This window comes from Aplidium turbinatum, chromosome 3, assembly GCF_918807975.1.
Source record: "Aplidium turbinatum chromosome 3, kaAplTurb1.1, whole genome shotgun sequence".
NCBI classification, from domain to species: Eukaryota; Metazoa; Chordata; class Ascidiacea; order Aplousobranchia; family Polyclinidae; genus Aplidium; species Aplidium turbinatum.
In genome coordinates this window covers 26,312,363-26,441,690 of record NC_137474.1, presented here as the reverse complement: position 1 = coordinate 26,441,690, position 129,328 = coordinate 26,312,363, and the positions used below count along the sequence as shown (strand labels likewise).

Sequence of the window (129,328 nt, the reverse complement as noted above, 5' to 3'; positions counted from 1 at the left end):
AATAGTAAAACTGCCGCAAATATAACAAAATGAATCCGGGTTATTTAGACACTGAGGACGAGAAACAGCAGACACAGTCGCAGACAAGATAGTATTCTAACAAACAAACATGTAGTACTAGTACATACATGATTGAAAGTGGAAAGCAACTAACTTCAAAATTGATGACTGCATCGTTGGATGATTGCATCCTCCTACCAAAAGTGGGGGAAATAGCATCGACCTAAATCGATGCCTGTGCCTGTTTTGCTTAATAATTCAGTTGACCCTTCTTGTATATAACTTACTATATGATTAGCTTGTGCATTCCTATTACGTATGGAAAAGCAATACGGCTAAACTCGTGAAAAGTTGCATATTTTGGGTGTATGCTGTAGAGCAAAAACTTGACGTGATAGAAGAAAACTGGCGCCATTTTTGAAATCAGCACACCGGAATTAGCCTAAATCAAGTGTAAAATCAAAGTCAACAAAAAATGTTTTCAAAATTGTTCCCCAGTGTAATGATCGACAATGCCTGGAAATCCTAGACAATGCCTGAAAGTAGCTAATCTACAATGCCTGACAACCCCTGAAAATGCTTGAAAATTTCCGACAATGCCTAACAACAAGCCTGTCAACCATTGATAAGTAGGTAAAGACCTTTTTTGGAGCTGTAGTTCCAGGACAAGCTGAAGTTTTATTCAATTAATCTACTGAGTGTTACCAAAATGAAAGTTTACTGCTGGCTACCGAAAGCTGTGCTATAGCATTTGGTAGCCTAGTTATGGTGTGTACCAAACATTAAAATTGTCTTGGTTTGGCGGTTTGATCCGTGATGCTAATGAAGCTGTCTCAGCAGGGGGGAAGATGCCCCCTGCCCTCAAATTTTCTCTGGATGGGGGGCAATGGTGCCCTTTTAAGGTCATGTAAGCTACTGCAAATTTTGCAATATAGGCTAACAACTTCTGCTATTTGCTTTTAGCCAAATTATAGGGCCTATAGCCTAGAGTAGGCCCACACAAATTATCCCGTGGACACATTTTATACTTTGCAGCAGATTGTGATGCTATGAATGTGAAATTTACCTTTCGTTTCTTGTTCAAGCTATTGCAATTAGCCAATTATTCATCTGTCTCACATTTCGACTTTCATGGCTATAATAGCGGAAAACGAACGAGTTGCCCAGCATTATCGCTACCGTATATCTCACCCTAAAATCGTTCCGGCGCCCCTCTATCTCAGGTTTGTAAACTGCCTACAACAAGCTTTAATGAGTCACTGGAAATAAGCTTAAATGATAGTTCCAACAATCATGAAACAGAAGTTGCATAACCTACGTGAAGAAAGATTATTGTCTTGATTTTTCATAGTAGGCTATTCTGTGAAAACTTGAAATATACGCCAAACAAAATATTCCAAAGGAGCTCAAAAGCCACCACTCGCCAAGCCCAAACCGTACAATAATAGCCTACCATAGATACGCTAGCCAAGCTGGCAACCTTGATTGTTGATTGTGTCCATAAAGTCAGTCGAGCGTGACGATAATTCCACGATTGCTGAGTTGCATATCTATATGTAAGATATCTATGGGTAAACCATAATCTCTTCGTGGGAAAATTGTAACATAAAGTTCCCGAATCCGTTTGTCTGCATATAGTGACCGAAAGGAAACACTCCTTGAAACGTCTATTCTTAAAGTGTATTCCTGTAAAATTAGCCCGCGGCTATCGAAATCGAAATGCAACGCCTTGCACCTCTAAAAACTGTCACTACGATACAGATTACTTGGATAAAAGACGGAGAATTTGTCCAGCTAGCAAGCACCAAATAAACCAGTTAAATGTGCGACCGACTTCCAACAAACAACTTCGAGAATGAATCAGAAAAATTTGTGATAACTCAAAGGCACGAGAGCAGTTCGTGTGACGCAATATTTCATGTTTAAACCGGTTTCAACAGGTTTGACAGGTCTTACGATCGATGGTGCAATTTTGGCTCATGTTTTAGGAATTTCCATGACGTAATATTCAGTAGACCCGAACGGTTTCTACATGACGTTTGATCAGGCGAACAACCGTCTGGAACATAGCGGCCCCTAGTTATGACAGTCTGACATGGCATAACTAAAAAAGAATTGACGACAATTGTGAGCCAATGAATAAAAACACATGATACACAAATTGTTTGAATCACTCACGTTTAAGTTAATACGCAAATACAAAGGGCATGCAAAGAATGAACAGCAATAAGAATAAACACGACGATACATGAAATTGGTACCATAGGTAGTAGGTACACGCAAAAAAATGACGCTATATACCATGGTTGCGATAATAACCGACTGTTCCGGGCTCAGACAAGGGTCGGCCACCGCAGACAAAACCAGGCTCGAACCCTAACACTTAGGTGTTCTTTACGGGGGCGAGGCACGAAATATCCCTCAACACATAGTCTACTTTCACTTTCCCCGTACTCTCATCATAGTTGCAGACGGCAACTTTAGCTCTACGAACCACAGGCTTCCCTTTCCTAATTTGTGAAACTACCTCATGCACCCTCCCAAGTTGATACTTCCCACGTTTACCAATGTCCTGGAGAGAACCTACCACTACAAGTTGACCAGGCTCCAAATTCTCGGCCATTTTTAGCCATTTTTTCCGGCCCTGAAGACCTGGCAAGTAAAAATCGATCCATTTACTCCAAAACTGCTGAGAAAGTGACAAATTGAACCGATAATCCCTTCTTAATTGGTCTCGATCATGTGGTTGCCCAACAGCACAGTATGGGTCTAAGTATGGGGTCAAAAGTGAGGCAGGGGTGATGACAGTAAAATCCCTAGGGTCGTCACTCAAAGGTACCAAAAGGCGTTCGTTCACGATCCGAACGGCACTGCCTGTGTACGTAAGCAGTTCAATAAAATTGGGCTTACGAATTAAAGAGTCCAAAATGTGAAAAAATGAAATTTTAAATTGTTTAACCATTGCCTCCCAGGCGCCACCTTGCGCCGGAGCATACGGAGGTATAAATTCCCAGTTTATCTCTCTCTGTCTCAGGGCGTTGTGAAATTCAGCTGATTCTATCAACTCGGGTAACTTTATTTGAAAGAAGCATTTAGTCACATCAGCCATGAGACCAAATCTACCAAGCCGAAATCTAGCCAAGACATCTACCAGAGGGTTTAACAAGTCAGGACCCGAAAACATTACATCATTAACACAAGTTCCTCGAAATTCAGACTTGCCATCGTAAACAATGCGCTTTTTTAATTGTGACGTAACAAAGTATGGTAAATACCATTCAAATCCCTTGACATCTCCTGCTTCACCAGTACGCTCAATATAGCCATTTGATTTAAGATCTTTCATGGCGTCAGTAAGGAAATCACAAAGTTCAGGTTGTTTTAAAGCCTTCTTCCTTAAAGCAGCAACTCTATCTGACGCCAACACAAATTTGTTAGGTAGATCAATATCTTCCTTCAACGGAACAGGTATCTCAAATCGACTATCTTTCAACTCAATATTCGGTTCAACAAGTTCTCTAGCCAACTTATCATTGCGAGACAATTCACAGGTTTCATTTTGCAAGGTCAAATCCTGAATGACTTTATTCAGGTCTGCTATTTCCATATCGCGAGACTCAATTTTACGCTGAAAGCCAGAGATGACATCCGACTCTGAAGACGTCTGCACTCTGCACACTTTAGCAACGCTTTCATCTAAGGGTGACTTACCACCACAAGCCAACCAACCGAGAGGAGTGAGCAAAGCATGTGGTTCACTACGATTTTCACCAACACGCTCTTTTTTTGCACACATCAAATAAGCGTTGTCGTTGCCAATCAGTACATCTACAGTACTACAATCATTCAAATGAAACATATTCACGTCATGAAAATGACGGAAACCATTTAAATCTTGTTTATGCGGTAAAGTTTTAACATCGTCAGCCCAAGCTGGGTTAACCACCGAAGTTATATCACAAAACAGTTCATCTGTCTCTAACGACTGGATGTTGAGTTTGACAAGGTCAGCACAAGTAGCTTTCTGACCAGCCAGGGTATCCATTTTAAACGACGCTTTATCGTACGGTTTAAGATCAAGTTCACACACCAAATCACTCGAAACAAACGTCAACTGCGAACCAGGATCATGCTGACAATACACCAACTTCGATTTGCCAGTCATTGGATTCAAAACACGAGCAGCAGTAACGCGGTTAAAGGCTGCTTTAACATTTCCAATCTTAACATTACGCACAGGAACTCTGGCACGAGCATCATCTTTACCGATCGAATCAAGAGAATCACGTGACGTCACATAAAAATCATGCAGAAGAAAATAGTGTTTCCTATCGTTGTTAGGCCCACACTTACGACAGTTATTTGCATGAACGCAATCCCTAACCATATGCTGGCGCAAACAATTCAAGCATTTGCCAGCTTTCACAATGACATCTCTCCGATCTTTAGGTGTCAAGCGCAAAAATTCTTTACAATTAGACAAAAAATGATATTCAACTTGACCACGTGCGAACAACAAATGCATGCCGGTAGGTTTTTACGTCTGGCTTCACCACCGCGCGGTGCGCCAACAACAGTCGAGTACTGCGAACTCCCTAACATCACATCATCATGGGGTTTTACGGACGTCTGCCTAACCGGACATGAAGGCAATTTTCCTTTGCCAAACTTTTTAAATTGCTGCGACTCACCAGAATCGCCCATTAGCATAATGCTAAAATCAGTCGACTTACGCGTTTCCTCCCGTACTACAAATTCAAACAAACTCTGAAAGGTAGGCTCATCAGTGCCACCATACTGATCACCTAAAAAGTCAAGATAATGCTGCTTAGCGTCAAACGGGAGTCGCTTAGCCAAATCCAAAACAAAACGTCCTTCCAATTTATCACGCTGACCATAAGCTTGCGCGTAAAGCAAACACTGCGATAATTCATCTTTAAACTCTTTCAGATCACTGGAAGAGGTCGAAGTCAATTTGCTACCATAGCAATACTTTCTAATTTCTGGTTCTGCGAAAAGACCTCCACGAACCCCAAAACGCTGGGACAAGCGAGCTAACGACATTTCTATCCTGTCTTCCTCTGACAAGCCAGGGGTGTCAGAAACCAAATTAGCAATCGTTTGCGCAGCTGTCCTAACACAAGCTGCTTGTAACAAAGTCAAACGAGTCCCCTTAAAGGGCGAAGCTGCCATTAAGGCCGTAACACGATTTTTAAAGAAGATAAATGGCATATTATTACCATCGTAACCAATCAAGGCCGCCTTATCGAAAAACGTCCTACTATTTTGGTATTCAAAAAAAGCAATCCTGCTGTTGAGAACTCGATTTAGCGGGAGAAGACAAGCTATATCCCTTAAGGGGCTGAGTGGGCTCAGTCACATGCACAGCCCGATCACGATCCTCACACACGTTAAAATCAGGAGACGCGATACGCCTCTCACAACCACCCAAATTACGTGTAGCTGGGCGATCCACAACTAGCGGCGCAAAAAATTTTGAAGGGGGCAAAGCATTACTGCTAATGGCGGCCCCGTGACCTGTACGCTCTGGGGGAGGAGTTCGGTTGTAATTCAAAGACCTTGGCTCTACAGCATTCGGAAGACCCTTAGCCGCGGACCCAAGACCTCCTGAAACAGCTGGAAAACGTGTGGATTGCCCTGGTCCACTCACAGGTTGAACGGGCGTTTGGAAAAGGTTATGTAAATTAAACTGCGATTGATGTTCATTTCTGGAATGCCTAGAAGAGCTCTTCTTAGAGCTACGCCGGGAGCCCGCCTCTGATCGATATTCAGCTAAAACTACCTCTTTACGTTGTTCAGCCCTCAACTGAGCGTCTTTGAGTGCGAACTCAGCAGCTCTCGCTTCGGCTTTCGCGGCGGCCTCAGCTGCTCTCGCTTCGGCCTCAGCTCTCGCGGCGGCCTCTGCAGCTCTCGCAGCAGCCTCAGCTCTCGCGATGGCCTCAGCAGCTCTTGCTTCGGCCTCAGCTTGGATCTGGAGCTCCTCTCGTCTTAGCTGTAGGTTAATTTGTGCCACTATCCGAGACGAAGTCCTAGACATCCTAGTGCTTACATTTGAGGCGCTATCCTCAGGATGTATGTCAGCATCCAACATATCTGAGAACTCACTTTCTTTTTGTTCAAAGTTATTTTTTAACGAGTTAAATTCGGGATCTACCCTATCACGAAGTTCTGCCAAGATTGCAGAGTTAAAGATTTTAGTCAAAAGAGCATGGAAATGCAGTAATTCCTCTTCTAAATTAGATAAGTTAGATCGAAAAATTAACAGTTCCTGCTTATCACTCAAAGAACCTAGGGCTACAGAAAGTTCCCCAATTTGAGTCAAAATATCCCGTCTAAGATGCCGGGCCTCTCGAACTGACTTAGCCTCATCGTTAATGGGTCCCTCCCCAGAATGGCCTGCCCGACCGCAAAGAACATCATCAGGCTTAAACTCAGTCGAGTCTACGGCGGTCGAGTCCTTGTCGCCACCGAGTGTAGACATATTAAATGTTGGGGCTAAATTTAACAATTAAAAAAATTAAGTTACACAAACACACAAAATTATTAGGCTACAGTAGTTATAAAAAACTTAACTGCAAAGACAGTAAAAATACAAAAAAGAATTTAAATGCACGATACCGTAGCTGTACGAGTATGAAGTCATAAAGTCCACAAAACTTGCTTGGATTCTTCCACTTGAATCTACAAGCACAGATGGATTGTCTTTTAATCTTCTTTCTTGCCAATGAATGTCAAAGTTATTTTTCTTCAGTACCATACTGAGAAGAAATGTCTTTACTTTTCTTTGCTTCTGTAAGAGTGTAGACTACCAACCAACAAATCTTCTTTTATTATTTCTTGTACTTGTAATTAGTTCTTCTGCACTAGCTGACAACAAACACGTCGTTTATTTTTATGCCTTCAAGTGCTTCTTGGCCCACCAGCTAACAAAAATCGTCGTTTATTTTTCTTGCTTTAATTTCTTCTTGACCTACCAACTGACAAGAACTCGTCTTTTATTTTTTTTGCTTTAATTTCTTCTTGACCTACCAACTGACAAGAACTCGTCTTTTATTTTTTATGGTCACAGCGGTAAACCATAATCTCTTCGTGGGAAAATTGTAACATAAAGTTCCCGAATCCGTTTGTCTGCATATAGTGACCGAAAGGAAACACTCCTTGAAACGTCTATTCTTAAAGTGTATTCCTGTAAAATTAGCCCGCGGCTATCGAAATCGAAATGCAACGCCTTGCACCTCTAAAAACTGTCACTACGATACAGATTACTTGGATAAAAGACGGAGAATTTGTCCAGCTAGCAAGCACCAAATAAACCAGTTAAATGTGCGACCGACTTCCAACAAACAACTTCGAGAATGAATCAGAAAAATTTGTGATAACTCAAAGGCACGAGAGCAGTTCGTGTGACGCAATATTTCATGTTTAAACCGGTTTCAACAGGTTTGACAGGTCTTACGATCGGTGGTGCAATTTTGGCTCATGTTTTAGGAATTTCCATGACGTAATATTCAGTAGACCCGAACGGTTTCTACATGACGTTTGATCAGGCGAACAATCGTCTGGAACAGTTGAATCCAGCTAGGCTTAACATATATATTTTTTGTGCCACACAAGAGTGTTTCAATTTGATCGTTTATTTAGTTGGGACACAGACAGGTCTATGAAAGTACGTTAGTTACTTTAGCCTTGTTTTGCTGTTGTACGTTTTGTTGCCTGTGTTTTCGTACAGGGCCAAGTTGATGCCTGTAGAGTTATTAAATGCACTACCTCAGGGATTGCGAGTAATTTTGTGTGTTTGAAATATATATGCAAAGATAAAAATTGGGCAAATTTTGTTCGCCCTGCTACCCCAAAAAATGTGGTTATAGGTGAAGTGTTCGTAAAATTAATTCTTTGTAAAACAATTCTTCGTAATTCATTTCTTCGTATAGTGAATTGTTCGCAAACATGTGATAGGTCAATTGTTTGTGAACAATTTTTCAGTTGTTACTCAGGGGCGCCGGAAGCGGGGGGCATCATGGAGGGACAGGGGGGCAATGGTCCCCTTTTAAAGTATTGTAAGCTACTGCACATTTTGCAATATAACAATTTCTGCTATTCGCTTTTAGCCTAATTATAACACAGGCCAACAAAAAAATTATGCTCAAAATAATATTCACAGCACAAATTTTGCAACACAGTAGGTTACATCATTATAACATAGCATGATGTCCTTCTTTGTATACCGAACACTTGTATCATTACTCGATACTGAGCTGATAGATGAGCATTATCGCAATATGTTATCTTAAAAGTTTTAAAAAAATTGGCCTTTCAGCAACAAAAGTGCCCTTTTTCATAATCCTGCCCCCCCCCCAGTCAAAAACTGTTTCGGCGCCCCTGTTGTTACTCGTGCAGGACATTTCCTTTGAAAATGCTCAAATTTCCAAGTAGTTTCTTGTAGTTTCTTGCCCTTGTAGTAGTAGTTTCTTGCCCTTGTAGTAGTTTCTTGCCACCGTAAGTAGTTTCTTGCCCTTGTAGGTTAAGTGCACTATAATCTTTGTAATAAAGCTGGCGACCATACAAAAGTTTTGGCTTTCCTTTTTCGCTGCCATTCTGAATCAGAGACTCTACACTCTGTTTGCTCGTCTACAGCACGTCACATCTAGCACATCTCTAGCATATACGCCACCCTAATTAAAGAATTGTAACTGTTTTACGAACAATTAGTATTACGGTCAATTGCATGCACGAAGAAATGCTTTACGAAGAATTGTGTTACGAAGAATTAATTTTACGAACAATTGTTTACGAACAATTGTTTTACGAACAACTGTTTACGAAAAAAACGTCGGACACCAAAAATGTTTTACTCTTCTACGGCTATGGCCTAACTGTACACAAAGAATGTAGGTAAAAATCCATAAGCTTACCAAAAATATCACGATAGCAAAACAAGGTTGGCAACGCCAATGGCCATCCTGTAGTGTTGGCTGACTTTTCCAGTTGCTTACGGTTTGGGAGGACATGTAGGCTTTCTGATCATGGTACATGTTACAGACACACTACGTCATTCCAATGCTCTCTAACGTGTTTCCTATGTAACCAATAGTCCCTTGCAAGGTTGACGGGTAAAACGTATATTTCGTCCAAAATAAGAACTGACGCAAAGACGCACCAATAAAACAGCCAAGTTATTTGCGTGAAATTAAATGCTACAACACAGCAATGGTGACGTACGCACGAACCTACGTGTATCTACGTAACAAAGTAGGCACTGGCCTGGGTAGTTTGGTACCGGAGAGCAAAAGCTGTACGCACAACATAGATGGTAACAATGTACAGACTTTGGCAACTGCTATGGAACATAAAAATACTCGGTTTGTATCAGTGATCAAATATGATATAACTTTAGCTATTTTTGAGTTCAAATCAATTATGAAACTACTTTCAAGTCCAGAATGAGAATTGTTCTGTGGTGCAAATAAACAGCATGCGGGGGTCGGCAACAACAGTGTCCAAATCGCTATAGCGAAAACTAATAATGGCAAAATACACAATTCAACCGGGTGAGGACGCCATCATAGAAACATGATCGGTTAGTTTGAGCAACCCTGCCGTGCACGGATCATTAGTGACTGCTCAAGTGCTCAGCCATGAGTTGCGCAAGTTACGTGAGAAGTACCTTCCAATCAAAGCAGAGATGCACGGTTGCCAAGCAACACGATCAGCAAAAACTTTCCTCGGCCACCTAGGGATCCTATCAAGCGTGGAAGACGAGACTGATTGTTGTGAACTTTTTGCAAACTACATACAAGGTGCAACAGACTATTTCATATAACTTTGTAGAAAAACAGGGGACCTATGATAAATTCCTGCTGACGAAGTTAACGACATAAAGCGAGAAGAGGGATGTTTGTGATCGAACAGGAAGTCATCGGGATCAATGCGTCACGATCGCAATCTGACCAACTTCATGTGGTCCAACTCGGGTGCCGGGTACGTGGTGCTATGTGGGTTATTAAGCTCTGGGATGTGGCATCACGCACTCAAGTAGCGGTAGGTAACTGCTGACTAACTGCTGATAAACAGAAATCTTAAGCAGAGTGACAGGAAAAGCGAAGGTGCAACGATAAAAGCTTGAAATTTTAGTTCGTTGGCGTCGGCACGCCTTTGTCAAACATACGAAGTAGCAACAAGTCAATTATATACTTCAAATAAGAAAACTTTACACTCCACGTTTAAACATCGAATGAGGCTGACAAGAGGTCGCCATGGGATTGCCCGCTGCCACTGACGGCCAGGGGAGGAAGCGAGCAAGAATCTCGACCTTTTTCAAAATTATTTCCCGGCCACCACTCGATGGCGTTATCTTGACCATTCTTCAATGAATCATCAATCAATTACCAAACGAACTCGGTTTGCATCGAGAGGTAAATTGGCGGGAGGTCTTGCTGCTGGTGGGAGATGTACTTGGGTTAGCCTATTTTTATCAATTGCGTATTGTAAGTGCAGGTGGAATAGAGAATCAAGCGAAGTCCCACGAATCAATATCCATGTTGAGGTTTCCATGGAAACCAGGACTCGGTGGAGAACTGAAGTCGGAGCTTTTATTCGATGCTGTAAGAGCGATAAAGAAGTTAGATGCAGGTCGCCGTGAAGTTTCACTGACATCATAATAGGATATTACTGAAGTAATGTTTCATCCAACAATCATTACTAAGGAGCCCGCAATGTTTGTTTTTCGGCCATGGTGGTTTGGGCTGTAGCCAGGGTTGTAAAAAAACGTTTTTTTAAATAAAACCCAGCCCGCCCGAGTTTTTATGGGCAAAAACGGGCTTATTGATAAAAAACGGTTTTGTGAGAGAAAAATTTATCTTATCACGTAAAAACAGCAAAAAAAAATATTTTTTTGCCAAATTTGTTTACTAGTTTAAGAATAAGTTGACTATTAATTATTATTTATGCAATCATGTAAAAAATCATGCTCCTATGCAGGGAGTTGTTGATTGCTAAGCCTGTTAAATGTAACAAGAATTTGATTAGTTTTTTCTTTTCTAGCAAATAGTTGCTGCAAAAACTGATGCGAGAAAAGATAACAACCCTGATGAACACCAGTTGCAAACTTTGCAGTATTTATTTGATTAGTTGTTGAAAATAACACTTTTAAAAGTTCTGTTCCGTCACAGGTGTTGCCATAAGTTTTTTTCTTGCACAGTTTCTCAAATTGGAGCAGAATCACTCATCTGGCAACATCAATTTTGTTTATCTAGCCACGCTTTTTAAAATTGAAACGGGTTTCTGATAAAAAAAAAAAAACGCAGCTCACCCGGGTTGATACCCACTACAACTCTGGCTGTAGCAGACACAACTAAACTTTTAAACCAAAAATGTCTACGCAAATTCTTACATTCGCGAACTTCGTACCATTGGTCGCAAAGCAAGATAACAATCTGAGTTTGCTTGATTTTTCCTACTTTCAATTAGCCCAATAACTCAGTCGGTAAATAATTAATTGTAGTGATAAGATCGAGAAAACGTCGATTCACACACCACCTTTCCAAAACTACCATCCATCCATTAGCGACCAGTGGATCGGGTAATTTACGGGTAAAACAACAATTCAACTACAAGCGAAATATCGACCAATTCAATCTCGCTGGCCGAGCCTGCGTCAGTAGTGCCTCTGCAGTCTGCATGCATGCGAAACAGCCAGGAGCTAGCAAAGAGGCTACCCTAGTCCAAGAGTAAACAGTACTTATTTAGGTTTAGACTTTAGACAAAACGTCCACAGTTAAACTTTCAACCACACGAACTTCAAACAGTCGTCAAAAACGATTTGCTGCTCCTAAGCGTCCTGGCCTCTTGTAACCCACCTGTCGATATCCTGGAGTCGGAATCCTCTCGGTCAAAGTCTGCTGGAGTCTGCTGGAGACGTTGCTCTGAAGATGTGACTGATGAATGCTGGGAGCTCTCGAAACGTGCTGACCTGTCGTTGTGATGTAGCAATCATGTCAGCGCCGATGTAGTGGGGGTGATATTACAACCAGTGACGGACGGGTCGTCTACACATGAGAGGACTTACTTGAGAGATGACGCGTGTTGATGTAGCGAAGACGCAGCACTTGACGTCGCTCTGACCTCATGCTGGAAGCTGTGACTTCCCCTCACTAGATGACGGGATCCGCTGGTATCCTGGAAGAGGAGAAAGTTTAGCGCCAACCTGCATAAGCATTGCCACCACTGTTGGATTGTCAACAAGGCTATGAGCAGGCTTATACGGTACGTCAACATGGTAGGCAGCCCTAACGCATTCATGGCAGGGGCAGCAAGAACCGGATTGGAGCACCGGTACCAATGAACGCAAATAAGCGATCGTGTTGCAATTTATCAGGTAGCAACCCTGGGACAGTGTACAGCTGACAACAGCCAATGGTCATGTGCATAATATACGGGTTAGGGTGGGTCGAAATTTGGACTTTTTCTACGATTTCATTGCTGCAAACTTTCTTTCTTGCGAATAGTCATAAAACGACATTCCTGAAAAGTTTGAGCTTGATCGGACATCGTCTTAATTTCCAAAAATCGCGGTTTATAAAGAGACTTGAAGCGATTTTTTCGAGGCTTGAAAATGCATTGTTTTTAATAGGGAGTTGTTTTCACAAGATTTGAAAACGTCATAACTGACTCAATTCTTATTGTAAAAAGAGGATTTATGCGTCAACAGATTCAATATAATTAGGAGAATCCAATTCATTGTGTACTGACTCCGAAAAATGATGACGTCATCAATGACGCCATTAAACAGCAATTTGCAAATAGCGATAAAACTGATCATCTTACATGCTTCATCTCTAAGTTATATGATAATGAATTGATGTACTTTCCAAACATAAACGTCATGCTGGTACTTGATGGCGTAATTGATGACGCCACTTACATTATTAAGATGAAACTGTTAAGATAGCATCAAGAACAGGTGGAAAGATTTTTGTTCGTGAAGAACACTACAGTGTTGTTCAGAAACCTGGAAATCAGTATTTAACTGCTGTCAGTCCAATATCAGGAACAGCTGAAGATATTACAAATGCTCCCATGGATTGTATCAAAAAATATAATATGGTGCATTGTGTCAAAGTAGTTGGGTGTGATTCCGTAAAATGTAAACAGTGGGTTTAAATCAGGTGTGATAACTGGACTGGAACAACGCCTTGGTCATCGTGTGAGTTGGTTTATATGTAAGTTATGTTGCACACCAATGAGCTACCCTTTCGACACGTCTTCGCTACATTAGATGGACCTACCGCTACCAGTGGTGACAGATCACTTAAAGGGCCAATAGGGAAGCTTCTAAGTAGAGTTGAATTTGAAGAAGTCAACCCTTCTTTTGTGCCTGTGAAGATGTGGCCAGGAAATCGTTTGCTAGCGGAGCACATAGTAAAAGATCTATCGACTGACCAAAGGTATCTGTACGAGATTACCAATGCCATTAGGAATGGCTATGTTTCATCTAAACTAATGTACGCAAAGATTGGTCCGTTAAATCATTCGTGGTGGCTAACTTTCGCTTCATGTTGCTGCAAACTATGCATCAGTGATCACAAATTGCCAAGTGATATTGCAGAAAACTTGAAAATAATTGTTGCCCATGTAGTCATTCAATATGCCCCATGTTTGTTCGATATAAAATGTGAACCATTGTACAAAGACGGACCAAAGCATATCCTCAAATCATTGCAGTGCTGTTCACTTTTGCCTGGTAAAATTCGAGACATTGCGATGAAATATGTTAAAAAGAATGTCTATTTTGCACACCCGGAAAGGCAGTGTGGAACAAATCTTTAAAGAGCAATATTGTTATTTAACATCAAGCGAATCATAACTAATTGTTAACTACCCATTATCTATCGCAAACACGCAATATTTTCCAGAAGCCATCATACTGAAATGTAATTTAATAATGTAGGTGACGCCATCAAGTACCAGCATGATATTTATGTTTGGAAAGTACATCAATTCATTATCATATAACTTAGAGATGAATCATGTAGGATGATCAGTTTTATCGCTATTTGCAAATTTCTGTTTAATGACGTCATTGATGACGTTATCATTTTTCGGAGTCAGTACACAATGAATTGGATTCTCCTAATTATATTGAATCTGTTGACGCATAAATCCTCTTTTTACAATAAGAATTGAGTCAGTTATGACGTTTTCAAATCTTGTGAAAACAACTCCCTATTAAAAACAATGCATTTTCAAGCCTCGAAAAAATCGCTTCAAGTCTCTTTATAAACCGCGATTTTTGGAAATTAAGACGATGTCCGATCAAGCTCAAACTTTCAGGAATGTCGCTTTAAGACTATTCGCAAAAAAGAAAGTATGCAGCAATGAAATCGAAGAAAAAGTCCAGATTTCGACCCACCCTAATACGGGTGCGACGTCACATTTTTGGTTCGATGATAAACGCTCGTGCTTTCCATTGTTAACATCGCTGTTCTAAATCTACAATCTATTTGTCATCAGAGATCAGGACAGGATTTGGGGCATTTTCCAAAAGAAATTTAGCAATATAATCACTAATTGCAGTAGATTGTTTGTCAACCAATAAGATAAAATTTGGGTAGAAAGTAGGGTGCGGCTGATGCCCCGTAAAATTTAAAACATGATCGTAGCAACCCTAACTTTTTTTTTGGAAGTGAGGCTTGGTGTACAAAGCTAAAATGTGAAATTTCAGCAAAATTGAATAAGGTCTAGGGGGTCCAGATTGCAATCAAACTTTTATAGGATTATCGATTTTGCCAAATTTCAATTTTGACATTGAATTGAGTGATTTATGTTTAAAAAATTTGAGTGATTTTTTATGTTGGTTAGTTTTGAATCTTTATCCTCGGACTGACAAAGCCTTGATTGGTTATTCCTGGTAGTTTCGCATACTTGTAAAGGCTCTTGACGCAGGGCCGGTTACCGAGATTGGCAGAGTGAAGTTTTTCCGATTGCTGAAGTGCTGTTGCCGGGAAATTATTCCATTCACTATGTTCATGTGATACCAGCTAATTTTTGTAAATCATTGCAAATTATAGTTTTTATGCTGTGAACAGCAACTTAGGTTTCACTTAGAACCAGTGTGTCAATTTAGGGGTAATTTTGCATACTTCGTGCAACGGAATTTCTGAAATTTTTGCAGAATTATGGCAAACTTTCTAAGTTTAGGCAAAATCTGTGGAGCATTCTTTGCAAAAATGGTATCTTCGGATTGCAAAGTCTTTGAATGAATACCCTGTTCAGAACATACCATAACTGACACTTCTTATACTTTTAATGCCATTTACCACAGCGCTGTGTAGTCTTTAGCCATAATAAATTTAATATAAGCACTCCTTTGTTGCTTTTGAGTTAAAATTTAGATATTACGAAGTGACATTCTAACATTTGTGTTTTAGTACTTTATGATACATAATTACATATCATTTCACCACAGGTTTTCACCTTAAAACGAATTACTTCACCCACATTGTGCCTACACGCAGCCTAAAGTAAGGGGCGACCTATAGGCTATCTTCTTGAAGTTGTATACACTATACAAGCACAAGTTTTATGCCCTGTATTACAGCTTGTTGTGTCAAAAACAAGAGATGTAACAAGATCTTTGCAATGCCAATCTTTAGGCAACTGCATAGTAGCTTTGGACACAAGTGCTCCAGCTGTTTCTGTTGAATGGGTTGCGATTATTGGAACACCCAACAATTTAATGCCATCGATGCCAGATATCAAAACTCGGAGCCTTTCATCTGGCTTTTACTTGCTGGTTAAAGTCTCCAGAAGTTTTCCATCCCAATGTAAAGCACCAACAGCAAGTGGTGACCAAGAATTTTTTCTGAAATATGTTGCGCTGTTTCAACTCTGTATCTGTGTGACTGAGATGGATGCAGATTTAGCTCCGAAGCATCTCCAGAACACTAGAACAGGCTTGAACCATAGAATGGAGAGTAAGAGATAAGGCAATTGGTGTAATGCTGCTTCTGATTGCTGCAGAGACTAATCCTGGAGATTTCATTATGTCATGAAGAATGAAGATGGCTGTTCCTGTTTTTGATCTTTTTTCATGAGAGCATTTTTCCTCTATCTCACAAATCATTGAAGATGTGCATGGCTCGTTGTCCACGTCATCCTCAGCTTCCAAATCAATAGCATTATTTATGTCATTAACTCGGGCCTCCTCCTTTGCTACTCGTCTATCTTGTTGTTGTCGCTTGGTACTGATCTTTTTAACTTTTGCTTCTAACACTTTATCTTTTCCAGCCATACTTGCTTCCCGGTTGCCTTGTATACTGATAAGGAATAGCATGTCTTCTTCATTGCTTTTTTTTTTCCATTACATTGCGTGGCCAGAAAGGAAAGGTTTCGCTAAGCTTTTTCTGAAATTCCTGTTTATTTTTTAGTGGTTTGCCTTTATCTCTCTTAATTTTCATTTGAAATTCTTGCCTGTAAAAATAAATTATTTTTTCTGATATTTTTTGCTTTGCAACTGTAGAAATGTTAGCTTACAAGTAAAACGTAAAAACTTGCCCAACTGTACTGTAATGACCTGCCTTCCTGATCGTCGTCGTCTGAGCTTCTGGGGCCGAGGGTCTATCCTTTTACCACCCCAGATTCACGATGTTCCCGGACTACACTGGAAGGCTGCTAGAGAGCAGCCAGTCTTTAGTTTCATCATCCATGACGCGCAGACCTTCCACTCCGTTAGGTGGCTTGAAGATGGTACAGTCATTGATGATGTGGTCTGCGGTCTGTTCCTCGGCACCACATTCACAGGAGGAGGAAGAAGCCATTCCCCATTGGTGCATGGTTGAGCGGAAAAGGCCGACGCCCGTACGGAGACGGTTGAGGCGCACCCACGCCTGTCTCTGTAGTGTCAGGCCGATTGGGCGTGTGTCGGCGTCGGGGATGAATGAATGGAGTCTGGTGGTGCTTGACCTCCATTCAGAATTCCATTTATGGTCCGCCCAAGTAGCCGCAGAGATGTCTTGTTCATCAGCTTCGTTGATCAGAAGCCGAGCGGCTGGCACGAATGGGTGTCTTGATTTCAGTCGGCGGGGGTGCCCGTTTGGGAAGGCAGAGATCTTGTGATGGAGAAGATGATTAGGCTCCAGTGCCCGTCGACCGAGGGACAGAGTGGCTTCTTCGCGACGAAGCTCAGCAGGTTGGATGCCAGCGAGAATGGGGAGATTGTCCAATGGTGTGGGACGCAGGCATCCGGTCACTGTGCGCAGGGCGCTGTTTATGGCAGTGTCGATGTTGTGGCGGTGAGCACTGCGGCACCACACAGGTGCACAGTACTCTGCTGAAGAGTAGACAAGGGCTAAGGCTGCTATTCGCAAAGTGTCAGCCCTCGCCCCCCAGCTAGAGCCTGCCAGGCGCTTCAGTAATGCAGCGCGAGATGTCAGTTTCTTGCGCAGTGACACCAAATGGTGGCGGTATGTGAGCGATCTGTCTAGTGTCACCCCAAGGTACCTTGGCTCGGGGCAGAAGGACAGAGGTTTTCCGTTGTTGTGGACATGTAGCTCACGATCAGCTTCCCGATTGTGTAGGTGGAAAGCTGCCGCCACAGTTTTGGTTTCGCTGAGTTTCAGTCGCCAGTTCTGGAGATAAGCTGAGATGGTTTGCATGTCCTGGCTCAAGGTGTCTTCTAGATTTTCCCACGACTTTGTGGAGTGGAGAATTGCCAGATCGTCCGCATAAGCGTATTTTGCGGAGACCGTGGTTGGCAGGTCGTGGGTGTAGATGTTAAAAAGAAGTGGAGCCAGGACCGATCCCTGTGGGACGCCGTTTTTCAAGCGTCTCAGTCTGCTTCGCCATGGGCCGCCGGTGGTGAGGGCGAAGCCTCGACTCCCGACAAGTTCCATAATCATATGGACCACATGTCGGTCAGGAAGCAGGCGAAGCAGCTTGTAAGCAAGGCCGCGATGCCATACGGTATCGCAGGCAGCTGTGAGATCCAGAAAGACAGCGCCGGCCTTCTTTTTTGCCTCAAAGCAGTCCTCGATGTCTTGGGTCAACAGTGTGACCTGATCTACAGTGGATTTTCCGCGCCGAAACCCAGCTTGCTCTTTTGGAAGGAGCGGGTCGATGATTGGGTTGACGCGGGCATAGATCAGTCTTTCGAGGATCTTGAAAGGAACACAGAGGAGGGATATCGGACGATAACTCCTTGGGTCCTCTGGTGGCTTGTGAGGCTTAGGGATCGCAACTACTAAAGCTCTTCTCCAGATTTTTGGGATTGTGAGGTGGTGCAGGCAGGAAGAGAGGAATCTACGTAACCAGGACTTTAGGGCATGGCCAGCATGGAGCACAAGCTCAGGGCAGATCTTATCGGGCCCTGGAGACTTGTGTGGTTTCACTAGGCGGAGGGCGGTGGCGAATTCCTCTGGAGTGAAGTCTCCAGAGATTGTTTCTTCTGGTGGTGTTTCCACTCGCCATAGGGATAACCTTGTTTAAATTAATTTAAAAATCACTTGCTTGTAGGTTGGTAACTTGCTACGTTTGATATCTTGATCTGCTTTTGTGGGAACCGTAACGAGTAGAACATACCGAGGGTCATGTTGTGCATGAGAAGACATAGAGCAATTTTTTTTTCGATTAAATAGCCTACCAACTGAATACAAACTACACAGATTGATCCTGATCTGCAATTGATAAATACGATTCTATGAATGTTTCCACATAGCATACTAAAAATGTTACCACATAGCATACTAAATGTCTAACTCTAAGGTAATTCACCATTCCTAAGTTGTCACAATTAACATGGTTAAGAGCCTTGTATTGATATAGAAGTGCTCTGTAACGACTCCTTACATTTAACCTTATTCTGAACCTGAGAACAATGCCTTAGAAATGATCTGCACTTACTAGACTGAAATTGAGGTATTTGACTGAGCTAAATAGTGGTAAGTCATTTTGAAGGTAGTTGTCACAATCAATGTGCGTGGTCTCGCGACCGGCTGCTTTGTATCTTGATCGAACGTGCTGTTTTCATTGTAAAATTCTTATGCTATAGGTTATTTTCGGTCATTGTCCTGTAATAACCTTTGATTGCGAGATCTCTATTATGTAATATATTTCCAGAACATTCATTCAGAACAAACCTGGAATGTTCTTTTGTTTTCCACGATTGCCAAATGTTGTTTGTTATGACGTCATAAGGATGTTTACCAGTAGATCTGTGATTGCGAAATCTTTATTATGTAACGTGTTTTCTAGATCATTCTACTGCTACGTGCAGATCTAGAAGCTTCTTTAAACTTGCTTTTTTACGTTTAGTGCAACGTGACAGAACAATGAGTCCTTACGATGTAACATTACGTAACCTTCTCGAAGTTACTAGACCGAACAATCTTCTATAAATAGTGGTGTAAATTGATGAACTATTATTATGAGTTGATTATGAGAGTTGTGTTACGAGTTGTGGACTGGTAATAGGTGCAGAAATTATTGTTGATTGAGATTTGAAGTAATTGAATACAAGTAGATGAGAATTGGTGCTGATATAAATTGTGTTCGAAATTAGAGTTATTTGAGAAGCCGTTCGTTAAAGTCCTTCAAGAATTTTCAATATCATTTCACCAGTAGAAATATTCGACATTTAATTGACCCTACTTGTTAAAAAATAGTATGGAACATAATAATACTGTGTCAAACATTGCAACTGTGGAGCCTAGATGACCTTAAATACAGAATTTACCATGATAAATGAAGGACTATGTAGCATTGTGAAACTACCCGATTAAGCAGCCAATTTCTTAATTTTCAGTTCAAATCTGGACCTCCTAAACATTAATAGATTGGTCTTAAACTTCATAAATATTGTTTTTGTACCAAGGTTCACCTACAAAAAAAAGTTAGGGTGTTTTGCTTCAGGTCAGGGCATCAGCCGCACCCTAGTAGAGACTGAGAGGTTACTATAATAAGATGAAATGACCGGTGTGACTCGTGATATGTGTCCGCAATTGTCTCATGTCTATTAAATTTGAGAAAGCACACAGTAGATTCTAATGAAACTTATGCCGGCTATCCAGGGCGAATAGCGGATGGTGCACACCGCGACAAATCCACAAAGATCTTGAAGAACGTGTTTTCAAACGGGTAACTGCATTTGCCAACAACATGAGCCGGCAACAATGCACTTGGAAATGTTTGGTCAGGATGTGTCATGTATTCGCAAATTGTGATCAGAGATGGCTTTGATGTTTGACGCTGATTTCAAAAACGTTCTAAACCTTCTATTTAGCACATCAAGTTTTTAAGATGTAAACATCATAATGTTGTTTGACTAATAAAAGATTGTGCAATGCGGATTTCACAATTAGTTTTTGTTTAAAAACATTGCTACAGTACGCGAGAAGTATTGCAAACCTATGAAATGAAGGTATTTTGAAAATGATACGAAACAAAGCTTCGCTTGATTGATAAAAATTAGGCTACTAAAAACGTAATATATTAAAGTGCAGATATCTTGAAAACCTGACGTGGTAGGGTAGAAAAAACAGTTCAGATTCAGAATCCAAAAAATCATCTAGTTAGTTTAGTTGTATCTTTGAGTGACCATTTAGTAAAAATAGGCTGACCTCTGAAATTGGTTGAGGTTAAAATGTTTAAAAATGTGTGCAAGAACATAAACCTGTGCAGTGTGCAAGGCTACATGGTTTTGAAGCTTAAGAGTGCTTCGTCGTTTCCGATGAGCTGAATTGCTTCGCATCTCCACAAGATCTTCTCCCTTAATCACTTTCATAATAAGCAAACGATCCGAGCAGGCCCTGCACTCGCAGTCACCTCACAACGATATTACAGACCCTTGAAGGTGTTAATATTCAAGCCGCAGATAGTTTAAGAAATATACGCGGCTGTTAATAACCAACACCCACAAAGGCATGTCCGTTGGAAGGAAAAAGAGAGATATGAACCAATAACATTCATGCCAAGATATAAGATGAATCTGACACACAAAACAAAACTCTGATGGTGGTTTTTGCAAACCACAGATTGTATGCTGCCGATCACTAAGTGGTGTGGAGGGATGCTGCAAGAAATGCGATTGGTCTCAGCCCACCAAAAGACATACAAGCTAATACAACATTCCTCCACACAACCCACATTGTAGTAGTCCAAGTGTAAAACGACAAGCACATGCTGTTTGACATGCTAACATCACGAAGTGAAGCATGCATGCTCGATAGGAGAGGATGTCAGTAAAGCTGGCTTTGAAAGCTAAAAACATGGGAGTTCTAGAATAATTCTAGAACTCCCTTAAATTATTCTTCATGAAACACATGCTTTAGCTAGATTGCCCTTTGATTCAGTTTTATCAAGTTGCTACAATCTTAAGCTAGGGCTTCTACAAGCTCAGAGTATCCGACGACATTATCATCTAAATTCGGTTTTGTCTCAACTGGCTCATTCTGTTTTTGAAATCAAGTTTCCATCTACATTCATGCCTTTCACGATTAGTTTAAAAGGCAATACTATAAATTTTAGCTGTACGAATTACAATAACTAATTAAGGTCTTGTGCCAGAAAAGGAAGTGATGCCACGTGTGCACTGCGCCAATGTATGTATGATTGGACTAATTATGTTCACGTTACAACAAGAAGTATCTTATTGAAATATATTTAACTAAAAAAGCAGCAAACCTAATAGATCGTAACCGGCGTTGCATGGTTTGCCTCATGCTACTAGCCATGTGAACATCTGTAAGTTTGACTGAACTGGGGGGTATTAGCTTCTGAATGACAACATCAACACAGGGAGTCCCACCTCAATCCACAGGGATGACCACCTAGTCTCATTATGCATCAACAGGGATATGCAGAGTCAAAAATGAAGTTTTTCAAAGAAATGCAAATCTTAGTTGTCTAACGTTTTGGGTATGCCGTCAAAATGAGACCGGGGTGACTGTTGGAAGATGGAGGGCGGAGGCGCTACAGAACTTTCCATCTGGTGGAGGTTTTTTTTGTGAAAGAGCCAGTGTTGCCAACACTCCAACGCCAACTCGTTATTTGTTTGAATTGGCCGCACACGTTCCACTCCATCACACAATCAAGTGAGGCCACACAACATGCTCCACCGCCGTTCGCACGAGCAGCAACTTTGCCGCATCCCTGTGGGAGATGATCGTGAAGTCTCAAACATCGACTGATGTAAATGATGCAACGGCAGGACGAAATGAAACAATAGAAGCATTGTGATCGAAGAAGAGTTCGAAAAGGAGCAAGATTGTGATTGAAAAGTCAATAAACTCAAACGACAGCACGAAGGGAAGGTTGCAAGTTGTAGACAAAGCCGCCCATGCAACATTACGCAGTTTGCCACAGCAATGGTCTGATTAATTCCGTGGCAAGTGATCAAGTTAGTTAGCGACATCAAGAGGCCATGCATACCTACCCGAACGTCTTGAGTGTCATCTAGTGGCTGATCAGGGCCAAGATGGTAGACGTGGTTGAAGTTAGACGGGGTCGATATCAGGTCGTGGCTATGTGACTGAGGGGCGGCGGGCTGGCAAGAACATACCAGAGTAACAACCGGAATGGGGGGCGAGTGACAATTTGAAAACTAGGAGTTTTATCAAAGATTGAATACTTTCTATTCGGCTGTGTAGTTAGCAAACGCGACATATCAATCACTCTTTTAAACGATGAAAGAAAGTCTTTCACATTCCGTTTGTTGTTAAAACAACAGAAACATTAGTTGTCGCCCCCAGTCTTGCTGCCAGCAACACTTCAAGACAATGTCTAAACATAGCGAAACAGCGCAACTGCAAACACATGAGCGTTCACAATAAGGCGAAAATTTCCAAGAGGATTCGCTTCGCAGCCTTTGCGTAATGACCATTCATGACCAAAAAAAATCACATGACACGCTCAGCCAATAGAAAGCACGTACCACTGGTAGCTCTTTGAGTATCTGGATGCCATCACCCGGCCCCATGTGAGCGACGTGGTTGAAGTTGTGGGGGGCGGATATCAGTTGACTTCTACGTTCAGGATTCCTCTTCAGCTCTCTGCAACACGTCAATTGCAGCGTAATTGCTGAAGGAAAGGGAACTGGCCACCTCACTTTCGTTAGTACTGAAGGTTTGGTATGAGAAGAATCTTATTTAATTAGACTAATGCTCATGCCGTAGTAAAATACCCAGTTGAAAAGTGGATTAAGCCAAATTGAACCAACAACAACTTATTCTACATCAACAACCGTTCAGCTCTTTTATATAATTTTAACACTACGCATGCGTAAACCGATAGCGCAAGCATTATATCATTTGCTGCATGTCTGACTAGAGATGCGAGTCGTTTTTTGTGCTCGTTATTTTTTTTTTAAAACACGTTTTTTTATGAAAAAAAAGAAACGAAAATAAAAAACAATCTTTTTTCGCACCAAAAAGCTGTCTAAAATTTAAATGTTGAAACAAAACTTTTACTTATGCTTTTCTGAAATATTTGTTCTGAAATAATCAAGATATTGATAAGCTTCCAAACTAAAACGTCGTCACCAAACTTTTCATTAAAATCTTCTTTTGATTTCACCAAGGATCCAAAACGATGCGTAGTGTCATAAAATAATCAAATATATAACTAGACTGTAGATTCACTTATTAGAGTTTAAAGAACATCATAATACCCTATCAATACTTACAATAATACACATACAATACTTAATTACTTATCAATACTACAATACTGATATAATGATACAATACAATCATACAATGATGCAATACTTAATTACTTATCATAACAGGCTAAATGCTATAAAAGAAAGGATAGGAATAAAAGCAATTAAGACAAGCAACAAAGAAGGTTGACTGTTAATTCACCACATGGTCACCAATGATGAGGACCGAACAGTCCTCATCTTTGGTAGCACTTAAAGTTGGATGGTTCATTGGTACCATTTGTTGAGCATGCGACCACATTTCTGACTTACATAACAGTCAAAACTACATTTAACTAATTTATAATAAGTTATTCAGCAACAATAATTCAACACTTTCTTTTGCAGTTCTTCGTAATAAATGAAAACAGTTGTTACTTGAAAAAATATATGAAACGATTGGTAATAAGAGTATAAAAAAAATAAAACGAATAAAAACACAAGAAAACTATTAACAAATTGACGACTAAAAAAATGTTTTTAACCATCCCCATGTCTGACCTAAATAAATAATATCAGGGGTTGGCTACTGCATCGGCCGCATGTCACAAAGCCAACACGGCACCATCAAGTCCAAGTGAGAAACGGTGAGATTTTATCAAATGTTCCGAAACCTCAAAAGTCCGCCTGAAAATCGCCTGACGGTGTTCATCGGCAGCCGTGGCCGAGTGGTTAGCGCGTTGGGCTCGCAGTCGAGAGCCTGCATGTTCGACTCCAGCCACCCGCACTTGCTGTTGTTTCTCTGGGCAAGAAACTTAACGATAATTGCCTCTACCTAGTGATCGATTTCGAGTAATGGGTAGTACCAAATTTAAGTCATAAGTAAAGTAGACAACCGGAAACAGACATTGCCGTCGGCTGCAGCGTGGGTCAGGTGTATGTCGGAAGGCGTACACCGATGCATTGCGCTCAAGTCCGCTTTTCCGCAATGCAGGATAAAGATAAACAAACAAACAAAAAAAAAATCTTCGCTATGACGTACCTACGTTGTGAATGCTCTGCGCGCTCACAAAGCCGTCGAGATGTCAACACTCAACACCCGCCAATTGGGCACTAGTCTGTAAATGGTGGGGGGGGGGGGGGGAATAACGTGAGCTCAACTTAACGATAAAAAACGAAATTGAATAATAATGACGTCACGATGATGAACCCGACTCACGTTCGTAAGTTGCTGCGATGTTCCTCTGGGGGTACTTTGAATACAGATCTCCGCTTATTCTTCCTCACCAGTTGTCGCCTCCCCACAGACATGAGGTCGGGCAGGATAAGCTCATCTCCCTCTAGTGGATGACAATCAGGTTACGATTCAAATTTGATGGCGAAACAGAACCACGTATTGCAATATCATGTTGTCTACCGCCACCACGCGACCGATCCCGGTACACATTTGTTACAAATATCTCACAAAGTTAAATGAAGCACATGCCGCACCTACAGTCCTACAGACTCCAACAATCAGAACCACTTCACTTAGCGCGGAAACATCAAGAATATCCACTGTCCAGCGGCTGAAACCAAGTAGAAAGGAACGAAAACTTTATCACAATCATGCCAAATGAGCTTTCTCGCACCTCAATGCGGCACGGTGCGGATGCCTTACAATAGTAAACAAATATGCTAGGTGACGCTCCTCACCATCATATTTATTCCGCAGGTAGACCAACTTTGGGGGTTCCATGGAGTGCGCTATGTTGATGGAGCCACCTGGGGTAAGGGGTCGGACCTTCTTCAACGGGATGGTTTGCACCCACTCAATCGATGCGGGATCGAACACATCGATCGCGTTCTCAGAGTACGACACCAAATAAGGAGGGTTGTATGCTGCAATGCAATGTGACGACATCATGTGTGATATTTGATAATAATAATAATCAACGCACAGGCATAAACGACCGGTGGCCGATGTGGATGGGGAAAGATATTAAATCTATGTTCTGTGGATATGTACGATCGTACGTAGGTAGTGAGCACTCACCCATGTGGATAGGCGGGGCTGGCCACATCACTTCCTGTTGCCTGGTTCGTCTGCCATCCCACCCAACATAGACGCCACAAGCTGAAAAACAAAAGTATCATCTAAGTCCCTGGCAGCAAAGAGCAGACAGTCACCAATGTAAATGATCTGCTCCACACTGACGTCACGTCGGACCAACCTGAAAAGCAGAGCAAGCATTCCTTCTGGCTGATCTCAATAGCACAGAACGCGTCGACCGGCGGCTGGTAGAGGAACGCCAGGGAATTGTCGTCGTAATACAACAACGCTGCAAGAACAAAACATTGTCACTGGTGCAAAGGTCCACTGCTGCAAACATCGTTCAAAATCACAAATTCAAATGGGAAGCACCAACGCAGGTTTCCCACTTTTAACAACACCTGTATTCCGGGCAAGTGCTTTTCAATGACATCATCGACTCGCATCACTTCACTTTGGCTTGCCTGGTGGATTCAAACCTTAAAACGTCTTTACACCAAGCTGCGAAGTTTGTCCAACCAGATTTAAGGAACATAGTGAAATAATGTTCCATCAATGATGATCTACCCCAGTGGATAGGTCGCACTATTCTCGTTAGTGTAAGGAAAACTTACGTGTGGGCTTCCCGGATCCCTGGATGCTGAAGAGAGCAAACCCAGACACGTATCCCGCGCAGAGACGCTCGTTCATCACCGACATCCACTGGGCGGCGCTGGGGAGCATCAGGTCCTTGATACGTTTATGCCTCGTCTTAGTGTTGTTCATCTCATATACAAACACATGCCTGTGGATTGAGTTTAACAAATAACAAAGTCAACTGCTCAACATACAACTTCAACAACAACTGTCATACCTCAAAAAACGCGAAAGATTCTAAAACATGTTTACAATTCCCAGCAAGCGAATAAAATTTATTTTATGTACATTGCACTAGGGGGGACCATTTGCAACAGTATATTCGAAGACTTCTGGTATAATGTGTTTGAAACTTTTGTCGAAATCCCCCCTCCCCTTACCCTGAAAAATACCTTTTTACTGTATAGAGGTCAATTTTTGTTTATAGCATTTAAAGTTCAATATTGTTTACTACTGTACTAAAAACACTTTAAAATGTTGCAAGAGAGCAGTAAAAAAGTTTTTCTAATCTTGGCTTCATCGTAAAATACGGTAAAGTAGCCATTTCACTTCGTGCACATGACTACGCGCATGCGCAAAAGCGTGAAAAATAAATGTAAACAGTTTGTGTAAAACTGGTTAAATTTCGCCCGCCGCAAAAAGTCGCATTTAGCTTGTTTTGCAATGAGCTTCCATTCTCAGATTCTCGGCTTAACTTCTTTTCTTCTTGCTGTCTATTTTATCTGCTGGTTTCAGTTTAATCACGGAGATCGACTTGCTCTTAGTTACTATGCTTCTGCTGTAACAACCGATTGAAAACATCAGGCTAACAACTGCTACTGAGGATGTTACAACGGCAATAAAAATTGTTGCAGGCCTAATGGATGGTGGTCGACGAGAGGTGGTTGTAGAAAAAGCTTTATCAAAAAGACACTAGATAGTGGATAATGCGCTAATACTGTGAAGTGATCTTTCAGAAGGTCTTTCCTTAAACCTCTTCACAATACCACTCCAGGCAACATTCATAAATGATCTGTTTTTCTTGAAACCTACGATATTTCCCAGATTGTTTTTTGGCCCACAAGTCAAATATGGAGAATTTTGGCTCGACGGCATTTGGTGAACATTTAAATTTCAAAAAAATTATACCAGAAGTCTTACAATATGTTGTATTACAAAATCAGGGCTAAAGTTGAAATTAAAATTATCCCCACCCCCCAGCTATACGCGGTAAGACAAAATTCCTTTTTGGGCGGAAATTCCAATTTTTTACCAAGGGTCAGAATATACTGTTGTATCCTAAAGTCAGGGTCAAAGTTGAATTTGAAAAAAAAATCGATCCCCCTAATTGTACAGGATCAATGTTGGGCTTCAAATGTTTTAAATGTATAGAAGCGGAACTGACGTCACTCGCTGTCTTCGGCTATCGAGAGCGGTCAACTAACTTCTTCATGGCCACACACAAACATGTGGTGGATCCTTGACGAATGGCACCGCTCGCCAGCATCGTACACCCCTTTGCTTCCTCGATCTTTATGGCTTCGACATCGCTCCCATCCAGGGAGGCGAAGGTGTGAAGACGAATGTGGCGATTTCTCCCAGAGATCACAGCTATCATGGCTTCCTGCCGCAGCACCTCGATGAAGAAAACCTTCTTTGCGTCACCGATGCGGACGATTTCTGAACACCAAGTGGTCAGCGTAAAATAACTGGCAAGCTGCTCGATCTCGCCTGTTGCAATGGAAATGATGTGGAAATCACCGTTTGTTTTCATGAATTTAGGTCACCACGGCAGAAGGGTTAGCTTACGCCTAACGTGTATGAAATATTTCGTCTCTAAACTGAGAAATACATCTTTTCTTCTACCAACCAGACAACTATGGTTTACAATACATAATTAAATGTTGCATATTTTCAGGATTTTCGAAAAGCCTGGGGTGTGGCGTGGTGGGGTAAATAGTATTTACTAAATACTCGACATCAAAAAAATTAGCTCATTATGACATTGTAGCTCAGGGCATCACCTACTTTTGTTTTGTTAGAATTCTGGACTCTATGTAATCTGTGCAACAGCGTAGGCTTACAGCGCACTTCGCGTTTCGCAATAGAATTCAAAGCACTGGATTTTTAATAGGGACATTAAGAACGCTTAATCGCATCCTGGTAATTGCGTCACACATACATAGTTTTGGGACATTTTTCCTAAAGACATTTTGCTGAATGAACATTTTGCCGAAACTCATTTTTGTGTTATATGTATCGATATTCTCCACAATGTGTTTTAATCTATCGTTCACTTTCACAACCTTAGTCTTAAATGTAGTCCAAATAGTCCAAAATGTCCGCGCACGATAATTATAATAGATTTCTTACTATAGTTTGGTCTATCTATTGACATTCCTGATAGGCGTTTGACCAGGTCGAACTGCAATAATCAGGATAATATTGTGCGCCCGCGCCCACTAGGCAAATCGAGCTCACTTGCGGTGTAATGGATAAGGCTCTTTCCTGCGCTAAGCTAGGCGTCTATGCATTCTTAACCATTGAATTCCTGAAGGTCTTTGCTTTAGAAAACTATCATCGTACAGCTAAGCACGAAACGTGCCACCATATTCTCACCTATAGCTCTCCAACAACGTCGTGCGTGCGAAAACTATCGCCCGAAAAGTTGATCCATCTGCACGAGGAGATTTAGCATATGTTAGGTCTCCGTGTCATTTGCCCTTCAAACTCACCCTGTAGCTCTCACGTCCACGTGGTTCCAAAAGGGGACATCGGTCGCTATCGCACTACAGGAGTCTTAATCGTCAAACTCAGCGTGATACGTACCCCTGCCTTTCTTACATGATTTCGTCGATGAGCTGCACGGTTCGACTCTTTTCTAGTTTAGGTCTATTTAAATCCTATCACCAGATCCGCTTTGCCAAACAGACATTCCAAAAACCGCCAGTGTCACAACCATCGGTGGGTTCGAATTCTGCAAGTTAAGCATGAGCCTATGCAATGCGAGTCAACCCTTTCACAGTCGATGAACGAGTCTTGTGTGGTCTCATTTTTGTGTTTTGTTATGTTGATGCCGTCATAGTTTTTTCTTTTTCTTCTAAGAATAAGGAAGAACATGTAAATCATCCCAGGCTCGTTTTTCGGTTTAACCGTCTATAGTCTAACCCACTACGGGCTCATTATAAATAAAGAGAAATGGGTGTTTGGTGTAAGAGAGTTAAAATTTCTAGGCCATTAAGTCAATTCTAAGGGCATCCAGCTCCTCACCGGCAACGCAGAAGCAATCTAAAACTTTCAGCGTCCACAAGTCGAAATAGCTCAGAAAGTGCTAAGAATGGTAAACTTCTATCGTAAATTTATCCCTGTCACAATCAATGTGCAAGGCCTCGCGTCGGGCTGCTTTGCGTCTTGACAGAATGTGCTGTTTTCATTATAAAATTCTTGAGCGGTATGTTATTATCGGTCAATGACCAGTAGTAACCTTTAATTGTGAAGTCGTTGTTCTGCAACGTAATTCTAAATCATTCTGTATCTGGAACGTTCTGTTGTTTTCACAATTGCCAATATCGTTTGTCATGATGTCACAAGGTTGTTTACGAATGGACCTCTGATTACGAAATCCGTATTATGTAACAGTCCTCTACTCCTACGTGACATTCTTTAGACTTCTTTAAACTTGCTTGTTTATGCCGCTCAATGCTACGTGACCGACGATGAGTTCGTGTGATGCAACACTACGTAACCTTCTCGAAGTTACTAGACCGAACAAACCTTTTATAAATAGTGGTGTAATTTGCGTAATGGATTATTATGATGATTATTATTATGAGTTGATTATGAGAGTTGTGCTATGAGTTGTGGATTGGTAGTTGATGCAGAAAGTATTGTAGATTGAGAGTTGAAGTAATCGAATACAAGTAGATGAGAATTGATGCTGATATAATTTCTGATCAAAATTAGAGTTAATTGAGAAGCCGTTCGTTAAAGTTCTTCAAGAAGTCAGATTATCATTTCACTAGTAGAATTATTCGACATTTAATTGACTGCTTTTCGGTTTGACCCATTAAACTACGTCATTGAATCTTTCCAAGTCTTTTTCCTGGTAAGAGATAGAAAGAAATCGTGACAATCCCCAATTGTGCGCAGCTCTTGCAGCATGCATAGTATTCTAGTACCTAAGTTATACGAGCAGAAGCCAATACCCTGGATCGACGATGCGATCTTAGCTTTCGACAGATCAAAAAAGAGCATAAAGATCGTGTCACTGTTAGCATACCCGCTCCTGGCGCCGTAACCTTTCTTGTTGTAGATGCATCCTCTGCAGCTGTTGGCGCAGTCGTTCAACAGAATATCGACGGTGGACAAAAGCCGTTCGTCTTTTGTCTAAATGATAGTCAGCACCGTTAGTCCACGTTTGATCGGAAATTACTAGCCAGCTATCTCGACTTGAGGCACTTTAAATACTTCTTGGAAGGCCGTAAGTTTGCAATTTATACTGACCATAAGCCTCTTATCACCACTTTCAGCGTCACACTAGCTCACGCCACTGGTAGGCAGTCCGACACTTCTCGTATATCTCGGAGTTTACGTCCAATCTACAGCACATAAAAGGAGATAACATCGTAGCCGACTGCTTCAGCCGCACCCAAGTAAATGCTATCCGAAGGTTTTCCGCATATCGATTTCGATTTACTGCAATGAGCAATAGAACAACAGAACAATAAATCTGTCGCCGAGTTCTGCGGGTCCAAGCACTCCTTGAAGTTGGACAAAAAAACCTTACCCGATTATCTCCTTAATTTGTGGCAGCAGCACGGGAAGACTACGCCCTCTCGTGCCTAAACTGTACGGGCCTGTTTTAAGTAATACACAATCTTTCTCATCCGCGAATCAGTGTCGCTCTCTTGCAACACTTTCATGCTACTGATGCGCACTTTTCACACGTGCATGTCGACCTGGTAGGTCTCCTCGCAAATTCAAGCGGATACTGTTATATCTTAACCGTCATCGAAAGGTTTACTCGTTGGCAGGGGGCTATTCCCCTGTCAGACATTACTGCGAAGAGTCATGCTGAAGCATTTATACTACAATGGGTCTCTAGATTCGGAGCCCCCAGCGTTATATCATCGGATCGCGGCAGGCAGTTTACCTCCATGCTATGGCATGTGATGGCCACATTTCTGGGCAGCAGGATCGCGCACATCGCTGTATACATAGGGTGCTGTCAAGCCTGTAAAGGCCTTATCAGGGCCCATATCTAATTCTTGATCGCAACAACAAATACTTCACTTTGAGCATCAACGGCAAGATTGACACAGTTTCAGTCGATAGACCTACAGCCGCAGTGTTCCACTCATTGTAGAAACAGAAAACCTCAGAACTTTGCAGACCCAATCTGGATGTGGTGCCACAGTAGAACCTGTCGTTATCAGGCCGGCTCAGCACTCCGAGGAGTCCTCCGCCGAACGTCATTGTAATTCCGTAGTCTTCCCACTCCCGTACTGGTAGAAACATTGTTACTCTAGCCTACTTAAGAGACAATGAACTGTCCTGATAGTAGTTCCGTTCACGTAGGTATTCACCGTCCTGGGCAAAACGTGAAACTGAAACTGCATCCATCCATCCCTTCAGTTATCCACTTAGTACCGGTATAGGTAGCTCTTGGTCCCGGATAAGACGTGAAAGCATATCCATCTTTTCAGTTAGTCGGCCTTTCATTTAGTCAGTTCTCTGTTCTATAGTTGTCTTTAGGAGCTGCGTTTCCCTCATGTAGGCGTGCGACGCAGCACGCTGTCTTCACGCAGGATTTCGCTTTGTTTCAGTCTGACCACTGCGCGCTCTATGCCCTCTGACATGCCCCGTCATTTTTCATAGACATTAGGCTTTGTATGTTATATCTAGGCGGCAGCCTCGCCTTCGTAGCTTTCACAATAGAAAATGTGTTTAGGTTTATCATCGCCCTCACTGGTAACGGTGTAATTTTGTTGCACAGAGTAGCCTCCTTGCAAGCCGGATGTCAACTGCACGAAACCTTTGCCTCGCCCGACTGTCATAGCCGACCAGCCCCTCCACCTGGGAACAGAGGAAGTATTAGCACTCGCGCCGTGGGGAGGAGATTCGATTCCGCAGGCTCCTTTAATTGTGTTCACCGTTTTTCACCTCTGTACTGTTGTGCCGTCGTATAATATGTAGGCTACCGTTTGCACATGATTTTGAACCAATTGCAGTTTTTCAGCAACTTTTTAAGGCGGGATCACATGCACTTATTCATTTTTTGTCACTTAGATTAATCCTGAAATTGTTGACGTGATTATAAATATTATCTTGAACATGTCTCGCAATGCCTTCTTGGAAGATTGTTGCTTTAAGTGTTGACGTTGAAGTAGCTTCGTATTCTGCTGATGCTGTTAAAACTTGTCATTCCTTCCCTCAGTGTTGATGTTTGCTCGCTTTTACGAGATCGTTTGAAGCAGTTTTTTGTCAAGAGGAGCAAAGAGGTTCCTTGCATTGCGATTCCAAAGAGCTAACCTACATTTTGGAAACCGATTGATAACAACAATCGGACCACTGAAAGAATTAAAAATTAAAGGGCCTTGTGAAAGATAAAATTAGTGAAAACCCCACACAGCTGAATCGCTCTGATATTCGTTTGCGTGCATTTCATGCAATATTGATGCTCCGGGAATTGATTTGTTTTTAAGCAATCAATATTCGTTAGCCCACCTGGTTTTCTGTGTGTTTTACTGTTTATTGTAAATTATTCTGAATAACAAAAAATGAATAAATGCATGTGATCCTCCTTACAAAGTTGCTAAAAACACGATTGGTTAAAAACCATAACTTTAAATTAGTCAAAAACTAGTTTTTTTTTTATAACTTTTTTTCTGTTGCCCAATGCCCACACATTTTTCGGCAATCAAAAGCCGTCATAAAAAAAAAACATCTCTTCTGCGCAATTTGACACTAATTTTGTCATTCTACATTGTACCATGGCCACCTGGAGATGCGGCCTGATTTGTCACATTTTGCAGATTTTGATTACAGCTACTGCTAGTGCTTGACTGACATTTTTGAGATGTTTTTACTTTTTGTGGTTTCCTCATGACATAAAACTTTTTTGTTGCCTTGGGGAAGCAATAGCAAATGAGAAAAAGTAAGTTGAAAAACGCAAAATCAGACTGTTATTGAAAATTAACAGTCTGACTAAAATCTTCGAAATCAAATTTTCTTTGTTTTTCAACATGTGAGGATGTTAAAACATATTGTGTCATCTGTGGAAAAGAATAAAGAAAGCGTAAAAATCTAATTTTTTGAAAAATTTATTTAAACATTTGCCCAAAGTTAGAAAAACCTGGAAATTTCTGCAAAATGTGACAAATCAGGCCGTATCTTTAGGTGGCCATGATTGTACAATAAGTGATTTTCGAAATACGTGAAAACTGAGGTATTTGAAACTTCAAGGGCCATGCCCCACATCTTTATGGCCTCCCCATAGACTTGCATACTATATCAGGGGCATTTATTTCTTCCTGAGTGCTTTCGTCTGATAAATCTATTGTCACTCCCCTGTCTGATAAATCTATTGTCACTCCCTTCATTCTACTAAGGCACTTAGGTGCATTCCGCTTCTTAAACATAGTAGCAATCAGAGATGAATTTGCATCTGGAGATGGGACGGTAATTTTGTGAGGATGTTCCCATTTTACTATCTCTCTATTGTGACTGACGTTGTGGGCCATCAAAAATTGATTATTACGTCACGTTCAAGAATAATATGACTTTGCAATGGAAAAATCCCGAAGCATGTTTGAAATCAACAAAAATTATCATTTAAAAATTAAAACTTTGTCAAAAAGCCTTTTTTGAATACTTTTTTTCTACTCCGATACGTCTTTCGACTATTAGAAGTGGTCATAGGAAACCGTATCTTTTGTGCATTTTGTAACTCTACCATAAGCAGTTTTTGAAATACGCGAAAATATGGTGTTTGAGACTTCGAGGGGCGTGCCCCACATCTTTATAATGTCTTAATGAGGTAATTTTTTTAGTGTCGAGTTTTTTACCCAAAACCCCACCAACACCAGGCCCCAGGTTTTTTCAAAATTGTGAAAATATGAAACACCCTAATACATAATCTAGGAAAAGCGTGGCACATGCAGGGCTAAATGGAAGCAGTATGATGTCAAACAACTTGATACCGTCACTCTTCAGCTCCAACATGTACAAGCCGTCATCGTTGCCGAGCGCCAGTCGGTCGCGACCGATGATGCTGCAGCTGAGCGCGCTCTTGATGAAAGGCAGGGTTGGATCATAAGCTTCAATGGGATGGAATACCTGCAAATGGCAACATAAGAGGTCTATGGTAACTGGTGAAGGTAACGCACATCGAAACAAACAAGATTTTAACTAAAACCACAAAAGTAAAACAGTATGTTTGCGGGCTTTGCAACGCAAATGCCGCAACCAGGTCACGAAATCATGACAGCACTTGCGAAACGAGAACTCACCGACTTGTCCTGCAGCTGATGCTTTCGAAGGATCCTATGAACTTCAGTGAGAGCGCCCACCCACTTATTCTTAGCGCTCTCCGAATCAGCGAGCAGCAGTACTTGTGATCGCAGCACAGGCCGCCACATGCATGACGCCACAACCTGACAACATGAGCGCAATCAAACGGCGAGCCAATCACAAACCAGGTTGGAGCATTCATCAGAAGCATATTGTTGGAACACTGCAACTTGACACAAGATGACAGCGTATAGCCAGGTAGCGCTAAGAAAAATGTATTTCAACGGCTTCAGCCCTTCAACCGAACCTCGACCCGGAGCGCTCAGCACAAGACCCCACGAGAACCGCTCTTTTCAGAGCGCGGCAGTCCCACTGTCGACAAGTATCGTCGTCCCACCATCTTACAGCTGAACGCTGAGGGCATCACATTCAGCAAGATTGATGTGATCGAGTAGCTCGCTCATAAGAACCAAGAAAAGAAACTAAATGACACGATGAGGTGAAACAACATAATGTCTGAAATACCGGGCAATTACAGGCGGTTTTATTGTGACTGGCAAACAAATAAAAATAGTGGCTACCCGAAAAGCACAGGACGAGCAATGCAATACAAAATTGGCAACGCCGCCCGCCTTATGCGCATCCATGATTCACTCTGCTGCACGTCTATTGGGAAAAGCATGAGGGAAAGATTATTGACAAAATATCTACAGATTTTCGCCAACACATTATTTAACTTTGTGCATTTCGTTGAAAGCCTAAGTTGACCTTAAGCATGAGTAACTTCACGTTGCGCGTTCTATATCTACTCCCTACAATTTTCACTTGGAACGGCCCATCACATTGTCACACCGTTCATAATGGTCGCAAAGTGGTGAAGTTCCACAGCGAGTCAGCGACCTACCCGGAAGATGCAGGGAATATCCTTCTTGTTGGCGTGGATCACATCTGACTCCGTCACCGATAACACAGCGAACTGCTCATCTCGCATGTCAATCACTTGGCTAGCTATCACGCTTGGCTGACCAGGAGCTCCGCCCCTTCCACTTTCTCCTACGTCATACAGGAACAGCTGGAAGTACAAACAATAGAATTAAAAGACGGAAATGTGGCAGAAAGTTCTCAAACCGATGATCATTGTGGTTACTATCAGCTGCGTGGCCGAGAGCTAAGAACGTCTGCGAGACGTTAATAAGGACGTGGTTTCGACACCACCCCAGAGCACGCGGCTGTGTCTAGGCAAAGACACTCAATGGCAAGCCAAAATAATGGGAGCAATTGACTCGAAGACTATATGTCACTTTGCTGCTTCCTGTTGTCTCGCAGCATATGTGATCGCAGTGTACTGCATGTTGTCGCAATGGGCGCAAAATAAAAACATGATTATTATTATTACATCCTGTGAAGCATAAGCTTGGTAGCCCTGGACACTAGGGTACATCATTTCTCCCTCATTTTGAAATTTCAACTTGTGCCATTGAGAAATGGTGACCATTCCAGGTCAGATTCAACCAAAAAAATATGAGAGTCACGAAACCCCCCAACCACCACCTCCTCACCCCTTAAATTTGGTTTACTAAAATCACTATAACTTAAAAACTAAGCAAGATAACCATATAACGTTTGGTACTAAATTTTTTGTAACTATATACTTGATTTAGTTCCACTATGCAAAGAAAACAATGTTTGAAAAAAATTCTACATACTGCATAGACAAAAGCTGTAAGAAAAGCTATAGTATAAAAAGCAGGGACAAAAAACGAAATTAAAACTTTGCCATACCAAAATAATGAGAGAAGATAACTGCAAACTGCATTAATAACTAATTGCGTGGACTTTTTTAACTTGGGCAATTGGGCATGTCACATTCGCTTCTTTTCAGCACATGAAGAGCATTCTTCAAGTTTTTTCTGTATATAAAATTCCAAAACAAAACTTCGTTCCTAACTTTTAATCAAATTTTCCTATAATTCAACTGATGATCCACTGGGATGCACGGTGTGACAAAACATTTTAAATAAAGTAAACAATATCACGCCAAATCAGAAGAATCGGTTTATTTAAATACAGAGCTTTCGCCACACAAGTGTGGCTTTATCAGTATAAACTGCAACAATAATAAAGAATGAAATACTATTAAGATGATTATAAAATTTAATGAAAGTGTTAAAAAAGTAGGTAATATAGTAAAAGAATAGAAAAGATCAAATATTATACATAACTATAAGACTTTAAGTCAATACATCAGATAATAAGATGATAATCAACATGTAAAAATTCAAATCTATTAAAATTGTAATTAAAGCTATCGTTAAAGCTAATTAAAGCTATCGTTGCTATGCCAATGTCATTGCATCTCAACATTCTTAGAATTTAGTTCTGTTTAAATTTGCAGTTCAGTTTGTTTTTATTCCTTACTATCACAATAATAAATAGTGTAGGCTATGTCATCGTAAGAAGTCAGGCAAGTCAGACAAATGATAGGAGCTATAATACGTAGAAACTAGTTTTATAGTTAAAAGTTCTCTTTAATTACAATTTTAATAGATTTGAATTTTTACATGTTGATTATCATCTTATTATCTGATGTATTGACTTAAAGTCTTATAGTTATGTATAATATTTGATCTTTTCTATTCTTTTACTATATTACCTACTTTTTTAACACTTTCATTAAGTTTCATAATCATCTTAATAGTATTTCATTGTTTATTATTGTTGCAGTTTATACTGATGAAGCCACACTTGTGTGGCGAAAGCTCTGTATTCAAACAAACCGATTCTTCTGATTTGGTGTGATATTGTTTACTTTATTTTCTGTGTATAGTTTGATTATGATGAGGTCTGTAGCCAACGTTATTTCTCGTTGAGAACAGTCATTAACAACAACGATGATTTTTCTTTTTGTTTAGAAAAATCTTGTGTAAGTTTTTTTTGTGGATATCGAGAAGGGTTTGTACAGAGTTTAAGAGTAGTGATGGGGTGGGCGATGAAGAAAGGAGATAGCCTATCCTAGAGGTGTTGGTAAAAGCCGGTGGTGAAGACGATGTATGAAGGTGCAAGAACAAAAGTGAGAGTAGAATTAGAATACTAAAAGTGAGTACTGTGGCCTCTCATATTTTCTACTGTTGTTGATGTTGTGACTAGAAGAGTAAGAGATGGCATACTGAGTGGAATTTTAGATGCAGATGATCTTGTCTTGACAAGTGTAAAATGGAGGGACTGACAAAAACTGCAGGTAATGGAAAGAAGGATTAGAGATCAAGGGTATGGAATTAAATCTTGAAAAAAACATTTAAAAGCGATAACAAGAGGAGCAAAAAAAAAGTTGTTAACAAAGTGGATCCAAAAAGAACATGGAAAGCAGGTGAAAGATCAAGTTCGATTAAAGCTGGGATGCAAAGAAAAACGGTTGAAAACAATTGCTGCAAGAACCTACACCACCAAGGAATGTAAACATATAGTTAAAATACATTACATATAGAAACAAAAATCAACAATAAATAGATAAAATAAGAAAAACTAAAATTCTCACTGCTGTTTGTAACTGTTTTGAGTGAGGAATAACTTTGCCAACAGACTACAGCTATCAATCATCAAAAAACGGTATACAGGAAATAATAATGCTTGTTTTTATATAGACCTAGCGCTGCATCCACCGCAAAATGCGTTGCTCCTCAGCGTTTTACAAAGCAAACTGTGTCAATGCAGCCGCATAGAGGTGCAACTGAGTACATTATTACCCGAATCCATTGCATTGCTCAGTGCCAAGCAGGAATTAGATTCAGTGCCATTTTTAAAAAGTCTTGGGTATGGCCCGACAGGGTATCGAACCCATACTTACCGATTCAGAGGAGGACGTACTAACCACAAACCCTTAAAAAAACATAAAAATACTCTTCGGTTAGTGAAAACATGAAAATGTAATATGCCCAAGATACAAAAATTCTACGCAATTACTTGTTAATGCAATTTGCAGTTATTTTCTTTCATTATTTTGGTATGGCAAAATTTCAATTTCGTTGTTTGTTCCTGCTTTCTATAGCTTTTCTTACATCATTTTTTGTCTATAAAATATGTAAAAAATTAGAACATTGTTGTTTTTGCATATTTGAATCAAATCTAGTAATTACAGTAAATTTAGTATGAAACACTACATGGTTATCTTGTTTAGTTTTTAAGTTATAGCGATGTTACTAAACCGAATTTAAGGGGGTAAGAAGATGGTGGCTGGGGGGGGGTCCGGTGACTCTCATATTTCTTTTTTGTTGAATCTGACCTGGAATGGTCACCATTTTCGAGTTCAGTCGATCACGCGTGTGTGTACGAGAATTTGCGGCACGAAAATATACTGACTTGTGGAGACATTCACATAACTTCAGGTCACCCTCCCACCATACTCTTCTCTAGTCACAAAACAAACATCCGACTTCGGCCGGTAGCATTGCTAGTTCGTTCCGGTGAATGGCGTGCTTGCGGGTACAAATGAAAAACCCCTCATGTCTAAACGAGTTGAAACATACAGCGCAAAATTCAAGCATCGCTCAGTGGATGCGATTAACATGCCACTCAGGGGCGCAACTAGGGGGGCTGTTTAGTCGGCATGACAGCCCCCTTTAAGATTTGCAACTTCAAGAGGGACGACTAACTAGACTAAGACTTAGGTACCTACTACTTAACGTGTGTCAGTTCAAGCTACGTTCTATGCATACCAAACTTTTTTCACGCTCAAGTCGCATAAACCGCAATACAAAATATTAACAGACCGTCAGTTATTCACGCAAAATTGTGTCAATGGTCGAATAAACACAAATGTAAATAAATTGTACCTCTGTAAGGTTGGGATTAACGTAACGAAAATTACGAACGAATTACGTAACGAATTTACGGGATTACGAGAATGAGGGTGGAGAAACTAAAAGGATTTATTTTCCTTTCTTTGAATTTGTTTTCTAAAATTTGGTAAATTGGCTAACTTAGGATGCAACCTTACTAACCCACAAAACGAAACTGCAGCTGGCTTTAGGCTAGTCTGATTTGTAATCTTCGTATGGTCGCAACTTCACACATTCTTAAACCAATTTTATAATTTTGGTATCAAACAGACGGCAATTAAATTTTCTTTACAATCTTGTCAAACTTGACGTGTATCCAGGCCCTAAGCTTGTGTGGACTACTTTTTAAAATGTGGGCCTGAAGAGCAAACAATTTGCTGCCTACTTTCGAAAGCGCGGGAAACTTTTTTTGAGAGTGAGTAGTAAGCGCACTAGTACTTTTCAAAGATTGAATTGTTTGTGACTCAGTTGTATCACAGTGACATCACCTTAAAGTCGCAGACGACGGCAAGTTGTTTGATCCAACCTTTGCGCACTCCCATTGGTTTCGGAATCTGCAGCGATACAACATCAAGTTATAATCAAATGAAGCTGTTCACCAGCTACTTCATTCAATGACCATGACACGCTCTTTTCGTGTAAAATAAGCTATATTTCACGTATTTATTACCAAAAAAACGTCTCATGTTACTGAATCAGGTAAGAAGAGATACAAGCCATTGTAATGTAATCCTGGGAACAATGTTTCCAGAATAATGTCAGAATTGAATCAAGATCTTAAGAGTCCAATATACACAAAAACTACTGATCATAAGTTGCATCAAGCCGAATCAACGAAGAGTAGCGACGTTAGTGGCACCATTCAACCCTCTGTATGTATTTCCCAACCTATGCTGAAGCATTTGAAGCATACGTTATCAACATTAAACCAACAAAACTTATTTAAGAGCATTGTGCCACTACAACATATCGCACACGCACTGCTGAATATATCGCCATTTCGCTATGATAGTGAAGTGTGTCACAATTTTGGCTAATGGTTATTCCAGCACAGGTAATGACATCACCAATGCAGTTACTCGGCCTTGATTCCAAGGATGCACTCACCCTAACATATCCTTCGTAGACCGTCCCAATACCTCGGTGGGGATCGATGCCGGCCGGACGCTTGGCTGAAATGAGGCACACAGTTCAACAACACCACCAGCACTTTCTATCACCGATATGTGAGTGGTACCAGCAACACACTCTACATTATAATGGAGGCTCCAAGCAAACATTGGAAAATGAAAAGAATTATGAAACTTGAAAGCATCCTGAGGTCAAATACAGTGGGTTAGGATTAGCAGGAAGACACAGACACTAACGGTGGGAGTCAGTAGGAAGTCACAGCGAGCGATCGTGACAACCTCTGTGTAACCACGATAATCAGATCGGTCATGAACGGTTGCGAGACTACTACAATAGCAAGTATTCGCAACCAACATATTGACACTAACCTTGATCTGGCGGGATGGGACAAACTGCAGGAGCTTTTTGCGCACAGGCCACGTGACACGAGAAGGAACATACGTCACAGGTGGTGCCTTGACGAATCAAACCGACCATAAGTGAAGAACAGTGATTACATTTCATCGGCTGCAAAACGAAAAATTCAGGCTATTGAGTTTTTCTCCACCACACAATAGCATTGACGTTGTTTTATTTGTAGCACTGCTAACATACATTCATCATTAGGTCATTATCAACCAAATCCGGTTTTAGTCTCACTGGTCGATTCTTTCGTTGGGTTGTCGATTCTTTCCTTGCAACGATTGTCTTCACTTCTATTTTCCATCTCGTCCTGTCCTTTGCATCTTCTTTCAGTCCGACTTTGGCTGCATTATTCTTCACCTGTTCTTTCTATGTTCTTTTCGTTCATTCCTATGTTTCAGTTCATTTCCTATGTTCAATTCATTTCTATGTTCCCCATGTCCTTTCCCATCTACTTTCAAAACTAATGTCTTTCAAAGAAAACTTTCTTCCTTCCTCCTTAGCAGATACCATCTTACTCCAGTTGCTCTTGCAAATTGGTCAACAGTCTCCCTCATCTCTATCATATCCATCAGTCCTTTTTTCTCTAGTTTGTAATTGTATCCCATATACGCTCTCATCATTGCTCCCATAATCGCTCAATATTGTAAGCCGCACACAACTCCGATACACTTTTCCCTTTATTTTCAACAAAAATGTTTTGTCATGTAACATTTTCAAACATTTCCTGAACTTTACCCAAACCAGTCTTGCCCTTTTTGTCACATCTGCTTCGCACCCGCCGCTTCCATTTATTGGATAACACAAATAACAGAAGTCTGTCACTGTTTCAATTCTACAACACAAACTCTTAACGCGATCTTCCACTAAATCCCCCCTTTATCAGATTTCCTACAGACAAAGCACTTCGCCAATCTTTAGCAGCTCTCCTCACATCTTGCGGGTACACTGTACCCGATACAGGCTAAGCCACTTTCCACACTACGTGCAATCCACCGAATGTCTCATTACTTTCTTGGTAACACTACTTTGTATTGACACAAGTAGACTGCCAACTATCTACACTCATTGCATTGCAACTTCTCATCACTCTCTTCCACATATTGCACAAAGGTCCACTTTGCTCGTTACAACCATGCCTTCTGCTCCACTCACCACCACTTTTTTTTTCTAGATTTACCTTTATATGCTTTGTCTCAAATGCTTTCTTCTATTTCGTAAACTTTTTTTGTAATCCCTTCATGATATCACTGGTCAAGACCAGGTCATCTGCATATAAAATTTCGCTCAGCATGCCCTCTCTTACCCCTTCAGTTACAACATCAACCACGACAGCAAATATCAGCTGACAGTACTGGGCCTACTGGCCCTTGGTGTATCCCGACTTTTACAAAAAATTCATCTGAATAATAATCTGAACTAACTTTTACTGTTGTTCTCGCACCTTCATACATCGACACCACCGCTCTTACTAACACCTCCGGTATACATCTTTCCTTATTGCCATTCCATCACTTTTCTTGAGATTATGTTTCAGAAAGCTTTCTGCAAGTCAACAAGCACATACAAGTCATACAGTTTCTGTTTTTCTCTGTATTCTTCCTGCATCTTTCTCAAAAAGAACAAACCGTTTACTCCTCTTTCCGGCATGAATCCAAGTTGCATTTCATTTAATTCGACCACCTTTCTCAACCATTTTTCCAATACTCGTTCCACAAATTTCATTCTATGATATAACAGTTTCACTCTCCTATATGCACTAGAAAGTCTCACACCTCCTTTTCCCTTGAACTGTGGCACAACAATGCTTTTTATCCACTCTCGCAGCATTCCCTTACCATTCAGAACCATTTGGCAAAGCTGCATCCACGCTTCAACCCCCAACTGTCCACTTGCTATTATCGCCTTTGCACTCACATCTGATAGGTCGGTCGCTTTATGCTACTTATCCCTTGCAGACTGCAGTGGTGCAATATTTTGGGAGGTGTGTCTGACTGTCAGTTCTACACAAACAGTCTAAGATTGAAAACTTAATGTCCCTAACAAAACTTAAACTCCTTCTGTTTGTCGTAGTTTTAAACAAAAGGTAAAAATTTTAAACTAGAAGGGTAATTGCAAAAGCTTCCTTTTAATGACGCATGAGCAGAACAAACCGATGAGAAGGTCTTGACAACGAAACGATGAGCGTTCGGTTTGTGGCTTGGCTCCACAGCACTGCTATGTATGGTGTCCGACTCCTGGAAGGAAAGTAACTTTGTTAGCTTTGCAAACGGTTCAACTCTATAGCAAACACAGGCTCATCTATCACCCAAGAAAGTGATGGTGAGATAACTGTACTTTAATGCTTGTATCAAATACGATGAAATTGCTCAAATAGTGATGCCTTTTGTGGGTCCATGCACTATTGCACTTGTTAGCTTTATAGAAGAAACTATACGCCAGTGCGACACATCCTTCACCTGTTTGCCACTGTACGAAGATGGAGACTCATCAGAGCCTACTGACTCGTCAGTGACCGGAGAACGTGGGGTATCGGTCAGGGATCGGCTATCATCATCCAACTCTCCCCACTGCAGGATGGAGGAAAGAGGTTGCTCTTTCTCGTTCTCAGATGAGATCCTCTTCAACATTTCTTCAACTTGCTCTTCCAACTTCTGTTTCTCCTCTTCCAGTTCAGTGATACGTTTCCCAGACTCGTTAAATCGCCTGAGAAAATAATCGAACAACATTCACCACTACGGTAGATTTACTTGGTGATAAAATGCAGTAATGCGATAGTCTAGTACAGGAGCGTTCAAAGTCCGGCCCGCGAGTCAAATCCGGCCTGCAATACGTTTTGGAATGGCCCGCACCTGTTGTTGCACAACGTGTTATTTTGGCCCGCATACACACAGAAATCATTTCAATTCAACTTGCATTTTAATCAAAATTACTAAAAACATAATTTTCTCAGACAAGAGAAAAATCTGAGAGAAAAGTTAGAATCATTATTGCGGAATCAACCATTATTGTCCTGAAGAGGATAGTAATGAGTGATACTGTGATACAGTCGAGCATTCATTTATTTCCTTGCCAGCGAATTCAACAACCGCTTTCGGGATGCTGCCGCAATTGAAAAGGACTTATTGCTATTCACTTCCTTCTGGGGAATTCTGATGAGGCTCCGGCTCAGCTGCAGCTAACAGAGCTTTACTGCGACTGCGACCGACTAACTTATCATATCTTGTGATATGTAACTTAGCCTATGATAACAAAATATTTAAACCTGCATATGGCTTTGTTGGATGAAAATGACAAACAACATATTACCATATAATGCACCTTTTATTGTGCAAAACAAGATTATCAGACTATTGTGTATGTCGATCGCTTGATGAATACACAACGCTCAATGAACACACATCCATTGGCTGCTGTGCCTGGATAATGGATATAACAACCTGACCAGCGGCGGTCTCGAACGCAAGAAGAGGAATCAAAGATTGTTGGGCCGCGGGCACTTCCGCATTATAAAATTTGTTCAACCTGGGGAAAAGTTTGGACAGAAAGAGAGAGAGGTGATTGTTTATTTGCTTTTCAAATAAGCATCAAGAAAGAACATGCATACAAAAAAATAATAAAACATCATTAGAATAGGTCTGGCAGCACCGAACAATCTTGCAGTTTACCAGTCAAGATGCTTGCACAGGATTTGGCCGAGTTCAACGATAGAGCAAGAGCCTGCGTGATGCTCTGGGCTACGGCCGTGTGACACACGATGAAGAAGAAGACGGCATCAGGCATTTTCAAATTTAGGTTATAACTGGAGGAAAACAGCACGAGCATAATTGAGCAGTAACAATACTACATATCTGCAGTTAAAGATCGTAATGAAGCATATGAAGCATCGTAAAAAAAAAAAAACGATCGACCAGCTTTCAAACATGAGCATGTAATGTAAGAACACGATTCAGACCAGTTTACAAATGCCAATTACACGTACATCAAATAATAAAATTGAACAAGTTTACTTAATAAGAATCTATCAAAATGCTTTTATAAATTTTTATAAACAAAGCAAAGTATTTTCTGTTTAAAGATTCATCTATTTCACTCCATAAATTAGTACCTTGATGTGCCAATAAGACTATGTGCCACAGATTTGCTTATTTGGGGAAGGAAATATTTTATTTAGTTGTTAAGTGTTGTGCGAGTGAATACAAGCAGTAGATTGTTATTGGAAACTTTATGCACAAATTTGGCAATTTCGAGTTTGTTAATATCTCCTAGTTGTAATATCTTCAATGATTTGTAGAAGTTGGTGACGTGACTGAATTTTGGACTTCTTGAGATTGTGCGAATAACATTATTATTAGCCTGACGCCTATTTTCCTAAGTAGCGTTATATTTGCGGTACCCCAAATCATAGGCGCCGACTCCGGAGGGGGCGGAGGGGCGGCGCCCCCCCGTGAATTTAGCTCGGGGTGGCTGCCCCCCCGCAAATTATTTTTAAAAAATCCTAAAGCAAATGTTTCTAAGTTCAAATTTGCGTTGGTTTGACCTTCATTGCGGATCGATCTGAATTAAAAGATCTACTTGTTGCAACAAGAGCGCTGCTCCAAAGATAACAAAAGAAACAGAAGTACGGTAGCTGATAAACGCCAGCATGGTGCCGCTGAAGCAAATAATGATTGAAAAACGTTTTTCTTGATTTCTTCCGCTTTGTTTTTTCTTGGGAGTGTCAATAACGAGGTGCGGTTTGCTGTTTGCTCAGTTTAGTATTTACGCGTATTAAGAGCTAAAGTTCAAAGTGACTAGCATATAATTCGAAGTAGCCTACAGGCCTCGAAATTCGTTTTTGTTGACGGCGGACAAACGTGTCCGGTCTGAGCAGCTATCTCGGCGGACAAGTCAAGTCTCACGGCGGACACACCAGTTTTAGCCGTCGATCATCATGCTTAATCACTTTATCTTGATAATAATTCTTCGCCATTTCAGAACTATAACTACGGTTTTAGAAGGCTTTTAAAAAATCAGTAAAGTCACTCTGAAAGGCTTTCATCAGACCAACGACTTGCGCTTGAAGAGTCAAGGGCAGGAGTCGGAAAATTTCTACCCCAACGCTACTATTTTCTGCTGTGCAAAGTTTCACAGGCTTTTTTCTTTAAATAAAGTAAACAATATCACACCAAATCAGAATAACCGATTCTTCTGATTTGGTGTGATATTGTTTACTTTATTTAAAAATTTTTGTCACACCGTGCATCCCAGTGGATCATCAGTTGAATTATAGGAAAATTTGATGAAAAGTTTAGAAACGAAGTTTTGTTTTGGAATTTTTTCTTTAAGTTTATTTTTACGTGTCATGTGAGCGAAAGTGAATTTTCCTTGGGTCTTTTATTTCTTACTGTAATACCAAAACTTAACAAATTTTGTTGCATACTTGCTGTAATAGCCTACTCGTATAATCTAATTTAGTAACCAACCTTGCCGTATCATTATTACTCGGAGATCAATGCCAGACATTGTAACGTAAAACTTGAACTAAATTGCGCGTGATTAGTGTATTGTAGAAGTACCTGTACTCCTAGCAATTCTTAGCGAAGAATTCACCTTTGTTACGCTGATTCAATGTCATCAATCGTTGAAGCAACGTAAAAGTCGGAAGTTTTCCTGCTTGAATGGAAGCTAAGGGATACAGTATTCACATTTTCTAGATGCGCGCTAGAATGCGCTGGAAAATATATTATTGTAACAATTGCTCGTGCTATGCAATGACGATTTGTATCGCTAGTTCCTGTGTTATTTCTCGGCAGACAAATATGACCGATCTAGATGATACTTCCCGCGGACAGCACTTGCTGTGACGGCGGACATGTCCGCCGTGAATTTCGAGGCCTGAGTCTACATTATAAAGCTTGGCGATATACAATGGCAGATAGACGCAAACAAACATCAATGCTGACAAACAAACATTAGCATTTTGAATGTAAGCAATCAGTCGGCTAGAAAGTTTGCCCCCCCGGCAATTTTCAAAACCCGGCGCCTGTGCCCCAAATAATAATGCCGTATTGAACACGACTATATAATAAACTATAATATAACATGCATAATGTTTCCTGCAATACATAGTTACAAAGACGAGAAAAAATTCCAGAATATCCATCTGCAGCGACAAATGTTGTAAGTGTGACGACTAGGTTACATTTTCATCCACATGAATTCCCTGATACTTAACTATTTTCGCTCTTTCTATTATTGTTCGGCTAATGCACAAGCTGAAACTTGTTTTAACAGTACGCTTTGGCACTTTGTTGATTAAAGTAAGTTTGCTTTCGAAAAATTTAAGAAAAGTTTATTTCTTCGTAGCCAGACATCAATTTTATGTAGTTCATAACTTAACTAGTTTCTGTTTGTAAAGAATCCGAGTCTTTATTACATAAAGCTAAATATGCGTCGTCCGCAAATAGCGCAGTTGAAAATTTAGACATTAAAGGAAGATCATTAATGTGCATCAGGAAAAGGAGAGGTCCTAATGTTGAACCTTGAGGAACACCACAAACAATTTTTTGCAAGCTCGAAGTAGAATTAAATAATCTGGTATATTGGTATCGATTGTTAAGATAGCTTTTCATTAGCTCAAGAGCATTGCCGCTTATTAAAATGTTATAATCTACGGTATCAAATGCCTTTGACAAGTTCAGAAATTTGCAACAGGTAGGCTATAGATATTTTGGTTCACATTGTGCAATAGATCATTATACAGTGTGCTTATTGATATTGCAGTAGATGAATTTTAAAGAAGACCAAATTGTTGAGCACTCAAAAGATCGAATTTTTCTAGATATATGTGTATACTCTAGTGTGCAGAAGCTTTTCAAATATTTTACTAAAAGGAGACAGTAGTAATATCAGTCGATAATTCGTGGAATTATGAGGATCGCCCTTTTTATAAATCGGAATAACCTCAGCAATTTTTAAGGAATCAGGGTACACTCCAGTAGTGGCGCAGAAATTAGATAGTTTACTTTAGAAGATGGAGATCCCAGGGCTGGCATATTTAATAAATTTAGAGTCCCAATCAGATTCTCTTGTTGACTTTTTTGTTTTTTAAATTAGAGATTAAAGTTATGAATTTCTTCTGGAATTGTGGCATCAACTAAACAGACTTTTTGATACTGGCTTGACGAAATATCATGTCTGGTCATTTGTTTGTTTAATTGTTATTGCCATATTAGGTCCAATGTGAACAAAAAAACGTTTAATTCCTTTGCTATGTCGTGGTGATTCGTCAGAGGTTTGCCATTTGAAACAATTACTTTAGAGAGCATTGTTGTTGTTTTTTTTTTTTCTTTTTTATATTGGATTATTCATAATTCCTTTTCCATATTTTCTTGGAATCATTTTTGTTGTCTGTTAGAGTGTTATGAAAATATTTACGTTTAGCGGACTCGATGCGGTTAAGTAGATTGCGGTCTCCTTTTAATATATATTAATATATATTAATATGATTTTGAATTGACAGTATTAATGATTTTGGTGATATTTTATATCGTTCGTGCAATGTGTGCCTAAATTTTTATGTAGAGGTTTAAACATAGATTTTTTTTGTTTTAATTGATTTTAACAGTCCACGACAAATCCATAGTTTAAACTTGAGCCGCTTTTTTTACGAGCTGCTTTTCTGTACGGGCCATGTTCGTCAACTACTTCAGAGAAAATGCTCTCAAATATACCAAAGCATTCATGCACTGACAGAGCATTGAGATTATTACTATAACCGAGTTTTTGGTCTAATTTTTTGATGCATAGTACACGATAAAAGTTATTCATGTTACGAACATAAAATACATGGTCATTACTCATCGTTTTTATTGAAGTCTGTATCAGGGCAAAAACTGGAAATGATCAGAGAGATCATTCACAAGGATGCCATCTAATACCTGGTTGTTTATGTCCGACGCATATATGATACGTACAATCGTACATATACAAATATGATAAGTAATGTTTTAGAGTTGGGCGTTAATCTAGTAGGTTGATTAATAAGGCACTTACAAGAAAAACTTAACAGCATGTTAGCGTACCTTCGATACAAATCGTTTGCTATATTTGACACAAATCAATATTAATATCATCAAAACCACAAAATGGATTTTTCTTATAAGCCAAAATTTGTAAAATATCTGATGAAGCTTTGCAGAAGTTGTCCACATCTTTCACCATGTACACTGGGTAATGATAAATTATACCAATCGTTACGTGGTTATTTATCGTGTCTACGTTTACCCACAAACTTTCAGACTTTGGTAACCTTGGATCAATTTATTTGCAAATTGTAAATTCAAGGCTCTGTTTAATGAAGAAACGCACTTCACCAGGCTTGATTGAATGACACCAAACCCACACCTAACCCAAACCGACACCACCACTCCACCAGCCATCGGAATGAATGACACTCCTGGTCTAGTACAACTATGGTCTCATAGGGCAAACACAGGAAGCGATAGTCTGTTGGTAAACATGAAAATCCTCTTCTAATTAACAGGCAAACTTGTTTTAATCAGGTAAGAGAACATCCTGAGCTTTTACAGAATTTTATAAGTAAGATACACTCACACAATACTTTGTAAATAACATGATTGTTATTGAGCAATAAGGTCATTTCAATTCATAAGCATTACTTTACAGTCAGAATTTAAAGCTCATCATTACCTTTCTAGCACCAACGTGTGTTCAGTGGCTTTGGCAAGTTCGTCGGCAATATTTTGCTTGGCCTGAACCTCAGACTGGAGGTTCGACTGCAGTTCCAGGATAGCCTGTCTGTCCACTTTCTGCCTGCGCTGGGTCTGCCACTTGTCCATGGTGCTTGTCCTGGCGCTTGCATGCCGGATCTGATCCATCTCGTCAGTCATTTTCCCAGCAAGAGCCTGGAGGTATCCCCGGGCATCCTTCTCATCGGACACCCTGCATCGATGAACATGGTAAGTTTTGTAAAGTGCACATCAAGTGGAGACATATTACAAGTACTCAACAATTTTTGTAAGTTGGAAAGCTATATTAGTTCTTAACAAGTTATGTTGTGATAATCCATCGAAGCTCAATTGTGCCGTCTAAATTGCCAGCAATACAGCTTATGTTGCTGGCGGACCAACCACAAGACTTTGTACTTGCCATTGGATAATTTCTGCGACCTGGGATTCCCACTGCTGCACGGATTCCTTACGGTCTTTCAACTCTCGGACTTCTTCTTCCAGGGTCCTCTTCTGCAAAGAAGATCTCTCCAGCTCCGCCCCCAGCCGCTCAACCTCCGACTGCAGCGCCGCATTATTGTCAGAAAGAATCTTCGTCTGGCGGTCGTGCTTCTGACGAGTGTCCTTGATGGAATCCTGGAGCTCTTGGTTGCTGACGACAATTATTACGACGACATTCAAATGTGCATATAGTTTGAAATGCGGGGAAATTAAGTATATCTTGTCTGATTTAAAGTGGAATCACAATTCTAGGAATTATTACTTCACCTTACATTACACATGTACATCAAAGCCAGTTTCCCCATTATCTTAACACATCACCCTAATCTTCTTCTATCGAGTCTTCTAAAGTTTGTTGATACACCACAGATTGACACATTCTTCCGCAACGGAGTTATACACTGACAAGTCCCACCTACTGCACCGGGTGGTAAGCCGAGAGCAAACCAATCACAAACGGGCAAACCAATCACAAACGGGCAACGGCCAAAGCAATCACTGACGAGAGCTTGTACCTTTCCCTCCGAACTTTTTCCACTTTATCCTTCAGTATCATGACCTCTCGTTGTAACGACATGCTTTGTGATTCCGACTCCCTTAAATCGGATCGCATCCTCTTCACTTCCGCCACGTGGAGGCCTTCACGCTTCGATAACTCCGAACGATGCGTTTCCTTTTGTTTAGTAACAATATAAATAATAACAACGAACCACATCCACAAATATCAGATGTTGTGTTTCTACTTTAAGAACTTTTCGAATTCACTTAGCCACAAACGCAATCATCGGTTATCTTACCTTCAACCCTTCCAACTCCTTACGCAGTCTCTCAATGGCAACCTCTTGAGAGTGATTGTTTATGCCTTCTGGTTGTCCTGGTAATTAAACAAAGCAACTTAAAACCCTGAGGAATAACAGCATCAAATGAGCACAAGACCCCAGTTTTCCTACTCAGTGTGTGTCACAGAAACAACAAAGAAAAAGATTTAAAGATTTGTTACAAAGCAGACATCTCTCATATTAAATAAACACCAGAAATTATCCGCAAACCACTTCCGTCTTTCAACGACAATTCAACAACTGCTAATAGTTAGTGAGAACTGACAAATTTGTTCATCAGTGACATTTCATCAACTTCATCATCAGTGCGAACTAATATAAATTGTTTTCACTTTTAAACGCTATTATTTAGAAAAGGTTTAGTGATGAAACAATAGGATATTGTCAAAAATTCTTGTAAAAAGTGTAAAAATTTGTGCATGCAATTGTTACGCACACAATAGCAAACGGAAAATACCTCCTTTGCGCTGTAGCTTGCTTAGTTCATCTTCTAATGACTTGATGCGTTCCAATGATGATTCGTTGCTCTTACTCAGTTTGACAACTGACCTGCTATGTTCTTCACACTGTTCTTCAAACTGTGAAATAAACAACGTATTTGTTGATGCTAGGTGAGGTTTAGTGTGTGGTACAACTAGAACCTTTGTACTTTAAGCAGTCGACATAGATTTTTAAACCATGGGTCTCAGGAACTCTGGTCTTGATCACACATCAGCTAACAAGTGGGTCCACGTCCCACCTCAAGGGCAACAGCCTTGACTGGCTTGCTAAAACTTGTTTGGCATCCTGCTGCTGTGCAGGAAATACATTTTTAGATAAAGGCTAGGCGCAACGCCTATAACTGTAGTTAGCGCCAGGAAGGGCATCTGGCTGGACTCACGCTCCAAATTTTGAATGATGCAGCAAAACTAAAAAAATTCCCCCTAGTCTCAGGCAGCTCTTAGATGGGCAAAGGGTGTGAAGAATCTCTGGGTTCCAGTAACATGTTTTACAAAAAAAAAGTGAAATGCGGATTGAATGTTGGTGTAGGCTTTTTGCTTGTTAAGAGTCTCTAGTTGAGGTTAATTTAGGGTGTTTCTGTCTAGGATATGATTGCTGTGGAGCTCGAGAGCTTTTTTTTCTGACGTAACGCGCGTCACTTCACTGACGTCAAGTTGAATTCTAGAACCTTCCTCTCCAATTAACGAATACTGCGTGCTCTCGGAATGCAGTCTTGTAATCAATTTTTGCATTATGCCTGAATTGCATCCCTACTGGACTTCATCGACACGTAGATCTACTGTTGTGTTGCGTTATATTGTCGCGTGTAGAGTTTGCGATGCTTGTGGCTGCACCTTTCCAATCAAAACTAGAGTTCTTTTTAAGAAACTGAAACTATGATCCCTGATATAGATGTTGTAATCAAGGATGTGGCTTGTAGGATGTAACCTGTAAAATACAACTATGAAGCTAGGATTCCAGATGTAATATGTAGAATTCTACTTTTCAATCAAGATGCAATTGTAAATCAAAGTGAAAACGAAGTTCTTCCATTCCGAAGTTAAAGTTCTTTCCTTTGTGATGAAGTTAACAATGTAGTAAGCCAGTATGCTGAACTAAGTTTTGGTAGTGGAGTTATTAGTCGTTTGGTGTTTTCATTTTTGGTGTGTTTGGATTCTGTTCTTCGGAAGTTAGAAGTCGAGTTAATAAATAACGCAGCCTTGAAGAACTCTACTTGTGATCAGGCATTATTCTGTTAAGTTCAGTCGATAAACAAGGCAGTAGAGAAGACGACTTCGTGTCCCGGTCATTCTTCGCCAGTTATGCCTAGGAATGTCGCCGTCCTCATTGACGGCTGTATATGAGCGCGCGTGTTGACTATACCGCATCCGCTACATATTTATGGTGACCCCGACGTGATTTGCTATACCGCGTCGGCTACAATTGCCTACAATTTAAACAAGTGAGGTTCATTGAAGTTAAATATATTTTACAATAATCAAGGTTTCAAGCTCCTACTCGGAAAATAAAGTACTCGTCTTATGTAATAAATTTAGTCCTTTGGGACGGGTGCCAGAAAAACGACTCTTTTGTAGTGAGGTTTACCTTCAATTTGGTCACTCAACTCCCGCCTGTTCGAGAATCGTTCCTTCTATCCTTTTGAAAATGGAAATCTTTTCGGCTTATATACGTTACGAGTACTGTTCAATTCCCCGTCATATTTCACAGTGTAATGCTTTTATAACAGTAACATCACGATGGGATTTATGAAAGCGGAAACGTTGCACAGTCAAGTTGCTTCCAAAATACGGAAGCGTGACCTAAATTCGGTGAGAGCAGAATTTAAGTTTGAATTTGCACAGTTGCAATTCTCATAAGTTTCGGCCAAATGATAATTGGAATTTGTCAGTTAGAAACATGGTACATGTTACATTGGAATATAAGAAGTTTGTGTGGGAAGGGAACTGAATTATGTGAAGAATTAAGAACAAGTGGGGTAAGTAAGACGGATGGGGGCAATCATCCGGGTTTTTAGGTGTCCATGGGAGGAGATATAAGTTATGGTAGTCAGGAAATAGTGCAAGGACTGGTGGTGTAGGTTTCTTGGGGAAAGAGAAATTATGTGAGAAAGTTGTAGTTCAAAAAAAAAGTGACAGAGTGATGACAATGGTACTTGCTTTTGAAGAGGATGTTGTAAGAGTAGTCTGTGCTTATGCACCTCAAAGTGGTAAAGAGTATTTGGAAAGAGAGGTTCTGTGATAATTTGGCAGAGGGTGGGATTCGAAACTTGGGAGGAAGAGTGTTGCTTGAATTTTGCGATGCAAAGAACTTAGCATTGCAAACAGGTGGTTTAAAAAGGAGAAAACGTAGGTGACCTATAGCTCAGGAGAACATGACTCAGAGATTGATTTTATCTTGATTGTGCAGGAAGACAGAAGGTATTTGACAAATGTAAAAGAAACACCATGGGAATTGCAGCAGAGACTAATAATGGGAGACTTGGATGCTAAAACAGTAAAAAAGTTGTGAAAAAAGAAAGAGTTTACTTGAGAAGCGTTTTGAAATTGAGAAAGACAATAAAATGAAATTTATGAAAAAAACGAAAGAGCTGGTAGACATGAGTGGGCAGGACCTGTGAGTTTCATTTAAGAGTAACAGCTTGTGACGAAGTGTGTGGGAAAACAAAGCAAAGAAAGATTGCGGAGATGTGTGGTAGTGGGATGAAAAGGTGAAGCAATGAAGCATGCTATTTTGGAAAATAGGGAGGCATACAATTAGTGGCACAAACACAGGTCAGAAAAGAACGGAGATACAAGAGTTTCAAAAAATGCAAAAAAGAGTGGTGGCAAGAGCAATAAAAAACAGTGCTGAGAAAAAACTTAACAAATTGGGGAAAAGCGAAAACAATGCGTTCAAGCTTATCAAATAAATGAAAAATGATGGTAAGTGTAACAGATGGGCAATACTGCCTCATGTGGATTTAACACGCTCCACTGATTACTGTACTGTACCGATCAAACCATTCATTATTATGTGATGTTTACAGCTGTGGTAGGTCACCAGATTTTAGAGTAAATGAATCTGCCTTCATTTCGATTTACGAAGAGCCCACAAAGATCAACTTACCTTTACACGTAAGTTATGAACATTACAGTAAGGATATTGTAAGGGGAAGGTGCATAAAAAGTAGAGATGGTAAGTTGCACTTTAGTCCGAAAGCAGAGGAGAATCATGGAAAGAACATATGGAAAACATTATAATGAGGAAATGCATAAGATAATATCACACAGGCTAATTCAGTGGAGGCGCTTGTGGAAAAGGTTACTTGAAAAGAAATGGAGGAAGCAATGGAGAAAACGAAACAGCAGAAAGCGGCTGGTTCATCAGATGTGAATGCAGAGATGATAATAGCAAATGGAGAGCTGGGGGTTGAAATGATGATACAACTGTCAAAAGGTACTGAATGGTAAAGGAATGCCACAAGAGTGTAAGAAAGCATTGCTGTGCCACTCTTCAAGGGAAAGTGGGATGTGAGAAGTTCCAGTGCATATAAAGGAATGAAATTGTTACATCATTGAACGAGAATTGTAGAACGAGTATTGGAAAAACGGTTGAGAAAGGTGGTGAAATTGAATGGCATGCGACTTGGATTCATGCCTGAAAAAGGAATAACAGACGCTTTGTTCATTTTGAGAAGAATGCAAGAAGCATACAAAGGAGAAGAAGCGATACATGTGCTTTGTTGACTTAGAAAAAGCGTGACAGAGTCATAAGAAAAGTGATGGAATGAGCGATGAGGAAAATATGTATACCGGGAGGTGTTAGTAAGGGCGGTGATGTCGATGTATGAAGGTGCGAGAACAACAGTAAAAGTTGGTTAGTATTCACATGATTTTTTTTGTGAAAGTCGGGATACACCAAGGACCAGTACTGTCAGCTGATATTTGCTATCGTGGTTGATGTTGTGTAAAAACCATGAGGGAGAAAAAGGTTGAAGAACTGATGGATATGCTAGAGATGAGGGAGACTATTCAACCACTTGCCAGGGAAAACGAAGTAAGATGGTAAGGACATGTACTAAAGAGGAAGAAAGTTTTTTTCGAAAAACTGACTTTAAAGGTAGATGGAAAGAGAAAACGGAAACGTCCAATAAGAATATGGAAAAAAACTAGTGAAGAATGAGGTAGACAAAGTCGGACTGAAGGAAGAAGATGCTAAGGATAGAATGAGATGGAGAATGTAATTTGAAGTGAAGGTAAGCGCTGCAAGGAAAGAATCAGTCACCTCAACTAGCTGGGGCAAAACCGAATTTGGATGTGATGAGTTAAGGTTTAAAATCGACGTTCGCAGAAATCACGTAACTGAGACGTTGCTTTTTTTATTCAGCAGAAAAAAATTGCAACACAAACCGATTTCTTTAACTTTTCTGTTTTCTTCAAATCCTGCCGGATCTGGTCAAGTTTGTTGCTGGTGATTTCAAGTTCTTCTTCTCTCTCGCGCAGCTGTCGCAACAACTTGCTCTTTTGCGATTGGACGTCAGTCATCCTATAGAAGATGAACACTTGTCAACACTTCTGGTGCGATGACACTAGTTTGATGTGTCTAGGTATGATCGCGTCTTTGCTGAAATTAGTTTACAAAACACAAAATGACCGAAAACATACCAGTACCAAAATAAGCACATTGACCACACTGCATGTCCATATTCGAAAGCAAACACTTCACTAGTATCAATGCCACTAGTACCAACAGACCATGGTTTTGATACAAAAATAAAACTTAAAACAAAACATGTTTAAATCAAAACATTATTAAAAAGCATTTTGTAAGCAGTAACAATTTTTACTGTTGCAATTCTGAAATAAACAAGGACTGACACTACACAATCTCTAGTTGGCTTTAAAAACGTTCATAAATGTTTTACAAATCCTAGTTGAAACTAATCTGATTTTTAACAGGGCAACCAGCGTCAGGCAATCATAACTGTGCAAAAAAAATTAGGGCGGGAAGGCAAAGAATCCAATCTTCGTGTGCACCTTCAGGCATGCTTTTGTCATGCCAGGGATACAGCCACATGCTCTTGAGCAGTGTCGAACCAGCCCCTTTCGAGCGTCGAGCCAGGGCTTTCACCAATCGGCTATGCAGCCGACAATTAAAAACAAAAATACAAAATGTGTTTTCACATCTCTAGTTCCCACATTAACCAAAAGTGAGACTGTGAATTGACCCAAATACAGTGGAAAAGTTTAGGCTTAAAAATGCTCAAACCAGTAATTTACAGCTTGGGGAATTCATCAATATGGATATTTTGAAGTTGCAAAAAAGGGAATTCAGCTTCTCGATTAAAAAAAAAAGATTTTGCAATAGCTGGCAGCACTTAGATCTGAATTTGTTCAATATTTTTCTAAAATTAATGACGAATTGACGATGAGAGTGATTTCATACGAAATCCGTTCAAAATGTCAGTTGTAAAAGTTTACGCTGGTTTCCAGAATGAATTTTTGGAACTCAAAGACAATACTTGCATTAGATATCTATTTAATGAATTTTGTTTTTTGTGGAATGCCAGCAAAAAGTGGGCTTTGGCACTTGTTTTGAACTGAAAATTTGACATTACAATTTGTTTTCCACGATTGACTGTTTCTGCACGAAAATCGACTTACATGTGACTTAGTTGGTACTTTAAAACTTTTTTAGATGATTTGCCACAAGCGATACTCTCTATGAGGTCACAATCACAAAGCGGATTAAATGTAAACCTTAAGTTGGCGGCACTTTAAAACTGGCTTCGACCAGTCATGCTATGGAAGTGTAGGGCTGTAGGCACCTGTCATTAATCTCCGTGAACTCATCCATGGCCAGTCTACGTCGCGATTGAGCGTCGCGAAGTTGTCGAGCCAGGTCTTTAGACTTATCTTTCATCTCAACAAGTTCCCTGTGAGCGTCATCCCTCTCCTGCTTCAAGTGGCGGTTATTCCTCTCAAGATTCTTGACTTTCTGATGAACATCTGTGAAGAAAATACAAGTGATGCACAGTCCATCTAAACAACCTCTTTCGAAACATACTCATAAGGGAAGTAGATAGACTCAATTTTACAACAAAACATGTCACTTGTACCGTCCAAGTCTTTCCTTAGCACGTCAGCAGCTTGAAGTTCCTGATCTGCGACGGCCAGCTTCTTGGTAAGAAATCCCACTTCATCTTTTAAGTGTTTAAGTTCATCAAGATCACTGGAATCCCCCCAATTTGAAGAGTTCTGCACCAGGTTGGCAGATTCTACACAAAAGAGTTAATAAGAGCCAGAAATTAAATAATATGAAATGTTCTACTGGTGCAAATTAAGCTAAACTATCACAAGATGTATACAGTGACAATCTGCTTTTATTCCGACGTTTCGTCAATCAGACACGACTGACTTCTTCAGGGGGCTAGACCAGGTAGTGACTACCTGTCTAGCATGGCAAAACACAGGACCATGTTGCTGAAATCAACTCAACATGCAAAATGAAAATTCAACTTCTAGACAAAAATTATAGTGCGCAAAGTTTGAAATAATTTAGAAAAAAGGAGGACTTACATATTAACGATCAACAAGAAACTTAAATAACAACAAGACAGGCGAGTGAACGGCATGAGTCATCATGAATTGAGTTTTGTACGCACTACTGCAGTTTTACAATCAGCATGAAACCAATTTAAAAACGTCAAATAACCACTTACAATAGTTTTTAGTAGATAGCAAGAAAAAAGATGCCATCATTGCGATTCATTACATGAAGCTTTTGACTGATGAACCAACTTTCAGAAAACATTTGCTTTTTATAATCACTTTCAACTTTTAGAATTGCTCCAAGTTATTTTATGATCTGAAGTTATGGCATGCATGCAAGGAGCAGAATGTTCCGGGCGTTGATATTTGAAAGCTGTGCTATTTGAAAGTTGTGCTTCCAACCTACTGGTTTCTCTGTGATAGGTGTAAAAACGGCCTGAATCTTCAACATGTAACAAGCCCCACCTATCAGTCTGTGAAAGTGAACTTGTTTCGAGCAGGGTTAACTAACTTTCATGGTAGGCACTTAAACACAAGTTCTGTAAGAGCAACGAAACATCGAACCCATCACAAATTTCAGGAACAGTGTTTCAACCCATCGGATATTACAGTAACCATATTAAAAACTGATGTTTTTTCCTGGTCGGCTGGATGATGCAATATCTGATGTATTGGCCTATTTACAATTATTCACAATCTTTTGTGGTAGTTTATTTTTTGGCTATATTACGCAGGCCTAATTTGTTCAGCAAATACAAGTTCAATTGTCCATACATTAAATCGACAGAAACAAACTTTAAATATAGGTAAATACGCATACGTGTGACATAACAATAGGCTTCATATTAAACAAATACGAGTTCAAACTTTGCCTACGGTACTCTGTTACTGCATGAGCAGCGTTGCGGCCTGTCTCCGCATTAACATTACTTCATTTGGCCAGTGCATGCAAAAAGGTTGCCCACCCCTGTGATAGAAAGTAAATTCAATAAACGTTTCGCCGTCGGCAGCATGACCTAGAGGGTTAGGAAGGTAGCTGTGAAATTTATGTTGCTTCAAATTGATGCCGCGCACTGCTTCAAGCTGATTAGTCGGCGCGGCGTTTAATCCTTGCTTTCTTCTTTGTGTTATTGTTGTTGCTTTCTTGCTGAACGTGCAGCTAGATGGTTGTGGACTGTTTACTTAGTTATTCAGTTATCTTATGTTAGGTGCTTGTGATGGGCAGACTTTAATTTGTGTTTGTTTATATTTTGTTTAGTTGATTAAAGCCTTTACTTTAAGGTGAAACAATATGTTCATTTTTATTTGATGTTCATTACAATTTAATCAACTTGATACCAAGACTATGGATAAACTACTTAAGCCCATCTCGCCTTGACCTTGACCCAAGCTCTCCTACTGCATGAAGAGTGGAAGCATTGGAGAAAAACATTTGAGTATTTTGTTGAAGAAATGGAAAGGGGTGAGGCTGGCCAGGCTGTCAATAAGCTTAAGCTGTTGGTGAATTGTGTTTCACACAATGTTTACGAATTCATTTATGAATATGACGAGTACGATGGAGCAATTGGCATTCTCCATAATTTATTTTCGAAGACCCCACATGTGATTTTTGCTCGTCATTTGTTGGCAACTACAAGACAACAGCAAAGTCAACCTCTTGAAGAATTTCTTCAACTGCTCAAAAAACTCAGCAAAGATTGTAACTTTACAAATGTGTCGGCTGAGCAACATCGAGAAGAGGCCATCCGTGACGCCTTTATAAATGGACTGTTGTCACATACAATCTGACAACGGCTTCTGGAGAATGATGCGTTGACTCTATCTGCAGCTTTCAATCAAGCTCGAACGTTAGACATAGCACAGAAAAATTCGGAGGCATATGATGTGCTGGCGGCAGTTACTCCAACGTCTACAGAACCAAACGATGTAAATCGCGAAGAAACCTCGGCGATGACCAAATCGAGGAAATTGTGTTTTCACTGTGGTCAATCATATCACGACAGAAAACATTGTCCAGCGCGAGACTTAGTGTGCTTTAAATGTAACAAAAAGGGCCATTTTTCTAGAGTTTGTAAAAGCAAAGGAACTGCGGATACATCTGCTTCTGTCTATTCAGATGCCTTGTGTGTGATCAAAGAAGCCCCTCAATGCTTGTCTCATGCCACGCTAAATGCTGTTATTGCCGGGAGAGAATTATCTGCCTTAATTGATACTGGCAGTTCCTGTAGTTTTATAAACAACAAGACAACACGAACGTTAAAGCTTCCAGTCAACTCTTCCTCGTTGCAGGTTTCGATGGCTTTGTCAAATCTTAAAGGAAATGTTGTAGGTCATTGCATGACTGACATAAAGGTGCGTCTACACGACGACTGTTTTCTTGCTTAAGCTAGCCAAACTTCTTGTTTTTTTTAAGTTAATCGCAGTTTGTGCCGCTTACTTTTAAGAAAATGGGCGAGTAAGCGAGCCGTCGAGAAAAAATACGCTCCAGAGCGAAAAACTGGGCGCTTAAGTGAGTTCTCTTGCTTAGAAATGTTTTTTCCCGCCAAAATCTCAGGTCTCCTCTCAGCTCAGTATCCAGACAGGGCAGGGCGGTATCGTTAAAGGATTTCGTTAAGTTTTGATCCCAACCCGTTCTTATTAATGTTGCGGGCTGAACTGGCGGTGACCGTACTCGAAATAGCCCATAGAAAGCACAATATTTTCCAATTTCAAATCCAAAACAGGATCTCAGCAGAAAACCATTGCCATTGTACACTGGGTAATAAAAATAGCGGAGGAATGATCTTGCTGGTTGTTACCAGTCACCCACGCTGACACGAAATTCTGTTTCCAACATTTCAACCTCACTGAGGTGTCTGAATGCTTCAATAAGCAGTAAATTGCGGGTTTGCACTCTTCGCTTTTTGCAGCATTTTTTACACAACTTCTGGGAAGCGATGACTGAAAGACTGCAACAACTTCAAATAGTTAAAGAACAGTCAGTTGCTTGGTCTACTCTGCTGTACTTTGGCGCGAACTTTTTAAAACGTGACGTCATTGGGGATTAGATACTCACGTGACCGCGATTTAAGCGAGCAAAATCTTCGTCGAGGTTGCCAGTGTAGACGAAACGAGCTTAATCACTAGCTTAAGCAAGAATTTCTAAGCAAGAACACTTTCTCGTGTAGACGCACCTTAATGATCAACCGATGTAATTATTCAGATGTGTGCTTGCGAGTTCTCAACAATCTGTGTTGTGACATTCTGCTGGGTCAAGATTTCCAAAGTCGACACAAGTCTGCTATATTTGAGTACGGAGGAAACGAAGAGGATCTTGTTGTGCCTCTTCAATCAGAATTGTGTGCTCTAACTTCAGCTTCTGCTGCTGTGCCATCGCTGTTCTCAAATTTGTCTCCAAACTGCAAACCAATAGCTGTGAAGTCGAGAAGATTCAACAAGAAAGATCAAGCTTTTATAGAGGCCGAAGTGTCACGTCTTCACTCTGAAGGAATAATCAAGCCCAGCATTTCTCCTTGGCGTGCTCAAGTGGTGGTAGTAAATGATGAAGAAAGCAAGAAAAATCGTCTTTGCATAGATTATTCGCAAACGATCAATTTGTTTACAGAACTTGTCGCTTATCCCTTGCCCAGAATAGATGACTTGGTAAATCATCTTGCCAATTATAAAGTGTTTTCCACTTTTGATCTGAAAAGTGCATACCATCAAATCCGTATAGCAGAAGAAGATAGGCGTTTTACTGCGTTTGAAGCCGCTGGGAAATTATGGGAATTTGAACGAATTCCGTTTGGCGTAACTAATGGTGTGCCCGCATTTCAGAGAGAAATGGACCACGTAGTGACGGATGCAAAATTAACGGCAACATTTCCTTATCTTGATAACATAACAGTGGCGGGAGGCACTCAAGAAGAACACGATAGAAATGTTGAACGATTTCTTAAGACAATCAAAAAGAAAAACTTAACATTAAACTAGAAGAAAACCATCTCATCAGTTTCAACAATAAGCATACTTGGTTACATCGTTGGAAACGGTGTAATCAAACCTGACCCAGAAAAACTACGTCCTTTAAGGGAGCTTCCACCTCCTACCAGTGCGAAATCATTGAAGCGTATTTTAGGTTTATTCGCATACTACGCAAAATGGGTTGCAAGATTTTCAGACAAAATTCAGAATTTGAAGAAAGCCACAAGTTTCCCATTGGATAGTTCTGCTCTATGTGATTTCAACACATTGAAGAAGGAATAAGAAAACGCAGCTTTGCACTCCATTGATGAAAATGTGACATTTGTTGTAGAATGTGATGCATCGGATGTTGCCGTATCTGCGACACTGAACCAAGGGAATCGTCCCGTAGCTTTCATGTCAAGGTCGTTACATGGAAGCGAGCTTCATTATCCTGCGATCGAGAAGGAAGCAACAGCGATAATCGAAGCAGTGCGCAAGTGGAACCATTTTCTTGCCCGCCAACACTTCACATTGATCACTGACCAGCGTTCAGTGGCATTCATGCTTGACAACCGGAAACGTACGAAGATCAAGAACAACAAGATACAATGTTGGAGGTTAGAATTGGCTTCTTTCAGTTACTCTATTAACTATCGCTCCGGAAAAGAAAACGTGGGTCCAAACACTCTTACTCGGGCATTCTGCGCCACAGTACCTGATTCAAAGCTTGCTGAAATTCACAAAGGACTGTGCCACCCGAGAGTAACACGGCTTTTACATTTTGTACGCTGGATTTTTTTTTTCGCTGAGACTTTTCGGTCATTTGTCCGAAATGACTTGAAAAAATTTGGTCATTTTTTTATATTTCGGTCATTTTTTTCTGATGAAAATATTTCCTTTCAAGTAGTTGATACAAACTAAAATTTGCACTTCCTGACTAGCTACAACATTAAGTTTCGCTGAGAAACGTTTTCGTGTTTTATTTGAGAAAAGTTAGAACAGACAAACGTTTCTTCAACGTTCATCAGCGAAACTCAAACCTTTGACATTTTGACCGAATTGACTATATATTTTTTCGGACATTTTGACCGAATTGACTATATTTTTTTCGGACATTTTGCTAAAAGATCGGTCAATGACCGATAAATGACCGAAAAAAAAAACAGTTTGTACGTACAAAGGATTTGCCGTTTTCTACAGATGAAGTTAAGAATGTGTGTTCTTCTTGTCGCACATGCGCTGAACTGAAACCACGTTTCTACTTACGTCAAGAAGCCATTAAAAGTGCCATTAAAGATCACATATTTGATTGCCAAACATGTTCAAATAACAAACCATCCTTGGAGTCGTTTAGAATTATGCGTAAATGTTCCACCGAATTCAACACTAAAATCCACGAGGCTTTGCTAATAAAATCATACAATCCTCGCCTCAATACACAGTTGTTTGCCTCTGGCGCTTCTTATTTACTCAACGTCTTTTCTTAATGCGTCATATGATGCGTCTTTGCCTCGCGTAATTTAAACGCCATGTGATGTGCCTTTTTTCTTTGCTCTGCCGTTTCATTTTATGCATTTCGTTTTTCAATTCAGTGTTTAGATCAGTTATTCATTTTCATTGTAGATATGATAAGCAGTTATTTTTATGTTACTTGATAAGGGCTAACGTGTGTATGGCCGAAAACGTTTGTAGCTTATAGTTTATGTTCAATTTTAATGGATTATGTTAAATGCCGTGTGGTTGCTTGGTTGTATATGTCTGGTTCAAGAAGACTCATTAAAGCAACACTGCCATTTGATCGAATCAGCATTGACTTTAAAGGTCCATTGCCATCAACCTCACGTAATAAATATCTTCTCACCATAGTTGGTGAATACTCACGGTTTCCGTTTGCGTTTCCATGCCAGACTGTGCATTCTACCACAGTCATCAGTTGCCTCAAAAAGCTGTTTTCTATGTGCGGAATGCTGAGCTATGTGCATTCAGACAGTGGTAGATCATTCTTGTCCAGTGACTTTAAAGAATTTCTCTTGGAACGTGGAATTGCGTCCAGTAAATCAACGCCTTATCATCCTACTGGAAATTCTCAGGTAGAACGGTACATTGGCGTGATCTGGAAAGCAATTCGACTCGCCTTGAAATCAAATGATCTTCCAGTTTCGTGTTGGGAGGCTGTGCTCTTGGATGCCCTGCATTCGGTTCGGTCTCTGCTATGCACCGCTACAAATGCGACACCGCACGAACTGTTTTACATCTTCAATCGACGATCACCTAATGGAAAATCGCTGCCAGCGTGGTTATCAAAATCAGGACCAGTTCTGCTTCGAAAGTTTGTCAGGTCAAACAAAAATGATGATTTACTTGAAGAAGTTATCTTAACTGATGTTAATCCAACATATGCACAGGTGCGCTTTCCTGATGAGAGAGAATCGACTGTGTCTGTACGAGATTTAGCTCCATGCCCGCCTTCGAAAGACAAACATACTGTGCACGTAGATCATGTAGAACAGTCAAACCTCAAAGGATGCCAGCAAGTATTTGATCAAGATGCAAATACCGAACAGCTGATTAATTCTAAAGTACCCAGTCCGGTGCCGGACGTTATTTTATCAGAGACGATTGAGTTGCATCAAACTGTAACCGAACCTCGTCGTTCGACCATAAAAAATCTAGGTGTATCCCCTCTTTGATATGGTATAAACGATGCTTAGTTATTTTTATAAGGATGGGATAATGTTGTGAAATTTTATGTTGCTTCAAGTTGATGCCGCGCACTGCTTCAAGCTGATTAGTCGGCGCGGCGTTTAATCCTTGCTTTCTTCTTTGTGTTATTGTTGTTGCTTCTTCTCTCGTGTTGTCGCTATATGTCAGGGCATCCGTTGGTTAGCCACTGCCTGGTGTCGTCATCGATAGAAACTAGGCTTTCCATACCATGAGGTGGTCTGTAAAGCCGGCAATCCTTAATAATGTGGGCTGCCGTCTGCATTTCACCACACTCACAAGCAGCACTCTCTGCCAAGCCCCAACGCAACATGTCTGCACCATAACGTCCAACACCAGTGAGCAAACGGTTACGCCTTGATGAGGCAAGTCTAGAGAGGCCATGGCCCAGCTGGTTCTCGGGCGGGGATCTGAATACTTGGCGAAGTGGGGATGTGCTGCTTGACCATTGTTCACACCACGCCTCGTGGCACCACTGTTTGCTAGGGCTTCCACCAGAGGCTGCCAGAAGGTCTTGTGCAGCGCGTACAAATGGCTTTCTTGATTTTAGCCGCTGCTTTGGTGGATATCTCAGCATGGTTGTGTGTAGCAGATGACCGGGGTTTAGGGCTTTACGGCTCAGGGAAAAACAGCGCGTTGACGCCGTAGTGCAGCTGGCTCAATGTTTGCAAGGACAGGCAAGCAGCCAGTTGGAGTTGGACGGAGGCAACCTGTGACAGTTCGCAGGCAGTTGTTGATTGGCACATCGACAAGGACAATATGGGCGCTTCTGCACCAAGTAGCAGCACAGTATTCAGCAGGGGCATAAACTAAGGCTAAACCACTTGTTCTCAGCACTATGTAAGAGACCGATCAAGTCGAACCCCAAGGTATGTGGGTGTGGCTTCAAAAGGAAGCGTCCGGCCGTTATTTTGGATGTTAATTTCCCTGTTTGAGTCTCTATTACATAGGTGGAAGGCAGAAGTCACGATCTTCGCTTCACTCAACTTGAGGCGCCATTGGTGCAGATAGGAAGATAGAATGTCTATATCTTTAGTCAAGGTGTTCTGCACTGTTTCCCATTTGCGGTGAGAATAAAGAATAGCCAGGTCATCTGCGTATGCGTATTTATTGTTGTTGCTTTCTTGCTGAACGCGCAGCTAGATGGTTGTGGACTGTTTACTTAGTTATTCAGTTATCTTATGTGCTTGTGATGGGCAGACTTTAATTTGTGTTTGTTTATATTATGTTTAGTTGATTAAAGCCTTTACTTTAACACTTTGCTCCTCAAAGGGAGGCCAGATTTGGCCCCCCCCTCATATTTCCGTTGATTACTTGAAGCACAGTAACGCCATGCACTTGGTTTTTCTTGACTTTTCCTAAAATTGCCAGGCGGATCTGATGATACTAAATTTGATGCTAAAAGTTGTGTAGTTTTCTTGTAAATTCAAGATTTTGATGAATTTTTGCTATTTCTAGCTAACTTCCAGCAAAGCGTGAAATGGATTACATTGCGATAACAAGCCATAAGCTCATAATTGCTTCGTGAATCCATATGCGCGAGCAGAGAGGAACGTCCTCTTGTTTTCCTTTGTTTGGTTTGACCTCAATAACACAAAGCGCGTTATTTCTAATGCTACAAAAAGAAGCCAGTGGTCACAAAGTTGTTAATTAGAAACAATAATAGCAAACGTTTTTTGCGTTATCAGCTTTACGAAGAAAAGCAATCTATGATCAATATAGGCAACAAACTATTAAAAACAGTTGTTTCAACCAGCAAATATCCATTGACGAATAAAAAGCGTTACAATAAGAAATCTTCCCTTAGGTAGTGAGTAGTGACATGAAAAACCTGGTTTCGAAATAAACGTTCTATGGAAATGCTCTCATTGACAAAACTTTCCATTGAGGAAATGTATCACTTCAAATGCTTTTGGAAGAAGCTGAAAAATTGGCGTTTTTGCAAACAGTAATTGTGAGATACAGTATGCTCAAAATTATGAGATCACGTAGCAGCTTACTCGATGACTACAGGTCCCTTCGCTGCTTTATGTCGCCTACGCTTACTTGTTATGTGTTGCATTTTTGTTCGACGGTGCACTGTGTATTGTTCCAAAGAGAGCAAAATAAAGATGATAATGCCTCGTCTTCACTACAAAATATTTTGTATTGTAGACTAGGCATAATGCTCGGCGTCACATCAGACAAACAACAAATCGGCTTTCTTGATCATTGATTCAACATCTGAATACGTTGCGCCAATGTATAAGAGGCCGGCTATTGTGAAAACCCGCCATTTATAAACGATCTGATTATTCCTAAAGTGGGATCAACTAATGGATCAAAGAATGAAAACACAATGCTGAGAAAACTAAATCTAAGTGACGAACAATACCGATGTCTTCATTTATTTTGCAAAAATGCTGCCTAAACTTATCAACAAAAATACCGAAAAAAACGGCAGGGATCGCGAAAGCAGAATTTGCTCGACTTTGGCATGAATTTAGTCAGACACCTAATAAATCCACACATACAATAACGGCCACTCAACGGCTATAATATTCATAATCAACCTGGTTCTGGGCGGTTTGTGTAACAGTTCAGGGGAAGACACTACTTGAAATGGTGCACCACACAAAAGATTTTCAATGTTGATTGTGGATTTCTAAAAACCGGTGTGGATTGTGCTGCACAGTGACTTCAAGTTTAGGACAGAAAAGGCACAAAAATATCACGATAAAAACAAAGACCTTGTGGGAAATTTGTGGGAATCATAACACGATGCAAATACCATAAACGCGTAGTTTGCATGCTGCTCTAAGCTGGCCGGTAACCACAAAGGTAGACAACAAAGGCAGTTTATAACTAGATAACAGCGTAATAAACATTATAAATACGTAACCCGACAGTTTTCTTTTACAAGCGTTTTACGTCTAACAGTAAAGTCTCCGCAAAAATTTTGTGAAGCGTTTACAAACCATGGTTATGTGAAATTATTCATCATTATTATTTTTACTTTTCGGATGTTGTAAAACGTCATCAGAAAAAATCACAAAAAAAACATTTCATTACTTCAATGTAGTAGGCCTAAGAATTTTTTATAGAATCGTAGCCACGTTTTATCAACCAAGAAGCCATTTTTTGGCCATATGAAGTTATACAAAATAATTTGCAATGCTGCAAATGTTTGAAAAGAATCTAGGAAGTCTTCTCACAATCTAGCACAAAATGATTGTGTTCATTGTATCTCTGCAATATTTTTTATGACAAATTTTGAAGCTTCGTTATAATCATTTTTATCTTTCAAGTCATAAGTCCATTTTTTTGGCCAGAAACATAATCGCTGCTTTGCTCTTGTATCGCTTCGTCGCGTTTACGCGTATTTTTTGTGTTCCAAACAATAACGACCAAGTCAGCAATTCAGTCCTTTTACATTGATTCAACATTTGTAAACGTTAAATTAATGTAGATCTGCTGACTGTGGGTTTATTTCACATTTCCTTTGTTTACCCATGTTCCTCACTGCGCTGTTGAATTGTTTCGACGCTGGCGGACTAAAATGCATTTTCAAATTGATGGACACAATCTTCAATAACAAGTGAACTTTGAACTTAGCTTTGTTGATGTAAATTCTGTATTTTTAGTGGATGTAATTCATGAGTTATGTTTATAAACACCCGTAAGCTAAATGACTTATGATGTAGCCTGCATGATATTTGTGATGCGACTTGACACAAATCCACAATTCCAAAAGCGCCTAATTTGAACTTAGAAATTTCAGATAATTTCAACAGCTTGTTCAATTGTCTTCTCTCTACTAAAAATATTCATACTACAAACTCAATTGTAGACCTAAAATACACAAACGAACATGTAAACAGCTATTCAAGTAGGCTAAGGTGTTACTTATGAGAAGTTTGGTTCCATAAAACAAGAAGCTGGCCATGGGTTTCGCAAAGCATTAGTTCAGGACAAAAATATAAAACAACGCAGTTTTGCTTTTTCAAATTCATGTAACAATGTTACTCTGTATTGTAACTATTTTATAATTAATGAGTAGCCTACAATAAGATTTGCTCGCATGTCGTAAATCTTTATCGACGCAATGAGTCGGCACACCGCACACACACTTCGTGCGGTTGATCGAGCTCTTTGTCCTTTAGAATTTTGCATGAAATCGGATTAGCACGGTTAATTAAAGGCGGCAAGTTAAATCAAAATTGTCGTTTTTGGGTACCTTTGCAAAAGTTGAAATATCAAGCTTAACATATAAAATTTTAGAATAATGACTTTTCAAACTTATAGACAAATGATTTTTTTTCACACCAGTGCAACTTCTGTTGAAATAGCACCAGCGGATCACACGTAACAGCTGATTGAATTTGATCCAAAAACGGCCCCCCCTTGAGCAGTTAACTTCCAAAAAAACGTTGAAAATCAAAGGGTTAAGGTGAAACAATATGTTCATTTTTATCTGATCTTCATTACAGTAGTCATGTCAATGACATGGGTTGGATTCGTGCCATAACTCCTTTTTCTTCTGTAATTACCAAACGAAGTTTAAAGCAAGAATCAACTTTCTGGCTGAGTGCCAGAAAAGTCATAATGAAGGTAGCCAATTAAACATCTTCTGATTGGTAGGCGGTGTCATTGCTGTCATTGGGATCTTACTGGGAATTGACAGGTTTAAGTGGCTACCATCTTGCGTCATGAAGGCATCATGGTTTCCGACCAGTATTTTCCAAAACCATGATTCAGATCAATCGTTGCCATTCTCTACTTTTTGGTTATTCTCACGTTTAAATCAAGTTCTGACACAATGAAAAACGTCACAAACCTTGCATCTTTTTCTCCAATTGCATCTTCTCCTGCTCTAGGCGCTGAATGCGGCGCTCATAAGTTTGCACCACGTTTGCATCCCCGGTCGAACGGTCCTGAAACTGCTTATCTGCATCTTTGTTCAACGCATCAATAGCTAGAAGCTTTCCAGTGTCGGACAACATCCTGTCGCCACAAAGTCGTAAATTCTTGCATGACGTCACCGATCAAACCATTCACAAACAAGCAAGGAAATGAGCTATAGATTACTTTGTAATTTCAAAAGACTATTAATCGCACAAATATGTTCAATTGACAAGACACTTGTAAGGGAAAATAACAGTCCAAGCTCAAAGTTTCAAATTAAATGACACAAACACGCTGATTGACGGCGATTGACTGACGAATGATTATCATCAGACAAGATAGCATTAAAACTGGCAGTGTTGTAAAACCTTTACCACTGCAGCAGCCCGGCCACTGGGGATTAGAAGTTCGAAGTTTGAGATTGAAGTGTCACTGTTTGTGAGCTACGTCATCCACAAAGTGACGCTAAATTGAGAGCAATATTTGAAGTGAGTAGCTTAACGCACATACAAAAACTTGAATCCTGTCGCTTGGTTAGAAAATCTGCATGGGAGGCACAAAAAGGCAAAGTATTCTATCCCATTTCATAGTGTCTTATTCATTTAGCAAAGTTAAGACAATGCGGTTACACTTGTTCAACAACCTTTCAGGAAGACACATCACTCACGAGTTAGAGGTAAAGCTGAAACCAATGAAAGGCAGATGGTTTCCGCTGAATGCTGAATGGGCATTCCGTGGGGGAGGAGGTTGCAAATCAGGGCTCACTGGCTTCAAATCCATGTCATCAACATCGAAGTTTGAGGTGTCAGTGGGAGATGAAAACTCAGGCTGGTATGGAGGAGTCGTGTTTGTCAAGTTATCCCAATCAATGCCCTCAAAGAATGGGTGGTTGCGGAAGTCCTCGACACCGTTTGTTCCCAAGCGCCGATCCGCGTCACAAACCAATCTGAACACAAACCAATCAGATATGTCAAGGTGCAACATATATACGGGAGCACGTCTTTTAGGTGGAAACAGTTAGGTGCCGGTCAAATAGGCAAACACACTGTGGCGTCAAGATATCTATGTGCGGCACACTGCGGCGCCCGTTTATTTAGGTGCTATTCCTAGTAAAGTCTGCAGGTTATATCAGCTTGGCAGGTAGGGCAATGCTTTTCAGACAAAGTGTTATATTGAACGGAAACATATGTTATGGCTTCAGTGGGTGAAGCTGCTTAAACCGGCAGTGCTTTTCACACAAAATGTTATATAGAACTGAAAAATATTTGTTATTAGTAGAGATGTTCCGATATATCGGTATTGGTGAAATCGGCCATTTTTTTAGTATCGGTATCAGCAAAATTTGGCCGATACTAAACATGTAAAATAAGGCGTTTGCTGCGCATTTTCTACAGAAGCAAAGGTATAGATTTTTTAAAGTTGTAACTATTAACGTCACATTGATGCAGAAAAATAACAACACGTTCAAATTTTTGATACGTCACACTCCCATGACTTCTTGCACGCACCTTTTAACATTGGTTGCTTACAGTGATTCTTTCACTTAAACAAAACGTTTTGTTTCAGCAGTTTTGCGTTGTTCGATTCTTAAGTTGTGAAGGAGACTCAATTTCTCCAATATTTATCATTTGTGTTTCTTTTTCACTCTCAGCAGAGTATAAAACTTGGAAAAGTTTTTCATCCATACGACGTCATGGATGAAATTATATCTCAAATCGGCATAATGACGTGACATCATCTAAACATTTTATCGAATAATGAATTAACAAATTCGATCGTAGAAATCGTAGAATTAGAAATCCTGCTGCCTTGCAGGAAATACTTTTTAAGTAAAGGCTAGGCCCACTGCCAATAACTGTGGTTAGCGTCAGGAAGGGCACCCGGCTGGAAAATCTATGCTCCAAAATATTATGCGCGGAAACAATCGGCCACCCCCACTAGTGGGGAACAAACCGACGATGGATTATGATGATGATGATCGTGGAGCACTCCAGAATCAGAAATATTTAAGTTGACATGAAAATTTAGCCTCGGGCGATTTTTGTTCTGTAGCCCAACATTCAAAATCGCAAAACACACAACTGCGCTGATCGTCAAGAGAGATGGTGGTGTGTGATGACACGTGCTACATCACACCAAATAACATAACAGAAATAGCGAAGAGCAAGTATCACTATAAAAAAATAAAAAAAATGTGACACAAATCGGCAACATCAAAAGACATAGATGTTCTTTGACTTGTCAGCAGCAAGTGGCGATAGCTGTGGCTGTGGGAATTCGTTGCGCAGCCTACTTACTCTGACATTGTTTAAGCTTGATGAGTTTATTACAACAAAAGGTGGAAATAAAATCACAAACTGATAGAACCAGCTTACTAAAAACAACCAAGTTACATGGGTTTTTTAAACGTTTAGCAACGTAAAAGCGATGCAAAGTTATACATTTTTGCTACCAGGGTAGTCTTGGTCTGGCAAAAGCTTCTCAACCAAACAACAAGCGCCCTTTTAGGGGTAGGAACTTTAACATACTGATATTCAATTGAACGAACCCGAACCACCAACCATCAGATGTTAGGTTGTCTGTCCAATTGTAACCATTTCAGCATTCAGCCAGAGAGTTGATTATTACTTTAAACTTTTTTTGGTAATTACACAACAAACAAGAGCAATAGCAGTGGTGGGAAGTTGCATTTTTCCTTTGTTCCAAAAAACGCAACCTTGATGATGTCATGAACAGCGTAACTTCTGATTGGTTGATGGTTCGTAGTTCAATGGGATATCAGTATGTTAAAGTGCCTACCGCCCTTAGGTTGCACATTACTTGTCGAATAGTTTTTGTACGAGTACACAAATGACTTGGTTTACATTTTACATCTTGTTATTGGGGCCCGCAAAAGTCAATAAAGTCAAAACTTTTAAGGACCTCGTTTATCCACGAATCAAAGAATAAAATTGTTTTCAGCACCTAGGGGACTGTTTCTAAGAAGTTTATAGGTCAAAATAAAGACAAAATATTGAATAAAGTCAAAATTTGTCAAATTATGGTTTTTGACAAACATTTTGTGTTTCTTGAGAGTAATTTTTTGTCAAAATCCTTGTAGAAGCATTGTAAATCAGAAACTGCGAAACAATTAAACCATTTTAACCTATAAAAGCAGAAAATATGTCACAATGCCCACTTAGATCAACAGTAACTTTTATCGCAAATTGTCCCTTGTATATTCATTGTTACGTATTTAAATAAATTTTATAAAACACCTCCTCTTCATTAACGTGGTCGTTTCAAAGATTAACAGTTTGGATTTTCGGTATAGCCTACTGACATTCTGTAATACAAAATTGCCTAAGCAAGCTAAATCGTTTTCAGCAAAAGTTAGACAGTTTGTCGAGAATTTCCCATCACCAAAAAACACGACCCACTTTATAATATAAAGTGGGTCGTGTTTTTTTATTATATTATATATAATCCATAAAACACCTTAACTTTTCAACAAAATATTACGTTTGGGTCTGAAATCGACAAAATATTATGTTTGGGTAACTGATATCAATTCAAGGAAGAAGTGTGCCCTCTAGAAACAAGCAATTTCGTTACGTCAAAATAAAGTCAAAATTTGATAAAAATAAAGTCAAAAAAAGTTTTTTTAGGTCAAAATAAAAATGGCCCTACTTATAGCCTATTCGGAGAGTTTGCGCAAACCTTTTATTAATTTTGCAGAAACCCCAATTATAATGCAATGTTTTTTCCGTTATATCCCAGTCCTCAATCACGGTGGCCTTTCATTACTAAAACCTACTATTATGACACAACAATGCAGTTGAGATTGGATTCTTGAATCTTTAATAAATCATGCCATTCCTTGCAAATACCAAAATTGCTTCATTTTTTTGTAACACTGAAGTATCGGCCTAAATATCGGTATCAACCTAAAAAAGTGATATCGGTATCGGCCAAAATATTGGTATCGGTACATCTCTAGTTGTTAGACCAGGTTTGGGTCGGATAAAGCATTATCAATAAATTATTCAAGTTTCCGAACATGACTGAGTTCACTTTTAGTTTTAGTCAAATAATAACTACATTAAACATCAGTAAAAAACATGCCGATCGTAGCACATATTCAAGCGGTTGGTAAAAATTTTGGTATGCAGTGCCTGACTGTGTAAGTACAGCAAAGAGTATGTTTGAAAAGGTACACGAAGTGGAAGGATGAAGATTTTTATTAAACAATATTGATAAATACAAAAAATGCGCAATTAAACACTGCAAATAATAAAATAACCTACCTAAGAGAAATAAAACATAGTAACTTTAGCGGGTTTAGCATACTTTATTTCACACAAAATATAACATAATTAAAATAAAATAAACTCAAACGTTTTCGACACGTACATGTGTCCTCATCAGGAATTAAATCTGCAATACATAAAATGAAAATCGTAAGATAAATTTGACTATGCACTGTAACTGTAACGACACTCTGGACTGAAAGCACAAACTGAACATATGATACGAGAATGATTGCGAGTAAATTATGCGGTGGGAAACAGATCACGTGAGGTGTAGACTACAAGCATTGGACAAAACAATTAGAACACACACAAAAGGAACGATGAGCCACAGGCGAATAACTGCCGGTTGAGAAATGGATTGTTACGTTTGATTCTTAAGTTAATCATCCTGTGTATAAAACATTTAAAGTGCACCAATATTTTCAACTGAAGTCGCCTACCCCCTTTGCTCTTTCTTCAAATGTTGTGTATAAATTTAGTTGTTTGCGTGACGCAAACCAGACATACATTGGTATGTCAACCAGACATTTGTTGACAAGGGCCGGGGAGCACTTTAACCCAAACCTAACAACTAAAAGTGCAATTAAAGAGCACATTGCCTCTTGTGAAACGTGCACTGACAATGTCTCGATCGACCAATTTAAAATCATCTCTCGAGGCAGATCTGATTTTCAGACTAAGATCATGGAAGCCTTAAGAATCAAACGTAACAATCCATCTCTCAACCGGCAGTTATTCGCCTGTGGCTCATCGTTCCTTTTGTGTGTGTTCTAATTGTTTTGTCCAATGCTTGTAGTCTACACCTCACGTAATCTGTTTCCCACCGCATAATTTACTCGCAATCATTCTCGTATCATTTGTTCAGTTTGTGCTTTCAGTCCAGAGTGTCGTTATAGTTACAGTGCATAGTCAAATTTATCTTAAGATTTTCATTTTATGCATTGCAGATTTAATTCCTGATGAGGACACATGTACGTGTCGAAAACGTTTGAGTTTATTTTATTTTAATTATGTTATATTTTGTGTGAAATAAAGTATGCTAAACCCGCTAAAGTTACTATGTTTTATTTCTCTATGGTTCAACAAAGCAAACTCTCTACCAAAGCTTTATCATAACCTACCTAAAAAACACAATGAACATACAAAAGGTAATTTGAAAAGTTAAGGTCCCATGTGGCTTACACCTTACTGTAGAAGTTGTGGCTTACTCCTTGAAGAAACTCCAACATAGTTTGACTGGAGCCGACTTTACTGATCAGACTTTACTAGGAATAGCACCTAAATGACCGGGTGCCAACGTGCTCCGCACCTAACTATCATAACGCCACAATGGGCATGCCAGCCGCGCCTATTTAACCGGCACCTAACTGTCTGCACCTAAAAGACGTGGACCAATATATGCCACATAATGACACAACACAAAGCCATTGCGTAAGTTGATGCAAAATGTAATAGCAACTAAGACAATTTTCACTACAATTTTCTAGATGATGCGACTGTAACTTACTTGCTCATAAGATTCTTAGCTCTGTCAGATACATCAGTAAAATGAGGAGGATATCGAAATTTTTCCTAAACAAATGGTAAAAACAGTTACTGAATACTGAAAAGTATGGGTGTTCATCAGGACAATTATCGTTTCTAGCACTAGTTGCTACGTTCATCTGATGAAATTGAAAGTAAAATTAACAACAAACAAGATGGTTTATTGCTTCACTGACGTTTCGCGCACCATGACAATGCGCATCCTCAGAGCAAATAACATACAAAATAAAATTTCACCAGGTTATATACTGCAGTGCGATTGAAGGCAAGAAAAAATAAAACACGCATTATTTAAAAAAAAAAAAAAATTGGCCAATGATGTGTGAGCGGTTACTTTCCAGTTTTTACGTAATTTAACGTGAAAAGTAACCGCTCACACATCATTGGCCAATTTTTTTTTTTTAAATATTGCGTGTTTTATTTTTTCTTGCCTTCAATCGCACTGCAGTATATAACCTGGTGAAATTTTATTTTGTATGTTATTCGCTCTGAGGATGCGCATTGTCATGGTGCGCAAAACGTCAGTGAAGCAATAAACCATCTTGTTTGTTGTTAATTTTACTTTCAATTTCATCAGATGAACGTAGCAACTAGTGCTAGAAACAAAAAACAGTTACATTATCATTTAAGTTGAAGGATCAGAAAATTGTACTTACTGCTTCAGTTTTGTTGAGAAGGAGGCTATCTTCTTGGCGTCAGCACAACCTAACTACTCTCTATAGAACAGCGAGCATTGTGTTTCTCTAACCATACCGGTGTAGCCTCAACACAGTTACCTGGTGGTTCATGATCTTGCCGTACGTGTCCACAAGTGACTCTGCATAGAAAGGAGTTTCTCCAAAAAACATCTCGTACATGCAGACACCTAGCGACCACCAATCACACTCTTTACCATACCGACCCTTCCCATCTTCCATCGCTTGGAGGATTTCAGGAGAGATGTAGTCAGGTGTGCCCACGGCGACGTTGGATTGAACCTGTAATAAATTTGTCTTGAAACATTGACTGTTCAAAAAATGGAGATACTGGGCAAAAGAAAGTTGTTTTCCGAGTAAGGCTTGGTAACAATAAACAGGTGACAAGCAGTTGCAAAATTCAAGCTGAACCAAGCAAGCTATAGCACAGGTCGTGGATACATACTGTAGCTGCTGGCAACTAGGTAGTCTATAGGCAGCACTTTGTCCAAGTGTAAAGTTATAAACAGAAGTGATTCGTTAAGTGCAAAAACCTGTCATTAATAAAAATAATGAGAAATAGCAACACCTTTAGTTTCAGCCGACACTACAAACCTCAGAGTCACGCTAGTCGTGAATTAAACCTTGAATTTGCTTATTACAGAAAAATGCAATGGTGGTTTAATTTGACAAATTATATTGAGTCAATATTTTCACAGAACACTAGTAATCCGGTGCAAAGCACATTGAGATCCAGGTTCTGACCCAGGTGCAAACGAGTGTCAATCACGCACTAGACACCACGATATTATAACGTTTTTATTGCATATTTAAATATTATATATATATCTACATTTTTCGCTATGTATTAAAGGAAAACTAAGTTTCACCAAGTTTTATATTTAATTCACACAAATCATCAAAATGCAAATAAATATGCAAACTAAACAAGACAACAAATAAACGTGAGATTGAACATTTGTGTTGAAATCTCAAAACTCGATCTGATAGGTTAGCACACACCTGGGGTCCTGAGCTATGACACATCACATGATGACTATACAGCTCTAAGAATAATATCCAGCAACAGTGTGATTGTATTAACTAGTCCACATACCGTTCCGTCGTTGGTCAAGCGAAGACAGGAACCGAAGTCAGCCAGACGGATGTGGCCATTTACGTCTAACAGAATGTTGTCAGGCTTGATGTCTCTGGAAATTCAAACATGGATAGATAAAAAGTGTGTTGGGTTGGTCCACAACATTCCAGTACCAACATCCAACAATTTACACACACTCCATTATTAATATCAGTTAGCATACAGCAATTTAAGGTGGTCATTACATGCACCTAAAAATTTAAGTTGGAGAATATTGTACATTGGAGTCTGCTGCTATTCGGAGAATCCGATTCGGAGAGTTCCCTACTCGGAAACAGCCTTTTTCGGAGAATTGTAAAATCACAGCGGCATATTATGTATATTGAAAGGAATTAGCTTACAATACAGAAATGAATGGTAATGAGTGATTGGATTGTTGCATACAGACGGCGACGCAGGATATATGTCAATTTTATGTGAGCAAATATTTTAGTTTAATAGTTCAAAAATAAGTTTAATTCGCTTTCTATTTTTCGCTAAATTTCAATTCAATTTATTTTTCTTTGTCGGAATGCAAAAAAACGAAATTGTGGAACAAAATACAAAATTCTCTAAATAAACATAAGGCGTCGTTGGATTTATAGAAGGCGTCGTTGAAATTACAGAAGGCATTGTTGGATTTTCAAAAAATCTTTGAAAAGGGCTGTCTCCGATTGGGAGATCCTCCGAAACGGGCCATTCCGTCCTCAGCATGACCACATTGAATAGGGCACTAACCCACAAACCTTCAGAATGACAGCATTGGCTCTGTGTTACTCCAACGCAGAATATGCAATATGCATGCCCTGTTTGGAACTGGAATGGCCCGTTTCGGTGGATCCGATTCGGTGAGTTCCCTATTCGGTGAGAGCCTTTTTCGGTGAGAGACCTATTCAGTGATTTTTTTAAATTATCAGGTACCGTAGCCTAATTATCATTGCCGTTTTAGGGTTAGGGGTTAAGGGTTAGGGGTTAAGGTTAGGGTTTAGGGTCTTATTTCAACGTTTAGCGACGTTACAACGATGTAATAGCGGCAATGATAATTAGGCTACGGTACCCGGTAACTTACAAAAAAAAATTCAAAAAATCATCGAATAGGAAACTCTTCGAAAATTGCTCTCACCGAATCGGACTCACCGAATAGTAGCAGACCCGTTTACAACAGGTCCTGTAACTCAATGAAACTCAACTCTGCTCTTAGCAATTCTTGTCGACTTATCTATGGACAAACTGCTACACAGACATGGTTAAAATCAAGAAAAGGCATCCCAACACACAGTCAGCCACTAATTTAAACAAAAAAACAAGGCTTATGCAATGGAAACAACAATTCGAAAATGACTCATCATACGTGGAAATGAAGGTTCCACCATCAGAGTCCCTTCCCCCAGGAGCAAACGCACCCTGGGCAAAGTGGAAAACCTTGAATCAACACCAAACTGGCGTTGGCTGTACTAAATCTGCAATGGTAAAGTGGGGCTACAATACGACCCAGTTACATGTATCTGTGGCACCAATCCCCAAACAGCAGACCATCTTCTTGTGTGCCCACAGCTTACCACCCAGAGTACAAGTGGGACCCTTTTCAATATACAAGTCTGTCACACAAGAATGTGTTGATCTGTGGTGTATCAACCAAAGTTAGAAGACTCGATAGAAGAATTGTAAAAAGTTCAGAATACAAGCGAGGGATAAAATAAAATGTGAGGAAAGAAGATGGACATTGAAAAAGGTTGAGAAGCGTGGTATAACTCAAGGAAGAATAGCTTGAAAACCATTTGGTTATGAATGCAGCTTTGTATTGAAAAGGTAGGCCTACTAAAATTGATACTTGTACAAATAAAATGTAATCCCAAGCCATTGCTTATGTCTACCCGTTTGTGCAAGGAATATTATTCTAAGCTATGCAGCTAATACATGATAATAGGCTAATAAAATATGCCTATAACGTGTAGGGCGCTGTCCTAACAACTAGATACATTTGTAATAACTATATGAAACAAAAGAAGTCTGAGTGATTTCATTAAAGAGGTTTCCAAGCTTATTACTTTGACATGAAGGACTAAAGGTTGGAGATTAAGATAATAGTTCTGGGTTCTTCATAAAGTATGCTAACATTGCACTAACCCATTTCTTGGCTTGAAGAACTTCATGCTATGACAATTGACAATACCAGTGCCATGGTGTAACGAGAGCCACGGAATCACCATGACAATTGCATTGTAATTACATGTTCAAATGGAATCGGACAATTGTAAATGCGGAGAAAATTCAAGGTCTTTGAGCATATCTTAAATGTTGATTAATTTAAAAAAATACTCTAGGTTTTTCATTTTAACAAATTTAGAACTATTTGAAAGGGCACTCATTAAAAATTCAAAAGTGAACAAATAAATAATAATCATATATATTATAGCATCATGTAAGTAGTATCGACGTAAACGTAGTTAGAATATAGCATCTAGAGCAGAGGTGACGAACCTGCGGCCCGTCAAAGAATTTTGTGCGCCCGCAAAACAATTTGACAATCTCAAATGGTCATGTGTTTTCGGCAGCACGTACCTATGCAAACAGTTCTTTTCTAAAATGCACTTTACAAAAAGTTGTTACAGGTCGAGGCTGACAGATGAAAATCTTAGTATGCAGTTGAGTGTTGCCACATCGTCTGTTCGACCTAATATTGAACGCTTAATCAAGCAAAAAAACTTTCCCAAAATCCCACTAAGCAAAAAATTTCAATGCTTCAATGTTATTTTTTAATATTTTATGCTTCAATGCTGCATTAGATAGCTTCAGCTGTATGATTTGCATGGGCTTTTGTTTGTTGTTTGAAAAAGAAATTTCATTAACTGATTTGTTGTTTCGGAGCATAATGGTCGAAACATTTAGTCAACTTGAGCAAAAAGGATAGAGCCAAAAAAAGAAGAAATCATACTCATATGAAAGCAAACGCTTCGAAAATTAAACTGTCTTCATTATCAGTGCAAGTACTGATGCTCTATCCTTTTTGCTCAAGTTGATTTGTTTTTATTTTTTACTGTTGTATGTTTCGATTCTGCGTAAGATAATTTCAACTATGTGGGTTTCATTCCTTTCATCTGCCGTTTGTTACTTTTCATGAATAGCCTAATATCATGAGTCGCTAACTCATGTGCAGTTGACAAAGTGGCCCGCGACCGCAAAAAGGTTTGTCACCCCTAATCTAGAGGGTCATCAAACGTCAAACAACTGTATTAAACATCAATATTTAGGGTTACAATGTTAAAAAATTGAATGTTTCTCGATTATATATTTATTGGCCTAACTTTCATATGCAATGAATGAAAATTTGAATAAAAGAATAGCGTAGCTATTGCAGTGTAGACTAGAGATGCAGCGAACCCAAAATTTTTATCCGCACACCGCACCGCAACTGACTCATCTATCCGCGCACCGCACCGCACACCGCAATTTATCTGGAACTTTGACACTGCACCGCACCGCACACCGCAAATTACAAAATTAAAAAAAAATATTTTAACGAGTTATTGTTTAGAAAGTCAATTGTAGGAAAAAGCATCCATGGCATATAACTGGTAACCTAGTACCAATACAGTTGTGCACTAATTGGCCAGGCTAACCAGATCATATTCTCTTATCAGCAATGCATCTAAGTTCTAAGACATAATACAAACTAAGACAAATAGAATGTTCCTGGATCCAGTATCAGGACTTTTGAACACTTTTTGTAAGCAATAATGCAATTATAATGCCAGTGGCTATATGAACTACACACACAAGAGTAAAACTTATAGCCTGAACTCACTGGGCTAACTGATATAGTAAATAATGCGGTAGTTGCGCTAGGCCTATAGCCTGGTAACTGAGCTTATCAGCTAGGCTACTAACCAAAAACATTCGTACAGCTTCCCTGACAAGCAAGCCCTAAAACCCTGTCAACTGCAAGCCATTTGCAATTTGCATTTGCATAGCTTTCCATCTTAGGGTTTCCGAAGGGAAAAATAACTGATCCGTGTTTCCAATTTAAATTTGAAGTTTCATAGCTAATTCTTGAAAAGTTGAAAGTTTACGTTTACGAAAGTTTAATTTCTTGAAAGTTTACGTTTACGAAAAATTAATTTCTTGAAAGTTTACGCGGCAAGCGGCGCGGCGCGGCTTTGTCATTTCAACCTTCCACGCGGCGCGGCGCGCGGCGAAAAAGTCAAAAGCGGCCGCGTACGCGGCGCGGCGCGGCTTGCATCACTAGTGTAGACCTCTTCAAATCAGGCAAGTCAAGGAGTGATATTTGCAAGGACTTAAAAGTTAACAGAATGCTGGTCTGGAGAACTCTTAAAAGGCAATTAAAGAAACTGGAAATGTCAAAAATCGACCTGGCCAAGGTCGCCCTCGAAGCACCAGAACTTCAAAATTGATAAAAGCAACCAGAGAAAAGGTGCAAAGAAATTCATTCAAAAACTGGCAAAGGAGGCGAACGTGGCCTATGGAACCATGTTCACAGTTCTCAAGAAGGATTTGAAGATGAGCCGGAGAGCCCATTCAAACACATAAAGCCAGAATTCTGCTCTCACGCATTGAAGGAGGCACGCTGCCAAGCCTTGTGTTCAGCGATGAGAAGAAATTTGATGTCCAGCATCATTTTAACAGTCAGAATGATCGTGTTTGGTCAAGAGATGGTAATATGGAACCCCGGGTACTCGGGTAGTCACTCAGAGACAAGGGGCGGCATCAGTGATGGTGTGGGCCACAGTCAACGAATCAGGAAGAAGTCCATTGATTTTTGTGGACCAAGGAGTGAAGTTGAACAAAGAAAACTACCGAAAAGATATTCTTGAGGGTTCATTGTTGCTTTGGGCAAAGAAACACTTCAAAAAACGTAATTGGTCATTCCAACAAGAGACTGCCCCTTCACATGGAGCTAAAAGAACAAAAAAACTGGCTTTCAACCAATGTGGCATTCTTCATTTTCAATAAAAACGGCCTCCTTCATCCCCAAACCTAAACCCCCCTAGCGCCCTAGACTTTGGCATCTGGTCTTACCTGAAGAGCAAGGTTCCGTCTAAACACCACCAAAGTTTGGAAGTGCTGAAGGCTAATCTGGAAAAAGAATGGGCCGAAATACCTCAAAGAGTTATTCATGACTTTTCAAAGCGTCTCCGACTTGTTATTGAAGCAAATGGCGGACACTTGAGTAAAACTTGTTTTTCCTAAATATTTATGTAATTGAGCACTTTACTGAAGGCACCTTGCTATGCATTGCGCAAAGCTCACTGCTTGCAGTTTGAGTACTTTGGCAAGGTTTGGAGTAGTACCGTTTTTGGTAATTAGGTACCGGTACCACAAATGGAAAAATGTCACATGGAGGAGGTATATATCTCCATGGCCATTCCAGTGCACAGACTGCACTGAGGAAACCGGAAGGTCGAAACGGTGTGCACTGTCTGCAGTTATTTATTATATGTTTAATTGTTTATTACTCAAATATTGTCTACCATTTGTTAAATGCAGTTGTTTGAAGTTGTAACGTTAATTATTGATGACCTTGTAATGTATATTAGGACAAAAGTGGGTGCATTTTGTTGTCTGAATGAATCGATGCACGGAGCAATATAATACGTTTTCATAGAGGAAACGGGAAATCCAAAAAGAACATGGAAAGAAGAGTTAAAGAATAAGGCAAACAAGGTTGGACTGAAGGAAAAAATGCGATGAACAAAATGAGATAAAATAAAGAATAGGAGTATAGATAATGGCGATAAGAAAAGAATCAGCCACCACCACAAATGCAAGCCAAACCAAAATTGCAGGGGATAATGATGGTAAAGCTTGTAAAGATACTAAAACTAGAAAACTATTCTAACATTAATTTAGCAATTTTTTATTTCACACTAAATACGATTTTGTGCGCAATAAATTTTTATTGCACAGCAGGCCTGCACAATTTAAAATAGTATCAAGGCCGTAGTATAACACCTTTCATTTCCACAGTAGTCCATAGCCCACTTCTCAGTATAGCATTCACTTCTGGTCTATACCAAAAAAGTAAACAAGCAAGGGAGTAAATTTGAAAGCTTGTTCTGAACCAAACACTTGAAGCTACTCCTCAACAAAACTTATATTTACCATCTCAAAAAAGCACCACAGAAAAAACAGCATTCAATTTGCTTTTACCACAGTATCATCACAAACTGGAGTGGATATACTCACTACTCAGTTTTTCCATATTTAGTGTGTGAGAAAAGGCCAACCTTGACCTCTGTGTGCAGTATGGCAAAAGCAAAACCGAAAATTTAATATTGTAAGCTATAAATAACAACCTCAAAATGTTTAAAAAAAGCATATTACGGTATTTTAACTAATGACTTTCAAGCAAACCTGTGCACATAATTAAGTTGATGAATTGAGTCAATTGCAAGGACCATCTCAGCTATGTAAAAACGAGCCATTTCTTCAGGAAGTCGATCATCGAACTTTGTAAGCAGAGTCAGAAGATCTCCTCCAACATAATAATCCATGATCAGATACTGTAAAGTTTGAAAGAATTGTTGAGATTATGATAAATAAAGGTAGTTTGCTCAGAAGGGATATTAGTATGGTCCAGTATACTTTTTAATAATGGCACTACTATTGGGAGAATCTGTTTCTGAGAATGCAATCCGGAAAATCCGATTCAGAGAAATTCCTATTCGAAGACAGACTTTTTCAGAGAAAGCCCTTTTCGGAGAATTGTAAAATCCCAGCGGCACATGTATCATATTGAAAGGTATTAGCTTACAATAGAGAAATGAATGATCACCCAATTTAAAAGTTAATTTAACAATCTTGCTTTCTGTTGCTTAACATTAAGATCAGGTCTCGAAATTCACGGTGGACATGTCCGCCGTCACAGCATGTGATGTCCGCAGGAAGTACCATCTAGATGGGTCATATTTGTCCGCCGAAAAATTACACAGGAACTAGCAATACAAATCATAATTGTGTAGGCTTTTAGCTATCTGCTCGAACAATTGTTGCGAGAATATAACTTCCCGCGCATTCTAGCACGCATCTAGAAAATGGGAATACTGTATCCCATCGGAATGGCCCGATTCGGTGAGTCCGATTCGGTGAGAGTTTTTTTCGGTGAGAGCCTTTTTCGGTGAGAGCCCTATTTGGTGAGTTTTTTTTTTTAATTATTGCGCGCTGTAGCCTAATTATCATTGCCGTTATAGGGTTAGGGGATAGGGGTTAGGGGGTTGGGGGTTTTTGGGGTTGGGGGTTTTTGGGGTTAGGGGGTATGGGGGTTTTTGGGGTTGGGGTTTTTGAGGTTGGGGTTTTTTGGGATTGGGGGTTTGGGGGTTTTTGGGGGTTGGGGTTTGCGGTTTTGGGGTTGGGGTTTTTTGGAGGTTTGGGGGTTGGGGTTTGCGGTTTTGGGGTTTTTGGGGGTTTTGGGTTTTTTTGGGGTTTTGGGATTTTTTGGGGGTTTGGGTTTTTTGGGGGTTTGGGTTTTTTGGGGGTTTGGGGTTTTTTGGGGGTTTGGGGTTTTTTGGGGGTTTGGGGTTTTTTGGGGGTTTGGGGTTTTTTGGGGGTTTGGGGTTTTTTGGGGGTTTGGGGTTTTTTGGGGTTTGGTGTTTTTTGGGGGGTTGGGGTTTTTTGGGGTTTGGGGTTTTTTTGGGTTTTGGGGTTTTTTGGGGGTTTGGGGTTTTTTGGGGGTTTGGGGTTTTTTGGGGGTTTGGGGTTTTTTGGGGGTTTGAGGTTTTTTGGGGGTTTGGGGTTTTTTGGGGGTTTGGGGTTTTTTGGGGGTTTTGGGGTTTTTTGGGGGTTTGGGTTTTTGGGTTAGGGGGTTTGGGGTTAAGGGTTTTAATTAGGCTACGGTACCCGATAATTTTCAAAAAAAAATTCAAAAAAATCACCGAATAGGGCTCTCACCGAAAAAGGCTCTCACCGAATCGGACTCACCGAATCGGACTCACCGAATAGTAGCAGACCCGTATCCCATAGCTTCCACTCAAGCAGGAAAACTTTCGATTTTGACGTTGCTTCAACGATTGATGACATTGAATCTGCGTAACACCAGGGCTGCGATTTTTACCTTTCTTGGCGGCAATGTTGCTCGACACGCGCCGTCACTATTTGACAAACACCGTGCTTTACGAAAAATAAAAAATAAACTGAGAGAGGACAAGTCAGGTAAACAAGTCAGGTCGAGGAACAATCGGGGGGGAGCATCAAGTAATGCATCATAAGAGTGCCGACACGTGAATTTCCTTGCAACAGGTACTTCAAGGCAAGGCCTAGAAGCGACGCTTCAAGAAATTCCCAAGGCGCCCATGCCACCATTTTTAACACTGCTGGAAAATGCTTTGGCCGAAGTTCTAACGCCTAGCATCAAACATTTCGGCACACGTTTTGTGCTATTCCACACAACGGGTTTCTTTTATAACCAAGGCTACTTCTATTAGTCAAAGTCCATGCCAGTTTGTATTTCACCGTGTGAGCCAATAACAATATTGCTCTGTTAAAATGACTCTGTTACGAAAGTTTTTCACATCTAAAAACAGCCTAGTTTTTGACCAGATGTTCAGAAATACAGATGAAAATAGCCGCTTTATGGAAAGGAGTTCTCTTCCAGAAGAACACCTTGAACACTGCGAGAAAATGCTTTAATCGAAGTTCTTACGCCTGGCATCAAGCATTTCGTCACGCACGTTTAGTGATATTCGACACAATGGGTTTCTTTTACAGATAAAAGAACCGAAATAGGCTACTTTTAGTTGTCAAAGTTTATGCCATTGCCAGTTTGCATTCCGCCGTATGAACTACTTAACAAAATTGACTCTGTGAGATACTTATTGTAACAGCAGCACGTCATTTTCTAACTTTAAACCCTGAAAGTTAGTGTTTACGGTGAGAAAATAGCAAAGGAAAGGAGTACCAGTGAAGGCGTAAAACAGCTTTGAGATGTCTTTTGTCTTTAATGCATGAGCGATTGTCAAATTGCTTTGCGGGCCGCACAAAATTCTTTGACAGGCCGCAGGTTAGCTGAAAAGGGAACTAGCCAAATCAGACTAGCCGAATTGGACTATAGCCGAATAGGGAACTAGCCGAATCGGACTAGCCGAAACAGGCCATTCTGCAAATAAGATGGGCTGGCTACGTCCACCAGATGCCGAACCATCGCATTCCTAAACAACTGCTCTACGAAGAACTGACTAACGGCAAACGTCAAATAGGTGGTCAAAGAAAATGCTTTAAAGACACTTTAAAAGCTTCCATAGGGGAATTCGCTATCGGCGTGGATTCGTGGGAAGACTTAGTCACAGAATGACCAACATGGTGCGGTCTCATTTATAAAGGCGCAAAATCAGCTGAGAAACATCGTACGCTATATGCTGTCAAAAAACGAGAACATTGCAAGGCCCGAGCCTCAAACAACCCTGGCCCTAGCCAACCATCAATCCAATGTTCATCCTGCAGTAGAAGCTTCACGGCACAAATACGCCTCATAAGCGATCTCCGCACTCATGTAGCCTACACTGACCAAAGCCCACACTAAAAAAAGCTTGATCTTAGTCTCATTGGCCATCTTCGGAAACGAAGGGCGAACATCATCAAACATAGCCTAAGGGCTTTTTTCTTTGCGATCCTCAGTTTTGAGTTTACAACAGTTCTTTTCCTGGAGCAAAACAAATAATATGCATGTCCGCCTGTCCGGTAGGTGCACAACTTAGAACTTGATACTCCTTTGCAATCACTTAACCAACGTGCGATTAAAAACTTAAGTGTCTCTGACGTGCATTCACACAACTTGTGCGGTAATTTACGGCCAAACGCTCATCTGACTCTTGTGACGGCATATGACCATTCGACAAACGCAGAATTTTTAGTCGTTGGACAAGAAAGAAAAAATCGCAGCCCTGTGTAACACATGTGAATTCTTCCCTAACAATCGATGGGAGTACCAGTACTTCTACTCTAATCACGCGCAACTTAGTTCAAGTGTTACGTCACAATGTCTTTGATCTCCGAGTAATGTTGATAAGGCAAGGTTGGTTACAAAATTGGATTATACGATTAGGCTATTGCAGCAAGATCAGCAAAATTTGTTAAGTTTTGGTATTAAAGTAAGAAAAGACCGAGGGAAAATTCACTTTTGCTCACATGACACGCAAAAAAAAACTAAAGAAAAAAAACCCTAGTGAAACTTTGCACAGCAGAAAATAGTTAGGTTAGTGCAGAAGTTTTCTGACTCGTGCCCAGAGCATTGCGACGCAAAAAGCCATACGACCTCGTTCGGAGGAAGTTAATCAGTTATGTGGTGTATTAAGCAGCTACACGGCATTTTGACTCTTCAAGCGCACATCGTTGGTCTGATGAAAGCCTTTCAGAGGGACTTTGCTGAAATTTTAAAAAGCCTTTTAAACCGTAGGCATAGTTCTCAAATGGCGAAGAATTATCAAGATAAAGTGACTAAGCATGACGGTCGACGTTAAAACTGGTGTGTCCGCCGAGATAGTTGCTCAGACCGAACACATTGGTCCACCGTCAACAAGAACGAATTTCGAAGCCTAAGGTGTTTTTATAGCCTACCTGATAATAATAATCAGCCATAATTTCCAAATGAAAGCAGGAAGTGTTCTTTTTTGTTTGTTTTGTTATTTGACATCGATTGAATCATCTCCAGCGTTTTTGTATTGACTTGTTAAACTAGGGATTGGAATTTTCTAATAGTTGAGTATTCAAATATATTCGAAGTTTGCATACAGATGGCAACACCGGATACATGTCAATTTTATGTGAGCAAACATTTTAACTTAATAGTTCAAAAATGAATATGTTCTAAGTTTGCATGCAGACGGCGACGCAGAATACATATCATTGTCAATTTTATGTGAGTAAGCATTTTAATTTAATAGTTCACAAACAAATTTAATTCAATTTTTTATTTTTCGATCAATTTCAATTCAATTTATTTTTCTTTGCCGGAATGCAAAAGAAACAATATTTTGGAATAAAATACAAAATTCTCTAAATAAACAGAAGGCGTCGTTGGATTTAAAAAAGGCGTAGTTGGATTTTCAAAAAATCTTTAAAATAGGCTTTCTCCGAAAAAGGCCGTCTCCGAATCAAGATTTCTTCGAAACGGGCCATTCCGAACTTACACATTGATGACTTTTGTCACGCGCAAACGTAGCTGTTTTTAATATTAAAAAAAAGAACCTGAACGACTAACCAAATTACTATCATCTTGGAAAGCATAATGAAGTCGAGTTATCCAATCAGGGCTGCCTTTTACAAGAACATCTCGTTCCTCCCTAAAGCATGCCGTCTCTGCCCGTTTCAACATTTCCCACTTGTTCAATGTCTTCATTGCAAACACTCTTTCGTTCTCTTTCATTCTGACCAAGGCAACCTGCAAAACCAGGCAGCCAACTGGTAAAACATTGCACTACCAAAATGCCCATATATTAAAATTTCAACCCATAGACTGGATATAACTAGTTAGGCTACCACACCATAATGATACGAAGAATAAACGCAGTCAAATACGCAAATTTCAGCAAAAAAAAACACAGTATAATATTCTTTGTCAGTTTTCACAAAAGAAGATGCAGAAAGTTATCTATTTTTTTGTAAAGTCTGCAAGACTACCGGTACTTGGCACGAACTCTACTTTATCCATGAAGCATATCTTGGCTTTTACAGATATTTATGTCTACAACGTTTAATTCTCATCATAGTCAGGCCTAGAAATTCACGGCGGACACGGCGGTCATGTCCGCCGTCACAGCATGTGATGTTCGTGGGAAGTACCATCTAGATCAGGGGTTCCCAACCGGTGGTACGCGTACCACTAGTGGTACGCGGGAGATTTTCAAGTGGTACGCGAGGAGCTCTCCGTTGCATGCGATATGTAGTAGTACTGTCAAGTAAAGTAGGCCTATTGCAACAATTATTTAATTTTGGGTTTCTAAAATATGCAAACAACACTTTTATTTCTTTCCGTACTAAATTCTCTGCACTCAGTAAGCTACTTTTGTCGATCTTGCTCCCTGCTGTCATTGTTATTAATACAATGCTGCTGTGCGAACTTAATGGTGTCTGTGACGAAACTATTATGTGTGCAATGTGAATGGTGTCTGTGACGAAACTATTACGTGTGCAATGTGGTCTGTGCAATTGCAGAATTGCGTTTATTCTGATGTTGGTTTTCCGACGTGTAGTGGCTGAATCCTGAACAGCATTACATTTTTGTCTAAATATTTGAAAATGTCGAAGCGAAAGTATAGCGCAGATTATATTAAGTATGGCTTCATTGCTATTCAACATTGTGGAGATAGCTTACCTCAGTGCGTGATCTGCAAGAAAACCCTTTCAAATGCAGCTTTGAAACCAAGTTTGCTTAAGCGGCATCTTGAGTCCAATCATGCAGATAAGATGAATCGAGATAAGAGTTATTTTGAGCGACTTGGGGAGAACGTGAAGCGACAGCGCATGGATCACACAGGCCAGTTTTACGGAAATAATGCCGGAATTGTGAAGGCATCCTATGAAGTATCTCTTCTGGTGGCCCAAAACAAAAAGCTCATGTCATTGCGGAGTCACTTGTTTTGCCAGCAGCAAAGATATTAATCAGAAATTTGATTGGAGAAGATTCAGTGGCAAAGTTGGATAGTGTATCGCTTTCTAACAATACTGTGAAACGACGCATCGAGGAAATGTCAGTTGATATCACTGACCAAGTGATTGCAGGAGTAAGAGATGCGAAGTTTGGATTTGCCTTACAACTTGATGAATCCACAGATCTCACAAACTGCTGCCAACTGCTTGTCTACGTCCGCTTTACACAGAACGATGCTGTAAAAACGAAATTATTGTTGAATCATGAGGTGTCCACTACATCAAAAGGAGAAGATATTTTCAACTCTTTGGATAAATTTTTTCAAGGAAAATAAACTGGATTGGGGAAATCTTGTCGGATGTACGACAGATGGGGCTTCCCCTATGCTCGGTAGAAAGTCTGGATTTCAAGCCCATGTCAAAGCTGTGTCACCTCGCGTCATAAGTGTTCACTGTTTCATGCACAGGTTTGCTCTTTGCACAAAGGTTCTTCCTGCAAAGTTTTTAATGTGCTTGAACAGGGTAGTCAAAATCGTAAATTTTGTTAAAACATCAGCTTTAAATACTCGATTGTTTAAGGTTCTTTGTGAAGATCTCGGCTCAGACCACACTTGTCTCCTCTATCACACAGAAGTGCGCTGGCTCTCTCGAGGAGATACAACTAAGCGTCTTTTTGAAATGAGGAATGAATTATTTTTATTTTTCCAACAGGAAGACCATTAATTTCAAAACGATGTGGAGGACGAGGAATTCATTGCAAGATTGGCTTATTTGTCAGATATATTTGAAGCTTTCAATCATTTAAATCTGTCATTTCAAAGGCAAAACTGCACTGTCGTAGACTTTGTTTCAAAACTGGGAGCTTTTATACGAAAGCTGGAATTATGGAGGAAAAATGTGGAAAACAAACGCTATGGTATGTTTAAATATCTGTCAGCCCTTGAAATGGAAATCAGTGATGACTTTTCCAGAGAAATTACCCAGCATCTCTCGCTGCTAACTGCTGAATTGCAGCACTACTTTCCAGATGCCACAAGCTGCCCATACATCACAGATCCTTTCTCAGTGGACCCAGCCGACCTACCTGTCTGTACAGGGGAACAAGAGGAACTGATAGACATGCAGGAGGATCAAACAGCAAAAAAACAACGCAAAGAATGTTTTGCAATAAACTTCTGGCTTAATATGGCTTCTTCATACCCAACGCTAGCTTCCCACGCTGTTCCACAACTACTGATTTTTCCTTCTACTTGGGAATGCGAGCAGGGATTTTCTATTCTTATGAACATCAAATCAAAAAATCGAAACCGACTAAGTGCCCCCGGACATGACTTCAGATGTGCTATTAGCAAAGTTATGCCACGCATCGATCAACTGGTGAAATATAAACAAAAACAAAAATCTCATTAAATTTAGTTGTATTGTGTTTGTGTTTAATTGTGTCTTTTTCTTTGTTATTCTGATGCATTCTGTGCTGTGTGGTGTAATGGACTCTGTGATGTTTTGTTGGTAATTTTGCTACTTTCGTTGACTTTACATCCAGATCAACATCTTGCAAATAATTTAATATTGGATCAAATTAGTTGTTTTGAAAATAGTGGTACGTGTTGACAATCCGTGGTGGCTAAGTGGTACGAGAACATAAAAAGGTTGGGAACCCCTGATCTAGATCGATCATATTTCTCCGCCGAGAAATAGCGATAGAAATCGTCATTGCATAGCACAAACAATCGTTGCGAATATATAATTTCCCGCGCATTCTAACGCGCATCTAGAAAAGCAGGAAAACTTTCGATTTTTACGTTGCTTCAACGATTGGTGACATTGAATCACCGTAACAAAGGTGGATTATTCGCTAAGCACCTATGGGAGTACCAGTACTTTTACACTAATCGCGAGCAAGTTAGTTCAAGTCTTACGTCACAATGTCTGGCTTTGATCTCCGAGTAATATTGATAAGGCAAGGTTGGTTACAAAATTGGATAATACGAGTCACAGGCTATTACAGCAAGATGCAGCAAAATTTGTTTAGTTTTGGTATTGCAGTTTAAAAGAAAAGGTTCAAAGAAAATTCACTTTCGCTCATATGACGCGCAAAAATAAACCTAAAGAAAAAAGCCTAGTGAAACTTTGCACAACAGAAAACAGTAGCGTTAGTGTAGAAGTTTTCCGACTCATGTCCAGAGCATTGTGACGCAAGAAGCCATACGACCTCGTTCGGTGAAAGTTAATTAGTTATATGACGTACGGTATTAAGCAGCTACGCACTACGCAGCGCTTTGACTCTTCAAGCGCACGTCGTTGGTCTGATGAAAGCTTTTCAGAGTCAATGAGACAGTGACTTCAATGAAATTTTAAAACGCCTTCTAAACCGTAGCTATAGTTCTCATTCTCAAATGGCGAAGAATTATCAAGATAAAGTGATTAAGCACAACGATCGATGCTAAAACTGGTGTGTCCGCCATGGGACTTGATTTGTACGCCGAGATAGCTGCTCAGACCGGACACGTTTGTCCGCCGTCAACAAAAACGAATTTCGAGGCCTGATAGTGTAGTTCACTGGGCACTTGTGTTCTTCACTGATATAGTGTTCTTCACTGGGCACTTGCTGTAATGCAAAAGTTATACAGCATGTACTTGAAACAACAGCTTGAAGCAAAATATTACAAACAGCAAACTAGATGCGTTCAGGCAATACGAATAACCATATATTTTTTGAATACTTCTAAAATGTCTTGTCATTTTTTGTACAAAAATTCATTCATCATGGGAGTTCATGGGAGTTCATGTAGGCTTTAGTTGTCTTCTGCAACATTCCTTTCTTCTGGGGTTGCTCAGGGTTCTGTTCTCGGCCCTGTCCTGTTTTGCCTCTACATAAAACCTCTGTTTGACACCATAAAGCGACATGGGCTTTTATACCACTCATATGCTGATGATATACAATTGTATTTGCGTGTTACTGATGAAGATTCATAGTGTTGTATTAAGTCAAAATTCCAAAAATGTATGGTTGATATCTCAAATTGGATGTCTTATAATATGTTGAAACTGAATCAAGAAAAATGTGAGTTTATTGTATTTTCTCCGAAATGGTGTATTTCAAAGTTTAATGACATGACCCTTACCTAGGGATGGGCAAAATAGAACAATAAGTTATTCTAGAATTATTCTAGAATAATTTTTCGAATTTAGAATTTCGAATACCTATTCTAGAATAATCTTTTTTAATGTCAGAAAATGTGAAAAAGCTTTGTTTTTATTCTGGTTTTATTGAAGACACATAATGGAAAAGTGGCAACAAAACGAAAAACAACAGTAACTGCCTAGGAGAGCAAGTGTTTGCGGCTGTGAAGAATGTTTAAAGCTTCTAAATCAGTGATTCCCAAACTGTGTGCCGCGGCACACTAGTGTGCCGCCACAGATTCTCAAGTGTGCCGCAAATCTTTTTGGAATTTTGGAAAAGAACTGTATAAATATTTAAAATAAGCCATGCAGACAAGCATATGCGACTTAAATGCGCTCTAACTGCTTCAATAGATGATAAATAAGCACATGTGACGATGAAACCAACTATGGCATTGCCGATAGAGTAGGGTAATCGCCGCGTCATAATTGGGCTGCTAAAGAATACACTCAGTACCGGTTTATTGCTTCAGGACTTGAAGATAACCAAAAATCTTTCTGCATAATCTGCAATAAAGCCTTATCTAATGAGTCGCTTGTTCCCAGTAAGCTTAGCAGACATTTGGAGAAAAATCATCCAACATTAAAGGATAAACCAAAAGGATATTTTGCGAACCTGAGGTCCCAAACAAACAAGCAGGAAAAGATCATGAATAGCTACCTCAAGCTGCCGGAAAAAGGATTGATTGCAAGTTACAAAGTGGCTCACTTGTTGGCGAAACACAAAAAAGCACACACGGATGTAGAAACAGTAATTGGACCGGCATTAGCCGTTGTTGTTGAAGAAACGTTTGGTAGTGCTTCCTCCGAAAAAGTTAGAGTTCCATTGTCAAATAACATAATTTCACGAAGGATAGAAGAGTTATCCTCAGATTTAATGGATCAAGTTCGCGAACACTTTGTTGCTACAGACAACGAGCTGTCTGTATTAACTTATGATCTTTACAAGTTAACGGATCTACTGACAGAACTGGGAAATCTCATTTGCTGGCTTTTATAATTTTTATTCGCTTCATTAACACTGAAACATTGGTAAAAGAATGTTTGTTTTGCAAAGAATTGAAGGACATAACCAAAGGAGAAGACATATTCAAATTGGCAGATGAAAACATTTTGCTTTCTGAGTTGAAATGCAATAGCTGCGTGAGTGTTTGTACTGACAATTGCAGGGGGAAAATAAAAATCTCGAAGAAAGTCTTTGATTCGTTTCCCACTCTTAATGAATCAACTCATAAACAAGAAATCCTTCCACAAATCGTGAGCACATTGTCTGGACTTCAGCTTGCACTGCAACATTACTTCCCACCACTGAAGCACTGAAGCACCACTGAAGCACTGAAGCAGTCTTTCTGCAGAAGCAAAAGAACAGCTCATTGATTTACGAAACAACCCGTGTTTTCAAACGCTGTTTCCACAAAAAAAGTTGGATGAGTTTTGGCTGTCTGACTTCCAAATCCTATTCCATGATCGGTGCAAAAGCAATCAAAAGTATATTGCCATTTGCATCTTCATGGCTATGTGAACATGGCTTTTATGTTTTGACTGAAATTACAAGCTGTAAACGAGAGAGACTGCTTAGAATTGACGATGAAATACGGGTATGTTTGTCAACAATGCAGCCTCATTTCAGTCTCATATGTTGGTATAAACAAGCACATCCACTGCATTAACACGTGAAAATAATTTTTTTTAAAGCAACTTTTCTTCTCTTGTAAGTGTGCCACAAGCGTTTCATAATTTTTCTAGTGTGCCACAAGCTGAAAAAGTTTGGGAACCACTGTTCTAAATGCTCTCCAGTGAGCCGCAATCGCAATTTTGATGCTGTTAATCCAGCACTTGAGAAGAATCTTTCTGAGGATGCAGAAGTGGCTAAATACTTGTAAGATCAAACAACAGCGGGAACTTTTCTTGATTTTTGTACCACAATTCAATTGCATCGCTGTATGGCACTTTTGCCTTGAAGTAGGATCGGTTTTCTTTGGCAACTCAAAGCTGTTCGTTGTTGTGGTTACTTGATGTTGAAGTATTTGTCGTTTCAACACCGGAGCTCAATAGATCATCCATTTCATTGGATTGAATTATGACACTAGTTGCAGAATTTATGACACTAGGTGTAGCGGTAGCCTCACCCAGAGGTGAATTGTGTTCCATGTTTCGTACGATAAAAATAGATGCAACTCCACAGCACAACGGTCTTCCGACGTCTACTAACTGCACTGGTAAAGAGGGCTGGCTAGCCGTTTTCGCTAGAGCGACTAGCTATCGTTGCTGAGCTGAATGTAATTGATCGGCAAAAAATCAATAAAAAATTTTGGTTGTCTGAAAAGCGGATATTTTTATTTCGGTTTGGAAAATTCGATTCGAAATGTCATTTCAATTCGAATAATTAGAGATTCGGATTCCAACTATTCGAAATTCTATATTGCCCATCCCTACCCTTACCCTGAGTAATATCAATCTTTCTTCTTCTAACTCAATTAAATTGCTTGGTGTAACATTAAATCAACATTTGTGTTTAGAAAACTTTGTCAGTTCCATTGTTAAATCTTGCTTTTTTCATCTTAGAAATATTGGTTCCATCAGACAGTTTATTAATGTTGATGCTTGTAAAACTTTAACTCATGCACTTGTGACAACCAGGCTTGATTATTCAAATTCATTGTTAAATAACATTCCATATTGTACTATTTTGCGTCTTCAAAGAGTTCAGAATGCTACTGCTCGGCTAATTACTTTAACACGTCAACGTGAGCATATCACTCCTATACTAAAATCCCTGCATTGGCTTCCAGTATTGTATCGTATTCGCTTTAAAATATGTCTATTAATTTATAAAGTTTTCCATGGTTTTGCTCCGAACTATCTGGACACTTTGCTTGTTCATTATAAACCTGCCAGAACTTTGCGTTCTCAACATCAATTGCTCTTGTGCAACCCTTCATGTAAGACACAATATGGAAATCGTACCTTCCCAGTTGTTGCTGCCAGTTGCACATTATGACTGAAATTACCGTATTAATTATCACCATTGTCATGTACAGCGCCCAGGAGCATAGTTTGACTGTGGATGTGGCGCTATATAAGTATTAGGGTGGCTCTTATTTGGCAAAAAATGAAAAAAAATTGAATTTTGTGTGGGACACCCTTTTAAAAGGTGAGGTTGTAAGCAAAAATAACACCTGTAAAAAATTTTTGAATTTCAAATTGATTTAGAGGTGGCCCTCCCCCCCTAAAGTTTTGCGCCCTCCTCCAAAATACAAAACCTGCATATCTCAAAAACTGCTTGAGCTAGAGATACGGTTTTTGTGTCAAAAGATGCAGAAAGCATGATTTCCTATCTGCTTTCTGAACAGTGATTGCGTCTATCTTGAGTAGAAAAGCAGTTATTTAGAAAAAACCTGTTTTCGGTATTCTAGCACAAAACAGTGCTAAACAAGTATTGTGGCCCAACCTATTCAATTAACAAAGTTCATAAACTAACCTGTAAAACTGGTAAAGCAATAAACGAAATAAGTATTCTTTAACTTTTATGCATTCATGCATAGCTAAAATAACCGTTTTTTATCATATTCCTTGGAGAAACTCCTGAGCGTGGAATCCGCTTTCCAGCTTCAGGTGCTATGCATCGCACTTGTTGGATGGCGAAGGCGATTTATGCAAAAAGCTTGATTTGCATTCATGGTATCTGTCCGAAGAAATGGTTGGACTAGCCTTGTTTGACTCTTGATTGTCTGTGGAAAGTAAAAAGCTAATGGTGGCAACCATGTTAGATGAAACAGGAGAACGTCCACCAAGGAGACCAAGCATCAAAGTAGATGCGTTTCTTAGCAATAAGGGTCTAGAACAGTATTACACCTCTAATTCAAAATGGCTTCTTCAGCTGTTGGGTGAAGATGAAGCAATAATTATACTTTCAAAGGATCTTGCTCATTGGACTGAAGATGGTGCATTTATTCAAGCTTTACACATGGCGAAGGGACTTTCAGTAGTGAATGACAGAGCAGAGAGAGGAGTTGCTCTAAGTCTAATCCAGGATTTTAACAAAATCTTAACTGAAGATGAGCCACAACTTCAGTTTCTTTTGCAAGTTGTTACTGAACACAGGAAACTGTTTCCAAATTCCAACAAGAACAATATTGTCGATTCTTCTTCGTTTAAACCTTCTTTGTTACTCCAGGGGTCAAGGGCTCTGTCTTTTACCACTCTTGGGCAGTGGCGATGCGGTTTAGATGCTTGAGCAAGTGTCGAGCAGCAATCCTTTGATTCGTCCATTTATCCATTGATTCGTCATCCAGTTCAAGCAAACCACGCACCCCATTTGGCGCAGTTACAGATGGTGTGGTCTGTGGTTTGTTCCTCTTTGCCACACTCACAGATTGCGGATGGAGCCATCCCCCATTTGTGCATGTTGGAGCGGAATAGTCTGACTCCTGTAGGCTAGCCCAGTACGCAGGCGGTTGAGCCGCACCCAGGCCTTCCTTGGCAAATTATGCATTCCGGTTGGATGGGGGCTGGTGTCGGAGATACAACTTTAGAGTCTTGAGGAGTTCTTCTTCCACTCTGAGCTCCATTTGTTGTCCTCCCAGGTAGTCGCGCTGATGGATTGGTCTTCAGCGGTTTTCATCAGGAGTTGTGCGTCACATACAAATGGTTGTCTCGATTTCAGTTGCCGAGGATGCTCGATTGCTCGCTCATAGACTCATAGAGACTTGAGTGGAGCAAGTGGTTGGGGTTCGTAGTGCGGCGAGAAAGAGACAGGATGGCTTCTTCGCGACGAAACTCAGTTGGTTGGTTGCCTGCAAGGACAGGGAAATTGTCCGATGGTGTAGGTCGCAGACATCCTGTCACGATACGCAAGGCAATATGTAAAATATTGTCGATAATACCGCTTCTTCCAGTACTGACCAGAATTACATTTTGAAATGAATATCGTTACCAGTGTTCCCTCTAAGGTGCAAAAATTAAGACAAAAAAACGAAATTTTGTAGACGGTTTCGTGGTCACAAAAAAGGTTGTAAAATCAAGATTTGGTCAAATGCGTTTTTTCTAAATAACTGCTTTTCTACTCAAGGTAGATGCATTCAATGTTCAGAAAGCAGATAGAAAACCATGTTTTCTGCATCTTTTAACACAAAAACTGTATTTCTAGCTGAAGTGGTTTTCGAGATATGCAGATTTGGTATTTTGAGGGAGGGCACAGAACTTTAGGGGGGGAGGGCCACCTCTAAATCAACTTCAAATTTAAAAAAAATTTGCAAGAGTTATTTTTTCTGACAACCTCACCACTTGAAAGGGTGTCCCAAGCAAAATTCAAAAACTCAATTTTAAGAGCCACCCTAATAAGTATTGTTATTATTATTATTCATAAGAAAATAACTTTTTTTAAATCCTAAGTCATCTGATGGAAGGAAGGACGTGCAGGGGAAGAAGGAGACGAACTTGGAGAGATGATGTAAAACAGTGGGTTGACTTGTCAAGCATAGGAGAAGCAAAACGAGCAGCGGAAGAACGTGACATGTGGAAGAAAATAACAGCCAACCTTCAGATAGGAGCCTATTTTTATGGAAATGGCTCACAGGTTATATACTGTACAGACACTTTAGAACAATAAAAAATTACTAGAATTGTTTATGATGATAGAGATCAGTTTACATTCTGTGGGTCAAAATAACCGTTTACTGAAACCTAAATCAAGCACTTTTGGTGTGCAAAAAAGTTTAAACTAAAAATGTTGACTTACCGGTAGAAACCTAGCCTGAGCAGTGGGCAACTAACACCAATGTTACTGTGTGTTTGATGATATGCTGTAAAAACAAGTCAAACCAGGGCATGATGTAATACGAAAACGTTAATCGGATTAGTAAGGTCAACATAAAGTTTCGTTTGGAAGTTGAATTTCATTTTGCTTGTTTGGTTGGTTTACAGTAACATGTTTTGCCATGCCAGACAGGTAGTCACTTCCAGACCTAGCCTCACTGAAAAAGTCAGTCGAATCTGATTGACGAATCGTCAGAATAAAAGAAGATTATTACATCATACATTTTGTGATAGTTCAGCTTAGTTTACATCAGAAGAACGCATATCACTTTATTTAACTAAATGCCTGGTGAACAGCCTCATTCAATTTTTAATTTCAAAAATCTATGTTGCATGAAATATCAGTTCATTGCGAGAATAAAGTAGAATTTGCACCAAGTAGTTTACGGTCAGTTGTCTCGTGGCAGGTCGGCGACGACAGAATGTCATGTACCCATTGTTCGCAAATAAACTCTCCAGCTGGCATGAAACTCTGCCAGGTTTTTTCTATTACAAAGAGGGACCGATAATTGTTGCTAAATTTCAATGCAGAGATGTGACCGCAAGATAAGCTGTGAATAGGTTATGCAAATTTAAAGGGTTGATAAATATCTCCAAACTGTTTCCTTCACATTATTGTACAGTTAGAATCTTTAGACATATATCACTAGCTACTTAAATAAATATTGTTTAAACATTTCTGTTTTACTTTACCTCGCCAAACGCTCCCCTTCCAATCACTTTTAGAAATTCAAAGTCGTTCTTACACAACCGTTTATCTTTGATTTTCTTGGCAAACGGTTTGGCTAAAACATGAGAATATCATCATTTCACAAACATCAATAACAACTTAACAAGTCACATGTGTCAATGATTCTAGTTATTGCTTAAGTGAAAACACAAGACTACATACTTTAAGAATTGCTTCAAGATATCCTTTGACTAGTTTGAGTAGATTGATAATATAGGTAGTATACAGGATGTTGAAAGAAAACAATGATGAAATATGATGTTGAAACATAGTATGCTTTAGTAAATAAATTTGGTAATGGCATCATCCAATCTTTTACGTATATATAAAACAAAAAATGGCAATACATAAATACAGGCCTCTAACATCCTGGCAGCAATCGCTCACGCCAATGAGAAATATTGCTAATAAAAGTTTTGCAAAAAGTCTTAGTGTTGACCTATAAAAACTCAACGACTAGCTCTACATATGCTTGGTGGAATGCAGCGCATTTAAATACAACTGCAAATATGTTCACAACCTTGTTAGTGCTGCCCTTATCTGAGTGAACACAAAAACACGGAAAGGCCCGTTTCGGAGAATCCGATTAGGAGACAGCCTTGTTCGGCGAGTTCCCTATTTGGCAATTTTTTGAAAATCCAACGACGCCTTCTGTAAATCGAACGACGCCTTCTGTTTATTTAGAGAATTTTGTATTTTATTCCACAATATCGTTTCTTTTCCATTCCGACAAAGAAAAATAAATTGAATCGAAATTTAGCGATAAATAAAAAGCGAATTAAATTTATTTTTGAACTATTAAGTTAAAATGTTTGCTCACATAAAATTGACATGTATCCGGTGTTGCCATCTGTATGCAAACTTAGAATATATTTGAATACTCAACTATTAGAAAATTCCAATCCCTAGTTTAACAAGTCAATACAAAAACGCTGGAGATGATTCAATCGATGTCAAATAACAAAACAAACAAAAAATAACACTTCATGCTTCCATTTGGAAATTATGGCTGATACCACATAGGAAGTCCCACATTGACTGAGGTGGAACATTACTATACCTATCAAGGCGAACAAGTTTCTTGATGTGTTCGTCAGCATCTCTATATTTTTTCAACTTTTGTGGCGGACTATGGCTGGCTATCACTGTATCGTATGCTATTATCAGGTAGGCTATAAACACACCTTAATCTTAATGTTACGCAACAGAAAGCAAAATTGTTAAAACTAACGTTTAAATTGGGTGATCATTCATTTCATTCATCATACTGGCCGACATAATTTTTGGTGCCGACAGTTTTTGAACTGATTTAGACTAACTTTGGGGAGCTGATTCCGAAAATGCAATTAGTTTTTCTCCATCAGGTCAACTTTTTAAGTTACAGTGATTTTGACTTTTTTTCAATTGCCCTACAAAGTAGCGCAAATACAATAGTTTTAATGCTGTCATTGTGGGATTACAACTAGAGATGTGCCGATTACAGAATTTTTGCCGATGCCGATTCTTAAATATTTGCCGATTCCGATGCCGATACCGATTCCGATGCCGATTCTTTGGTTAAATGATTAAAGCTGCTTTTAGTTGGCGCTTTACAAGTGGTTGCGATTTTGTTACAAGTTGCTGCCTTTGAAGTGTCTAAAAGTGTTCACTTTGTCGCCTGCTCTAAACAGCGTGATTTTTTACGGTAGTTCTTTACTTCTTGCGCGCTACAAAGTGGTGATAAACACGCGTTTAATTTGTCGCGGAAATCAGTTAAAAGAGAAAAATCGCCATCGCTCACAGAGTGCAAAATCAACGTAGCTTAATGCAGTGTGCAAAATATTATCTTGTGCGGTTTGCAGTATTTTTCTCGCAGAATTCAAGAGGGTACCAGAAACAAGAAGAGAAAAAGACTAGAGTGTGAAAGAAAATGAACGCAGCGGTATTAAATATACAAAAACCTTTAAAAAAGTAACACACCAGCCTTGCATTCAAAGTGCATCAATAGGCGAAAAAAGAAAAACATCTTGTGAAGAAATTACTATTGTTTTCGAACGCAAAGTTGCAGACAATCTTGTTGCTTAGCAAACACGTGAAGATTACTGGGTAGCTGGTTTGATTACGTTTGCGCAATCACACGATTGTTTGTTGAACGCATTAAGCGTAATAGGCCTATACTTGGAATTTACTTCTCTCTGCTCAGTAAATTAACATTAAGCAACTTTCAGTGACTACGAATTTTACAACGATTAAACAATAATTGCAAAGAACATTTCCGCTTTTTAATATTCAAAATTAAAGGCACGTAAATTAAAATGCAATAACATCAACTTTTCTCTAGTTGCTGGAGTAAGTCTGTTCCGTTGAGGCGTAAAAATATTGCCACCTGTGCTAAAAATTCGTTTCATGGGTTGAACAAACAATCGAGTGATTATTGCGCAAACGAGGTAATCTTTTTTCACGTATTTACTAAGTGACAAGATTAATTCACTGCAATTCAGCGTCTGAAAAGATTTAACTTGCAACTTCACACGTTGTTTTCCATTGACGCCCTTTGTTTTTTTCTAAAAGCGTTTTGAATCTTTCAGACAGTTGCTCTCATTTTCTTTGCAGTTTATACTCCCTCGCTTTTTCTCTTCTTGCTTTTAGCGCCTCGCATACTGCAAGCTAATAACTATTACGTAATAATCCATTTCTCCTCTTCTAACCGTTGTGTAATCATTCAACTTTTATATTTTATCTGGTCTGATTTTCTCTTTGAACGTTTTTCGTCATTTCAAAGAAAGAAAGTATTTTGATCTCGTGCCTACTAAACAAAAGTTTACAAAATGGCGGACAATCGTCGTAATTTAGACTACCGCTCTCCGAATTCTCGTTGACGCTGATGCGGTTGTTCAAAGAAGCCGTTCTTTGATCGGTATTTCCACGCGCTCGCGCTACTTTTGATTAAGAAACTTTGATAAAGAATCGGAAAGAATCGGCAATTTTTTCCGATGCCGATTCTCCAAAAATTGTCGATACCTGCCGATTCCGATTAATCGGCACATCCCTAATTACAACCTTTATTATTACTCTTGCATTACATTCTAAAACAAACATTGAAAGCAGACAATGCCAAGACAATTGTTTTCTGTGTTGTGTTGAATGTTTTCTGTGTTGACTGTGTTGTAGTAGGTGCAAATCATGACAGCATAATGGTGCTTTTTTGGGGGGGGGGGGATCTAGCGCGCTTATGGCTACAACATTTAGAAGACGTTGTCTCATTATTATCATAATTATAATAATCATTATAATTATTATTAATCATAATTATCATTATTACTGCTCGTAGACTAATTTCGCGGACTAATTCGTTTCTTGGCAACCATATAACAATTTTGTTACTTTCTAAAGTGAACTGCTGCAAATTTTACTGTACTATGCTGTTTATGAAGTTGTACTGAAGAGGGTTTAATACCCGAAATCGCGATCTGCAACACGATAATTTCAAGCTGGACCAGAAAAACTTTGAAAACTATTATGCTGTAGTTCAGGGATGGCAAACCTTTTTTAGTGCATGGGTCACAAAAGAGACCTTAATCCTTGAAAAAACAAAAGTAGGTCATACATTTAATTACATGTTAATGCAAAACTACATGTTAATGCGAAACTTGCTGCTGCATCTTCTCTGCAAGTCTTATTATCCTTGGTTGGTAATCCGTAGTTTTTAGCTTCACACATGCAGCACTCATATCTGAGCTGAGACGATTCCGTGTGCTTGATTGTATAAAATTCATGTGCGAAAGTAAAGATTTGCACGAATATGAAGAACCAAACAACGTTAACAGAGCTACCGCAAGTCTTTTCATAGTTTCAAACGAATTTGGCAGGGAGTTCCACTCTGTAAGAATCATATTTTCAGCATGGTTTTCAACAGCAGGAAAGTCACAACCATCCATATCTGTTTTCATTTCAATTTTTTGTAGGAGATGATTTAATTCTACAAATTTTGTTTTGTAAACTGCACTTTCTTGAAAGTCTATCATTTCTATTTCCAAGTTGTAAAGTCGAAGCCATTTGAAGTTTGATAATTCAAGATTTTCAAATGGAATTGCATGAGGGAAAAGAATGAACTGCAATGTAGTATCTAGCTTTCGGAACTGGGTAAACCTTTCAGTTTCTGACATTACATTTTTGGCCTCTTTCGTCAGTAAAACATACTTGTTGAGTGCAGTTTGCTTTTGTTCATAAGTTAAATTGGTGCTGGTAAAGTGCTTCAACAACTAAGGAAAATATTTCAGCTGACCTTGTTCAAGGTCTACAGAAAAAATAGCGAGTTTCTTCTCAAATGCTTTAATGTGCCCAAACATGGTTAATACAATATTTCCACAGCCTTGCAATTTAGTATTTAACTTATTGTAATGCATTGTGAAATCAGCAAAAAAATGTAAATCATTCAACCACGCACTTTCGCTTAACTCTAGATATTTTTGATTTTTTTCAGCTAAAAAAAATTGTACTTCTTCTAACAATTCAACAAATCGCTGTAAAACATTACCACAACTTAACCACCTTACACTGTTGTACATGAGTAAGCCATTAAATTGACAGTCACACGTGTTCAAAAAATTTGCAAACTGGCGTTTATTAAGAGCATGAGATGAAATATAGTTGACTATTTTTGTTACCACACCTACAACTTTTTGAAGAGATTTGATTGATTTGGCACAAAGGGCTTCCTGATGTATTATGCAGTGAAATTCAACAAAGCTAGATTGAAATAGGGTGGGGCCTTATTACAAATATCTAGTGAAACATTTATTCTTTGCTGAAATATTTGTTTAAATTTCATTATTTTAAAAAAGACAAGTGGGTCACTGAAAATCTGTGATGGGTCACTTCGTGACCCGCGGGTCAGTGGTTCGCCATCCCTGCTGTAGTTGATCTAACATGGAAGTTTAGCAAATAAATTCTTGTTTCTTTTTGAATTGACTTGTACTCTACAAAGTGGACGTTAATTTGTTAAGGTATTCTACCTATTTTTTTCTTAAATTTTTGACGCATAAGTATCTGCTTTACGTGGATCCCTTGCAAACTTTACGTTTATTTAAGGTTAAATGTGTCAAACCCCTTTTTAATTAATAATTAATTTGTTTTTAAAATTTTTTTTAGACCAATTAAGTGAAATTGGATAATTTCACACGCACACCTGACGATCTCACACGGCACACTAGTGTGCCGCGGCACAGTGGTTGAAAAACACTGCTCTAAAATGCACTTTACTAAAAGTCGTTACAGGTCGAGGCTGACAGATGAAAATCTTGGTATGCAGTTGAGTGTTGCCACATCGTCTGTTCGACCTAATATTGAACGCTAACTCGCTTAGTCAAGCAAAAAACTTTCCAAAAATCCCACTAAGCAAAAAAATTCAATGCTAATTCAATGCTAAAAATTTAATCGTTTCTAAAAGATTTCATAGTAGGTTACGATTAAAAAGTTGTGTGGCCCGATAACTGATGTGTAATTGACAAAGTGGCCGCGACCGCAAAAAGGTTTGTCACCCCTGCACTAGAGGCTAGACCCTAACAGAAAACACACCGATGATTTTGTAAAGTGTGCTTATCTTGCTTACTTTAAAGTGAGGGGTTCAAGATAAGTCTTGGGCTCTCCACATTGTTTGCAAAACTTGCAAAGAACATTTACGTAAATGGACGAACAAAAGAAGAAAAGGATTAAGGCTTGCTATTCCAATGGTGTGGTGTGAACTAAAAGATCATAATAGCGACTACTATTTTTGTGCAGTAAACATAAAAGGCATAAACAGGAAAAATAGGACTTCCTTGCAATATCCAAACCTAGCTTCAGCAATCAGGTCAGTGCTACACAGAGAAAAACTTCCTGTTCCTGATTTTGAAGGGTTGCCACAATTGGATTTACTTCCTGACAGCGAAGACGAGCAAGCTTTCACTGACAGTGATTCCACCCTTGCTGAAATCAAATTTCCCTCCTGCTATTTTACCTTGTCAACTTTTTTCTCAGGGAGAACTCAATGACTTGGCGAGAGATTTAAATTTATCAAAGGAATCTTCTGAGTTACTGGCTTCAAGACTCAAAAAAAAAAGTTTTTGAACCAGGTACTGTAATCACTTTCTATAGGAAACGCCATGTCGAATTTTTGCCCTATTTTTCTCAGGAAAATGATATTGTATACTATATCGATGTGGAAGGTCTTCTTAAAAAGTTTGGTGTAGCAGAATACAATCCTCAAGATTGGCGACTTTTTATTGACAGCTGTAAACGAAGTCTAAAATGTGTTTTACTGCATAATGGAAATGTTTATGGATCTGTACCACTTGGACATTCAACAACTCTCAAAGAAAAGTATAACGAAGTCAAATTTGTTTTGAAAAAGATTTCATATTATGAACACAATTGGACTTTGCGTTGATTTGAAAATGGTTGGATTTCTGCTTGGAATGTAAGGTGGATACGCAAAGTTTCCTTGTTTTCTCTGTTTGTGGGACAGTAGGGCAAGAGATCAGCATTGGAAAAGGAAACATTGGCCTATGAGAAGTGAAATAATTCCTGGCGAGAAAAATGTTTAAGCTCATTCTCTGGTTGAACGATCAAAAATTGTGTTACCTCCTCTTCACATTAATATAATAATAATGATGGTGTTGCAAGCACAGTAATGCTTTTTCACCTTCATGATAACTTACATAGTAAAGTTGGGTATAATGAAGCAATTTGTAAAAGCACTTGGTAAAGATGGAAATTGTTTCAGATATATTTGCACAAAATTTCTAGGATTAACAATTGAAAAGTTAAAAGCCGGCATATTTGATGGGCCTCAAATCAGAAAATTAATCAATGATCCAAACTTCCCATCTTCTATGAATGAAAAAGAACTGAGTGCCTGGGATACTTTTGTGAAAGAAAAAATTTCAAATGAATCATTTTCAACGTCTTCTTTCTAGATGCTTAAATTTTAACGAACGCTTCAAGCTTTTGATTTCTTGACTTTAATGTATAAACATTGGTGTTTTTTCCTTAGATGGATAAATTAAGTTCTTTCCACTTTTCAAGCAAATCTCACAAATAGCATAATTTTGAAAGTCAGATGTCATTGCAGAAATGATGGACCAAGTTTATTTTTTTCACGTTGGAAAAACCAAGACTACATTTTTCAACGTTAATAGCATTTTTAAAGTTTTGTTTTTGAGAGCTATCTAACTTCACAATGCAGTAAAAGAGATTTAAACTGAACTCTCATTACATTTCACCATATAAACTTGCAAAAATACGGGTATTGAGTGCGCGACTCAATATTAATATTTTCATAGCATCTTGCACAATAGGATTTCGATGAGGATATATTCTTTTTAGCTATTAAGGCCTCGCAATGAATCATAGCCTATAGTGTGTAAATACAATATGTGTAGGCCTATCACTCGCAAATCGCACTTTTGCATGAAACCCAGGTGTATGTCACTCATGTCATTGCAGAAGCTCCCTCAGTAGACATGCCAACACAGTCCTTCCTAAATAGCTCCACCTCCGTGTAAAAATTGACAAAATTATCATTATCGTTCAATTTTTTTTAACCAGCTTTCGATTGACTCAATCAGTTTTACTTTTTCAATATTTAGCTATACTAGGCATTAGCATGAAGTACTCAAGCTAGCCCACTACCAGGGCTAGAGGCCTATTTACGCAGAATCTACAATTCAGCAAAAAATAATGTTTTGAACAATTAGGCTATATCAGTTTTAACAACTGCGTTACAAAATAAACGTGTGAAAAGTACCATAAGATAATATGCACTTTTTTATGTAAAATTGGTGTACTCTCTGCAACCCCCGAAGTTCGTTCCGCGACCCCTTGTGGGGTTGCGACCCCCAGTTTGGGAAGCCCTAATCTAGACTACTTTCCTGATAATCTTGCCGATTTGAGTGACGAGCAAGGGGAGCGATTTCATCAAGACATTAATCAGATGGAAGTCAAATATCAAGGGAGATGGGATGCTACAATGCTAGCTGATTATTGAACGCGATGATGCTTTTGCAGTTCTCTCGTAGATCTCTTAAGCGCAAGTTTATGGCAGACACTTAAGCAAGGAATATAAATCTACCATACCTATTAATCCTATGTTTGTGTGTAAGTTTTTAATGCTCTTTGTTGGCTTGCTGAAATTGATTTGTGTCTTTTTGAAAATATATTTGACTCGTGAATAGATTTTACATGAGCAATTATGCATAAGTGCACTCATGTAGTGGAATCACTGTAACAAGAAAACTAGACCTGATAGACAAAAACTGACTGCATTTTCGAAATTAGCGACCTCAAATTAGCTAAAAACAGTTGAAATATCTTTGGCACAAAAAAAATTTTGTCGGCTAGTGTTATCATTATCATTCATTTCTTTATTGTAAGCTAATTCCTTTCAATATACATATGCCACTGTGATTTTACAATTCTTCGAAAAAGGCTGTCTCCGAATAGGGATTTCTCCGAATCGGATTCTCCCAATAGTAGCAGACCCCAAAAACACAATATTAATTGACGGATTTTTAAAAACAAGATTTTTTAACAAACTTTTTATTGTGGCTGCCAGGCACAAGAATTTGGCCGTCGAGAAGTAGCTCTGGTAAGCCATGCTTGGTTACCGGAAAAATAAAGGAACTTAGAGGCCTGTTAATATCACTGGTAAACAAATTTTTCTTCGTTTTTTTTGTTGCATGAGATTTTTAATGGATTCTGTATGAGTTTAAAATGCTGATTCCAAATCTGCAATTAATTTCTATCTGCATGCAATCGTTTTTATGCAATTGACAATTTAATTTTTTTCCATTTGTGGCATATATTCAGTGCTTAAATTTGATTTGCACCAAATAATTTTTATTCATCTGGGCCTTTCCCTTTTGTTTTATATACATCATTCTCAACTATTGTAAACATTAGCTACTCATGGCTGACTGACTTGCACGGAGTTCAGTAGCAGATCCAGGGGGGTGCTTGATTATGTGACCTCTCCTTCCAAATAACCTATGTAATTTTTCTCTCGTTTTGCAAAATTTGCTCGCTTGTTTCGCTCACTCAAGCCCATTTAATTAACTCAACCATGGCATTAGGTGCGCCGCAAGGTTTCAGGAGCAATGGATTTAAGGGTAGAAATGTTTTGTGCACTCCTTACGAACTATCAAAATAATTCAATGGGCTATTTCGAAATAAACCCATTGCTCATTCAACTAGTTAACAATTAAATGCAGGCAGCGCCCTCCATAAATTTATGGTTGAGGGGCAACAAAAATGGTTATTACAAGTGGTGTTTCAAAGATAAACACTTCGCGAAAGAGATTTACATCATTTAATCGGACTTAAAGAATGCCAAAACCGAAAAATAGCCTACGTTGCTCTTGCCCTTAAAACAGCAGCTGATCGCATGTCTTTCTCATACGATATGGAAATTTCAAAGTAGATAGTAGAGCAACTTACGCTGCTGGAATAGTCACGTAACTATTCACTGCAATATTAAGTGATTAAAGTGAACCAACTAAATTAGACGCGCTATTTTTAACGAGGTCTTCTCGCTGTGAGATCAATTATGATTCAACAGAACGCATTGTTTTGTTCGCAATGTGTGAGAATTAAATCGAAAACCGATAAAAGAAAAGGTGTTTAACTGTTTAATGGTCTTGGTCGCAAATATTGCTTGCATTAACGACGTCTCTTACCGCTATTATCACCTAGCTAACCGCTAAGGTTTGACATCGACTAAAGCGATCATGGAATGTTACGTAATTAGAACGATTATATCCTACAAGCAAAAATAAAAAAATTGATCTCTTAAAACAGCTCTTTCCGCTGTTTTGTCTCGTGAGCTTTGCATGTTGCTCAACAAGTTTAGAATTGACAAGAAAAATTTGAAAATTAAGTTTGAATCACTGCAAATAAACGTATTCAAAACTTTTACTTCGGTCGACGCAATTACACAATGCGTAATCTACGTCGGCAATGATTTTGCAACCGCAAAATGCGCTTATTTTGAAAACTGCCGAGCTTGTCCCGTGTATAAGTTGAACCTGTCTTTTTGAGGTGAAAATTACTTGCGAACATCTCGGCCTATACTCGAGTATATGCAGTATTCGATAAAAGACTTTCGATAAAAAACAGAAGAGAAAAAACTTCACCGCTGTTAACGCTTTGAAGGTAAGTAGCCTAATTAGCAAAATGGCCAAAACGAAGATAATAAAACTGATAGCGGGTTTCCACTCTGCTTGAGATCATGATTTTTTGCATTTTATTTCGATAACTTCACTGTATTGATCGTTGTTATTCACTTGCACAAAAAGGAAATGAATCGGCTTGTTTTCCAACTGTTCCAATTATGAGCTAACAATATATATCAAAATTTTTACGACTGGGAGTACTGCTTGCGTAAAACTAATCGTTTCAAGCAGCGGCTCTAATAAATTCGGTTTGCGACCTAGGTGTCAATATAAACAAGACACTAGGCTTAATCAAAGACTATTTTAATTGAGTAACATAGCGTTATGGTTATGACGTCATCACTTTTCTCGTCCCCCGAGGTTTTTTGAAAATTCGGCGCCTATGCTCAAGTGCATCACTAATTATAAGTCAAGCTAAGCACTTTACATAATGCAAATTCTTTGTGCAAATTGATAACAATTGCTTTTTTGAAAGCAGTTGGATGACTTTCATATAATATTATCTCCACATAGTAGCTTCTTGATTGCAGTGGGTACTTTTTCATGGGTGAAAAAGGGTGAAAGTATCATTTTGAACATGTATTGAACTGTTTATGATCACTAAACAGTAAAACACAATACATATTTTCACTATTTTTCTGTTAAATCATAGTTGAATTTTCTCTAACCTACATTCTGGACTTAAAATTGTTTCCAAAAAATGACCAAAATAACACATTGTAAAGAATGACTACATATGTATAATGTATAATGTCTGATATTAATTCCATTACAACCATACAATGCTCACACAACCATTCGGGGCTCTAAGCATTGGGATAAAAAACGTGGGATAATTCTGCCTGATGCGGTTTTAGCTCTCTTTCATCGACACTCCAATTTCTAAATTCAAACTGACAGAAGCAAAATTGGATTGAAATACCAGAATGGATTTTCATGTTTTAAACAATTTCGTTTATGTGTTAGAGCAGCGGTTCCCAAACTTTTCTAAAAAATTTGCCTGGTGGACCCTTTGCAATTTTTTTGATATTTTGCGGCCCTATAAAAATCAAAGAATGCTATAGGGTATAGGAAAAATGCAAAAACCACACCAATGAAAGAAAAGCAAAAACAATCAAATATATATACGGTAAGCGTTTAACTCTCCTATCTACTAAGTGCTACCAACTTAGTCTGCTACTACATCTACACCGCGACAGTCACTCCTCTGTTCAAGGGTCAGTTGACCCATGTTTCTTGCAGTAGGCTACACTAGTGCAGTCACGATTGTTTCTAATGTTAACAACTTTCTATCTATTACGAACGATTCACTGATAGCATGTAGTACAGCATAATAGCCTAGATGCTTTATGATGTCACAAGAGACATCCTAAAACACGCAATAATGTTTACAACATTCGCTAACTAAAGACTAATGATAAAGCAAGCATTACACTTGAGAAACCTTCATTATCGAATCACAATCATTAAAAATATGAATTCTCAGTGCGGACCCTCTGAAACTGCTGTACGGACCCCAGTTGGTCCGCGGACCCCAGTTTGGGAACCGCTGTGTTAGAGCATTTAAAAACACTTACATTGGGCAAAAATTTTGATTACCACCTAACACCTCTGCATCAAGAGCTAGGTCTTTTTTTTTCGATCATTGACTGATTTTTTAGTAAAATGTCCGGAAAAAAGTCAATTCACTCAATATGTCTGAAAAAATCTGGTTAATTGGCTTTTGCATGTTCAAATAATAGTCCCTTTTAGAGAAAAAAAATGCGCTCTAATTATAATTTTCTTGATCGATCAGTTGCTTTCAATCAGATGTAGTCACTAGTCAGGAAATATCACAGCATGGTGAATGGACATAATCGTGATATCAGTTTATCAAGTATATTGAGTTTGTTGTGAACTTTGTGAAGCTTTATGGACCTCTCCTCACAACAAAACGACTTCTGCAATGGCCAGTTGATCGAATGTCTATTACTTTGGATAGACGTAAAAATACAGTGATGTGAATGGCTTACCTTTTGATCACTTGAAAACGATTTATTTATAAGTGGGGTAAAGTCACAGCGGGTTGGATCATGTTGTGAGCTTTTAACCTTATTTACAATTCTTTAAAATTGACCTAAATTTATAACAGGGCGGTTTCCTCTTTTATACATTGTTCTAATGTTTTGCAATGTTATTTTGCAACACTGTTGTGATAAAACTTTATCTCCTGATAAAACAATCCTTTTTTTTGTCATGACTAGTTTTGTCCAACAAAACATTTTGTAAAGATTTTATTTGCACAGCACACAGCGTAGGCTACAGCATTTACTGAATTTGTTCTAAAGACTATGCAGTAGCAGCTAAAGTCAGTGATTGAAATACCAGAATGGATTTTCGTGTGACCAAAGCAGAAACAGCATGTTGAATGATGACCATGGTCAAACTGATTACAGCGAAAAGTGTTAAAAAACAGTTTGCAAAACGAATCAAAAACGTAGGTAGCCGACTAGCCGTGTCTGTTTGGCCGTAATTTTTTGCAACTAACTTCACGCATTTTTTGTTTGATATTAACTGGCTTCGTTTTTTTATACTATTGTGTTTCGCTATTATTACAGTAATCTAATTATTACGATGTTTTATACGATTGAAACTTGTGTTTCATGTCTGCAAAAAGTTTTGTTAGGAAAACATGGTGGACAGTTTTTTATCGGTAGCAAAACGAATATTTAACATCTCGTGCATTTTCCAAAATCTGAAAGCACAAACTTGAAAAATACATTTGCATCTTTATTGGGATTTATTTTTAAAAAACTTTATTAGGATTCCAAACAGTTGGATGAAAAGAGCTCTAAACGGCGTCTATTCATCAAATGCAATTTAAGGAAACATCCTCATGCAAACAATTTTACTGGCTTGGGCCATCGCCCATCACGTGCAATTTTTTCTTTAATCTGGTGGGCTTGACAAACCCTTTTAAGGTACATTCTCTTGCAATGGTGAGTTGTTATCATCCTGGGGTTTTTTTTCGCTGAGACTTTTCGGTCATTTGTCCGAAATGACTTGAAAAAATTTTGTCATTTTTTATTTATTTTGGTCATTTTTTCTGATGAAAATATTTTCTTTCAAGTACGGTAGCTAATACAAACCAAAATTTGCACTTCCTGACTAGACTATGAGGACATTTTGACCGAATTGACTATATATTTTTTCCCTGATTTTTTCGGACATTTTGACCGAATTGATTATATTTTTTTCAGACATTTTGTTAAAAAATCGGTCAATGACCGATAAATGACCGAAAAAAAAAACCAGGTTATTATGTAGCTTCAAATTTGCATTGGGGTAAGTCTTTGTCAACTTGACCAGAAAAAAGGGAAAATGTAACCCATGGTCTCAGATTTTGATGAAACTTAGACACTTTGCAGAGCAAGTCATTCTGAGAAAAATGATACCAATCTCAGCAAAATCGGCTCAGCGGTTTTCGGGATATGGCCATTTGAAAATGAGGTGTTTTTGCGTTCGCTCAAGCATGAAATTAGTGAAAAGTTGGTACAACAAATTTTAAACGTAAATAAAACATACACCATTAATGTTACAAACTTCAAATTTTGTGAGAACTTAAGTTTGGTTGAAGTCAACACATTTACAAACTTTCAACAATTTTGGTCATGGTTGAATGATTTTGAAGACAAGTTAATATTGTTGTGGAATTGAAATCAATCAACCGTGACGTAACTTCCAAGCACTATACTGAAAAAGGCCCCTCTTCAATTTTTTCGAGTAATACATCATATGAAAGGTCTTGACTTCCCCTATACAGTGAAACAAAGATATCTTTGTGTATTTGAGAAAATCTAGGCGTAGTAAGTCGAAATGTACCATATACACAAAGTGGCTAAATTGATTGTTTTTATAATTGTTCAACAGTGCTTTGCTTCCCTTTTTTCCAATTATGCACAAAATATATACATTAGTAGACATAATAGGTAAGTTGAATGCTTTGAATATCTTGCTTAGTCAATTAACCATACTTTGACTACTGAAAATCAAAGCAAAGATTATTGAAATTCAATGTGTAAAATGTTTCACTTGAAATTGGTTTTTAATGATTGTATAGTTTAATGCCAGAAGGAAATAAAACCAAGAATACTAATAGAGAAGTGGCTCTTTTTACCTGGTCCAAAGATGCAATTTAATCAACAAAAAAGGTTATCGTGCTTTGAGAAATTTTAAGAAAAACATAACGATATATCACAAAATTCGTCAGCAAAATCCCAAGGGATAATTATATTGAACTCTCATTGCAGTTTTGAACCATGATAACTTTTGGGCTGCTTTTCAATTTATGTTCCCAATTTAAATAATTGGTCAAACTGGATATTAATGTATATATAATTGGTCACAGCGGTAAACCATAATCTCTTCGTGGGAAAATTGTAACATAAGATTCCCGAATCCGTTCGTCTGTACGTAATGACCGAAAAATAAACACACTTTCAAAACGTCTATTCAAAGGTGTATTCCAGTAAAATTAGCCCGCGGCTATCGAAATCGAGGGGGTGCAACGCCGTACACCTCTAAAACTGTCACTACAATACAAATTACTTGGATAAAAGACGGAGAGTTTGTCCAGCTAGCAAGCACCAAATAAACCAGTTAAATGTGCGACCGACTTCCAACAAACAACTTCAAGAAGGAATCAGAAAAATTTGTGATAACTCAAAGGCACGAGAGCAGTTCGTGTGACGCAATTTCATGTCCAAACAGGTTTCAACTGAAACAGGTTTAAACAGGTTTGACACGAGTCTTACGGACGATGGTGCAATTTTGGCTCATGTTTTAGGAATTTCCATGACATAATATTCAGTAGACCCGAACGGTTTCTACATGACGTTTGACCAGGCGAACAACCGTCTGGAACAATAATATATTCCAAAGCATATGTGTGACAGAAATTAATTATTTATTAGCTGATCTCCAATGAGTTTGAATTTGTTGCAAACATTGCATGGAAAATTGATATTGGCCTCGAGTAGTTGCAAGGGTTGGACTGTCTACAACACACAAAACATGTTCAAAAGGAATCCAACATTCGTCTTTGTTTCTTGGCCAATGAAAAGATGGAAACGGTCCATTAGGGTGCACAAAATTTACAAAGATGTCACCATTTTCTGTGTCAACTACCAAAGTTACTCCAACATAACCACTTTCCATCATACATGGCTGCTACAAAGTTACCTTGATTGATGCTTTTGTTGCTGTACTTGGTATCAAAGTTGAAAGTGTAATCATATGTGAGTTCATTGCTTATTCTTTTGATGCCAATTTTAGATTTGTCAACTGGTTCAAAGTAATGAAATCCTCTGGTTCCTTTTATTGTACTTGCTAGCTTCCACCTTTCTTCCAGACGTTTTCTTTTCATTCGTCAAATCTTTCCTGAGAAGTTATATGAAATGTATTGAAGGCAACTTTTCAGTGCAGTGATCCATCATTTCATCTAAAGTACCAATTTGATGATGTAGAGGTCTTCGTAAACTTTCCATAGCTGTTGAATGCTTCACGGTGCCCCCAGTGCCATCGCAAGGTGACTTACCATGACTTGTTGGCAAAGAAAAGTTCATTTGTGCCTGCCCAAACATGATTTTGACCTGTAAACATCATGGTCTTTCTTTGCCACAAGTCATGGTAAGTCACCTTGCGATGGCACTGGGGGCACTGTGAAGCATTCAACAGCTATGGAAAGTTTACGAAGACCTTTACATCATCAAATTGGTACTTTAGATGAAATGATGGATCACTGCACTGAAAAGTTGCCTTCAATACATTTCATATAACTTCTCAGGAAAGATTTGACGAATGAAAAGAAAAAGTCTGGAAGAAAGGTGGAAGCTAGCAAGTACAATAAAAGGAACCAGAGGATTTCATTACTTTGAACCAGTTGACAAATCTAAAATTGGCATCAAAAGAATAAGCAATGAACTCACATATGATTACACTTTCAACTTTGATACCAAGTACAGCAACAAAAACATCAATCAAGGTAACTTTGTAGCAGCCATGTATGATGAAAAGTGGTTATGTTGGAGTAACTTTGGTAGTTGACACAGAAAATGGTGACATCTTTGTAAATTTTGTGCACCCTAATGGACCGTCTCCATCTTTTCATTAGCCAAGAAGCAAAGACGAATGTTGGATTCCTTTTGAACATGTTTTGTGTGTTGTAGACAGTCCAACCCTTGCAACTACTCGAGACCAATATCAATTTTCCATGCAATGTTTGCAACAAATTCAAACTCATTGGAGATCAGCTAATAAATAATTAATTTCTGTCACACATATGCTTTGGAATATATTATATATATATACATTAATATCCAGTTTGACCAATTATTTAAATTGGGAACATAAATTGAAAAGCAGCCCAAAAGTTATCATGGTTCAAAACTGCAATGAGAGTTCAATATAATTATCCCTTGGGATTTTGCTGACGAATTTTGTGATATATCGTTATGTTTTTCTTAAAATTTCTCAAAGCACGATAACCTTTTTTGTTGATTAACTTGCATCTTTGGACCAGGTAAAAAGAGCCACTTCTCTATTAGTATTCTTGGTTTTATTTCCTTCTGGCATTAAACTATACAATCATTAAAAACCAATTTCAAGTGAAACATTTTACACATTGAATTTCAATAATCTTTGCTTTGATTTTCAGTAGTCAAAGTATGGTTAATTGACTAAGCAAGATATTCAAAGCATTCAACTTACCTATTATGTCTACTAATGTATATATTTTGTGCATAATTGGAAAAAAGGGAAGCAAAGCACTGTTGAACAATTATAAAAACAATCAATTTAGCCACTTTGTGTATATGGTACATTTCGACTTACTACGCCTAGATTTTCTCAAATACACAAAGATATCTTTGTTTCACTGTATAGGGGAAGTCAAGACCTTTCATATGATGTATTACTCGAAAAAATTGAAGAGGGGCCTTTTTCAGTATAGTGCTTGGAAGTTACGTCACGGTTGATTGATTTCAATTCCACAACAATATTAACTTGTCTTCAAAATCATTCAACCATGACCAAAATTGTTGAAAGTTTGTAAATGTGTTGACTTCAACCAAACTTAAGTTCTCACAAAATTTGAAGTTTGTAACATTAATGGTGTATGTTTTATTTACGTTTAAAATTTGTTGTACCAACTTTTCACTAATTTCATGCTTGAGCGAACGCAAAAACACCTCATTTTCAAATGGCCATATCCCGAAAACCGCTGAGCCGATTTTGCTGAGATTGGTATCATTTTTCTCAGAATGACTTGCTCTGCAAAGTGTCTAAGTTTCATCAAAATCTGAGATCATGGGTTACATAGCTTGGTCAAGTTGACAAAGACTTACCCATTGGCAATATTGACTGATGGCCAAATAAAGAAATTTTAATACGCTTAAATGTACAATTGTACATACAGTAGCCTATAGCAAATAAGTCTCAATTTATAACTTCTGCTATCAAACTGACGCTGAACTATTCGCATCTGTTTAATAGTCTTCAGAAGGATGATGGACCATCTTTAAAGTTCGTGTCAATTATTGAATATATTGTTGCTTTCAAATTATTTCAATGATTTTGGTTCAGGTATGGTATTGGTACAACCTTCATTCAGATTTATTACAGAAAAAAAAAAACTTCAATCTAGATGCAATGAAGTGGGAAGAACCGTGCAAAAGTCGCCGTTTCTGAGAATTTTTAATGACTTTCTACATTGACAAACAATTTCTCTACAAGTCAACTTCTTTCCAGAGATGCATAAACACAGAATGACCAATTTAGGCTAGTTCCCTACTCGGCGATTTTTTGAAACTTTTGAAAGGAAATTACCGGGTACCGTAGCCTAATTATCATTGCCGTTTTTACATCGTTTTAACGTCGCTAAAGGTTGAAATCGTGCAGAAAAAACAAAAAGAAAATGTTTGAACTATTAAATTAAAATCTGTCATGTTTATGTCATTCGTCATGTTTATGTCTATAAGTTAGTACTTTTGAATAGTTAAAATGTTTAGTTTGGATCAACAAATGTGTGGCCTACAGCTTGGATTGTAAAGAAATTATAGGGTACCGTAGCCAAGTTATCCTGACCAGCAGAAATTGCCGTTTTTACATCGTTTTAGCGTCGCTAAGCGTTGAAATTGTGTAGAAAATGCACAGCCACCAAACCTAGAAAAGAAAGCAAAAATAGCAAACTTTTATTTCGTCGATTGCAAAAATAGACCTACAATTAACACTTGCAAGAGCAACAAGGGCGATTTAACACAAAAGAAATTCAAAAAGTCTCCCAAAAAGTCAAAAATTCAACAAGTTTCCCGAAGTTTTTACTTTGAGAGTCTCACATTCAAAAACTTGGTTGTGATGTCATAAAAGACTCAGAAAAATAAAAAATGCAATGCTGGGAAAGGGCTTCAGTATGCTTTCGAGAGTTACTAATCTCATTAAAAAAGTCCTTACATCTCCTCAGCTGCTTGTGTGCTCGGGGTTGAACACAATATCGTATAAACTACAAATCTATGATGATTGCATGCATAGGCGTCGACTTTTATTTTTGCACAGGGTGGCGGATAGCACAATATGGCAACCTAAAAACTTTCAAACTGCATGTTTTTGTTTGATTTTTACTAAGCGTGTTTCGTAGATGCAATTGTTTTTCACACCTGATTTGTAGCTCGATAATTTACAAAGCAACTTTAAAACAAAGCACAGGAGGTATAATGGTATATCGTGAATTTTATTGTTATGTTGCTGCTCTGACACTTAACATTTGGAAAAAGTATTTTTGCGAACAGCAGCTCTGTCAATCCAACTGTCAATCAACTGGTCAAGTAATCGCTGTTGCCTCATGGTAGATCGCAAGTAGGTTTTTATGCGCCTGAGTGCACTGAACGATCACTCCGCATGCAGACCATGTTTGGAAGCATTAATGAAATTGTTTCATTTCTTGCAAATAGATCAAGCAGTTGCGACATAGTTGCAAATCGGACAGAATGCTCTATCTTTGCATCTATCGTATTCTAGCCACAGGAATTCGCTCTCCCACGATTTTTGATAGCTTCTCCCTTCAACAGCGATTATCCTGCCCGTGCTCGGTTCTTCCACCTCCCTGATCGTGCTAACGCCTTTTGGCAGTGGCACACTTTCGTTTCGTTCAGGCATTGCCATTTGGTCACTTTCATGCTGGCTGAAATCCTGACTAGACGCAACAAAAAATTACTCAATGGAGAGCTGCAATTTTGAATGCTTTTTTGTTGGCATCTTTAAGCTGAATAAAGCTGGAATGTCGGCGAAAACTTTTACTGGACAACTTTTCGTAATTTTTTCTATGATGTAACAAGCAACTCCTATGTCAGACCAATAAATTCCCGCCTCACAGTTTGTCACGCATCGACACGCAATATTACTGCATGAAGTAGATAACAAAGTAGAAATTAAAGCATAAAGTAGATGAAAATACACTCCAATTGAAATCGGAAAATAATTCAAAATGCAAAATCTTGAGTAATTGAAAAAGGTTGCTTTTATTATTGGGAATTGGCAAGGGGTGTACCTTTCCTCAAATAGAATCATGTAAACGTGTAAATTTGCAGAACGGTAAAACTGCTAGCTTACTTTACTAAGTGCACTTTTTAAATAAAACTCAAAAAGTTTCGAAAATTGCATTTTTTTAATGAAGTTTGAAAATGGATAATGGATATAATTTATATTCATTTATTTAGGGGGTGGAGCTATCAATCATCGAGATAATTTTATTTCCAAGTATTTTATAGCTGTCATAATTTATAGCGATATTATGAGCAGTTTAAAAGTTTTCAAAAAAGATTTTTGAGAGAGGCAATGGAAAGATCCTATTTTATTGATTAATAAATCCCATTGTAAACCTAACAAATGTAACAATGACTTATGACAAGTAACAAATAAAACGATTGCAACAACAAGGAAAAAACTCGTAGCCACGTGTTGCGTAATCTTCACGTAGCTTGCTTGATGTTACGCGAGTATCATGCTTGTGACAAACACAATCATTTTCTTTGCAATACTGTATTGGGTCACCTCTTGCTTTACGTTGACTTGAAGCGAAAATCAATGATCAAAAAAGATTTAAACGTCCGTTCAAATTACATTTATTTGCAGTAAGTAATGTAACCTAAACGGGGTGGCTGCCACCCCACCACAGCGGTTACGGGGTGACGTGGCCACCCCGTAAGTCGGCGCCAGTGATTGCATGATACACGTTGGTTTGGTATCGTAGTTTGAAATGATCAGGCTACAGCAGAAAAGATGAAATGGATGCTGGTGATAGTATCAAAGTTTTTGTTGATTCAAAAGCTTGTCTGTTTTCCATGGTTTTGTAATCTGACAAGGTTTTGTATAGACAAAACAAGAAAATGTTTCCCAGCAAAACTTACTTTTGTGCATACAGTACGGTATTCATAAAATATCTAGCTAGGAAAATGCGTTTTTTACATTGATTCAACGTTTTAGAAAATTTAGCTGAATTTTCTGATCCCTTTGAACTGAATGTGTATTGAAATGAATTTTAGTGAATTGAAATGAATGTGGAGCTATCACGATAATAAACTTGATTGATTGATTTAGCGATAACAGAAGACAGATATTTCTGTCTGGGTAAGCAATTCTAGGGCTCTTCAGACTAGCAAACACTAAACAGCTGGAAAAACATTTGAATCACAGAAAAATTACCAATTAAATTGAAAATGACAAATTTTTTGTGCCTATTCTAACAAATGGCTGAAATATTTCAGTAAAAAAAACAGGTCCGAGAACATTGAGAATCTGGGGTGGTGAAAGGATAAACCTCGGTCCCCACGATTAGGATGAGCAGGAAAGTTTCTACAACAATTCTACAATAGCAGTTCACATGTCTCTGATTGCCATACCAGATTAAAATAGTAAATTTGTTAAGTCCTGAAAACATTACAATTTTGACAATGTTTAGAATCGAAAGTCAGCAAACATCAAAAAATGTATATAATGTACATGGGAAATGGGAATATAGCAACATTGCTACAGTACCATAACTTTGTTTCCAAAAAGTCTTAAATACGATAAGATACCTCGTTCAATAAAATCAGCAACTGTCTTTTCCTTTCTTAATGTGGAGTAGCAGCATTCGTCATAAAGAACAATGATTGCATCAAGCAATGATTCAATACTCATCCAGTCAGTGTTGCTGTCCCCTCCTCCCAGCACAGTTTGCTCTATTTCTTTCAGTCGTCGTTCCACAGCATGAACTACATCTCCCTCCGCCATGGTTAAAAGTGTTTTGGCAATTTAAAAACAATTAAACCATGTCCTAACTAAGAATATAATTAACATGCTTATCTGCAATACAAATGTAAGACTCTTAAAAGTCATTCCACTACGCAAGTGGACCGGTTTGTAGCCATGGACCTCTTCTTTCAAAGAATCCTTAAATCTGCAAACTTCCAAACTGTAAAAAGTGACCCTGAGTGAGGATTCAAAATTACCAGTATGCTGAAAATTCATAAATTTTGGAATGCGACACAACAACAGTGGATCATTCATAGATTGTGCAAATTGGCTCATTAAAAAATTAATTTGTGGACACTGCTTTCCCTTTCACACCAACCTTAATCCGCCAGTTGGAATAGACGAGTATTCATTCACAGATGAACTTTGCACAAACGGATTCAAAAGTAACTCATCAGATGGCCACTTAAAAATCTTCTGGTGGTGCATCTGAATTTTAGTAATTATATTTCTGTACTTTTTACTAAAACAATGCATTCAAGGACTTCCTTACAATATGACACATATTTTATGGAAAAAAACTTGAATGAATTGCATGAAACAGTGGTACTTAAATTTATTTGAAATCACCTAAACCAGTGATTCTCGATTGCGGCCAATTGGGCTGCATGCAGCTCTCAACCATTTTTTCTGTGGCCCTCATCAATGCAGCAAAAAATATTATTTGTGTTGGAAAAACTGCTAAAATGGCGAGAATACATGGTTATCACATTACTTAGGTGTGAGCATTTAGCAACGAAATTGCCTTATAATATGTTTCTCCACACTACGGATGCAGAGCGATTAGCAGCGGTGGGCAGCAGCAATCAAATACCCCATGATTATACAAAATTAATGCAATGGACCCTACCTTTCTTTTGGTGGTGAGGTTCATCCTAAAACACCACAATGTGAAGTTTGGAGTTGATTGGACAATGTTAAGGGGTAGCAGATGGCCCGTTTGTATGACGACAAGTCATGCAGGCCAAATATAGCCCAAATATACCATATCTCAGTTAAAAAAGGCCGTAGAGAATGGATTTTGGTACCAAAAGATGCGGAATTACCAAGTTTATATGTGACTTGTTAACATACTATAGAACTAAAGCCTTAATTTTTCAAATTATTTGTAAAAAACTGATTTTGGAATTTTTTGTGATAAGTGCACATTTTGACATGGCTACACAATTATTTTTATAATGTATTTATGAAGCAAAATATTTGTGGAATAAGAACTGTGTAAGTGATAAATTCATGTATTTTGTATGGAAGTCAATAAACATGGTTTAACATGATATCACAGCTGAAATCAGCATTCATTGTGTTTACACTGGAATAAATTTTTTGTTTGCATTAATGTACTGTTTTGTATTTTCAGGTTATATTATTCATAAAATATGATTTATATTGAAATGAAAATTAGATAATTAGTAGATTAAAGAAAGAGGTGTATAATCCAGTCAGGTTTACTGTGTACCACCAAACTGACAAAAGTCACGCAGAAAATACAGCAAAACAAAGAAATTGTTTATAAAAAAATAACCTACAGCGAAAGGTACAGGAAATTTGCGCAATACAGCTCATTACATACAGTAGCAGGGAAGTTCATTGTTTATTTGCAAAAAAAGGCATTGATCTTTAACTGTTTCAATTTTGACACGAATTTCTCTACCACATAGCGTTCAGTTTTTGCCAAATAATGGAATGGCCCGTTTCGGTGAGTCCGATCCCTTAACGGGGGATTTTTCCAATTTTTTTTAAAATTATTGGGTACCGTAGCCTACTTATCATTACCGTTTTAGGGTTAGGGGTTTGGGGTTAGGGGTTAGAGGTTAGGGTCATTTCATTATAATTCATCCAGAAAATTGAAATTTTGGAACCATAGAATTTAGAATTGTCCCATTTTTTCACAGTTTAAAATGCTTGAAATTCTGAGTTATTTGGCACAAATTTTGTCAAAATTGGTTGAGCAGTTTTTGTTTTATCGCTATTTTAATGTTTGACCACCAGGTGGCGATTTTTTTAGTGAGCCGCATAAAAATGCTCATATCTTGGGACTTAGTTGCCCGATCTTCATAAAATTGGTATCTATCCCCCCATTTTCAGGGGTGGGCTTTCCAAAAATGAAGGTTAAAATGAGCTAAGAGTGATACTTTTTGTGATATAAACATTTGTAGTGCTTCGATTGCCTGGCCGATTTCGCCATGCGGCCACATGTTTTTTTCAAAATTTTTATGATCATTATTATTAGCATAGATGATATATTCCAAAAATATCTTTTTAATCACTTACAATTAACAACCTCATAATAAAAATTGTGCACAAAAATGCAGAATTTTTAAAATAGTCAAAAACATTGGATTTTAATTTTTTTTATCAGCCCATACTGGGCGGTCCGCCCCTCCCCCCCTTACTACGCCACTGTATGTCAAGCAAAGCATAGTAGTATAATACATTATTACACAAAGTGAAGGAGTCAAGACATAAAGATGAAGGAGTTTAATACATCGACAGGATGTAATGAGCTTGTCCGATGTGGGAAATAATTCTATCATTTTCCAAACATGTCTCGCTGCTACCGGTACGACAGTGTGCATAGTACAATTGCGTTACTTTGATTTGTCAGAAGTTACATTAAAGAACAGCGACAGTCTTAATAGTAAAGTGAGTTATATGCAACAATCTGAGCAAGTATGTACATTGTACAACACCCCACCGGTACATAACATTGCAAAATAAAGTCACACTATTCTGACGATATAACTACAAGTCTATACACTTCTGCTATCATTTCTGAATTGGAATACAGTATATAGGCTTTGTCTGCACTGATCATTGTAAAATTACATACATACATCATTGTAAGATTATTAGTGCCAAGAAGTGTACGAAACATTAAAGATACTAGTTTTAAGTGACTTTCTGCAATAAAATACAATTAAAAAGGATTCAATAAACCTATAGTTTTGCATGCATAACTAGTGCATCCCATTTTGCATTTAACATCATGTGACACTGGACAAAATATGCTCACTGCAGAGCCATTACAACATGTGAGGGGCAAGAATCGGAATGAATAAAAACGCAAGAACAAGGGCCGCCATGCATGTAAATAAACCGACAAAATATGCTCACTGCAGAGCCATTACAACATGTGAGGGGCAAGAATCGGAATGAATAAAAACGCAAGAACAAGGGCCGCCATGCATGTAAATAAACCGATAACCACGGTTTCTACCATGTAGCTAAACATGTGAAAAGCAGCATAAATTTGAACACGGGTTGTCATGCATGCGAATAAACTGCAAACCACGGTTTCTAGCATGTATTGTACAGTAACTATGCTCTGTGAAAGGAAGCAAAAATATAAATACAACATAAATGAACAAAGGTTGTTGTACACTTGGACACATAGAACAACATGCCATTATTGTAACATTAGTCAAGACCTAGACAGCAATTTCAGGCAATCAAACCCAACCTAATAGAAGCCAATCAATGCTCTTCTTGAATGCAAATGAAGCGACGATTCACAGTTTCCATGTTTGGAGCCGAAAATGTGTATATTCTGCCTGTTATAGTGGAAACTGTCCAAAATCATCTGGATTGAAGAAATTCAAGACCAGGCACAGTGCTTCCACGCTGGAATCTATGTTGAGTATTTCTCACTGGCACCAGTTCCTCAGCTTTTATATAGAAGAAAGTTACACTTGTTACAGCTTCAGAGCAGTATTGATAGGCAGCTGCAGCAGTCAAAATTTGGTTAGCAGTTGGTCTGCCTAGACTTTCGTTACCCAGCTTCCTTTTTACCACTCCATCAATCTCGTCACATGGAGATTTACCATGATTTGTGGCAAAAAATGACCACTTTTGAACAAAGGTTCCAGCGTGGAAGCACTGTGCCTAGTACTCATGGATACCATTACTTTAGTTCAAATTGTATTGGTTCTTTCAGTTTTAAGCGCGTATCAGAGGATTCACAATTCGCTGGCACACATTGTTTCTTCGAGGCAGCCCCAATGATTCCTTCCTTTCCTTGTCGTATCCAGGCTTACACCCGGTGGTTGAAGATTTAGATTAAGTGGACGGGAAGGCAAGGAAGCCAATCTTCGTGTCCACCTTCAGGCATGCCTTTTAGTGTCCTGCCACAGACACAGCCGCATGCTCTAGAGCGGTGTCGAACCGGCGCCCTTTCGATTGCCGTTCCAGTGTTCTCACCACTAGGCTATGCAGCCCCAATGATAAACATCCAAGATGCAAGTGTCATGTCTTATGTAGCATGTGTTTATGACGGTCAGTGGTGGGTTGGGCTTGTTGAATTATTGTGGACAAAGAAAAGAGTGATGTTCTGGTCAATTTTATGCATCCTTGTGGCCCCTCTCCATCTTTCGATTAGCCTGGCCGTGAAGATAAGTGTTACATGCACATTTCTTCAATCATGATGATTTTGAACAGTTTCCACTATAACAGGCAGAATATACATATTTTCGGCTCCAAACATGGAAACTGTGAATCGTCGCTTCATTTGCATTCAAGAAGAGCATTGATTGGCTTCTATTAGGTTGGGTTTGGTTGCCTGAAATTGCTGTCTAGGTCTTGACTAATGTTACAATAATGGCATGTTGTTGTATGTGTCCAAGTGTGCAACAACCTTTGATCATTTATGTTGTATTGTATTTATATTTTTGCTTCCTCTCACAGAGCTTAGTTACTGTACAATACATGCTAGAAACTGTGGTTTAAAGTTTATTCGCATGCATGACAACCCGTGTTCAATTGTATAGTAATTCATGCTGCCTTTCAGATGTTTAGCTACAATCATGGTAGAAACCGTGGTTGTCGGTTTATTTACATGCATGGCGGCCCTTGTTCATTGTTCAATTGCGTTTTTATTCATTCCGATTGTTGCCCCTCACATGTTGTAATGGCTCTGCAGTGAGCATATTTTGTCCAGTGTCACATAATGTTCGATGCAAAATGGGATGCACTAGTTATGCATGCAAAACTATAGGTTTATTGAATCCTTTTTAATTGTATTTTATTGCAGAAAGTCACTTAAAACTATCTTTAATGTTTTGTACACTTCTTGGCACTAATAATCTTACAATGATGTATGTATGTAATTTTACAATGATCAGTGCAGACAAAGCCTATATACTGTATTCCAATTCAGAAATGATAGCAGAAGTGTATAGACTTGTAGTTATATCGTCAGAATAGTGTGACTTTACTTTGTAATGTACTTTCTTTCTCAGATTGTTATGTATTTTTTAGATTGTTGCATATAACTCACTTTACTATTAAGACTGTCGCTGTTCTTTAATGTAACTTCTGACAAATTAAAGTAACACAATTGTACTGTGCACACTGTCGTACCAGTAGCAGCGAGACATGTTTGGAAAATGATATAATTATTTTCCACATCGGACAAGCTCATTACATCCTTTCGATGTATTAAACTCCTTCATCTTTATGTCTTGACTCCTTCACTTTGTGTAATAGTGTATTATACTACTATGCTTTGCTTGACATACAGTGGTGTAGTAAGGGGGGAGGGGAGGGGCGGACCACCCAGTATGGGCTGATGAATTGTTAGTGATTAAAGTAGAATTATTGGAATAGGAGTCAGTTATCTACATCAATATTAGCATTGAGAAGAAAGCTTGACTACAGTTCTGCTCATAAAATAGTTGTAATACAAGTAGTGGTAATGAAATCTAAAGTCTTATCCCAAAATTCATAAAAAAATAAAATCTAATGTTTTTGACTATTTTAAAAATTCTGCATTTTTGTGCACAATTTTTATTATGAGGTTGTGAATTGTAAGTAATTTAAAAGATATTTTTGGAATATAACAAATATGCTAATAATAATGATCAAAAAAATTTTGAAAAAAATGTGTGGCCGCATGGCGAAATCGGCCAGGCTATCGAAGCACTACAAATGTTTATATCACAAAAAGTATAACTCCTAGCTCATTTTAACCTTCATTTTTGGAAAGCCCATCCCTGAAAATGGGGGGATAGATACCAATTTTATGAAGATTGGGCAACTAAGTCCCAAGATATGAGCATTTTTATGCGGCTCACTAAAAAAATCGCCACCTGGTGGTTAAACATTAAAATAGCGATAAAACAAAAACCGCTCGACCAATTTTGACAAAATTTGTGCCAAATAACTCAGAATTTCAAGCATTTTAAACTGTGAAAAAATGGGACAATTATAAATTTTATGGTTCCATGGCCTGGATGAATTATAATGAAATGACCCGTTAGGAACTCACCGAATCGGACTCACCGAATAGTAGCAGACCAGCTAAATAATATAGGATTTGCTCGCTATCGTCGTGACTTCGGAAGTATCGGTCTAGTTGTCTGATTGACTTCTAATTGATTGTATTGCACGTACAACTGTTGCTTTGAGTTGTTTAAAGGTCAGCTGTAGAACTGCTTTTTGCACGTGATAGTTTTTCACGCGGGAAAAAAGTTAATTCAGTTAATTAAAGTCCCTGCTGCAAACGTAGCAAAATAAAGGGAATACATTTTGTAAGCAGCAGCACTAACTGTATTAAAAGACTGACCGTTCGTGGTGAAAGTGATGGCTTAAAGTAACGTTATAAACGAACAAAAGTCATCTGGGGACCAATAAAGGGTGCTGTTACATGCGAATTGACGTTATAGGCGATGCTGTTGTAGCCGAACTACAATGTACGTAAAAGATAGGAATTCTGCCGGGAACGAGCGAAATGTGTAACGTAATTGGCGAATTGACGTTATAAACGAAGCCGTTATAGGCGAATTCTACTGTATAGTCAATTCGGTCAAAATGTCCGAAAAAATATGTAGTCAATTCGGTCAAAATTTCAGAAAAAAAAAACATTTCTCAGCGAAACTTAATGTTGTAGCTAGTCAGGAAGTGCAAACTTTGGTTTGTATCAGCCAGTCTTCAAAATTAGCATATTTTTACTTCGGCAAAACCGTTGCCGAGGCCAAAAGGCAAAAATTGAAATTGCTTCGGCAATTGCTGTGAGCGTTTATTACGAAAAGATTGTACCAAAACATACAAAACGAGAAGTGAAAAATATACTAGAGTACTAGAGTGTAGAGTAGTCTATCACAACCGCACTGTTTGATTTGTTGTGATGTAATAATAACAAAAGTAGCAATAAAGCAAGCAACGCGGTACGCATGCTGTTTACGGTAATTCACGTTAAATAACTCACGGGGAGGAAAGGTAAGTTAATTTTGGGTTGATTCAACGTTGAAGTCAGCACAAATCGATTTGATTTTCCGGCGGAATACAATGGGTAACAACAATGCTCATCAGGGTGTTTTTAATTTTCTCATATCGTAAGTTTGCTTTGTACAGGGCACCAGGTTGTTACAATTGGTAAGAAAACAATGTCTTTCAAATTTCAAGAAATTATTTCAACATTTACAACTTGCGCAAGGAGGTTGAAAAATTCGCAAAATCATTAAAACAAGCAACTTTACAACACGCAACCAAATAACCAGCTTTATTCAGTACTTTTAATATGCACGCATTTCAGGCACGGTCATAGGATAACAAAGCAAATATAGCAACAAAGCAACTATTCCTCTAACAACCTTTACACCGTGTTTCACCCATAACCGAGATGATCAGAAGCAGTGGCGTATTTAGAAAGCTTATTAGGGGGGGGGGGGGGCAATACATTGTGTCAGTCAGCCGTGTAGCGGTCCAGAATCGCCAAAAATACCGTCATATGATATTTGAACGGCCCCATACTTTAAATCAAAAGCGATTCCGCAGAAGTAAGTTACTGTTCCAATCAATGAACCAACAAAAGATATCAAACACTTCAGAACATAAACAATAATGGAACATAAACAATAAGTTAGTCCTTCCGACCTCGAATACTTTTGAATATTCTCGACGATTCGCAATGACAGACATCGCATTAAACTTAGAGTTTGCGCTTGGCAAATATGTCAATGACTGCATCATACTCAAGTACAATATCCTTGTTTAAAGGCCTACTAAATGAAAATTT

The 129,328-nt window shown here is 38.9% G+C and overlaps 2 protein-coding genes and 1 pseudogene across 3 annotated transcripts; 2 read left to right on the top strand and 1 right to left on the bottom strand.

The window, feature by feature from the left end:
* Positions 1–9,122: 9,122 nt before the first annotated feature.
* LOC145767259 (serine/threonine-protein kinase MRCK alpha-like) lies at positions 9,123–121,351 on the bottom strand. Of its 2 annotated transcripts, XM_082579050.1 has the most exons (36): positions 121,101–121,351; positions 99,769–99,860; positions 88,688–88,867; positions 83,851–83,999; positions 77,458–77,551; positions 76,443–76,643; positions 75,629–75,693; positions 70,497–70,775; positions 69,762–69,928; positions 57,847–58,005; positions 57,556–57,736; positions 56,138–56,273; positions 51,706–51,826; positions 51,207–51,283; positions 50,925–51,082; positions 50,330–50,560; positions 49,871–50,122; positions 43,636–43,882; positions 43,330–43,413; positions 41,143–41,281; positions 40,751–40,815; positions 40,132–40,197; positions 35,713–35,880; positions 34,808–34,951; positions 34,499–34,634; positions 27,743–27,977; positions 26,297–26,466; positions 25,864–25,971; positions 25,686–25,766; positions 25,346–25,531; positions 24,870–24,990; positions 22,943–23,060; positions 22,445–22,555; positions 12,086–12,195; positions 11,877–11,989; positions 9,123–10,620 (listed from the first exon to the last, which is right to left on the bottom strand). In XM_082579050.1, the coding sequence occupies exons 1-36, from the start codon at positions 121,294–121,296 to the stop codon at positions 10,529–10,531; spliced, it is 5,232 nt and encodes a 1,743-aa protein (XP_082435176.1). In that variant the 5' UTR covers positions 121,297–121,351; the 3' UTR covers positions 9,123–10,528. The 2 variants fall into 2 exon arrangements, with proteins under 2 accessions (XP_082435176.1, XP_082435177.1); XM_082579051.1 differs by lacking the exon at positions 22,445–22,555.
* Positions 89,725–90,410, top strand: LOC145765968 (zinc finger BED domain-containing protein 5-like; annotated as a pseudogene).
* On the top strand, positions 90,994–91,485 carry LOC145767598 (zinc finger BED domain-containing protein 5-like). The gene has a single exon (XM_082579450.1). The coding sequence runs from the start codon at positions 90,994–90,996 to the stop codon at positions 91,483–91,485; it is 492 nt and encodes a 163-aa protein (XP_082435576.1).
* Positions 121,352–129,328: the final 7,977 nt, after the last annotated feature.

Excerpts from the sequence above, each read along its gene's own strand:
- LOC145767598 (XM_082579450.1), top strand. The coding sequence starts at position 90,994 with ATGTTTAAATATCTGTCAGCCCTTGAAATGGAAATCAGTGATGACTTT.
- LOC145767259 (XM_082579050.1), bottom strand. The coding sequence starts at position 121,296 with ATGGCGGAGGGAGATGTAGTTCATGCTGTGGAACGACGACTGAAAGAA. Across the intron at positions 99,861-121,100 it reads TGCTGATTTTATTGAACGAG|CCAAACCGTTTGCCAAGAAA; the intron begins GTATCTTATCGT and ends CTCATGTTTTAG. Across the intron at positions 77,552-83,850 it reads CAACTTAATTATGTGCACAG|AGACATCAAGCCTGACAACA; the intron begins GTTTGCTTGAAA and ends TTGAATTTCCAG.